General features: G+C 34.9%; 15 protein-coding genes and 1 pseudogene across 17 annotated transcripts; 6 read left to right on the plus strand and 10 right to left on the minus strand.

Moving 5' to 3' along the window:
• Positions 1-14,256: 14,256 nt before the first annotated feature.
• Positions 14,257-15,598, plus strand: LOC126653617 (zinc finger BED domain-containing protein RICESLEEPER 1-like). Its single transcript, XM_056106336.1, has 3 exons — positions 14,257-15,196; positions 15,251-15,469; positions 15,567-15,598. The coding sequence occupies exons 1-3, from the start codon at positions 14,257-14,259 to the stop codon at positions 15,596-15,598; spliced, it is 1,191 nt and encodes a 396-aa protein (XP_055962311.1).
• An 11,320-nt stretch (positions 15,599-26,918) lies between these two features.
• On the minus strand, positions 26,919-32,644 carry LOC126653413 (uncharacterized). The gene is made up of 2 exons (XM_050347305.2): positions 32,077-32,644; positions 26,919-27,141 (listed from the first exon to the last, which is right to left on the minus strand). The coding sequence occupies exons 1-2, from the start codon at positions 32,552-32,554 to the stop codon at positions 27,101-27,103; spliced, it is 519 nt and encodes a 172-aa protein (XP_050203262.1). The 5' UTR covers positions 32,555-32,644; the 3' UTR covers positions 26,919-27,100.
• On the plus strand, positions 27,232-30,943 carry LOC126653412 (phosphate transporter PHO1 homolog 3-like). The gene is made up of 11 exons (XM_050347304.2): positions 27,232-27,937; positions 28,040-28,446; positions 28,532-28,733; positions 28,824-28,944; positions 29,067-29,325; positions 29,413-29,517; positions 29,640-29,684; positions 29,783-29,932; positions 30,015-30,293; positions 30,389-30,525; positions 30,625-30,943. Exons 1-11 carry the CDS (start codon positions 27,316-27,318, stop codon positions 30,722-30,724), a joined length of 2,427 nt encoding a protein of 808 aa, XP_050203261.1. The 5' UTR covers positions 27,232-27,315; the 3' UTR covers positions 30,725-30,943.
• A 3,430-nt stretch (positions 32,645-36,074) lies between the features above and the next one.
• LOC130014678 (uncharacterized) lies at positions 36,075-37,802 on the minus strand. The gene is made up of 3 exons (XM_050381683.2): positions 37,533-37,802; positions 36,909-36,982; positions 36,075-36,400 (listed from the first exon to the last, which is right to left on the minus strand). The coding sequence occupies exons 1-3, from the start codon at positions 37,770-37,772 to the stop codon at positions 36,322-36,324; spliced, it is 393 nt and encodes a 130-aa protein (XP_050237640.2). The 5' UTR covers positions 37,773-37,802; the 3' UTR covers positions 36,075-36,321.
• A 522-nt stretch (positions 37,803-38,324) lies between these two features.
• On the plus strand, positions 38,325-40,361 carry LOC126687213 (galactoside 2-alpha-L-fucosyltransferase-like). 2 transcript variants are annotated; one of them, XM_050381666.2, is made up of 2 exons: positions 38,325-38,613; positions 38,712-40,361. In XM_050381666.2, exons 1-2 carry the CDS (start codon positions 38,415-38,417, stop codon positions 40,139-40,141), a joined length of 1,629 nt encoding a protein of 542 aa, XP_050237623.1. In that variant the 5' UTR covers positions 38,325-38,414; the 3' UTR covers positions 40,142-40,361. The 2 variants fall into 2 exon arrangements, with proteins under 2 accessions (XP_050237623.1, XP_050237620.1); XM_050381663.2 differs by having other exon boundaries at positions 38,326-38,613; positions 38,694-40,361.
• Positions 40,362-40,626: 265 nt separating this feature from the next.
• On the minus strand, positions 40,627-42,188 carry LOC130014538 (uncharacterized). Its single transcript, XM_050381669.2, has 4 exons — positions 41,960-42,188; positions 41,684-41,806; positions 41,110-41,212; positions 40,627-41,023 (listed from the first exon to the last, which is right to left on the minus strand). The coding sequence occupies exons 1-4, from the start codon at positions 42,052-42,054 to the stop codon at positions 40,784-40,786; spliced, it is 561 nt and encodes a 186-aa protein (XP_050237626.1). The 5' UTR covers positions 42,055-42,188; the 3' UTR covers positions 40,627-40,783.
• A 1,343-nt stretch (positions 42,189-43,531) lies between these two features.
• LOC130014679 (uncharacterized) lies at positions 43,532-45,259 on the minus strand. Its single transcript, XM_050381681.2, has 3 exons — positions 44,990-45,259; positions 44,366-44,439; positions 43,532-43,857 (listed from the first exon to the last, which is right to left on the minus strand). Exons 1-3 carry the CDS (start codon positions 45,227-45,229, stop codon positions 43,779-43,781), a joined length of 393 nt encoding a protein of 130 aa, XP_050237638.2. The 5' UTR covers positions 45,230-45,259; the 3' UTR covers positions 43,532-43,778.
• Positions 45,260-46,506: 1,247 nt separating this feature from the next.
• On the minus strand, positions 46,507-48,234 carry LOC130014680 (uncharacterized). Its single transcript, XM_050381672.2, has 3 exons — positions 47,965-48,234; positions 47,341-47,414; positions 46,507-46,832 (listed from the first exon to the last, which is right to left on the minus strand). Exons 1-3 carry the CDS (start codon positions 48,202-48,204, stop codon positions 46,754-46,756), a joined length of 393 nt encoding a protein of 130 aa, XP_050237629.2. The 5' UTR covers positions 48,205-48,234; the 3' UTR covers positions 46,507-46,753.
• Positions 48,235-48,757: 523 nt separating this feature from the next.
• Positions 48,758-50,793, plus strand: LOC130014540 (galactoside 2-alpha-L-fucosyltransferase-like). Of its 2 annotated transcripts, none has more exons than XM_050381664.2 (2): positions 48,758-49,045; positions 49,144-50,793. In XM_050381664.2, exons 1-2 carry the CDS (start codon positions 48,847-48,849, stop codon positions 50,571-50,573), a joined length of 1,629 nt encoding a protein of 542 aa, XP_050237621.1. In that variant the 5' UTR covers positions 48,758-48,846; the 3' UTR covers positions 50,574-50,793. The 2 variants fall into 2 exon arrangements, with proteins under 2 accessions (XP_050237621.1, XP_050237618.1); XM_050381661.2 differs by having other exon boundaries at positions 48,759-49,045; positions 49,126-50,793.
• A 265-nt stretch (positions 50,794-51,058) lies between these two features.
• LOC130014541 (uncharacterized) lies at positions 51,059-52,618 on the minus strand. The gene is made up of 4 exons (XM_050381668.2): positions 52,392-52,618; positions 52,116-52,238; positions 51,542-51,644; positions 51,059-51,455 (listed from the first exon to the last, which is right to left on the minus strand). Exons 1-4 carry the CDS (start codon positions 52,484-52,486, stop codon positions 51,216-51,218), a joined length of 561 nt encoding a protein of 186 aa, XP_050237625.1. The 5' UTR covers positions 52,487-52,618; the 3' UTR covers positions 51,059-51,215.
• Positions 52,619-54,664: 2,046 nt separating this feature from the next.
• Positions 54,665-56,392, minus strand: LOC130014681 (uncharacterized). Its single transcript, XM_050381674.2, has 3 exons — positions 56,123-56,392; positions 55,499-55,572; positions 54,665-54,990 (listed from the first exon to the last, which is right to left on the minus strand). Exons 1-3 carry the CDS (start codon positions 56,360-56,362, stop codon positions 54,912-54,914), a joined length of 393 nt encoding a protein of 130 aa, XP_050237631.2. The 5' UTR covers positions 56,363-56,392; the 3' UTR covers positions 54,665-54,911.
• A 1,247-nt stretch (positions 56,393-57,639) lies between these two features.
• Positions 57,640-59,587, minus strand: LOC126687215 (uncharacterized). The gene is made up of 4 exons (XM_050381675.2): positions 59,351-59,587; positions 59,098-59,221; positions 58,474-58,547; positions 57,640-57,965 (listed from the first exon to the last, which is right to left on the minus strand). The coding sequence occupies exons 1-4, from the start codon at positions 59,443-59,445 to the stop codon at positions 57,887-57,889; spliced, it is 372 nt and encodes a 123-aa protein (XP_050237632.1). The 5' UTR covers positions 59,446-59,587; the 3' UTR covers positions 57,640-57,886.
• A 13,101-nt stretch (positions 59,588-72,688) lies between these two features.
• Positions 72,689-73,921, plus strand: LOC126687618 (uncharacterized). Its single transcript, XM_050382174.2, has 2 exons — positions 72,689-73,276; positions 73,354-73,921. The coding sequence occupies exons 1-2, from the start codon at positions 72,689-72,691 to the stop codon at positions 73,828-73,830; spliced, it is 1,065 nt and encodes a 354-aa protein (XP_050238131.2). The 3' UTR covers positions 73,831-73,921.
• An 8,260-nt stretch (positions 73,922-82,181) lies between these two features.
• Positions 82,182-82,610, minus strand: LOC126653665 (60S ribosomal protein L23-like; annotated as a pseudogene).
• Positions 82,611-126,539: 43,929 nt separating this feature from the next.
• Positions 126,540-128,037, plus strand: LOC126687619 (uncharacterized). Its single transcript, XM_050382175.1, has 4 exons — positions 126,540-126,842; positions 127,242-127,301; positions 127,410-127,426; positions 127,983-128,037. Exons 1-4 carry the CDS (start codon positions 126,540-126,542, stop codon positions 128,035-128,037), a joined length of 435 nt encoding a protein of 144 aa, XP_050238132.1.
• Positions 128,038-139,589: 11,552 nt separating this feature from the next.
• On the minus strand, positions 139,590-141,206 carry LOC126688231 (transcription factor MYB106-like). The gene is made up of 3 exons (XM_050382860.2): positions 141,016-141,206; positions 140,793-140,922; positions 139,590-140,361 (listed from the first exon to the last, which is right to left on the minus strand). Exons 1-3 carry the CDS (start codon positions 141,134-141,136, stop codon positions 139,743-139,745), a joined length of 870 nt encoding a protein of 289 aa, XP_050238817.1. The 5' UTR covers positions 141,137-141,206; the 3' UTR covers positions 139,590-139,742.
• Between the last annotated feature and the right edge of the window lie 959 nt (positions 141,207-142,165).

Consider the following 142,165-nt stretch of genomic DNA (forward strand, 5'->3'; position numbering starts at 1 on the left):
TAAAAGCTAATAACGAGTATATTTCCTACCCACCTCGGATGACGAGAGAAGGAGATAAGACAAAGTGGTGCGATTTCCATGAGGGACACGGGCACGAGACCAAAGATTGTGGCAATTTGAGAAGAGAGCTGGATCGAATGGTATGCAGAGGGAGGTTGAAGGGTTTCGTGACCAATCCTCCACAGCAGCCACATACGAGCCGACCTAACCCGGTTAGGAACGAGCCTAGCACATCTCGGGAGCCCGATCCTCAGGCCAAGAGATCTCAAATAACAGGAGTGATTAATACTTTAGCGGGAGGAACCATAAGCTCCGAAAGACGCTGTAAGAAAAAACAGAAAACAGTGATGTTGGTCATGGAGGGACCCCGGTGGCCCGATGTATCTTTTTCTTTGGAAGACGGCAAGGGAGTAGAGTTCCCTCATGAGGATGCTTTGGTCATTTCGGCGGTTATCCAATTAAAATGGGTAAGAAGACTTCTGGTAGACGATGGGAGTTCAGTGAATTTGTTGACTTTGGCTGCTTACTTGCAATTGGGAGGCACCCGGTCCGAGCTTAAACCTGTCAGTACCCCCCTGCTCGGTCTGGGAGGAACACCGGTAAGCCCGGAAGGAATTATTGAGCTAGACTTAATACTTGGGGTTAAAATTCCACAAAAGGAGGGACAAGCTGGAGTTTTGGCGGAACCAACAAGGCAGGTAAAAACTCTGTTCATGATTGTCGATATGCCTTTAGCTTACAACGGTATACTTGGTAGACCTATGTTGTATAGCACAGGTGCTGCTACTTGCATTAGATATGTGATGATGAAAGTACCAACTGAGAAAGGAGTTATCGCTATACGGGGCGATCAGAAGGTATCTAGAGAGTGTTACATGACTACAATTCAACCCGCCGTGGAAACAATGAATATCGAAACCCCAGAGCTTACTCTGAAAGAAAAGAAGGGTCAAAAGCCACCCGAGCCCTTGGAGACAGTCCAACTCCCGAACAGCAACCTGACCGTACAGATGGGAATGAATTGGTCATCAGAGGGCAGAGCGGCCGTGATACAGCAGATAAGGGAATTTTCATCTGAGTTCTCTAATAAACCAGAGGAAATTAGGGGTGTAGATCCCCGAGTCATAACTCATAAGCTGAAAGTCGATCCGGACTGCAAACCGGTGAAACAGAAGAAGAGGGTTTTTTCTCTCGAAAAGCAAATGGCAATCAAAGAAGAGGTCGACAAGCTGCTCAAAGCAGGCTTCATCAGAAAGGTTCACCATTCGGAGTGGCTTGCTAATGCAGTACTGATCAAGAAGGCGAATGGAAAGTGGAGGCTTTGTATAGATTATAATGATCTTAAAAATGCCTGCCCAAAGGACAACTTCCCCCTACCAAGCATTGACCAGTTGGTAGATGCAACCTGCGGGTTTGCCGTTTTCGCTTTCCTGGACGCTTCCAGGGGTATCACCAGGTGCCGATGGATGAAGAAGATGAGGAGAAAACATCTTTCGTCACAGAGATGGGGACATTTTGTTACCAAAAAATGCCTTTTGGATTAAAAAATGCTGGAGCAACTTACCAGAGATTAATGAATTACGTGTTCGACGACCAGCTGGGTCGAAATGTGGAGGTGTACGTCGATGACATAGTAGTGAAATCCAGAAGCATTAAGGGCCATGCAAAGGATCTCGCCGAGACTTTCGCTAAGTTAAGGAAATACAACATAAAGCTGAACCCGGATAAGTGTGTATTCGCGGTCAGATCAAGGAAATTCCTGGGACATGTGGTATCTGAAAAAGGGATAGAGGCCAACCCGGTGAAAATCGAAGCAATCAAAGAGATGAAAGCACCTCGTTCGGTGAAAGAAGTGCAGAAGCTAAATGGGTGTGTGACCGCCCTTGGGCGCTTTATGAGTTGTTCGGCAAAAAGGTGTCTACCATTTTTCAAAACATTGAAAAATACAAAGAATTTTCAATGGAATGACGAATGTGAAAGGGCATTTGAAGAACTGAAGGTTTACCTCTGCACCCCACCAGTGCTCGGTAAACCGGAGCCAGGGGAGATCTTGTACTTATACCTAGCAGTGGCAAATGAGACGGTAGCTGCAGTCTTGGTTAAAGAAGAGTTGGGTCTGCAAACACCAATATACTATACCAGCAAGGTCTTGAAGGGACCCGAGGTACGATATGCAAAGATTGAAAAGTTTGCTCTAGCACTAAAGTCGGCAGCATTGAAGTTGAGGAGGTACTTCGAGGCACATGTGATCGTAGTACGAACCAACCAGCCGTTAAAGAAAGCTTTGCACAGACCGGAAACCTCGGGTAAGATGGCCTCGTGGTCGGTTCAGATGAGTGGATTTGACATCAAGTATGAAGCTAGGCCGGCTCTGAAAGCACAAGTTCTGGCATATTTTGTGGCTGAAACGACTACTCATGATCAACCAGCAGAAATAGACAAAGAATTGATAAGTTGGATTCTAGAAGTGGATGGAGCATCCAATTTAGAAGGAGCCGGAGCGGGCATAATATTAAAAGGACCAGTGGGCGTTGAATTGAAAAGCTCAGTGAAGTTGAATTTCAAAGCATCAAACAACATAGCGGAATACGAGGCACTCCTGGCGGGACTCCGCTTGGCCAATATAGTCCAAGCAGAACAAATACTGATTAAGAGCGATTCACAGTTAGTGCTGAAGCAAATTTTGGGAGCTTTCGAAGCAAAAGATCCTGAAATGAGGAGGTATGTGGATAGAGCAAAGTATTTTCTCGACCGAATATCCGATCGCGGGGGAAAAAGGGAATTTGAGCAAGTTCCACGGTCTGAGAATGAGGAGGCCGATCTGTTGGCCAAGTCCCCTGCCCGAGGAGAGAGGCTAGCAGGGGTGCATTTTTCCATACTCGCCCAGTCAAGCATAGACTACCCCGAGACAATTTTTCTTACCCAACCGTTAGATGATTGGATGGCTGGAATAGCTCGGTATCTAACTGAGGGAACATTACCAGAGGACAAGAAGGCGGCATGCAAAATTCTGTGTCAGGCACCACACTACGCCTTTTTGGAGGGAATCCTCTACCGAAAGTCGTTTCTCCGACCTTGGTCTCGATGTTTAACGGCTGAGGAAGGGGAATATGTCTTGAAAGAAGTTCATGAGGGAATCTGTGGATCGCATATCGCCCCCCCCCCCCCCCCCGGTCCCTGGTGAAAAAGTGATCTTACAGGGTTACTACTGGCCTCTAATGCTGAAGCAGGCAGAAGAATTGGTAAAACAATGCGACAAGTGCCAGCAGCATCAAAACTTGAGAGATGCCCCGACCACGGAGCAGTCGCCAATCATCAGCCCTTGGCCCTTTTCCACTTGGGGAATAGACATCCTTGGTCCTTTTCCACCAGCAACCCGGAATAGAAAGTTCCTCATTGTTGCGATCGATCACTTTACTAAGTGGGTAGAAGTAGAAGATGTCAGTAAGATCACCTCTGCCCGAGTAAAAGAATTTTTCTGGAAAGAAATCATCTGCCGTTTCGGACTCCCCCGAGTTTTAATAGCAGATAATGGGAAACAATTCGACTGCAAAAAGTTCAAAGCGTTCTGTGTCAAGTCAGAAATCGATCTCCGGTTCACCTTGGTCACGCACCCACAAAGTAACGGGATGACCGAGGTAACAAACCGAACCATCTTGAAAGGATTGAAAACAAGGCTGAAGGCCAGGAAGAAACAGTGGGTAGAAGAGCTGCAAAATGTGCTATGGGCCTACCGAACAACGCCGAGAGAAGGAACGGGGGAAACTCCTTTCTCACTAACTTATGGTTGCGAAGCCATGGTACCGGTAGAATTGGGCATGCCAACTCTAAGAGTCCAGTTTTTTAATGAGGCAACAAACGAGGAAGAGCAAAGGTTAAGTCTGGATTTGCTCCAAGACAGGAGAGAAAAGGCCTCCACCTACATAGAAGCATACAAACAGAGGATGGCGAGGTACCATAACAACCGAGTCAAACCCCAGATCTTTCAGCTGGGCGATCTAGTTCGCAGAAGGGCAGACATCGGAAAAGGAAATGCTGGAGTAGGCAAGTTAGAAGCAAACTGGGAAGGACCGTACCGAGTCATCAGGGTCGGTAAAGGGGGAGCATATCACTTGGAAACTATGTCTGGCAAAGCAGTACCACGAACATGGAACTCGCAAGTGCTAAGGAAATATTATCAGTAGCAGGTCGTCAAGAAGGGTTTCGAGCACCTTAAATTTACTTTTGTTTACGTATCTTCATTTTGTAAGTTGAGGTTCAGGGGTTTTTTCACTTATGTTTGGGTTAGGCTTTTGTAAAACTCAATAATAAGTTTTTCCCCTTATATATAAAAAGAAAAAATTAAAAAGACTTGTGTACTATGCAGATACAAGGCTCCGGCCGTCCTAATAAAGGCTTCGGCCGTCCTAAGAAAGGTTTCGGCCGTCCTAAGAAAGGCTCCGGCCGTCCTAAGAAAGGCTCCGGCCGTCCCAAGAAAGGCTCCGGGCGTCCTAAGAAAGGCTCCGGCCGTCCCAAGAAAGGCTCCGGCTGTCCTAAGAAATGCTCCGGCCGTCCTAAGAAAGGCCCCGGCCTAACATACAGCTAGGCTTTGACCGACCTAACATACATCTCGAAATAAATCAACAAAACAAATCACGATATGCCAAGCAAACAACATAGAAGTTATCATACAAAACAATTCACATCTCACAAACACTTAGACAAAATTCGAAAATATTAAAGAAAAAACAACAACACAATCAGGACCCCACCCAGGGATCCAACAAAATTAACAGCAATGTAACTTTTGTTCAAAACCAAAAACAAAAATACAGCGACAACACTATCAAGCCTCAGGCGGTTTATCATTCTCCTCCGGAGTAACAATATAATCGTCCTCCTCTTCCTCGGGAGGGAGAGTGGGCACCATCTCTATCAGCTCGTCGATATCAAGTTCGAAAGGAGCTAAGTCCACATTCTCTCCCCCCAATACCCGGGCCGCGTCAGTAACTTTCTTGTCACCAGCACAAAGGATTTGACGCATATTCTCATAGAGCTTATCTTCCTTCTCAGTTAACTTGACTCCCCACTCTTCGTCCCTCGCCAAGAGCTGAGATTTTAATTGCTCATCATGAACCTCGGCCTGCTTTCGAAGCAACACCGCCTCATCCTTCAACTGGTCAATAATCAAAGAGTTTCTCTTAGTAATATCACAAAGTTGCTCCTCAAAGTCTTTCTTCAAATCATCACGGTCCTTCGTCAAGGCAACAACCTCACTTGACAAACTTTTAAGCTTAGTGGCATCAACCGATTTCTGCTTCTCCAGCTCATCAACCCGCTTCATCTTTTCCTTCACCAAGCTCCTCTCCTGCTCCAAGGCTTCCTTAGCGTCAACTAGACGCTCTTTCTCCACTTTCAATTGTTGACAAACCGCACCCCAGTCATCATGGAGCTTCCCATATGCTTCGGTCACCAAGTGACCGACCTGAGCAGACTGAGTAAACAAAAAATAACGATAAAATAAATAACAATAATATAAGGGGTACATAAGAAATCAGACCTACTGTCTAAAAACAAAGCCAATAAAAACAAAATACCTTAAGACTAAGAGACGAGATCATTGCTCCGAAGTTCCGGGGAGAGGCTTGCTGGTAAAGGGCCCGGTCATCAGGAAACGTGGTGACCCGAGCAACCTCGTCAGCAACAGGAAGAGTATCCAGAGTCACGGATAACTGGTTCTTCATACAGCATAACGACATCCACTCAAAGAACATAGTGGGCGTTATCACAGGAGTCTCCGAGGAAGTGGAAGCATCTAAATTGCCGTCTTCTCTTTTTCTCTTACCCGACCTATCCGTCAGCATGGTGGTCAAGTCAAGGTCTATAACTTGCAAGAACTCTTTGACTGGAACTCGGAGTTGTTGGTTTGCCTCGTCCGAATGAGACACTCGATCGGGCAAATTACGATGTTCCGGAAGGACAAAATCCCTACCTTCAGGATCATCATTCGAAATACGTACAGGACTCTGCGGTGCCGGGATAACCGGAGGTACTCCGCCAGCCACACCCTCTGGGACTAGGGGCCCTACATCCCGGGAGACGGGTTTAGAGACCAAGTCGCCTGGAGCAGCAGGCTTGGCTTTAGCAGTAGTAGGAGGCACATTTTTCTTTTTCGTCTGAGGCCTCTTTTTCAACCTTGCAGGATCAATTTCCACTACAAAAAGAAAGAAGGGAAAAATCCGGTCAACACCAAAAAAAAAAAAAACACACACACAAACGCTTATTTACCATCGGCAACGGGTTTCCATTCTTCGCCCAAAATTTGAATTTAATTTTTGGAAAAAGATGATTGGCATGGGGTATTCCCTTCGCCACATTTTCCTGGTGAAGAAGATTTATGCTGGCAAACTCCAGGTCGCCAGGATTAAAAAACGACTTATCCAACACTTGCGGCTTATTAACCCACAATTTGCAGGATTGAAAATTTGTTTGGTCCGGAAAAAATCTTCTCGCCAATCTTTAAGAGAATCTTGCTTCCCCAGCACCACCTTTTCGATGAAACCACTCCGGGCTGGGCGAAAACGAAAATGGGCGAAGTGTTGATTATCGACGAGAGTCATACTATACAAACACGCAAACAAACGAACGCTCGGAGTAATCATATGAGCCCTGCAGCGTACCAGGAAACAGGTGAAATGCCTAAGAGCATTAGGGTGCATCTGTGCCAGTGGAACTCTATAGGTTTGGCTGAGCTGCTCGTACAAGGGATCCATCGGAAAGCGAATCCCAGATTGAAGATGCTCGGTGAAAAGAGTTATGGTATCAGAAGAGGTAGTCACATTTGCCAGTTCCCCCGGTGGGACCAATGAAAGCGTGTACGGCTTTTCTATGCCAAATATACGCCTCACCTTTGCCAAGTAAGCATCATTGCAGCGAGAAGGAACTAACGAATCCTCTTCATCTTTTTTGGCTTTACCAGTTTCAGCTCATTTTTTACCCTCCCCTCTCCGGGATGGCCCGGCCTCAGCTTCAACCGGATTCGTAGGGCCAACCAGAACCGGCATAGCCTTTGATTTTGTATTCCGAACAATAATAAGGGATTCCTCTAGCTCGGCAGACGCTCTATTATTATCGCCACCCCGCCGAAGACGCTTCAGAGGCCTACTTATTTTCTCAGGAGAGGAGCTAAGGTCCACATCCTCCGACTCACTCGAACAATTGTCAGTATAACCTTGACCCTCGTGTTTATCGTGTTCATCCGACATGCCTAAAGAGGTTAATACCTAGAATAAAAAGGGGCCACCGAGATATCACAAACAAATCCTAAATAGCATTCCGTATGTTTAAAAGATCAAAAAGGCAAATATCGAGTCTCTCTGAACGACGAACACTAAGAACATCAAGAACACGATAAACACGACACACACCAGGATAGAGCAAAACCTAAAAATTTTATCCTATTTACCTAAAGTTTTTCGTCCCAGTCAACTCACAACATCAAACATACAACACAGTCACAGCAAATAAACACATAAATAAGCCAAATACATGAAACATAAATGGTCGATAAATTCATCAATAAAGAGGGATCGAAGGAAAACTTACTTGAAAAAAGGCAGAAAATAGCACAGATCAGCAGCTTGAGATGACGACCACCCACGGAAGAAGAAATGAAGAACGCAGGAAATGATCTGAAGTGGCGCTTGCGACAACACCAGAGAAATGGAGGAACAAAGACAAAGAAATAAAATGAGAAAATGGTAATTCTAAGGGGTTATATATGAGGAAAAACCAAAAGACGCGACAGTTAGTGACTCTTAAAGGTACACAGAAAAGGAAATAACGGAAAATGGAGGGAAACTGAAAGGTTTTTTAAAAAACATCTAAATTCAAAAGAAAAAAGAAAAAAGAAGGGGGACAAGTGGCAACCATCTAAGCTCAAATCACATCGGGATAAACAAGTTTGCTACACGTCACCTACAGCTGTCACAACAAAACAAATCATGCCAGGAAAAAGGACAAGTGAAGCGACGTATCCCCTGACAATATGTACAAGAGCACGTCACCGGACTGAAAGAGATCAATTCTTATCCCAAACACAAACTCAATTCGGAAGACAAAGTCACCAACCACAGACATAAATGTCCGACTTACTGGGGGGGGGACTAGTGATAACGGGACTAGTAACACAAAGGCGGTAAAACAACCTCACATGTATCATACCTCACTCGGTTAAGCGAATATAGGAACCCAGGCACCAAGAAATCATTACAACCGACCTGCCAGGAATAAAGGTCACACCGAAACACCAAACATGACAGAACCACCTCGGAACAGTCTACAAAACTTAAGTCAGGACGGATCTCGGTATACCTTTTCCCCCGACCTTGCGGCGTAACGAACTCTAAAAACAGAATCTGACACACAGATGAATCCATGCGCTGCATATCTTACTCGATAAGCGAGACGTGACGAGGACGTGGCACATCAGCTAACCGATTCTGTAGGGACCAAAGAAGAGCAGTGATCCACAGCGGAACACACGTGCCAGGTAAAACTATATAAACCACTTTATCAACACACCCAAAAGGGATCTCTTTTTCTTACTCTACACTCTTTCTTTTCTTTTCTCTCTTTCTTTCTTCTTCCCCACGTAAATACTAACTTGATCGTCGGAGCGAATTGCCGGTGACCTCCACCGGTATTTCGTCTGACTTTCTGTGTTCTTGTCTCTTCAGGTTCGTTTGACCGGTTCCAGCGTTGTTGATTTATCACTACCCTTGTTCAACGAGACTAATATGCAGCTGAGCTTCATTTAAAACTAATTACACTATAATTAAATGATTAATTTTCAACTTTTTAGATGAACAACAAGGATGATTCTCAGTAATGAGGGCAAGATAAAATACAAGATTCAGCAAAACCAATCACATATGAATGTATATACACAGAAAAGCAAAGCATTTATCTAACAAAAAACATAGAAATAAAAATAGCAACAAATCACAGATTGCCATTAGATAAGTTCTTAATTGCAATAGAATTAAAAAAAATAAAAGTAAAAATAGCAACAAATAACTTAATACACATACTTAATAAAAAGAAATCGAAATCGAATAACGTACCTGAAACAATAGTAACTATGAGATAGTTCATAGAAAATCGAAGAAAATCACTATTAAAATAATGAAGAACAGAATCTCAATGCTTCAAGTCTTTAACCAAACCTAGAACTCATTAGATTCGAAGAAAATTGCTGATCAAAATAACCAAGAACGGAATCATAATGCTTCAAGCCTTCAACCAAACCTAAAACTCATTAGAATCGGATAAAATCGAAGAAAATTGCTTATTAAAATAATCAAGAATGAAATCATAATGCTTCAAGCCTTCAACCGAACCTAGAACTCATTAGAATCGAAGAAAATCGAAGAAAATCGCTAATCAAAATAATGAAGAACGAAATCACAATGCTTCAAGCCTTCAATCAAACCTAGAACTCATTAGAATCGAAGAAAATCGCGGATCAAAATAATGAAGAACGGAATTGCAATACTTCAACCAAATCTAGAACTTATCAGATCTGTATCTTGATTGATATTCTAGCTAAGAGAAGAGAAGAGAGAGAGAGAGAGAGAGAGAGAGAGAGAGAGAGAGAGAGAGAGAGAGAGAGAGAGAGAGAGAGAGAGAGAGAGAGAGAGAGAGAGAGAGAGAGAGAGAGAGAGAGAGAGAGAGAGAGAGCGCTATTTTCGATTAAGATTTTGAAAAAGAGAAATTAATCTTAGGGTTATAAGAGAAACGAGTGTTGTAAATGAAAAAAGTTAAAATATTACTCTGTTAGAGAAATATTTTATTTTTTTCCTTTATTTTTTATTATAGCTTTATTAAGGTTTAAGCCGATTTTATTGTTGCTCAGTCTCTAACTATAATGAAGGACTAATTAACAAATTTATTCGGCAAATTTTCTTATTTAAAGACTAAAAAGTTTTAGTCCCTAATATGTTTATTCCCTAATGTATGAATCTGCAGTAGTGGAATTTACCATAAAATTTACAGTTTTCACTTCTTCTTTATATGTTTTGTATAGATGATGAGCTTAGAAATTATACAAACTAAGTAGAGTAAACTAAAACTCTTAACAACTAACTAACTAAATAATTATCGGTCTATTCTTTATAGGGTCATTCTAGAGTACCACCGGCTCTTACATACTATTTATAATTAAACAAAAGATCAATTCACCCCCTCAACTTGGTACAAAATATCAAATGAGTCATTTTCGCCGCTTTTGGTACAAACAAATTCAAAACTTACGTTTTCGTATCAAAAAAAGCCCCTCGGAGAGTGAGTTTCTTAATTTTATTTAATTAATCAAATTTGCTTAAGTAATCATAATTAATTATATTCTAATTAATCAAAGCTTTAATTATAATCTAATTAAACAAATAAAACAGAATTAAATATATTTTATTTATTTAAAACTCTAATTATATCATAATTTATCCTAATTAAACAGAATTAACCCTTGGGTAAAAAAACACAATTAAACCTAATCTTCTTCTTCTTCACATTTATACCGCCGCTACCACAGGCCACCATATACTCCGACCGTTTTATCTGGCCTACACAGAAACTATTTATCCTCTTGAGGATGAGTTACAAGGATGAAGATGAACAAACCTGCTCATCCTCAAGAAGATGAACATCGCGTTGTTCATCCTTTTGAGGATGAACAGATCCGTTCATCTTCAAAAGGATGAACGAAATCGTTCATCTTTTTTAGGATGAACGAAATCGTTCATCCTTTTGAGGATGAACAATCGGTGTTCATCCTTAAAGAGATGAACCTAGATGTTCATCCTCAAAGAGGATGAATATTGTTCATCCTCAAAGAAAAAGGTAAAAAAAAATTATCTAATTTTTTTTATATATTTATTTGATGGTTGAATTTTTAAAATAATAAAATTTAATGAAAATTTAATGTAATTAAATGTTAATTTGTAAAATAAATTAAATATAGCGGTTTTAAAAAAAATCATGTTGTGAATGGAGAGTAAAACTCACTCGAGAAAGTGAGACTGGGTTAGAGCTGAATAAGGGTCTTCTCAATACGAAAATGCAAATCTTAGGTTTGTTTGTACTAAAAGCAAAAATGACTCATTTGATATTTCGTGCCAAGTTGAGGGGGTCAATTGATCCTTTGTTTATTTGTAATTAAAACTGTTAGATGATCCTAGCTTTAATTCCAGTCGTCATTTTTCTGATTTGTTACCTACTGTACGAGAAAATCTTAGGTGATCTTAGTTTGCCACGTAGGATTATAAACCCCCATTTATCGTGTGACACGTGGCAACAATTAATGTACTTACCAATCAATAAATATCACATTAATTCATTTCTCCTAATGAACATGTATATAATTGATGGCTATTTGAGGAGCTTATTATACTACCGTGGGACCCACATTCATCTTAATTTAGTTTTTCTACGGATCTCAATTTGAAAATTTATAAGAAAAGGTGCCCAAAAATAATTTTAAATATTTAATTTATCGACATTTAATTATTTTCAAATGTTAATTATAGCCCTCATATTTTTAAAATTTGAATTTTAAAATATTTTATTTAATTAGAGTTTTTCTTTTCGTTAATTTATCTCATATAACTTAATTGATTTAAAATCAAGCTGACATGGACCTGTTTTAGTTTATTTTGAACTAATGGGGCAATAAATTTAAAATTTTAAAACTCATATCTATATAACAGTGAAAAATAATAAACATTGGGAACTTTTTTGTATCTTTTTCTTCTCCACTCCCAGATGAAGCAAGATCCCCTGTATGTATCCAACCTTTCTGATAACATATCGATCATCAAAAAAAGGGCCAACTGCTGTAATTGTGTTGAGCGAACTGATGAATTGCATGTTAAATGGAGTAAAATTTTTAGAATTTTTATGACATGTTGGTAAAAGATATGATTTATTGCCTTGAGAATGGAGAAGAATTCTAGTATGGTTGGAAATAGATGGAGCTTGAAGTATACATAATCATATCCCCAACTAATATTAATATTAATATTAACTCCTTTGAGATGAATATAAGTGCTAAAGCGGGAAGGGAATTGCTGGAGATTTATGATTCTAATAACTGTTAGTGTGATAATTGGCGGAGAAGGAATAAATGGTGTGGTCATGGTTAGGGCTGTGCAAAAACCAGATTGTCCGAACCAACCGAACCGAATCAAACCGAAATGGGGTTTATAATCCGGCATATATGGTCAAAACGGCACCGTTTGGGTTGGGGTTTGGGAAAATTTCGGAATTTGATCTACGGTTCGGTTTGTATTAGCTGGCCACCGATTTAACCAAAAACCCGAGTAGCAAAACGACGTCGTTTTGCTGCTGGTCTCACACACGCGTGGGAAGCTTCCAGAGCCTTGCCCACGTACGAGATACCCTACACAAAACGGTGAGTTTTGTGTAAGGTATATATTCTGACTTAAAAAAACCTAACCCTAATTCATTTCTCACACACACCGCCTCTCTCCATTTTCCATCGCTCTCAATTCTCTCTGAAAAACCCTAACACAAATTCGTCTTCCTCACTAGTCACTCCCACAATCATTTTACAAGCAGCTAAACACCAAAATCTGACTAATAGATGGCTCCTCTCCTCTCATACGCAGTTCTCTTGAAGTATTATCATGGCTTGAACACTAATTAGCTTCTGTCTTTCATCTCGAAAGCTTTTTATTTTCTAAACAAGAAAGGAACATGTCATCTCTTTTCTTTTTATCAGCGATCTGTTAATAAATCAAAGAAATTATAAATTGGTAAGCATTTACATATTTACTTTTCGCTTCAGTTTTTTTTTTGATTCTGTCTGTGTTTGATTCTTGCTTGAACCACCCTAACTTGGGGTTCTGTCTTCGATCTTTGCAACATGCTTCTCACAAATGATGGATCTGTCATCTATGTCACTGGTTTCGGGGTTAATCTCATGCTCGTGGACATTCTTGACTCTGGCCTGGCCTGACGTTTCATTTCCTTTTGATTTCTTCAGATTAAAAAAGGTAATTTTTTTAATTTGCTTTAACTTAGTTTTTTAGATTCAAGATTTCATTTACTGATATAAACATTCATTCTGTTTTTTGAGATATCAAGTGGTGGAAGCTTAAAGTTACTCTTTGCCCTCTGGTATAACTTCTGAGTTCTGTGTGTTCTCAAATGGCAACGAATTCAATGGTAAGCGTTTAAACCATAATTTATTTTTCATTTAAAGTTAATTTTGTTCTTTTGTTTAATAGTTTCTAATGGTTTTCTGTTTTTCAATTTGTAGATGCCAGCAGTAGAAGAAGTTGGGACTGGTGGTAATATTACTGCCAGTCCTAATGCTCCTGCTCCTGCGTTATTGCCTCTGGAGGGACCAACAGGCCCTCTGCCAATGCCTGAGGCTGCTGGGATGAATACCCAAGCCCGAAAGAGGAAGCCAATGGTTAGTAGATCTCCTGTTTGGGAACACTTTGAGCGTGTGTATGATGATTGTGGTAGAGTCATTAGTGCTAAGTGTCATTATTGTGCTAGAGTTTACCAATGCCATAGTAAACTGAATGGTACTTCAACTCTAAGAGCTCATATGCTTGCATGCCTTAAAAATCCTCATGCTAAACATACTAGGCAGGCATTATTGTCTTTGAATCCTGTTGTTCCTGGTTGTAATGCTGATGATAAGAATAGAGTCAATGTTGGGTCCTGGAAGTTCTGTCAGGAGGCTGTTAGGGAATCATTAGCCTATATGATTGTTGTAGATGAGTTACCTTTGAGGTTTATGGAAGGGTTAGGGTTTAGAAGGTTGATGTTAACAGCATGTCCTAGGTTTAAAATTCCTTCTAGGTGGACTGTAACAAGGGACTGTTTTAAACTGTATGAAGAACAAAGATTAAAACTGAAATTATTCTTAAAAGATCATAGTCAAAGGGTTAGTATAACGACTGACACATGGACTAGTATTCAGAGAATAAACTATATGTGTGTTACATGTCATTGGATAGATGATCTTTGGGTTTTGCATAAACGAATCATTGCTTTTATGCCTGTTACTGGTCATAGGGGAGAATACATCTCTAAGTCCTTAGAGAATTGTTTATTAGACTGGGGACTTAAAAATGTATTCTCAATTACAATGGACAATGCTAGTAGTAATGACACTGCTGTTATTGCTTTTAAAAAAAACTGCTTCAGTGGGGGACTGGGATTTCTAAGGGTAAATTTTTTCATATGAGATGTATTGCCCATATCTTGAATCTGGTTGTTAGTGATGGTCTTAAGGATGTGAATGTGTCAATTAAGAAAGTCAGAGATTGTGTTAGGTACATTAGGAATAGTCCTGCTAGGTTGAGAAAGTTTAAAGAAGCTGCAGTGTTTGTTGGTATTGAAACTAAGAAATCTTTATGTCTTGATGTGCCCACTAGGTGGAATTCTACTTTTTTGATGCTTACAACTGCTTGTTTGTTTGAGAAAGCATTTGAAAAATTTGATGAGGATGAGTCCTGTTTTAGGTCTGATTTGAATGATAGTATACCTGATTTTTTAGATTGGCAGGTTGTTAGGAAGTTTTCTGACTGTTTGTCTCACTTTTATCATGTCACTTTGCGCATATCAGGGTCTTTGTATGTGACTTCTGATATGCATTTTCAAGAAATATGTGATCTGAGTTGTGTACTGTCTGATATGATAGAAAGTGATGATTTAGAGGTGAAATTGTTGGGTGAAAAAATGAAACTGAAGTTTGATAAATACTGGGGGGATCATGAAAAAATGAATAAGTTGATATTTTTTGCTTGTGTCTTTGATCCTAGTGTTAAGTTGGAAGGTATGGAGTATTCCTTAACCACAATGTTTGGTAAGGAGAAGGGGGTAGTTCTGTTTAAATCTGTTGTGGATGAACTCACTTTGCTGTTTAATGAATACAAATCATTGTATGATTCTGGTGGAAGTAGACCCAATTTGGCTGAATTGAGTTCTCAATCTGAACTGTCCCCATCTCAAGGAGGCTCTGTATCACCTCCTCTTCCTATTCTTGTGCATGCTTCTGATTCCAAAAGGCCTCCATCTGTCATGAAGGCCAGATTTAAGAAACATAGAAAAGAAATGGGAACTTTAAGCACTCAAAAAAGTGAGCTGGAAGTTTATCTTGGTGAGGATTTAGTGGAGGATGGTGATGGAATTGAGGTTTTAAAATGATGGAAGCTTAACACCCAACGCTTTCCAGTCTTATCTAAAATAGCTCGAGATATTCTTGCGGTTCCCATTTCTACCGTGGCATCTGAGTCAGCCTTCAGTACTGGTGGCAGAGTGTTGGATAGCTTCAGGAGTTCTTTAACTCCTAAACTGGTGGAAGCTTTGATATGCACACAAGATTGGTTGAGAGTTAACAAAACACCTGTGATTGTGGAAGAATGTGTGGAGGAGTTGGATGCATTTGAGCTAGGTTATGCACTTCTCTCCTTTATGTTTAATTTATTTAATTTGATCTTTTATATTGTGTGTCACTGCTTTCTGAACTTATCTTTTGTTTGATTCTTCAGAGTTGCCAAATGTTGGTCCTCCTGCAGTGTGAACTGTGAAACAAGTATGGAAATGATCTCTTTTTGCTTTTGATACACATGTGATGATGTTAGCCATGTGTTGTGGATTTGGACCTTCTTATGGTGGAAGCCAAATGTCCTTGCTGCTTGCTTGTGCCTTCTGATCTGAATGCAAACTGATCCAAGGATCAGTTCTTGTCCCTGTCCCTTCTGATAATCTGAATTTTGAAGTCTGAATGGTGGAAGCAAAAAACTAAAGCAGACTTGTCAAAAAAAGTATGAACTTCTAACTATTTAACTCTTGTATAGTTATTTGACTTTGTGATAGTTTTAAAAATATTTCAAGCTGATTTGAAATTGAAACTTCTTCAATTTGATAGTTTTATGTAAATACTATGTTTTTGTAACTATTTTCTACTTGGTTTTCAAAGCTTTGATCAATCATCAATGTTTTAAAATTGTTTCATATTTTTTTATTTGGGCAATGATGAAGCTTCCACCATTTTCAGATCTTGTAATGCCTTCACATTTTGATATGATGTAATGGCACATTTTAGAGCCACCATATCATATGTTCGCTTTACAAATGACAAGAAAAACTTATTTCTGAGCCCCTGTTTTAACTTATAATTTTTTTTTCTATTTGATTTTTACTTTTAAACATATTTTCTAACTCAACTCATGTTTTAAAACTCTAAGATTCTTTTATTGTTTTAACTTTTTACAGCTTCTCCTCTTCTGATCTGAATCATTTGATCTATCCATTTATGCTTGCTGGCTGCTGTTATGAGTTATCATACTAACAGTGTGATCTAATTTTGGATTGATTTGGAACTTGGAAGTTGGAAGTGGTGAAGTTCAGTTGGCCATTGAAATGAATATATTGTTCTGTGTTTGTAATTTTTGAAACAGATTATTTGTATATTTCTGAAGGGAATTTTTGTACATTCAGTAACTAAACATTATGTTTTGTATGTGACAAGTTGGGAACATTTGTAGATTTATGGTATCTTGCAAATTTGTAATTTGTTGTAGTAACAGAATTTTAGTGTAATTTATGTATGTTTATTAAGTATGTTTTTGTATGTCTTGTTATTTTTCTTTACAAAAAGGCCTAAAATTGGGCCCAAAAGAAAAGCCCAAACCGATTTACCGAACCGAAACCGAATCAAACCGACCGACGAATTTCGGTTATAAATTATTCGGTTTTGAAAGCAAAATGTCATAATTTGGTTTACAGTGTACAAATCATTAACTACCGTCGGTTTTCCAACTCTGACTGCCGAACCGAACCGACCGACGCACAGGGCTAGTCATGGTAGTGAACTGGAGAGTATTAGAGGCGGAGGACATTTAGGTAATTTACTAATCATTCATCATTTGGTATTTTATCATGTTATGACTTGAAATTGCCGGTTGATTTTTCAATGGTACATATGGGTTGGTGGCTAAGAAGCACGGAAACTTTAATGAAGTTGCGTGTCCCGTTTTAGAAACGTTTCGTAAACCGGAAACTCTCAGAAACTCTCGGAAACTCATGAGGAAACGTTTCGGTCCGTTTCTGTAAATAAAAAAATATATATAATTATATAAAAAATCTAAAAAATTATCAACAAATAATTTTTTTGAATCAGTTACCCACAATTTTTATTGTTTACTTTATTTATAATAAAACTTATCTTCTTATTTTTGTTGGGTTGAACTATATTTAATTTATTTTATTAATTGACATAAATATATAAATAAATTTTAAAATATGTAACATTTTACAATTTTTAATAGGGGTATTCCTATTAAATAGCACCACCTTTAGCGTTTTTTGCGATTTAAGCCACTACTACAAATTATCTCAACTGGTAGCCCATACTTTCCATTCTTTTTAATTATTAGCCCAGGTCCTATTTCCGGCATCTGAAATCCAACGTGGCTCGCCGGCTTGCTTCGTCAGCGCCACGCTGGCCTTCCTATACGACGTCGTTCACTTTGGGGGTTAGTTTGCTATATTTTAGACACAAAATGGGCCCGTTTTCTTGAAACAAAACGTTGTCGTTTTGTGCAAACATAAATTTCCCCCATTTTTCCTCTTCCCCCTCTTTCAGTCGACCTAATTTCTAATTTTTTTCTCTGAAATCCCTAAAAAGCTGAAAGCCCTAAAACTCATTTTGTCACCTTCGTTCCCCATTTTCTCAAAACTTCTTCGTTTGGTCTTCTCATCTTGGAATGAAAAAGCATAAGTACGAGACCAGTAGCGGTTCAAGTGCCATTTACTCCGAAGCTACGAGTTTAGAGTTCAATGCCATTCCTCATAGGTATTGCAGCCATGATGAAGTAGCTTCTATGTATACATCATACACGAAAAGCAACCCTGGACGGAGGTTTTACCGCTGCAAGTTTAGAGAGGTGAATTTTCTTATGATTTTCTTGTCTCTGAATTTGTGGCTGTTTGTTAGGGCTGTTTGTTAGGGCTGTTAATTAGTGGCTGTTATGTTAGGCTTGGGGCTGATTTAGCTGTTGTCAATTTTTAAATGTATGTTAGGATTGTGATGATAGGGATAGCTCTTACTTAGGGCCTGAATGAATTGAATTTGGTCTAACTTTTATGTGTTGTGTTATTGTTTGAAGCACGATGACTGCAACTTCTTTGAATGGATTGACCCAGAGCCAATTGCTCGTGAAAGAAAAGTTATGACCAAGATAATTGAAAGAAGGGATGCACTAGAGGAGGAACTGAAGCTCAAAACAGAGTCAGAGGCCAAGCTTAGAGCTGAGTTGCAAAGCAATGGAGTTAGGATGACAGCTTGTCGATGCGTTATAGGTGCGCTGAACCGCAAAGTGGACGATGGTGATCGTAAGAATTTTGAGCTGCAACAAACAGTTCGTGAAATGGTAGAGATTAACTCAAGAGTTGCTAAGCAAGTAGATAAGCTTGGAGGGATCAAGTCAAAACTGTTAAATGAGAAAAGAATCTGCAGAAGAGGAATGAAGTGTTGCTGAGGATTGTTTGGTTTATGATTCTGGTGGTTGTGATTATTGCTGCAGTGGGCATGAAAATATGTTAGTTTATGTTGGTGTTAGTTTATGTTGGTGTTAGGGTTAACAATTTCAGTTTATTATGGATGGTTAGACTCTATTATGTTGCAAAATGTTGCTTTATTTCAAAATTATCTTAGTTTGTTATGCACATTTTTGTGAAACTTATGTTAGTTTATTATGCAAATTTGTTCCCCAAACTTATTACCAGTTTATTATGCAAGTTACATGTGAACAATATAGTAACTATAAAATTGACAATTGACAAAAGTTGCATAAATACCAAACACTTAATTACTAGAATGTAATTTACAAACTGTCATTCTAGCATAACTGCATATCATAAGCAGGTGCAAAAAAACTAGCATTCCAGTTTCAAAATAACTGTCCTATAATCTTGCAATAAACATGTCCAAAATTATACCTATAAACCTGGCATTCCAGGTCCAAAAAACTGGCATTCCAGTTGCAAAAAAACTGTTCTAGCAGTTTCAAATAGCAGTTTCAACAACCCTATACAGATTCTACTATTCATACCAAAACTACTATCTATCTATCTAAGGTTTAGTTACACTAGCTTGAGAACTAGAGCTCCCATAGTTTGGTTCTCCACGTCCAACTCCTCCTCCAACTCTTCCACGTCCTTTGCCACGTCCCAATCCTCCAGTAGGTGGCTATAGCAAAGTAACAAATTATCAAAAATGTAATCACTAGTCAAAACTGTATTCAAAAGACTACAATTTTATACATACCCTCAAATAGATGTTGCCTCCAGGTTCTGAAAATAATTTTGTAATACCACCATGAGTTGGAGCTGTGCTAGCCATTCTTGGCTGTTGGTATGGGGTGTGTGCACTCACAGCTGAGATTCTTGCTGATAGTACTGGTGGTGTTGTGCTTTTAAATCCTGCTGAGCTTGAGAGTCTACTTGCACTTCGAGTTGCAGGAGCTTTGGCTGGTCTACCTCTGCTTGCTGTTGAAGGATCTTTTGCAGAAGCTTTGGCTGGTCTACCTCTATTTGCAGTAGGAGTCTTGGCAGGTCTAGAGCTGGAAGCAGTAGGTTCACCTGCAATAGCTACTTGGGCTGTAGGATTTTTTCTGGGCCTCCCTTTTTTAGCCTAAGAAACAAAAACATAATAGCTAATTAACACACCATTAATATGCATAAGAAAACACACATAACAAGTTTAATTAAGTTTCTGACCGGTGGCTTGTCAGGTCTCCTAACTGCATTGTTATACTTAGCAAGACATGTTCTTTTGCTATGGCCAACCTGATTGCAAATCTTGCATGTCATTTGAATTCCATGTCTTGTCATGCTTTCCATTTCCAGCTCCTCAATTCCTCTTCTTCTTTTTTTCTTCGGCCTTCCAGGCATTTTCTTGAAAGGTGGGGGTAAGATATTATTACCAGCTGTTTCTGGCCACATTCTTCTCCCATTCAGTAGTTGTAAAGCATATATATAGGTCTCAATATACAACCCTACATTTTAGCATTTGTCCATAAAGTCTGCCCAATCTTTGTTCTGCCAATGTATACATCCACATGCATGGGTACAGGGTATTCCTGATATTTGCCAACCCCTACATGAGTATGTCCAATTTGGCAGGTCCACCACATATCCATCTTCTCCAATGCTGACCTCAAAAGTATCACCCACTGCTGGCTTAACAGCACACAACCTACTATAGTATTTTATATCCTCAAGTTTTTTTCTAATCCTAGGACAAATGGTGTCAGTTACCCCACACATATGTGTCAGTTTGCTATGCATTCTCTCCATAAGGTTAACCCTAATGTCCTCTAGCATGTCAACTATGTGCTTAACCCTAGTTTTCACAATGTACCCATTGAAGGTTTCATAAATATTATTGTCTATCATATCATTTTTACAGTGCTCAGAAACATAAGCCTTACAGAATTTGGTGGGATCCCTATCTTTGAAGTCCAGAAAGGCTGCCTCATTTGCCTCCAATAATACTTTCACTGCCAACTTCAAACCAGGCTCATGAGTTTGTCTTGCTGCAGCCCAAAAAAGTTTCTTTAAGGCTTGACCCTTGAACTCTTTCTTCCAATTGCAGTAGACATGTCTGGCACAATTTCTGTGTTGGGCTAGGGGTGCCAGCCTTGCTATGGAATTGCAAAGGCCCTGTTAAACCAATTTAAAACAAGTCAAAAACAACAATTCAAACACCAAATTGACAATTTAAAACAAATCATAATCTATTTAAAACAACAATTAGCATACCTTTTGTTGGTCACTTATGAATGTCCAGCCAAGCCCATCCCCCAAATTCAGCTCCTCAAAAACTATATTCATATACCATGTCCAAAAATGTTCATTCTCACTTTGAACCACTGCCCAAAATACAGGATACATTTGATCATTCCCATCCTTTGCTACTGCAGCTAATAGTGCCTCACCCAATTCTGTTTTCAGAAAACAGCCATCAAAACCCAGCATCATCATGCACCCTCTTTTGAACCCTTCTCTCAAAGCACTAAATCCTATAAAAAAAACCCTCAAATGTACCATCCACCTCGTTGATCAAAAAGTCAAACCTCCCAGCACTATCTACCCTCATTAGCTCTGCCTTGTATGGCCTTAACAGGGCATAATGTTCCACAATAGAGCCCTTCAACATTTGTGTAGCAGCATACCTTGATCTGTAGCATTTTGATTTTCCTGCCTCTACTGCATACTGCTCCATCAAATCCCCTGCTACTTCTTTGACATCCCAATTAGGATTTTTCCTGAATTTTGAGATAAACTCCTTAGCGATCCAACCAGTCGTAGCAGCTCTATTCCTAGTCACTCTAGAACATGTGTGTTGGGGTGTTAGCTTCCTAATTGCAAATGTTCTCTCCTCCTTTACCAAACTAGCATACAATCTCCATCTGCATCCATTATGACACACAACCTCAATCTTGTTGTAATTTCTCCTCACAATTTTCACATTACGACAATTCATGATTCCCCACTTCTGAACAACCTCCTTCACTTGTTGGTTGCTCTCAAACCTCATGCCTACCACAAACTGTAAGGTCTTATGATCACAACTTGGGTCATACATCTTCCTCATGCTCCTTTGCTTTTTATCTATCTCGTCTATGTCTTCTTCCTCAGATGTGCACAGAGAATTTACATCACAGTTGATGTCTTCATAATCCGAAGCAAACCCATCTGGCTGATCTACATTATCAGTAGGTAATTGAGCATTACCATTTTCAGTTAGCCTTGGAACAGAATCCATACCAGACCTTTGCACAAAAGCATTGGCAGACCCCTTTCTATGGCTCTGGTGGAGTAACTTTCTAGAGCATATGTACTCTTCATCATTTGACATCTCATCATCATCTAGACCGTCATCAGTTTCAGACTCATCAGCAGGATAATAGTCTGCATCTTCTCCATCATCATCTTCTGATTGTGCCAAACCATCAGTGCTTCTAGTTGGCTCATTCACTTGGTCATTATTCTGCTCCTCACAAGTGCTTCTAGTTGGCTCAAACACAAAAGACATACCCTCATTTTGTGACACTGGAACTTCATTAAGCACAAGTTCATCAGCCTTCTCAGGAGAATTCAAAGACTGAATAGGAGGTGGTTCTATGTCTACAAAATCTATTCTACCTCCCTCAACCACATTTTCTAACACTGTGGAGCTCTGGGAAGCAATAGAAAAACCCCCTGGTGTACTTGGACCTGCATTGTCTGTTCTGCCTATCTTTTCACCTTCCACATAAACATCAATTTTTTCAATCCCAAGCAATACACATTTCACCATATCCATCACAGCATTATCACAATCCGGTACTCTTAATCCAGTTTTTAGAGGCATTCCAGGGACACGATAACTCAGTTTAACTTTTTTATACCCTAATCCTTCTGCAAGCAGTCTAATACATAAAAATTGAACCCTATCTAGACAGTAACCATAATCTGCCTCTACCTTTCCACCCATATAAACCATTTAACCACATAATGTATAAAATTTCCCCCCGTAATGATACCACATAGAAAACCCAAAAGCATATATTTGTTGTTGCATTCATAAACGAGTTTTTTAATCAATTAAAACGATACAACGACCTCGAACGGATTCCTAGGATTTCAGAGAGAAAAATAAAATTAGGGCAACGTACCTCAATTGCTGATGGAGTGAGAAGACTACCCCTAAGAGGAACAACGACCTCTAACGGATTCCTCTTGTTATTCGCAGACTCCGGTGGATTCCTCTTCTTCTTCATATCGTTTACAACTTATGATAAGTTTCTTCAAATTAGGTTAAGTTTGGATTTATGGTTCAGTTAATTTAGGGTTCTCAAGGATTTCTCAAATTGTGTATTTGATTGTTTTAGGGATTTTATCGTTTTAGGGATTTGAGAGAGAAAAAGAAATTTAGGTCGAATGATTCAGAAGAGGAAGGAAAGGTTGGGAAATTTAGGTTTGGACGAAACGGCAACGTTTCATTTCAAGAAAACGACATCGTTTTGTGTTTCAAAATGGAGGAAAGTGAACGACGTCGCATGGAAAGGCCAGTGTGGCGCTGACTAAGCAAGCCGGCAAGCCACGTTGGATTTCAGATGCCGGAAATGGGACCTGGGCTAATAATTGAAAAGAATGGAAAGTATGTGCTTCCAATTGAGACAATTTGTAGTAGTGGCTTAAATCGCAAAAAAACGCTAAAGGTGGTGCTATTTAACAGGAATACCCCTTTTTAATATTATAAATATATCCCTTGATTTTTATTATTTACACGTTTCCCCCACGTTTCGTGTCCTTCATTTTAAAAATTTACCGTGTCCCCGTGTCGGTTTCGTGTCGGTTTCGTGTCGTTTCCGTTTCCGTGCTACGTAGGTTGGTGGTACTGTAGAACAAATCTTCTTATTTATAGGCAAAAGGTATAAAAAAATCCTCGTAGTTTTCACAAAAGTACAAATTAGCCCTTTTTTCAGGTATAATTAAGCCCTTTTTATTTTCAAATAGAACAAATAACCCCTTTCATCCAACATCGGTAGAAACACTCGTTAATGGCTGACATGTCTCTCATAATCATATAGGAAAAAAGTTCAAAAATAATTTTAATATTTAAAATATTTACCAAAAATTTGAGAGGGTAAGTGTCCCAAAAGTAAATTAAAAGGGTTTATTTGTTCGATTTTAAAATAATAAGGGTTTAATTATTCAATTTTAAAAATATGGAGATTTAATTGTGCCCAGATAAAGTAAAAGAGTTGATATGTACTTTTGAGAAAAATTCGAAGGCTTTTTTATGCCTTCTGCCTTATTTATAACATCAGAATTAACATAATTAATAAGTTTTTCACTTGATATACCATCTAAATGAAGAATATTAGAATTCTCGAATGTGACTATTTGGTGCCTTAGAGAAGATTATAGTATCTATCATGAGCAAATAGTAAATGACTCGCATTAGAATAAAATCTAAAAGTTTTGATGCAAGTCAAAACTTGAGACTGATAAAAGAGGAGTTAAAGTCCTTTGGTTGAAAATCAAAAAAATGTTAATTTTTGGCCTTTGATACTAATTGAATAAAAACAATAAGGACAGGCTGAAAAATTTTAAGCTAATAACATTACTTTGAAATAAAGTTAATTTATTTTAGGCTTAATTCCTTAAAAAAACCCCACCTTGTATTTTTTTTTCGTTTATACCCTGACCTTGTAAAAACACCATTTATACCCAATTTTGAATTTTTATGTTTCATCTCTACCCAAAAGCATTAAATTGTACTCTTTTCATTTGAAAAAGAGTTTAAAACAATCCTTCATTTTTAACTTATATACTAATTAAATATTAATGTTATTAATAGTACAAAAATACCATCTTTTTCAAAAAATTAAAAATAATAATAATTTTTTTAGAAAATATATCCGAATTTTTTTTCATTTTTTTAATTTTTCTTCATTTTTTTAAAAAATATCTCCGACAAAAAAAATTAAAGATAATAATAATTTTTTTAAATTTTTTAATTTTTTTATAAAATTAAAAAAATTAATTAATTATTTGGATGTATTTGATTATTTTTTTAAGTTTAAGGATTTACTTGTATTTTTTAAAATAGAAAAAATATGTTTTAAACTCTTTTCCAAATGAAAAAAGTACAATTTAATCCTTTTGGGTAGGGATGAAACATAAAAACCCAAAATTGGGTACAAATGGTGTTTTTACAAGGTCAGGGTATAAACGAAAAAAAAATGAAAGGTGGGGTTTTTTTAAGGAATTAAGCCTTTATTTTATCATAAGCTTTACTAACATCACATTTTTAAAATGGGACAATGCCGATTAGCAAGGTCGCAATTTCATGGACGGTCAATATATTATTGGATATCATATTGTCGTGGTAATTTTGTGAGGAGTGTCTTTCTGCTGAGTTTCCTATAAAATAATATAATGATATGGCATTGGTCCCTTCCTAAACCAAAAAAACTGTTAAAAAGGACGAGTATGGTCAAAATTTTCAACTAATCACATTCAAAAACAAATGCAACTTGTAATAAACATAATTACTTTAAAGCAACTTGATTACTTTGCCGTGATAAGTTTTCGCGTTAATAGTATAATTTTACTATTATAATTTATTTATTAAGATTTTATTTTAATAATTTTCATGATAAATAAATAAATAAAAATTTAAAATTTTTACAACTTTATAAATATGAAAAAAGTAATTCTATCATGGAGAAATCTTCTTTTATATACAATTGGACAGTAAACTGCTATATCGTGGGTTTAATTTCTCACACAAGCACTCTCTCACTCCTATTATAAAAAAAAATGAAAGTTAAAAGTCCCACCTATGTAATAAAAGTATAAGATTCAACATTATAATGGATGTAACTTGACATATTTAACGGATTTTGAAATTTTTAATTAAAGCATAGTGCCTAACCACCACTAACCAAAAACAATGTGGTCAAAAACCACATAAATTAATACCTACCATACGAATGAAAACAAAAACATAGGGACATAAAGCAAGGCGGTAATATTTAACTACTCGCACTTAGGGGTATGCATATGTTTAGTTCGGTCGGTTCGATTGAAAACCGACTAAAACTGACCAACCGAGCTTTGAAAAGAATTTAGACAAAACCGAATTGAATTTTTAAAATTGAGCCATATTAAATCAAAAAAATTGGTTTGGTACGGTTCGATTAAATTAAAACAAAATCTATTTTTTTATTTTTTTTATATTAAAATTAGTTTAAATATTAAATAATTAAGGTCTAATAAATTTCAGTTATATTGTATAAAATTTATTAACTTATATATATCATAATAATTAAGAAATAAAAATCAAAAAAATCTAAATATAATTTTTTTTTAAATCATATTTTTTTTTATATTGTAGTTAGGTTTTTACTTCTTCAGTTTTTCGGTGTTTAAAATGCCCAATACAAACTATAAACCGAATACCAAATATTCTCAAAAAAGAAACCGAACAAAACTGTTTTCACCGAATAGCTGAACCAACCAACAAAAATTGATTCAGTTTTCTGGTCTGATTCGATTATTGCACAGCTCTTCTTACACTGGGATATAAAATATGGTTTATGGAAAGTAAAATGGAGCACAGAACAATATCATATTCGAATATTAATGTTTATTTTATTTTTCAAATTAATACACGAGTCATAATTTGCTGAAATGACACCAATTCTCTGGTGTAAGAACAAGTCATTTTCGACATTAAATCTTAATTTTATGATAAATAGACAAATAAATAATTTTTTATTTTTATTTTTACAACCTTATGCTAAGTATGAAAATGTCAATCTTGAATAAATATGTTATAGTTTTTGTATTATATTATAATTCAATCCCGAGTTTATAGGTTAAAATTATTTTTACTAATTAATGTAGTAAACATATATTATAACGTATTAAATCAACATATTTAATGGATTTTTTTTTTTTTTTAATAAAAGCATATGTACCTAATCAATAACCAAAAGTATTGTGGTAGTAAATATGGAAATGACTCCCTTTAGTCAATTAAAATGAATAACACATAAATAAAATGATAAAAAAAATTATTATATTAAATTTTATTTTATTTATGTAGCATCTATTTAAGTGAATAAAATGAAGAAAATTTTCAACTTAAAGAGATCCACTCTCATTAAACACGTGCAACTATACTAATGCCGAAATGAAAAAAAAATGTTGACAATTTTCATGAAAGAAACACCTACATGTATCCTATAAAAGCATGGTGGTAATATTTAACTACTCGCACTAAGAAATAGTATGGTTTATGAAAGTAAAAGTAGAGCATAAACCAAGAACTAACATAACTTTAATGAAGATTAGATTAATAATTAACAATTTTAATTGGAATTACAACGTTGAGTATATCCATACCCATAAATAATACGTTTCTAAATTTGGATTTAGTCGTTTTCATTCTCATAATTGAAATGTCTCATCTTTGTTTATTCTATTGTGGCTGCTTTAAAATCCACCAGGAACAAGGTCATTGTCGTATCTGCCCCTTTCCTTGAGTGTTCTCTCCACCTGAACAATTCAAACACCAAACCCACCATTACCAACCTCTCTATATATTCATTTGCATGTTCTCATGCATTTTCAAACTATCCTTAATATTTTCATTTTCTTGCTGCACCCATCAAAACCAAAAGTTATTCAACTCTACTGTACCTTAAACTTAAAGCTAGGAGACAAACAAAAATGAAGTTTGGTAAAGAGTTCAAGGCACAAATGGTGCCAGAATGGCAAGAGGCATACCTGGACTATGAATTTCTCAAAACCCTTTTGAAGGAAATAGACAGATTCAAGCTCAGAAAGAAACCGCCACCCCACGCCGCCGCTCGTGGCGGCATGAAAAGAAAAATGACACTGTACAGAGCTTTCAGTGGCTTGATTCAGAGGAACAACAACAATAATAACTCCAGCCCAAGACTGAGTCCTTCTTCATCTTCTCCTCCGGATGATGACATTGAAAGCCAGCAGCCTATTTTGGTTAGTTCAGTGAACCGGGGGGGATGTCAAAGCTATGAGACTACTTTTCTTATGTGTTCCGATGAAGGAGGAGAGTATGAGACGGTTTACTTCAGAAGGCTGGATGAAGAGTTCAATAAGGTGGAGAAGTTTTATAAAGGAAAAGTTGACGAGGTTATGAAAGAAGCTGAGATGTTGAACAAGCAAATGGATGCTTTGATTGCTTTCAGAATCAAAGTTGAGAATCCTACTGGTTGGCATGATCGGTCTGCTGATATGACTCGTCTCGCTTCCGATGTTGCGGCTTCTGCTGCTGCATTGGCTGCTTCCACTCCTAAACCTAGACCATCCAGTAAGTCAAACCATATCTTTTACATAACTAAGACTCGAAAAGTTTCCGTACAAATGTAGGTTCATGGCTGTGTTTATAACATGATTTGTGTTTCTTTTGCAGAAAGATTTCAGGCTATGGATGTAATTAACGAGGCCTCGAGCAAGCATGAGAAATCAGATGGATCGAGCCATAGCGGGGAGGAGGAGGATGATGATGGCATGACCCGGAAGGTGGTAGGAGAAGAGAAGGGCGAGAACTTGAACGATAGATGCAAAAGACCAGCTCCATTGGAGATATTAAGCCGAGTTACGATCAACAACACTCTTGAAACTCCAAGATCAACCATTAAAGGTGTCCTCAAAGTTCCTCAGCATACAGAGCTGAAATTCACAAGAGAGAATCTCACGAGAGTTGAGGAGCAACTAAGACGAGCTTTTATCCAATTTTACCAAAAGCTTCGACTACTTAAGAGTTTCAGCTTCTTGAACACTTTGGCATTATCGAAAATCATGAAGAAGTACGATAAGGTAATAGAATATACATAACGTTCCAAGAAACTCAATTGTGTTAGTTTAGCAGCAAAACTTAATGAAATGTCTTCTGTTTCCGCAGACTACGTCGAGAGATGCATCAAAAGCTTACATGAAAACAGTCGATGAATCATTTCTTGGAGGTTCTGATGAAGTGAACAAACTTATAGAAAGGGTAGAGGCCACTTTCATTAAGCATTTCTCAAATTCAAACCACAGCAAGGGGATGAGTGTCTTAAGACCCAAAGCCAAAAGAGAACGACACAGAACAACCTTCTCAATGGGTATGATATTCAGGTTTCACATTGCTATTACTTTTATTAATCTACTAATTAATTAGCCGCTAAGAGGTTGATTTGGGAAAATATTTGCAGGTTTCTTATGTGGGTGCACAGGTGCCCTAGTAGTAGCTCTTGTTTTGATCTTTCGTGCTCATAATCTCCTGAGCAGTCCAGGGAAAGATACATATATGAGAACTATGTTTCCACTTTACAGGTAATTTTCAGTTCACCCCTGTTCTTTACTTAGACTAAATGTTTGCGTGGCTGCCACGTGAGTAAAATCAAGTTCGATTTGGCTGTAAGACTTATGCTAAAGTTAGTTGTGTCTTATCGCAGTTTGTTTGCGTTCATTGTGCTGCACATGCTCATGTACGCTGCTAATATATACTTCTGGAGGCGGTATCGAGTCAATTACTCCTTCATATTTGGTTTCAAACAAGGAACAGAATTAGGGTATCGACAAGTTCTTTTTCTCAGTTTCGGTATAGCTACACTAGCACTCATCGCTGTGCTAGCAAATCTTGACATGGAGATGGACCCTAAAACCAAAGATTACAAGCAACTTACCGAACTTATCCCTCTCAACTTGGTCATTGTGAGATTCTTCAACTTCTAATTCTATTTGACACCAATTGAATTAATGGATTTCAGCAAGAAACTAATTGTTTTCTTTTATCTGTAGCTTCTACTTGTCTTATTGTTCTTGCCATTCAATGTTATGTATCGCTCAAGCCGTTTCTTCTTTCTCGTATGCATCTTTCACTGCATTGCTGCTCCTCTCTACAAGGTACATAAACATCAAAAATTACTTTTCCAATAATGTTGACATCTATGATATAGCTAGGTTGTCATGTTCCTAAGTTTAAGCTGTTGGGTTTTAACTGTCTACTAAATTATCTTCTACTTCAGGTGACACTTCCAGATTTCTTCTTGGCAGATCAACTAACTAGTCAGGTTAGTCAAATCATAAATACCATGCTATGCTATAGTTCTAAGGCATCGACACCCTTTTCATTTGCAGCAATATTTAATATATTGAAATACATATGCAGGTTCAAGCTATAAGAAGTCTGCAGTTCTATGTCTGCTACTATGGTTGGGGAGACTATAAGCACAGGGAAACTACTTGTAAATCAAGTGATGTATTCAATACCTTCTACTTCATTGTTGCGGCCATTCCCTATTGGGCTCGTCTTCTTCAGGTATGCAATGCAAGTCAGCATTAAAACTATTTAAACTTCATCATGTGTAAGACTAACCTTTTGTTTTCTCAAATTGTTTCAGTGTCTTCGACGCCTGTTTGAAGAGAAAGATCCAATGCAAGGAGTCAATGGACTAAAATATTTAGTCACTGTAGTAGCAGTTTCCTTAAGGACCGCTTACAGTCTGAATAAAGGGTTTGGATGGGGAGTAACAGCATTGATTTTCTCAGTCATGGCAGCAATTTTCGGTACATATTGGGATCTCGTTTTTGACTGGGGACTCTTGCAACGCAATTCCAAAAATCGTTGGCTCAGAGACAAACTGCTTGTTCCTCACAAATCTGTATACTTTATAGCAATGGTCAGTTTAATCTAAGGGAAAGCTATGAATTTTTTTTTATAATGTTCTCCTGTGGAATTTTCATTTCTGATGGAAATTGATCTTATGTAATGCAGGTGTTGAATGTTTTTCTGAGATTTGCTTGGCTGCAAACAGTCTTGAATTTCAAGATGTTCTCTTTACATAGAGAAACTTTGATTTCGATTGTTGCTAGCCTCGAGATCATTCGTCGTGGAATCTGGAACTTCTTCAGGTAAGAGCATGCATTGCAAAGTTCTTACAGATAAAAAAAAATTGCCTCAGTGTGACCATTGCATCTAACTTTGAGGTGTTATTAATAAATGATGATCAGGTTGGAAAATGAACATCTGAACAATGTGGGAAAATATCGGGCGTTCAAATCTGTACCACTACCTTTCAACTACGATGAGGATGAAGATCAAGAAGAATAGACTTTCAATCAAGAATACAAAGAACCATGTGTAATTACATAGGAAATCTTTTTTTTTAATAGAATTGAAGGCTAGAGAACTTTTCGAGTGACTGAGGAAAATTAGATGGATTCATGAAATGTAGATTCAAATTCATCATATCCCAGTTTTGTAGATGAATTTCATTCTTTGATTTTTTGTAAATACAGAAATAGAAATGAACATTGTGAAGTTTGATCATTCAATGCTTACATTATGATAAAGCAAGTCGAAAGTCGAGGAAATTTCAACAACAAAAAACCGTAACCCTCCTACTCCCAAGCATATGCATTACTCACATCACATGATCGATCATGCGAGCAAGGAATGAAATAAGTGACTGGGTTTCTATAGAACTATTGAGCATGACTTGTATAAAAACCATGGTGAATATTTTAGCAATCAAAACTCAAAAAAAAGGACTACCATCATCCACCAAATAATGAACCTTCTAACCCTGACAACGGTCTAAACCACTCAGCATCAGATAAGAACTATAGCAGTAACAGCAACTCAGGAGCTATATAGCACGAAAAACGCTGAAATAAAAAGTAGTGAAAGAAAAAACGGCAAAAAGATATTTATCAATATAAGTTATCAACTATGAAGCACCGACGCGGATAAAGACACCGCAGGCATTAAAAAAGAATACAAGACTCAAATACAGCAAATTAATATATACATATCAGCACATCAAAATTATATATACCTATTAAATATGTATATTATGCAAATACTATTCATCATTCTTTCAATATAAAAGAAGTAGTTCAAAAGAGATTGACCCCTTGCATAACATCACCTCCGAGAAGTATTGTTCCATCAAAGGTTCTTCATTCGGAATTTTAAATAAAAAAAATCCCGAAACGCTAAGAAACTACCGAAACATAAGACTCCTTAAGTTTCCATACAATGTAGGTTAGGAGCTCCGAACGAGCAACTGACAAATTCTAACACACCGGGCAAATTGTAAGAGAGAAATTTCACACAGTTCATCATATCATCAATCGGAGTCCAATCTAATCAGCTTTTAATTACATTGTCAGCACAGCAATTATGAGATTAATCTTAAAAAATCTATAATCAACCAATTAGCAATACCCAGAAAACAGTATGCACATTTAAAAATCACGTCATTCATAACACACCAAACAACAACAAAATTTGTTTAACCATAGAATGAGCTGAAATTAATCAATTGTTATTTATTTCTTATTTTAAGAAAATTGAATCTTTAACTTCTCAATTCGCTTAAATTAGCAAATAATAAGCATTAAAAAAACTACAAGTACCAGATCATTGAGCAGCAGTCAAATTATTAGAATCTAATGTACCCTTTTGTTCCGTTTGATCAGCAGCAACAGATTCAATTTCACTGTCCAATTGCTTGAGAGCCTGGGCTTCGGCCTCCCTGCCGACCTTCAAAATGGGCTGATAATAATCAGAGTGAGCCTGCATACACTTGGTTAACGAAGAAGTAGCATCAAAGCACTTGCTAGCAACATCGTCCTGTTTAAGATCAGCTTCTCTGATGCAATCCTCCCAGTTTATAAACGCGTCTCTGCACCCACCTTCCTTCATGAACAAACAGAACCCACACTCTCCTTCCTCCTCTTCATCTCCTTCAGTTTTTTCTTGATTTTGGTCGGTGGGTTTTGCTTCTTGATCGGATTGGTTAATGGGTTTCGTCTCAATTGGTGATTCCTGGGTGGTCTGGGTTTTGGAATCTGAACTGGGTTTTTGGGAATCGGTCGGAATCGGGGAATCGGTTGATGTTGTGTTGGAATCGGTTGAAGAGAGTATAGAGCCCATGATGATATTGATATAAGTTCTGGTTAAACCTCCTTAAAACCCTTTTGTGTTTTATTTTTATTTTTTCCTTTTTAACTGATTGTGGTTCATAATGGTTTTGCTCAATTAAAATGTTTATATTTCTTTCTGCTCAAGTTTACTTTAAAGTTTAATCCATATCTATCTGTAAGTATTTTATACGTGGGGAGGGGGGTATAAAATTACAACACCACTAGAGTACTCTTTAATAATTAAAAAATATATAAAATTAAATATAGATATTCTAAGTCTAATGAGACAGTTATATACAAATCTAGTTATAATCTATCTCTATCTATCTATAATAAAATAACCAATGAACTATAGCTCAAATGGTATAAGCTGCTAGACAGCAAACTGCTAGGTCGTGGGTTCGATTCCTCCCACAAGCGCTTCCCCCTCCCCAATTATTAAAAAAAAATCTATAATAAAATAATATCAATTAAAATTTATTAATTGAATAATAACTAATTAGTATATAAAAATTATAAAAAAATTCCCCATTGTTTAATTTTAATTTATTTGTGCTGAATACCTCATTTTTTAAAATTTAACTTTTAATTTTATTTTCTATTATTTTTAGTTCTACTTTCAACTAAAGTTAACTTATTAGCTAAGTAGCACGAAAATGGACACGAAAAAACAATATTTTTCTAAAATGAAGGATGCGAACCGTGATGGAAACGTGTAAATAATAAAAATATAAAAATATATTTATAATATTAGAAATTATAAAATGATATATATTAGATTTTATTTATACATTTATTTTAATTAATAAAATAAATCAAATATAATTAATCCTAATAAAAATAAGAAGATGAGATATGTTGTAGATCATGTGAATAATAAAAATTGTAAGTATGGCCGGAGCGGGTTTTGAGGGTGCTACACAGACTTACAATTGACCTCGAATCTGATGATGATATATTATTAAAGAAAATAAATATATAATTTACATCAATTAATATAATTTGAGAGTTGTAAAGAAAAATGTCAAAATGACACTTTTCCATGTTTAGTTAAAATGTTTCCTTGACTAGCTTGCAATCAATTTATTAATTTATTCAATTCGCTTTTAATTTTTTAATTTCTAAAGATACATGTAAACATCTGTTAATTTTTTACTTTTAAAGATTAAGAATTTATATTATTAATCTTAAAGTAGATAATTAATATTGAGAAATGAGAATGATGGAATAATGTTTGCCTCCCTACTCATTTAGGTGGCTTAAATGTTCCGTCCCAAAGTCTTCTTTTAAAGTGGGTTTGGAAGTTGATAACCTCTAACAAAAATTCATTGTGGTTTTTGGTTGTTCGGGACAGTTCTGGTATTAACTCTTGGCACGATTTGGTTCATTCAAGCAATCGAATTTTATCTTGTTAGTGGTAAGGAATAAAGAAGCTTTGTGTTAATGATGTTGAAGTCTGGAATCTTTTTCAATCAAACATCAGTTTCAAGGTGGGGAATGGTGAGAACACAAGGCCATTTTGGAGGGATATTTGGTTCAATCTTCAAGCTCGTCCTATTGCTGAAACTCATCCTTCTTTGTTTCTGTTAGCTGCAAATCAAGGAGGGTCAGTAGCAGAGCATGCGAACTGTCTGCCCAGAAATGCAGCAGACTTCAAATGGAGAAGACGTCTTCGTATTGGACAATCTGGGGCTCTTTCTAATCTATGTGATCAGCTGAATGGGGTTAGAAATGCATCAGACTTCAGATGTATTGGACAATCTGGGGCTCTTTCTAATCTATATGATCAGCTGAATGGGGTTACTGTTTTACCGGGACAGATTGATGAAGCTCGTTGGAACTGCTCTTCAAAAGGATTTTCTGCTGCTTCTTTTATCACTAACATCTTCATGGCTGCTACCGCTGCCTGTTCTATCCCTAAGTCAGATCTGAATTTTCTGGTTTGCTTATGGAATCAGAAAATCCCCCCTCGTATTCAGTTTTTCTTGTGGCTTCTCTCAAAAAATAGAATTGCTTCTAACCAATTTCTTTATAATCGGAATTTGCTTTCAGAAGATCAATCTCCTTGTGCCGTTTGTTTTGATGTGGAGTCGGGTATTCATATTATTCTTCACTGCACTTTGGCTTGGAAGTTTTGGTCTAACTTTTTTCAAAAGATTGATATTTCGGCTTGGAGTATGCAGGGAGATATAGGGAATTTTTATTTCCAATGGATGGCTTTGGCTAATTACAGATATCGGAATTTTTGGGGGACAATTTGGTTTTTTAGCGTTTGGGAGATTTGGAAAGCGAGAAACAAGCGGGTATTCAGAAACGAGTCGACAGATTATGTAGATTTATTATTTATTTGCATCAACAAGGGTGTGAATCACTTTAAGTATCACAATCCTAGTTTTTGCTATAGCGGTAATGATGTTTTTTGTAATCTAGTTTTCTTTACTAGAAACTAGATCCATTTTGCCTTCCACTTCTTGTGATTGTGCTATAATAATAATCATTTACCAAAAAAAAAATTATTTAATGAAAGGTTTTATCTTCATTAACTAACTATTTAGCTTAATTATTTAAGATATAATACAAATAACGATAGATTTGAATAAATATTTAAAGAATTTTACTCCTTAACATGTTTTGCAATTTTAAAATGAATTTTCAATTTTGACAATGTTGGACACCAAATTTTGAACTTTTGCAATTAGAATTATCGAGTAATTTTTTTGTCAGAAATTGCTGATACAGACACCAGAACAATGTATATTCCGTTGTCCACATCGACATTGTTTTAACAGAAAATTATTCAGTTTTTCAAAATGAAAAAAATAATCATAAATTATATATCAAAATTAAAAGTTGGAATTGCAAAATTTATCGGTTGCAAAACGCGCTAGACTTCATAATTTTAAAAGAATTGAGTCACGTTGCAAAATTTTTACGTGCGTGCACATAGTGCAAAACTAGTGTTATTAAATAAATAAAAAGAGAAAATAAACGGTATACAATGATAAAATGATCAAGCATTGTCTAATTGATAAAAGTAATTTTTTTTAAATACGAATTCTACTTTTTTATTTCATTAGGGATGAAATAGCCATTTTTTTTTAAAAGAATACTTCATAAAATCGTGAGATTACAATTTCATAAACCAAAATAAAAAATAATCATTCTATGTGGAATAGTTATTCCATTCTACACCTATTTTATTGACCAAACATAGTTTTTCTTAAAATTAAAAAGATACAGATTCTGCTTTGAATTTTTATGAACAATGAGTTGCATTTGTCAAATTAAATCAAAATAATCTGAATGCTCTCCTTGTTGTGATAAGTGTTCTTCAGAACAAGAGCCTCTAATTGGAACAAGAGTTTTATGAGCTATAAGGTTCGGAAAATGCTGCAACAACTTCACTCCTGTTTCATTTTAAACCCCTTGAGTCCTTGACTTTAGGTTTAATTCTTTTGCAAACCATTATTAAAGATGCACTTTAACCTTATAAACCTCTTGATATCACAATTTATACGTATCATTACAACTTGGTTAATTTTTTAGGTTTATATTGATGAACGAATTTGAATCATCAAAACCACCACGAAAAGGGTGGATGTTGCTCCCACAGCTAAACAAAAATAATGCAGCTGTTCTACATAGAAAATTAAGTCATACTGTTGGCAATTGCTTAATAAGAAAACAAACATAATCAAAATTCTTTGGTTTCTTTTCAGGAAAAAAAGAAAGAGTTATCTAGCTCACTAAAAATCTCAGCAGGCATGATCTGTTTACTTAATTATTTGGTTCACCCGTCTTCTCCCTTTCTCCACTACAACAGTAGAAGTGTGGCAGCTTAACTCTACCGCAACTCCTGCAACCCAAAAATTCATCACACCATGAAAAACAAAACAAGGCATTAGCATTATAGAACATTAAGCGGAAAAATTCGATGATAGAAAATTCCTTGATTTGGAAAACACTAGTTTACAAGAAGTTGCAATGACTTTCGATGTTTAATGATGAGAAAGCACACTTGAGTTGCTCAAAAATTGGATAAACAGTTAAAGTTTACTTCCGAGAATCAAATATCACCAACCTTCCATTTGCTACTTCCAACGTTCCTTACTTGTTACTTCCTTATTTTCAAGGTGCATTTTCCCAAGAAGATATAGAAGATTACTAACTTGAAGAAAAACATATAGAAGCAAATGACAGTTTTTTTGACAGTAGCATTTCAACAAAACTAAAATTTATATTACAGAAGTGACTCGGGCATTTTCCAACAACTTGGAATTAGAAATAACCATGAAAAGGTACAGCATTTCTCAACACATTGCTTTTTCTTAGTATAATAGAAGACAATTAGAGAACAGTCTTACCTGCAACGAACTATCACCGGAGTTGGTTTCAAAGCCTTTGGCCCGTTTCTTATGCCTCTCTTATGAGGAGAAACCTGCACGATTTACAAAGCATGAAGAATGACTTTAGATGTATCATTGTAGTAAAAATAAATGCGCCACAACTTCTACAACTTGCGTGGTATGAGAAGAATTAGCATTCATAGACGTAACAGTAAATGAAAAATAAGTTTTTAGATTTGTGAAATTAGTTGTCTAAATTATTTGTGCCACTGCAATTATTTTCTAGCTTTCTACACCCTAATCTTGCTAACCATTGCTTGCCAAGTAGCCTTAAACATATCTGAAGCAACTAGTTTGCTTAATACTAGAAAATTCATTTCAAATCCCTAATAATTCAAAAACCTAAGAGAGTTGCACAGCCACAAAATCAAAAGATAGCTCATAACAAATGCAGTAATACATAAGCAGCAATAATGAAAAGTTTAAGCAATCAGCATCAATGTTGTCAAAGTTCTCCAATAGCACTAAATTAACAATTAAAACATATACATCAATCATATTAAAATTTAATAACCTAAAAACATCAATCTTAGTAATTACATTAAAATCAAGAAACTGAGTAAACAAGTAGAGCAAATTTACCTTCCTTTTAGGAACGGCCATTAGTTCCATGGAACCACCAGAGAAGAAGCTAGAGAACCCAAACCCTAAATCATTGCTATTGGGATTGAACTCCGGCAAAACCATCTGTGGAGGTGCAATCACACTGTTGATGGAACCATCCAACAATGAAGGCATGGCTGCCACGTGGGCCCACCTTACAAACCCTAACTTCGTGTAATTGTCGGCGGCTTTTAGCATCCCTGATCTCAACATAGCCATTGATATGAGAACTCTGTTTTTTTAGGCCTGGTAATTAGAGTAGTAATGCAGCGGAGAGGCACGGCAGCAGACAGGAAACGGCGTCGTTATAAATGAGATAGCAAAAATGTAAAGGATAAACCTATTTTGAGGTCCCTAAACTATACAATTTTAGTTCATTAGGTCCCTTAACTTCTATTTGACTTTTTCGGATCCTTAAACTTTCATTTTTTGGTTCATCAGGTCCTTTTACTTTTATTTGTCTTTCTCAAGTCCCTAATTGTTTATTTTTTGGTTCATTGGATCCTTAAATGGATCTTCGTTTAAGGACCTAATGGAACCAAAAAATAAAAGTTTAAGGGTCTTAGAAAGTTAAATAGAAGTTGAGGGACTTGATGAACCAAAAAATGAAAGTTTAAGGATTTGAAAAAGCTAAATAAAAGTTGAAGGATTTGATGAACCAAAAAATGAAAGTTTAAGGACCTTAAAATGGGTTTAGCCAAATGTAAATACCCTATCCATAAATAAATAAAACAAAATGCTAAACTGCACGTCGTTTTACTTATGTTTCTCCTTTCGCATCTAACAAACACACAGCAAACAGAAATGAAATCCAAAAATGGTAATGAATTGAATTGAATTGAAGAGAGAACAAAGAATTGAATGGATTTGAAATCTTTTACAAGAAGAAGATTACAGTTGTCAGCATCAGATCAACACACTAGTTCCAGTTCCAGAGTCCAAGTCATGAAGAGATTCGGATCCAATACATTCACACTCACCAAGATCTTGGCTCTTCCTTTACTCGCATTGCCCATACTTTTTCTTCTATCAATCATGCTTCGTCACTCCCCATCTCCCGGTGAGTTTTTCTTTCATTTCATTTCACTTGTGTTTCAAAATACTGTCGGTTTATTAATTACGGTTCCACTCTTAACCCAGACAATGTTATATCTCAAGTTATTAGCCCAGGCAGTGACAGCCTACTGGGTGGCCTGCTCGCTTCAGGATTTGACGAAGCTGCTTGCACCAGTCGATACCAATCCTATTTGTACCGCAACACTTCACTTCATAAGCCGTCTCCCTATCTCATTTCTCGGCTTAGAAGCTACGAGGATCTTCACAAACGTTGCGGTCCGGATACTGAGTTTTATAGTAAAGCTCTTGAACAGCTTCAATCTGGACAAGAAGTTGTTGGTTCTGCTGATTGTCAGTACATTGTGTGGATTTCTTTTAGTGGATTGGGTAATAGGATACTGTCTCTTGCTTCAACTTTTCTTTATGCTCTTCTTACGAATAGAGTTTTGCTTGTTGACCGAGGTAAAGACATGGCTGATCTGTTCTGCGAGCCCTTTCCGGAGAAATCGTGGTTGCTGCCTTTGGATTTTCCTTTGGCTGACCAGTTCGGAAGCTTTGATCAGAAATCTTCGCGTTGTTACGGTAATATGCTGAAAAATAATGTTGTAAATGCTTCGGCAATAACGTATTTGTATCTTCATTTAGTTCATGATTATGATGATCATGATAAGCTTTTCTTCTGCGATGAAGATCAGTCTCTTTTTACTAAAGTTAAGTGGTTGGTTGTACGAACGGATAACTACTTTGTGCCGTCGCTTTTCTTGATTAATTCTTTTGAGCAAGAGCTGAGCATGTTATTTCCCCGAAAAGGAACGGTTTTTCACCACATAGGAAGGTACATTTTCCACCCGTCGAATCAAGTTTGGGGACTCATTACAAGGTACTATCAAACTTACTTAGCTAAAGCTGATGAGAGCATCGGCATACAGATAAGAGTGTTTGATGAAAGACCTGGTCCATTTAAGCATGTGATGGATCAAATTTTAGCTTGTACTTTGAAGGAGAAATTATTACCTGAAGTAGACTTGCAAGACTCTTCTATTGGTGTTGCTGCTAACCCAAAATTGAAGACTGTCCTCGTGACATCGTTAAATGCAGGGTACTCCGAGAATCTGAAGAATATGTATTGGGAACACTCAACTGCCACTGGGGAAGTTGTCGGTGTTTACCAGCCAAGTCACGAGGAGTACCAGCAAACGGGAAAGCTGATGCACAACAGGAAGGCATGGGCTGAGATGTACCTCCTGAGTTTGACTGATAAGTTGGTTACAAGTTCATGGTCAACTTTTGGCTATGTGGCACAAGGTCTTGGAGGCTTGAAGCCATGGATCCTGTACAAGCCTGAAAATGAGACAACCCCTGATCCGCCTTGTCGCCGGGCAATGTCAATGGATCCTTGTTTTCATGCTCCTCCTTTTTATGATTGCAAGGCTAAGAGAGGAACTGATACAGGTGCACTCGTTCCTCATGTGAGACATTGTGAGGATATGAGCTGGGGTCTAAAGGTGGTCGACGGTGAAGACGAATTATAATACCCAGTTTTGTTTACATATATTCTCCAGTTTTGAATACACACTTAGGGTTAGCACTTAGCATAGAGTTGTCTGCTGTTGGAGGTGGCATGTATGTAATGATCACTCTCTAACCTCTTGTTGAGAATGTTGTAATTTATATGCAAATTCTGCAATTAAGTGGCAAACTTTTGAAAAGCTTTTGGTGCAATACATGATTATGGGACATTGAGTTTGGCAATATTGTATGCTAACAGCATATGCTGAATTGTAAAAGCAAGAAGCGGCATGCTAGTTGAAGAACTGTAATAATCTTTATTTATCTATCAAGAATGCTGATTGAAAAAATATTACTACACTAGGTAGCAATATAGTAGTTAATAGAATGTGAAACTTCAACTGCACTAGAAATGAAAAAACTGGATTGTAATTAAAAAAACTAAGAGTCAGAATTTTCAGTTATTGACCTTAAACAAAAATAATGGAGAAAGGGCAAGAGAAACATGGACATTTAAAATATGCAGGTTTAAACATATAAAATGGCATCCTTTTACAATAATTGACCAAAGAACAAAAAGGGTTCACTTTGTTTTAAATCAGGCAGGCTGAACTAATTATTAGAAAAACAATTGCAGCAAAGGCTACAGAAATGCCACTCTAATGTCACCGACGACTTTGTCTCTCCAGTAACTCAGCTACCCTCTCTTCTTTGAGCCTCTTCAAAATCTGATATGCCTTGGGATCGTAAAACCGGTCATGCACATACTTCTTTTCCTCTGCTTGAATTTCCTTAATGGGGCTAGGATATGGATTAGGCGGAGGTCTTTTGCCCTGCATATGTGCAATTTTCTTCAATTGAGCATATGCCTTCTTTTTGGCCTTCCTCTCTGCCCGATATTCCATCTACACATTAATAACTTACAATTAGAGAAAGAAAAAGATGGAAGGATCATAAAACATGTTTGTCAATCGAGAACAAGAAAGCATACATCAGCCACAGCTATAGCTTTCTCCTCACTAACTCCCTGCTCCTTCAACTCAAGCACCCGCAAACCATATACACGAGCCACAGGGGGGTCAAAATCACATATCCTGTACAAACATAAAACATAACTGAAATCGACACAGACTTTAATACTTCTTTCCAATATTTGCTAAAGAGGATATAATCAAAGCCAAAGTCTCAAAGAGACAGCTGACGAAGTTTAATATCGCAGCCGAGGAATTATTATATAAAGAGAATGAAGCAAAATGGTATAAGGTAGTAGTCTTCCATAGGTTCAAAAACATCACTCGGAGACTACATTTCTCCAAAAGAAACAGACAGTAGTAATTCTCTTCACACAATCAAATGTAATCTTAGATATGAGGTCCAATAATCAGACTAAAAATTTCAAGGAACAACTCTCCTGTGTATCCCGATATTGCGAATCGGAAAGGCAAACTAAATAGCATCTCTATAATCAGAAGGCGCAGGCATATTCAATTAAAAGGGAATAAGAAAAATGGGTGCTGAAACTGAACAAGAAAATAAGTAGATAAGCATAAGGAAAAGGATTATACTTGATGGCATCTTCATGTTTGGAATCCGGGTACTTCTGAAAGAACTTAATAATGTAAGGATCCTCAGGCAGAGTGATCTTCTGTATTTTCCCATCATAACGAGGAAATGTTGGCGGTGGCGCCCTGAAATTGATCACTATTATTACTAAAATCATGCAATCCAACTAAAATTAAATTGAAGAATTGGGTTTTGAAGTAAACTGCCCGCAAAACAGTAAACAAATTATTGGATTAATTGATTGAATAGAAATGAGAGTTATGAAAAGGGAAACTAACAGTTGCATGGGTTTGAGCCAAGCAGGCTCCGCCTTGGCCAAGCCTTTGACGAGCTTTCTGGTTTTGGTAAGCAAATCTCCTCTAACAAACGACATGCCCGCTGCTCCTTTCTTTCTCTGCGATCTCTGCTATCTGTGTTAAATTGGAAGTAATTTCAAAGGAAAACGACGACGGAATGATCCTATTCATGGATTTGGGTTTCTCTCATTCTTTCCTTACCTCTGTTGTGTTGGATATGGGCTTTTACCCATTCAGGAAATTATAGAGAGAATTAGAGAATTACCTAAATAAGAAAAGTATTAGCAATTACCTACCATAAAGTTTGGACTTGATTTACATACCTATCCGTGTAAGCCATTTATTTTTATACCCTATCTTATTTGTTTTTATACCTAAAAATTACTCCAACTGTTTTTATCATAACAAACTTATTCTTTCTCCTCAAAATTTTCATCTCATCTTTTCTTTTCTTTTTTCAGATCTCAAATTTTTTCAAATTTCACTATTTCTTCTTCAATATTCTGTCAGATATTTTTGAATTAATGCTTCATTATTCAAATTCATACATTACGATCAATAAAAACTGTGGATTCAGTGAAAAAAAGGATATAGAATTGTTCAATCGAATTATTTTACAGTTTTAGTATGTTTAATTAGGTTTTAAAGATTTTCGAGATGTTTAAATAGTTTAAAACGTAATAAAAATTATATAACAGTTGCAAACTGTTTCATTCGCTTAAATTCAATTACGGTTTCAAATACAGTTTCAATTACGGTTTCAAACCGTTTACAAAGGTTTCAAACAGTCTAAAACAGTTTCTAAAAAACGTTTTTAAAGAGTCTAAAAATAACAGTTTCAAATAGTTTCAAAAAACAGTTTCGAACAGTATAAAACAGTTTCAAACCGTTTACAAAGGTCTCAAACTGTCTAAAACAGATTCTAAAAAATACTTTCCAATAGTTTATAAAATAACAGTTTCAAATAGTATCAAATAGTTTCAAACCGTTTACATAAAAAATAACAGTTTCAAACCGTTTACAAAGGTTTCAAACAGTATAAAACAATTGCAAACCGTTTCCAAAGATCTCAAGCAGTCTAAAACAGTTTCTAAAAAATACTTTCAAACAGTTTAAAAAATAACAGTTTCAAACAGTATAAAATCGTGAGATTACAATTTCATAAACCAAAATAAAAAATAATCATTCTATGTGGAATAGTTATTCCATTCTACACCTATTTTATTGACCAAACATAGTTTTTCTTAAAATTAAAAAGATACAGATTCTGCTTTGAATTTTTATGAACAATGAGTTGCATTTGTCAAATTAAATCAAAATAATCTGAATGCTCTCCTTGTTGTGATAAGTGTTCTTCAGAACAAGAGCCTCTAATTGGAACAAGAGTTTTATGAGCTATAAGGTTCGGAAAATGCTGCAACAACTTCACTCCTGTTTCATTTTAAACCCCTTGAGTCCTTGACTTTAGGTTTAATTCTTTTGCAAACCATTATTAAAGATGCACTTTAACCTTATAAACCTCTTGATATCACAATTTATACGTATCATTACAACTTGGTTAATTTTTTAGGTTTATATTGATGAACGAATTTGAATCATCAAAACCACCACGAAAAGGGTGGATGTTGCTCCCACAGCTAAACAAAAATAATGCAGCTGTTCTACATAGAAAATTAAGTCATACTGTTGGCAATTGCTTAATAAGAAAACAAACATAATCAAAATTCTTTGGTTTCTTTTCAGGAAAAAAAGAAAGAGTTATCTAGCTCACTAAAAATCTCAGCAGGCATGATCTGTTTACTTAATTATTTGGTTCACCCGTCTTCTCCCTTTCTCCACTACAACAGTAGAAGTGTGGCAGCTTAACTCTACCGCAACTCCTGCAACCCAAAAATTCATCACACCATGAAAAACAAAACAAGGCATTAGCATTATAGAACATTAAGCGGAAAAATTCGATGATAGAAAATTCCTTGATTTGGAAAACACTAGTTTACAAGAAGTTGCAATGACTTTCGATGTTTAATGATGAGAAAGCACACTTGAGTTGCTCAAAAATTGGATAAACAGTTAAAGTTTACTTCCGAGAATCAAATATCACCAACCTTCCATTTGCTACTTCCAACGTTCCTTACTTGTTACTTCCTTATTTTCAAGGTGCATTTTCCCAAGAAGATATAGAAGATTACTAACTTGAAGAAAAACATATAGAAGCAAATGACAGTTTTTTTGACAGTAGCATTTCAACAAAACTAAAATTTATATTACAGAAGTGACTCGGGCATTTTCCAACAACTTGGAATTAGAAATAACCATGAAAAGGTACAGCATTTCTCAACACATTGCTTTTTCTTAGTATAATAGAAGACAATTAGAGAACAGTCTTACCTGCAACGAACTATCACCGGAGTTGGTTTCAAAGCCTTTGGCCCGTTTCTTATGCCTCTCTTATGAGGAGAAACCTGCACGATTTACAAAGCATGAAGAATGACTTTAGATGTATCATTGTAGTAAAAATAAATGCGCCACAACTTCTACAACTTGCGTGGTATGAGAAGAATTAGCATTCATAGACGTAACAGTAAATGAAAAATAAGTTTTTAGATTTGTGAAATTAGTTGTCTAAATTATTTGTGCCACTGCAATTATTTTCTAGCTTTCTACACCCTAATCTTGCTAACCATTGCTTGCCAAGTAGCCTTAAACATATCTGAAGCAACTAGTTTGCTTAATACTAGAAAATTCATTTCAAATCCCTAATAATTCAAAAACCTAAGAGAGTTGCACAGCCACAAAATCAAAAGATAGCTCATAACAAATGCAGTAATACATAAGCAGCAATAATGAAAAGTTTAAGCAATCAGCATCAATGTTGTCAAAGTTCTCCAATAGCACTAAATTAACAATTAAAACATATACATCAATCATATTAAAATTTAATAACCTAAAAACATCAATCTTAGTAATTACATTAAAATCAAGAAACTGAGTAAACAAGTAGAGCAAATTTACCTTCCTTTTAGGAACGGCCATTAGTTCCATGGAACCACCAGAGAAGAAGCTAGAGAACCCAAACCCTAAATCATTGCTATTGGGATTGAACTCCGGCAAAACCATCTGTGGAGGTGCAATCACACTGTTGATGGAACCATCCAACAATGAAGGCATGGCTGCCACGTGGGCCCACCTTACAAACCCTAACTTCGTGTAATTGTCGGCGGCTTTTAGCATCCCTGATCTCAACATAGCCATTGATATGAGAACTCTGTTTTTTTAGGCCTGGTAATTAGAGTAGTAATGCAGCGGAGAGGCACGGCAGCAGACAGGAAACGGCGTCGTTATAAATGAGATAGCAAAAATGTAAAGGATAAACCTATTTTGAGGTCCCTAAACTATACAATTTTAGTTCATTAGGTCCCTTAACTTCTATTTGACTTTTTCGGATCCTTAAACTTTCATTTTTTGGTTCATCAGGTCCTTTTACTTTTATTTGTCTTTCTCAAGTCCCTAATTGTTTATTTTTTGGTTCATTGGATCCTTAACTAACTATTTAGCTTAATTATTTAAGATATAATACAAATAACGATAGATTTGAATAAATATTTAAAGAATTTTACTCCTTAACATGTTTTGCAATTTTAAAATGAATTTTCAATTTTGACAATGTTGGACACCAAATTTTGAACTTTTGCAATTAGAATTATCGAGTAATTTTTTTGTCAGAAATTGCTGATACAGACACCAGAACAATGTATATTCCGTTGTCCACATCGACATTGTTTTAACAGAAAATTATTCAGTTTTTCAAAATGAAAAAAATAATCATAAATTATATATCAAAATTAAAAGTTGGAATTGCAAAATTTATCGGTTGCAAAACGCGCTAGACTTCATAATTTTAAAAGAATTGAGTCACGTTGCAAAATTTTTACGTGCGTGCACATAGTGCAAAACTAGTGTTATTAAATAAATAAAAAGAGAAAATAAACGGTATACAATGATAAAATGATCAAGCATTGTCTAATTGATAAAAGTAATTTTTTTTAAATACGAATTCTACTTTTTTATTTCATTAGGGATGAAATAGCCATTTTTTTTTAAAAGAATACTTCATAAAATCGTGAGATTACAATTTCATAAACCAAAATAAAAAATAATCATTCTATGTGGAATAGTTATTCCATTCTACACCTATTTTATTGACCAAACATAGTTTTTCTTAAAATTAAAAAGATACAGATTCTGCTTTGAATTTTTATGAACAATGAGTTGCATTTGTCAAATTAAATCAAAATAATCTGAATGCTCTCCTTGTTGTGATAAGTGTTCTTCAGAACAAGAGCCTCTAATTGGAACAAGAGTTTTATGAGCTATAAGGTTCGGAAAATGCTGCAACAACTTCACTCCTGTTTCATTTTAAACCCCTTGAGTCCTTGACTTTAGGTTTAATTCTTTTGCAAACCATTATTAAAGATGCACTTTAACCTTATAAACCTCTTGATATCACAATTTATACGTATCATTACAACTTGGTTAATTTTTTAGGTTTATATTGATGAACGAATTTGAATCATCAAAACCACCACGAAAAGGGTGGATGTTGCTCCCACAGCTAAACAAAAATAATGCAGCTGTTCTACATAGAAAATTAAGTCATACTGTTGGCAATTGCTTAATAAGAAAACAAACATAATCAAAATTCTTTGGTTTCTTTTCAGGAAAAAAAGAAAGAGTTATCTAGCTCACTAAAAATCTCAGCAGGCATGATCTGTTTACTTAATTATTTGGTTCACCCGTCTTCTCCCTTTCTCCACTACAACAGTAGAAGTGTGGCAGCTTAACTCTACCGCAACTCCTGCAACCCAAAAATTCATCACACCATGAAAAACAAAACAAGGCATTAGCATTATAGAACATTAAGCGGAAAAATTCGATGATAGAAAATTCCTTGATTTGGAAAACACTAGTTTACAAGAAGTTGCAATGACTTTCGATGTTTAATGATGAGAAAGCACACTTGAGTTGCTCAAAAATTGGATAAACAGTTAAAGTTTACTTCCGAGAATCAAATATCACCAACCTTCCATTTGCTACTTCCAACGTTCCTTACTTGTTACTTCCTTATTTTCAAGGTGCATTTTCCCAAGAAGATATAGAAGATTACTAACTTGAAGAAAAACATATAGAAGCAAATGACAGTTTTTTTGACAGTAGCATTTCAACAAAACTAAAATTTATATTACAGAAGTGACTCGGGCATTTTCCAACAACTTGGAATTAGAAATAACCATGAAAAGGTACAGCATTTCTCAACACATTGCTTTTTCTTAGTATAATAGAAGACAATTAGAGAACAGTCTTACCTGCAACGAACTATCACCGGAGTTGGTTTCAAAGCCTTTGGCCCGTTTCTTATGCCTCTCTTATGAGGAGAAACCTGCACGATTTACAAAGCATGAAGAATGACTTTAGATGTATCATTGTAGTAAAAATAAATGCGCCACAACTTCTACAACTTGCGTGGTATGAGAAGAATTAGCATTCATAGACGTAACAGTAAATGAAAAATAAGTTTTTAGATTTGTGAAATTAGTTGTCTAAATTATTTGTGCCACTGCAATTATTTTCTAGCTTTCTACACCCTAATCTTGCTAACCATTGCTTGCCAAGTAGCCTTAAACATATCTGAAGCAACTAGTTTGCTTAATACTAGAAAATTCATTTCAAATCCCTAATAATTCAAAAACCTAAGAGAGTTGCACAGCCACAAAATCAAAAGATAGCTCATAACAAATGCAGTAATACATAAGCAGCAATAATGAAAAGTTTAAGCAATCAGCATCAATGTTGTCAAAGTTCTCCAATAGCACTAAATTAACAATTAAAACATATACATCAATCATATTAAAATTTAATAACCTAAAAACATCAATCTTAGTAATTACATTAAAATCAAGAAACTGAGTAAACAAGTAGAGCAAATTTACCTTCCTTTTAGGAACGGCCATTAGTTCCATGGAACCACCAGAGAAGAAGCTAGAGAACCCAAACCCTAAATCATTGCTATTGGGATTGAACTCCGGCAAAACCATCTGTGGAGGTGCAATCACACTGTTGATGGAACCATCCAACAATGAAGGCATGGCTGCCACGTGGGCCCACCTTACAAACCCTAACTTCGTGTAATTGTCGGCGGCTTTTAGCATCCCTGATCTCAACATAGCCATTGATATGAGAACTCTGTTTTTTTAGGCCTGGTAATTAGAGTAGTAATGCAGCGGAGAGGCACGGCAGCAGACAGGAAACGGCGTCGTTATAAATGAGATAGCAAAAATGTAAAGGATAAACCTATTTTGAGGTCCCTAAACTATACAATTTTAGTTCATTAGGTCCCTTAACTTCTATTTGACTTTTTCGGATCCTTAAACTTTCATTTTTTGGTTCATCAGGTCCTTTTACTTTTATTTGTCTTTCTCAAGTCCCTAATTGTTTATTTTTTGGTTCATTGGATCCTTAAATGGATCTTCGTTTAAGGACCTAATGGAACCAAAAAATAAAAGTTTAAGGGTCTTAGAAAGTTAAATAGAAGTTGAGGGACTTGATGAACCAAAAAATGAAAGTTTAAGGATTTGAAAAAGCTAAATAAAAGTTGAAGGATTTGATGAACCAAAAAATGAAAGTTTAAGGACCTTAAAATGGGTTTAGCCAAATGTAAATACCCTATCCATAAATAAATAAAACAAAATGCTAAACTGCACGTCGTTTTACTTATGTTTCTCCTTTCGCATCTAACAAACACACAGCAAACAGAAATGAAATCCAAAAATGGTAATGAATTGAATTGAATTGAAGAGAGAACAAAGAATTGAATGGATTTGAAATCTTTTACAAGAAGAAGATTACAGTTGTCAGCATCAGATCAACACACTAGTTCCAGTTCCAGAGTCCAAGTCATGAAGAGATTCGGATCCAATACATTCACACTCACCAAGATCTTGGCTCTTCCTTTACTCGCATTGCCCATACTTTTTCTTCTATCAATCATGCTTCGTCACTCCCCATCTCCCGGTGAGTTTTTCTTTCATTTCATTTCACTTGTGTTTCAAAATACTGTCGGTTTATTAATTACGGTTCCACTCTTAACCCAGACAATGTTATATCTCAAGTTATTAGCCCAGGCAGTGACAGCCTACTGGGTGGCCTGCTCGCTTCAGGATTTGACGAAGCTGCTTGCACCAGTCGATACCAATCCTATTTGTACCGCAACACTTCACTTCATAAGCCGTCTCCCTATCTCATTTCTCGGCTTAGAAGCTACGAGGATCTTCACAAACGTTGCGGTCCGGATACTGAGTTTTATAGTAAAGCTCTTGAACAGCTTCAATCTGGACAAGAAGTTGTTGGTTCTGCTGATTGTCAGTACATTGTGTGGATTTGTTTTAGTGGATTGGGTAATAGGATACTGTCTCTTGCTTCAACTTTTCTTTATGCTCTTCTTACGAATAGAGTTTTGCTTGTTGACCGAGGTAAAGACATGGCTGATCTGTTCTGCGAGCCCTTTCCGGAGAAATCGTGGTTGCTGCCTTTGGATTTTCCTTTGGCTGACCAGTTCGGAAGCTTTGATCAGAAATCTTCGCGTTGTTACGGTAATATGCTGAAAAATAATGTTGTAAATGCTTCGGCAATAACGTATTTGTATCTTCATTTAGTTCATGATTATGATGATCATGATAAGCTTTTCTTCTGCGATGAAGATCAGTCTCTTTTTACTAAAGTTAAGTGGTTGGTTGTACGAACGGATAACTACTTTGTGCCGTCGCTTTTCTTGATTAATTCTTTTGAGCAAGAGCTGAGCATGTTATTTCCCCGAAAAGGAACGGTTTTTCACCACATAGGAAGGTACATTTTCCACCCGTCGAATCAAGTTTGGGGACTCATTACAAGGTACTATCAAACTTACTTAGCTAAAGCTGATGAGAGCATCGGCATACAGATAAGAGTGTTTGATGAAAGACCTGGTCCATTTAAGCATGTGATGGATCAAATTTTAGCTTGTACTTTGAAGGAGAAATTATTACCTGAAGTAGACTTGCAAGACTCTTCTATTGGTGTTGCTGCTAACCCAAAATTGAAGACTGTCCTCGTGACATCGTTAAATGCAGGGTACTCCGAGAATCTGAAGAATATGTATTGGGAACACTCAACTGCCACTGGGGAAGTTGTCGGTGTTTACCAGCCAAGTCACGAGGAGTACCAGCAAACGGGAAAGCTGATGCACAACAGGAAGGCATGGGCTGAGATGTACCTCCTGAGTTTGACTGATAAGTTGGTTACAAGTTCATGGTCAACTTTTGGCTATGTGGCACAAGGTCTTGGAGGCTTGAAGCCATGGATCCTGTACAAGCCTGAAAATGAGACAACCCCTGATCCGCCTTGTCGCCGGGCAATGTCAATGGATCCTTGTTTTCATGCTCCTCCTTTTTATGATTGCAAGGCTAAGAGAGGAACTGATACAGGTGCACTCGTTCCTCATGTGAGACATTGTGAGGATATGAGCTGGGGTCTAAAGGTGGTCGACGGTGAAGACGAATTATAATACCCAGTTTTGTTTACATATATTCTCCAGTTTTGAATACACACTTAGGGTTAGCACTTAGCATAGAGTTGTCTGCTGTTGGAGGTGGCATGTATGTAATGATCACTCTCTAACCTCTTGTTGAGAATGTTGTAATTTATATGCAAATTCTGCAATTAAGTGGCAAACTTTTGAAAAGCTTTTGGTGCAATACATGATTATGGGACATTGAGTTTGGCAATATTGTATGCTAACAGCATATGCTGAATTGTAAAAGCAAGAAGCGGCATGCTAGTTGAAGAACTGTAATAATCTTTATTTATCTATCAAGAATGCTGATTGAAAAAATATTACTACACTAGGTAGCAATATAGTAGTTAATAGAATGTGAAACTTCAACTGCACTAGAAATGAAAAAACTGGATTGTAATTAAAAAAACTAAGAGTCAGAATTTTCAGTTATTGACCTTAAACAAAAATAATGGAGAAAGGGCAAGAGAAACATGGACATTTAAAATATGCAGGTTTAAACATATAAAATGGCATCCTTTTACAATAATTGACCAAAGAACAAAAAGGGTTCACTTTGTTTTAAATCAGGCAGGCTGAACTAATTATTAGAAAAACAATTGCAGCAAAGGCTACAGAAATGCCACTCTAATGTCACCGACGACTTTGTCTCTCCAGTAACTCAGCTACCCTCTCTTCTTTGAGCCTCTTCAAAATCTGATATGCCTTGGGATCGTAAAACCGGTCATGCACATACTTCTTTTCCTCTGCTTGAATTTCCTTAATGGGGCTAGGATATGGATTAGGCGGAGGTCTTTTGCCCTGCATATGTGCAATTTTCTTCAATTGAGCATATGCCTTCTTTTTGGCCTTCCTCTCTGCCCGATATTCCATCTACACATTAATAACTTACAATTAGAGAAAGAAAAAGATGGAAGGATCATAAAACATGTTTGTCAATCGAGAACAAGAAAGCATACATCAGCCACAGCTATAGCTTTCTCCTCACTAACTCCCTGCTCCTTCAACTCAAGCACCCGCAAACCATATACACGAGCCACAGGGGGGTCAAAATCACATATCCTGTACAAACATAAAACATAACTGAAATCGACACAGACTTTAATACTTCTTTCCAATATTTGCTAAAGAGGATATAATCAAAGCCAAAGTCTCAAAGAGACAGCTGACGAAGTTTAATATCGCAGCCGAGGAATTATTATATAAAGAGAATGAAGCAAAATGGTATAAGGTAGTAGTCTTCCATAGGTTCAAAAACATCACTCGGAGACTACATTTCTCCAAAAGAAACAGACAGTAGTAATTCTCTTCACACAATCAAATGTAATCTTAGATATGAGGTCCAATAATCAGACTAAAAATTTCAAGGAACAACTCTCCTGTGTATCCCGATATTGCGAATCGGAAAGGCAAACTAAATAGCATCTCTATAATCAGAAGGCGCAGGCATATTCAATTAAAAGGGAATAAGAAAAATGGGTGCTGAAACTGAACAAGAAAATAAGTAGATAAGCATAAGGAAAAGGATTATACTTGATGGCATCTTCATGTTTGGAATCCGGGTACTTCTGAAAGAACTTAATAATGTAAGGATCCTCAGGCAGAGTGATCTTCTGTATTTTCCCATCATAACGAGGAAATGTTGGCGGTGGCGCCCTGAAATTGATCACTATTATTACTAAAATCATGCAATCCAACTAAAATTAAATTGAAGAATTGGGTTTTGAAGTAAACTGCCCGCAAAACAGTAAACAAATTATTGGATTAATTGATTGAATAGAAATGAGAGTTATGAAAAGGGAAACTAACAGTTGCATGGGTTTGAGCCAAGCAGGCTCCGCCTTGGCCAAGCCTTTGACGAGCTTTCTGGTTTTGGTAAGCAAATCTCCTCTAACAAACGACATGCCCGCTGCTCCTTTCTTTCTCTGCGATCTCTGCTATCTGTGTTAAATTGGAAGTAATTTCAAAGGAAAACGACGACGGAATGATCCTATTCATGGATTTGGGTTTCTCTCATTCTTTCCTTACCTCTGTTGTGTTGGATATGGGCTTTTACCCATTCAGGAAAGAGGAAATTAGACTCAGCACTTGATTATCAAAAATAATTCCAAAAATACTTGAGCATGTTTTTTTTTTCTGTCAACACTTGATCCCACCTTTTTATTTCATCTAGCACTTGATTCCACCTTTTTATTTCATCCAGCACTTGATTTCACCTTTTTATTTCATCCAACACTTAACCCAACCTTTTTATTTTGTCCAACATTTAACTTCATTTTTTTATTCATCCAACATTTAACTCCATTTTTTTAAGACTTAGAATTTAGATTTTAGAATTTTAAGGGTTTAGGGTTTATGATTTTAGGGTTAGGGTTTATGATTTTAGGGTTAGGGTTTAGCATGATTTAGAGTTTAGGGTTTAAGATTTAGGATATAGGGTTTAGCATGATTTAGGGTTTAGGGTTTAGCATAATTTAGGGTTTAGGGTTTACGATTTAGAATTTAGGGTTTAGGGTTTAGCATGTTTTAGGGTTTAAAGTTTGGAATTTAGGGTTTAGGGTTTAGCATGATTTAGGGTTTAGGGTTTAGTATGATTTAGGGTTTAGAAATATAAGATTTTAAGTGTTAGGTTTAATGTTTTTATTAAATCAAGTGCTAGGTGCAATTTATTTTCTTTTGTAAGTATTGTCCGCAAATAAAAACGAACATAAGTATTTTTGAGATTATTTTAACAAAATCAAGTATTTTTCAACTTTTCCCTTCAGGAAATTATAGAGAGAATTAGAGAATTACCTAAATAAGAAAAGTATTAGCAATTACCTACCATAAAGTTTGGACTTGATTTACATACCTATCCGTGTAAGCCATTTATTTTTATACCCTATCTTATTTGTTTTTATACCTAAAAATTACTCCAACTGTTTTTATCATAACAAACTTATTCTTTCTCCTCAAAATTTTCATCTCATCTTTTCTTTTCTTTTTTCAGATCTCAAATTTTTTCAAATTTCACTATTTCTTCTTCAATATTCTGTCAGATATTTTTGAATTAATGCTTCATTATTCAAATTCATACATTACGATCAATAAAAACTGTGGATTCAGTGAAAAAAAGGATATAGAATTGTTCAATCGAATTATTTTACAGTTTTAGTATGTTTAATTAGGTTTTAAAGATTTTCGAGATGTTTAAATAGTTTAAAACGTAATAAAAATTATATAACAGTTGCAAACTGTTTCATTCGCTTAAATTCAATTACGGTTTCAAATACAGTTTCAATTACGGTTTCAAACCGTTTACAAAGGTTTCAAACAGTCTAAAACAGTTTCTAAAAAACGTTTTTAAAGAGTCTAAAAATAACAGTTTCAAATAGTTTCAAAAAACAGTTTCGAACAGTATAAAACAGTTTCAAACCGTTTACAAAGGTCTCAAACTGTCTAAAACAGATTCTAAAAAATACTTTCCAATAGTTTATAAAATAACAGTTTCAAATAGTATCAAATAGTTTCAAACCGTTTACATAAAAAATAACAGTTTCAAACCGTTTACAAAGGTTTCAAACAGTATAAAACAATTGCAAACCGTTTCCAAAGATCTCAAGCAGTCTAAAACAGTTTCTAAAAAATACTTTCAAACAGTTTAAAAAATAACAGTTTCAAACAGTATAAAATCGTGAGATTACAATTTCATAAACCAAAATAAAAAATAATCATTCTATGTGGAATAGTTATTCCATTCTACACCTATTTTATTGACCAAACATAGTTTTTCTTAAAATTAAAAAGATACAGATTCTGCTTTGAATTTTTATGAACAATGAGTTGCATTTGTCAAATTAAATCAAAATAATCTGAATGCTCTCCTTGTTGTGATAAGTGTTCTTCAGAACAAGAGCCTCTAATTGGAACAAGAGTTTTATGAGCTATAAGGTTCGGAAAATGCTGCAACAACTTCACTCCTGTTTCATTTTAAACCCCTTGAGTCCTTGACTTTAGGTTTAATTCTTTTGCAAACCATTATTAAAGATGCACTTTAACCTTATAAACCTCTTGATATCACAATTTATACGTATCATTACAACTTGGTTAATTTTTTAGGTTTATATTGATGAACGAATTTGAATCATCAAAACCACCACGAAAAGGGTGGATGTTGCTCCCACAGCTAAACAAAAATAATGCAGCTGTTCTACATAGAAAATTAAGTCATACTGTTGGCAATTGCTTAATAAGAAAACAAACATAATCAAAATTCTTTGGTTTCTTTTCAGGAAAAAAAGAAAGAGTTATCTAGCTCACTAAAAATCTCAGCAGGCATGATCTGTTTACTTAATTATTTGGTTCACCCGTCTTCTCCCTTTCTCCACTACAACAGTAGAAGTGTGGCAGCTTAACTCTACCGCAACTCCTGCAACCCAAAAATTCATCACACCATGAAAAACAAAACAAGGCATTAGCATTATAGAACATTAAGCGGAAAAATTCGATGATAGAAAATTCCTTGATTTGGAAAACACTAGTTTACAAGAAGTTGCAATGACTTTCGATGTTTAATGATGAGAAAGCACACTTGAGTTGCTCAAAAATTGGATAAACAGTTAAAGTTTACTTCCGAGAATCAAATATCACCAACCTTCCATTTGCTACTTCCAACGTTCCTTACTTGTTACTTCCTTATTTTCAAGGTGCATTTTCCCAAGAAGATATAGAAGATTACTAACTTGAAGAAAAACATATAGAAGCAAATGACAGTTTTTTTGACAGTAGCATTTCAACAAAACTAAAATTTATATTACAGAAGTGACTCGGGCATTTTCCAACAACTTGGAATTAGAAATAACCATGAAAAGGTACAGCATTTCTCAACACATTGCTTTTTCTTAGTATAATAGAAGACAATTAGAGAACAGTCTTACCTGCAACGAACTATCACCGGAGTTGGTTTCAAAGCCTTTGGCCCGTTTCTTATGCCTCTCTTATGAGGAGAAACCTGCACGATTTACAAAGCATGAAGAATGACTTTAGATGTATCATTGTAGTAAAAATAAATGCGCCACAACTTCTACAACTTGCGTGGTATGAGAAGAATTAGCATTCATAGACGTAACAGTAAATGAAAAATAAGTTTTTAGATTTGTGAAATTAGTTGTCTAAATTATTTGTGCCACTGCAATTATTTTCTAGCTTTCTACACCCTAATCTTGCTAACCATTGCTTGCCAAGTAGCCTTAAACATATCTGAAGCAACTAGTTTGCTTAATACTAGAAAATTCATTTCAAATCCCTAATAATTCAAAAACCTAAGAGAGTTGCACAGCCACAAAATCAAAAGATAGCTCATAACAAATGCAGTAATACATAAGCAGCAATAATGAAAAGTTTAAGCAATCAGCATCAATGTTGTCAAAGTTCTCCAATAGCACTAAATTAACAATTAAAACATATACATCAATCATATTAAAATTTAATAACCTAAAAACATCAATCTTAGTAATTACATTAAAATCAAGAAACTGAGTAAACAAGTAGAGCAAATTTACCTTCCTTTTAGGAACGGCCATTAGTTCCATGGAACCACCAGAGAAGAAGCTAGAGAACCCAAACCCTAAATCATTGCTATTGGGATTGAACTCCGGCAAAACCATCTGTGGAGGTGCAATCACACTGTTGATGGAACCATCCAACAATGAAGGCATGGCTGCCACGTGGGCCCACCTTACAAACCCTAACTTCGTGTAATTGTCGGCGGCTTTTAGCATCCCTGATCTCAACATAGCCATTGATATGAGAACTCTGTTTTTTTAGGCCTGGTAATTAGAGTAGTAATGCAGCGGAGAGGCACGGCAGCAGACAGGAAACGGCGTCGTTATAAATGAGATAGCAAAAATGTAAAGGATAAACCTATTTTGAGGTCCCTAAACTATACAATTTTAGTTCATTAGGTCCCTTAACTTCTATTTGACTTTTTCGGATCCTTAAACTTTCATTTTTTGGTTCATCAGGTCCTTTTACTTTTATTTGTCTTTCTCAAGTCCCTAATTGTTTATTTTTTGGTTCATTGGATCCTTAACTAACTATTTAGCTTAATTATTTAAGATATAATACAAATAACGATAGATTTGAATAAATATTTAAAGAATTTTACTCCTTAACATGTTTTGCAATTTTAAAATGAATTTTCAATTTTGACAATGTTGGACACCAAATTTTGAACTTTTGCAATTAGAATTATCGAGTAATTTTTTTGTCAGAAATTGCTGATACAGACACCAGAACAATGTATATTCCGTTGTCCACATCGACATTGTTTTAACAGAAAATTATTCAGTTTTTCAAAATGAAAAAAATAATCATAAATTATATATCAAAATTAAAAGTTGGAATTGCAAAATTTATCGGTTGCAAAACGCGCTAGACTTCATAATTTTAAAAGAATTGAGTCACGTTGCAAAATTTTTACGTGCGTGCACATAGTGCAAAACTAGTGTTATTAAATAAATAAAAAGAGAAAATAAACGGTATACAATGATAAAATGATCAAGCATTGTCTAATTGATAAAAGTAATTTTTTTTAAATACGAATTCTACTTTTTTATTTCATTAGGGATGAAATAGCCATTTTTTTTTAAAAGAATACTTCATAAAATCGTGAGATTACAATTTCATAAACCAAAATAAAAAATAATCATTCTATGTGGAATAGTTATTCCATTCTACACCTATTTTATTGACCAAACATAGTTTTTCTTAAAATTAAAAAGATACAGATTCTGCTTTGAATTTTTATGAACAATGAGTTGCATTTGTCAAATTAAATCAAAATAATCTGAATGCTCTCCTTGTTGTGATAAGTGTTCTTCAGAACAAGAGCCTCTAATTGGAACAAGAGTTTTATGAGCTATAAGGTTCGGAAAATGCTGCAACAACTTCACTCCTGTTTCATTTTAAACCCCTTGAGTCCTTGACTTTAGGTTTAATTCTTTTGCAAACCATTATTAAAGATGCACTTTAACCTTATAAACCTCTTGATATCACAATTTATACGTATCATTACAACTTGGTTAATTTTTTAGGTTTATATTGATGAACGAATTTGAATCATCAAAACCACCACGAAAAGGGTGGATGTTGCTCCCACAGCTAAACAAAAATAATGCAGCTGTTCTACATAGAAAATTAAGTCATACTGTTGGCAATTGCTTAATAAGAAAACAAACATAATCAAAATTCTTTGGTTTCTTTTCAGGAAAAAAAGAAAGAGTTATCTAGCTCACTAAAAATCTCAGCAGGCATGATCTGTTTACTTAATTATTTGGTTCACCCGTCTTCTCCCTTTCTCCACTACAACAGTAGAAGTGTGGCAGCTTAACTCTACCGCAACTCCTGCAACCCAAAAATTCATCACACCATGAAAAACAAAACAAGGCATTAGCATTATAGAACATTAAGCGGAAAAATTCGATGATAGAAAATTCCTTGATTTGGAAAACACTAGTTTACAAGAAGTTGCAATGACTTTCGATGTTTAATGATGAGAAAGCACACTTGAGTTGCTCAAAAATTGGATAAACAGTTAAAGTTTACTTCCGAGAATCAAATATCACCAACCTTCCATTTGCTACTTCCAACGTTCCTTACTTGTTACTTCCTTATTTTCAAGGTGCATTTTCCCAAGAAGATATAGAAGATTACTAACTTGAAGAAAAACATATAGAAGCAAATGACAGTTTTTTTGACAGTAGCATTTCAACAAAACTAAAATTTATATTACAGAAGTGACTCGGGCATTTTCCAACAACTTGGAATTAGAAATAACCATGAAAAGGTACAGCATTTCTCAACACATTGCTTTTTCTTAGTATAATAGAAGACAATTAGAGAACAGTCTTACCTGCAACGAACTATCACCGGAGTTGGTTTCAAAGCCTTTGGCCCGTTTCTTATGCCTCTCTTATGAGGAGAAACCTGCACGATTTACAAAGCATGAAGAATGACTTTAGATGTATCATTGTAGTAAAAATAAATGCGCCACAACTTCTACAACTTGCGTGGTATGAGAAGAATTAGCATTCATAGACGTAACAGTAAATGAAAAATAAGTTTTTAGATTTGTGAAATTAGTTGTCTAAATTATTTGTGCCACTGCAATTATTTTCTAGCTTTCTACACCCTAATCTTGCTAACCATTGCTTGCCAAGTAGCCTTAAACATATCTGAAGCAACTAGTTTGCTTAATACTAGAAAATTCATTTCAAATCCCTAATAATTCAAAAACCTAAGAGAGTTGCACAGCCACAAAATCAAAAGATAGCTCATAACAAATGCAGTAATACATAAGCAGCAATAATGAAAAGTTTAAGCAATCAGCATCAATGTTGTCAAAGTTCTCCAATAGCACTAAATTAACAATTAAAACATATACATCAATCATATTAAAATTTAATAACCTAAAAACATCAATCTTAGTAATTACATTAAAATCAAGAAACTGAGTAAACAAGTAGAGCAAATTTACCTTCCTTTTAGGAACGGCCATTAGTTCCATGGAACCACCAGAGAAGAAGCTAGAGAACCCAAACCCTAAATCATTGCTATTGGGATTGAACTCCGGCAAAACCATCTGTGGAGGTGCAATCACACTGTTGATGGAATCCAACTAAAATTAAATTGAAGAATTGGGTTTTGAAGTAAACTGCCCGCAAAACAGTAAACAAATTATTGGATTAATTGATTGAATAGAAATGAGAGTTATGAAAAGGGAAACTAACAGTTGCATGGGTTTGAGCCAAGCAGGCTCCGCCTTGGCCAAGCCTTTGACGAGCTTTCTGGTTTTGGTAAGCAAATCTCCTCTAACAAACGACATGCCCGCTGCTCCTTTCTTTCTCTGCGATCTCTGCTATCTGTGTTAAATTGGAAGTAATTTCAAAGGAAAACGACGACGGAATGATCCTATTCATGGATTTGGGTTTCTCTCATTCTTTCCTTACCTCTGTTGTGTTGGATATGGGCTTTTACCCATTCAGGAAATTATATGGGGTAAGTAATCTACACAAATCCCTTAAAATGGTCCTATCTGATGTTTTTACCTTATTTTTTTTATTGAAAAATTTGCAGAAAATACTCCGTTTTTCAAAATATTTGCAAAAATACTCCATTTTTTGAGAAATTATTTGTCTACCTTTTTTTTCAAAAAAATTATTTTTTTACTCCGAAATTTACTTTTTTACTCTGAAAATTTTTATAAAAATACTCCGTTTTTTTTAAACTGTTTGAAACTATATTATAAACGGTTTCAAAAATGTCAAAGTTTTTTAAAAATACTCTGTTATAAACCATTTGAAACTCTATTAGAAACTGTATTTGAAACTGTTTGAAACTCTATTTTTATGAAACCGTTATAAACCGTTTGAAACTCTATTAGAAACTCTATTTGAAACTGTTTGAAACTCTATTAGAAACTCTATTTGAAACGTTTTTATAAAACAGTTTCAAATTGTGTTTTTTGAAACTGTATTTGAAACCGTTTGAAACTCTATTTTTAAGAAACTGTTATAAACCGTTTGAAACTCTATTAGAAACTGTATTTGAAACCGTTTGAAACTGCAGAGTAAAAAAATAAATTGCGGAGTAAAAAAATAAATATTTATTTTTTTAGGTACGCTTATAAACTTTCAGTTTTTGAGGTAAATTTACAAATATTTTAGTTTTTTAGGTATTCTCCTAAACTTCCCTTTTTTATTTTGACAATAATCTCTCAATAACATAGAAAAAATTTCATAATTCCCACATAACCTAATATTGAGAAATTCTTAGGTAGACTCAGTCCACCACGTCATCCGTGGACTAAACCTATTATACAATGACACGTCATTAAAATGATGGCAATCTTATAATATTACTATTCAAATGTGTAAATCTATATCTATACTATACTATATATAAAAGTACAGATGGGGGGGACAACCAATTTACTGAATAATCCTTTTCAGTTTACTACTAAATAAAGATTTTATAGTCATTAACTAATTAGTTATTTAATTAATCACTATTGTAATTAAAGTCCTAATTACAATAGGTAGCTAAATTATCTCCAATTTAATTTTTAGTATGTAAAAAATAACTAAATTGTCTCCAAATTAGCAGGAATACCTATATTTTAGTTTGATTGAACTACAAAATTAAAATACTGTATTTGGTCAATATATTATTATTTAAATTTCTATCTTATATTTTTAAAGATACTAGTTTTGCATTACGTACTACGTACGTGGCTCGTAATATGACTCATCAAGTTTTATGGTTACAACTAATTCATTATAAATAAAATATTTATTTAATTATTAAAAATATAATACAATTGAAATTTGACTTAAATTTTATAGTGTCGCTTTACGTGTTTTACACATGCCTCGTAGTGTGACTCGTCAAATTATAAAATAAAATTTGAAATAATAATTAATTTGAAATAGTTTATTTAATAATTATTATATAATTGACAAATTATTAAATATTTAATGTATTTTAATTAGTATTAAAGACAATTATTTTAACATATATAGTAATTTATTTTATTTAGTACTCTAATTTTAATAATTATTTTAATATAATAATTTATTTCAGTTAGTATTCTAATTTTAATTATTATTTTATCCTAATAAGTTTGTCTTGATATGCATATCCTGATAAGCTATATCTTTTCCTTTTGTATTAAAATCCAGTTCCAATGTTGCTTCTGATCTCTTGTTCTTTTTTAATGATTTTTGTCCGTATTTTTTTTTCTTCTAACTGCATAATAAATAACGCATATGTATAGCCCGCCCCTTACAAATATGCTTGCATGTATAAATTTTATAAATTTGAAACATCTACTATAGTAGTATATAATATATCTACTATATATATTGACACTTGGCATTCTCTCATTCGTTAGTTAAAATCTTACACTCACAGCAACTCTTTTATCCTTTTTCTTATACAAAGATGGTTATGAATAATAAGTTCCAATTTAGAGTCATAAATGCTTATATTTTCTTATTACTATACAAATGATATTTTCAAATTTAAAACTCCTCCAATATTTTCACTTTTTAATTGCTATAAACGTTCCAAAAAAGTAATAGATTATTAAGTTTATTAAGGTAACAATAAGCATGTATTTGGAGCTATAAATGTCAACATTTTCTAAAATATTCATCTCTTACTAATGATCATTAATTGTGTTTTATTTTATTTAATTTTATATTTTTAGTTTTATGCAATTCAACTATATTTTTATATAATTCTATATTTTTATATTTCTATTAAAATTTAAATAAATTAAAACATTAATCTACTATCTATTTGGCACTCAAAATATAGATCTTATTTAAAAAAAAACTATTTTCATAGACATAATAATAAATAAAAAGGTAAAAAGAAAATGGTGGTTATATGAACAGTCAATTTTTTTTTTAGTTTTGAACTTCAAAGATATAAAATCTCACTTTAAAATAAAAATAATAAATACACATAATTAGCATTTACGGTCATGTGAAGAGCCAAAAATAAGTTGCAATTAATAATGTCTTAGCAGGGTTGTGTTAATTTGTTACTAATAAAAAACCATTTAGCACTATTATTGATCTAATTTAGTTGTATTGCTTCTATCTTTTTAATTTTTTTTTAATCTCTCATTAGATAATTTATGGCTATATGAACTCAGTGGCGGATGTATTCTTTATAGGGTGGGGTCCATGGACCCCATCCTTTTTCTAAAATAAAAAGTTTCCTACCCATGCATATATGTGAAATCAGAAAAATAAAACTAAACGTATCCTAATTAATTAAAAGTTGCAGCCCCTACATGTAAAAATTAAATTACAAACTTGACAATATAAAAAATAGGCAACAACAATATAAAAATATTTAAATACTAATCATACATTTTAGATTGAAGCCTTATAAGTAAAAATTCTAACTAATCAATCCAACCGAAAAATTTAATAAGTTACGGATATTTTTTATTTATTAGTATTTATTAAACTTTAAGAAATATATTTTTTTATTATTAGTTTAAGTTTCATTTGATAATTTATAATCTAATCTATGTATATATTTTTACTTAGCAAATTGTTATTTTTTTATAAATTTATTCATAGAATTATGTTAAAATATGATTAAAAGGCAATATAAGAACATTCCTGTGAAAACTAAAAAGAAAAATTTATTTGAGGGGGAATTGAGAGATCGAGAGATTTAAAAAAAAATCTTAAATTTGATCTTATTAATTTTTTATTATCCAATTTGATATATAATAGTTATTTTTTTAGTTATTATGTTAATTTTAGCTAAAATTTATATATTTTATAATTTAAATGTTTATTATAAATATGGACCCCATCATATAAAAGTCTTGGATCCGCCACTGTATGAACTGCCAAAAAAGTTTCAATTAATTTCGTTTTTAGCAGGTGAAGTGTGAAATATTGGTTATAAAAATAATTTAAAAAGAAAAAATTGAGAATAAATTAAAAACAATTGAGTTTAAAAAAATCTTAGAATAAATTAGAGATTTTGAGTTTCAAATAAAAAAATATAAAATATCATTTTAAAATAAAAATGATAAATTCACCTAATTAGCATTTAAGGGTATGTGAACAGCCAAAAAGAATTACTACAATTAACAACATCTGTAGCTGGAGTAATGTTAATTGGTAATCAAAATTGATTAAAAAACGAAAAAATTGAAAATAAATTTGAGATTTGAAATTTCAATTAACCAAATGTAAAATCTCACTTTAAAAATAGAAATTAGTCTTACATTTTTATTGATTGGTAATTTGGTATTAACGTTATAAAAATGGTAATTATTATTAATTATCTACTGGTATGTAAGAAAATTAGATACAGAAAAATTAAAATGATAGAATTATTCTTACTTTGTTTACTTATTTGTTGCTAAAGGAATTAAATTAAAATTAATAGTAAATATTAAAACTATAGAATTGTAGAATATTAAAAATTTAAAATAATTATATGAAAATAAATAATTATATAAAATTAAAAAATATAAAATTGGCATCAGATAAATAGATTTGTTAATCTTATTTGTAAAATTGATAGTATAATATAGAAATAATTAACTCAAATTTATGTTATTTTATTTTTCAGTCAATTTAGTTATAAATGATAATTACTATATAAATCTAATTTAAAATTATTTTTTTACATGCTAATAAGTACCACTTGCTAAAGACTATTTATATTTTTTTTGGTAACCGATACAATTAAATCGGTTTCCTTAAAATATTGAAAACCTACAAAAAAAATTAATATGCATTAATGTTGAAATAAAAAGTTTGCCTATAAAGTATTATATATTTTCATATATTTATTCTTCTTCTCAGGTATGTTTTTTGTTTTTTCTCTTATTTGCTATACTTTTTTTGTTTTACCATTGTTTAGTTAATTTCTTCTTCTTTGTTCTAAATGGTGGGTTTTGTTTTAATTTTTTGTTTAATAATTGCAGGTTTATGTATCATAGAGAAATGTAGAATTAGGCTAAATGAAATTGGGCAATACTATAAAAAGTTAAAATTCAAGTAAGTTCTTCGTTTGTTTTTTTGTTATAGATCATATGCATAAAATATTCATTTTTTCCCTAAAATTCATGATCATATCTTTTTTTTCAGCGATGGAGAAGTTTTTTTAGAGAAAGACTAAGGTATTGTAGGTATTAGTAACACTGAATTTGTTTATACTACTGATAAATAAATAATATTTATTTATTTGGAAAATTCTGGCTAATAATCACCCATGGCCCCTCAACTTTAGGGGTACGGGCGCTAAACCCCCTGAAGTTTAAAAACGGGCGCTAAACCCCCTAAACTTTGTGTCGGCGCTCACTAAACCCCTTTTGGACGAAATATGACCAAAATACCCCCGGCGCCGTTTTTTCAGTCAACTGACATTTTAAAAAAAAAATTCTGACACTGTCATATCATCTGACACGTCAGAATTATACCTTAAAAATTTCAAACACCTAAAATACCCTCAATTTAATTTAGAAAAAGACAAAATAAATAAATCAACCCAATCTAAATTAAAAGATGAACCCAACACCCGATCGGACCATTCCCACCCGACCGGACCACACCCACCCGACCACCCGACCACCCCCGGAAAATTTTCCGGTCATCTTCTCTATTGAAGATGACCGGAAAATTTTTCCGGCCATCTTCCGAATCTGTTCCTCAAGAACAGATCCGTCGCGGATCTGTTCTTGAGGAACAGATCCGCCGATCTGTTCCTCTTGAGGAACAGATCTGCAGATCCGTTTATTTTGGTGACCGGAAAATTTTCCGGTCATCATTCACTCGGAGAAGATGACCGGAAAATTTTCCGGTGGTGGTCGGGCGGCGGCGATGGTTAAATCAGTGATGGGTTGGTTTTGAATGGGTGGTTGGGTTTTGAATGAGTGGTTGGGTTTTTTTTATTTTATCAGATATTATATTTAGGGGTGTTTTGGGCATTTTTATTTTTTTTTGTCTTTTGATGACGTGTCAACTGACACTTGGTGCTGTCAATTTTTTTTTTTCTGTTTTAAAAGACAGCCGCCAAACAAAAGACGGCGCCGGGGGTATTTTCGTCCAAAAGGGGTTTAGTGAGCGCCGACACAAAGTTTAGGGGGTTTAGCGCCCGTTTTTAAACTTCAGGGGGTTTAGCGCCCGTACCCCTAAAGTTGAGGTGCCATGGGTGATTATTAGCCGAAAATTCTATTCGGTTGTGCAATTTATGGTTCCTTATATTTATTAAAATTTAATTTTGTTTAATAATAAATTTGACCATAAACTGACAAAATTGCTATTTAATTATTCTTACCATATTTGTAGATCTCCAGTTAAATTAAACTAAATATTAAAAAAGAAAATTAAAATAAAATTTAAAATATGCATAATGTTTTTCAAAAGGTAATATATTTTGACACTTCTCACTCTTCAAAAAATTCACATACCAAATTTCTTGACTAATTGTCTTAATTCTCAGACATGTTAATTACACTAGAAGGTATTACGGGTTTCTAAAAAGCATTTGTGGCATTTTCAAGATATATTTTTCTTTATTTGACATTTATTACTCTTTTTTTTATGAATAGTATGTATATTAAAAGCCAAAAAAAATGGCAAAAACATTTATTACTCTTTAAATAGTTTCCTATCAAATCCCTTAACTAATTGTTTTAAATTTCAAATATGCTAATTCCATTGATTATTTTTAAAACTTAAAAAAAATGACAAAAAAAAGGATTAAAAGCAAACAGAAAAACATCTAAAAGTAAAAAAAACAAAAAACTATTCTATGTATTAGCTAGAATGGAAATATTGAAATTTCGGTTAATGAGGGATAGTCATAAGCATTAGATTATTTAAAATTTAATAAAGATAGAGATTGAAATTCTTATTAATTTTTTTAAAAAAATATAAATAAATCATTCAATAAAAAATATTATAAATTTATATGTATTTGAAAATTATGCATAACATTTGTTATTATCTAATAAAAAAATATTGAGGATAAATGGTAAAAAATATTAAAAAATCAGTGTTTGTTTATATTTAATGTGATATATATATATATATATTATATTTTACATTATTATTTTTACTATTTTTTATTAAGTGAATCCTAAAAATTCAATAAAAAAATTTATTACCAATATAAAATTTAAATAAAAACCGTGCAACGCGCGGGCCTAATGCTAGTATATATATAAAGCATGATATTTTTTCCCATGGTTTAAGAGACTGACACTTGGCATATTCTCATCGTCTTAACAAATATTACTTTAATTAATTTAATCATTATTCCCATAATTTAATAATAATACATTGATTGATTTGTTAACTTTTTCCATAAATTGCTATGTTAATATGGAAATAAGAATAATTGCTAACATATAATTTCTTTATATTAATAGTAATAATAGACTAATCATTTATTTGGCAACCTTCATTTACATTTATTCTCAGAAAAATCAACCAATTATTATAAAAAATTTATTTTCATTATTTTCTTTTTATTTTTGTATTATATAATAAATATTTATCAAAAAAGCGTACATTTTCCTTAAAAAAACATATTTAATTCAAATTTAAGTTTTCACATGCAATGCACTTCTAATATATAAAAAAAAAATTGATAATATTTTTTTTTGATTTTCTAAACTTTTTGAAAGTAATTAATTAATTTTAAACATTTTCTTAGTTGGTTATATGCTATTTAGTTTGATTTAAAAAAAATCTATTTATTTAGGCTTAAAACGTATATTTCATTGACCGTCATCCTTTCTTTTTATACTACTATAATCTTTAATTATGATTTGATAAATTAGCTTCAATTTAGAGCCTCATTTGGAAACAATTTAATATTCTATATGGTTATATTTGCAATTTAAAGCTATATTGACTTCTCAATAGCCAAACTACATATATAACCACAATATACTAATATAAATTTCAAAATTTATTGATTTTCTAACCTTATTTGTAATTTAAAGCTTTTGAAACGTTTTTTTGTTTGGAGAGATTCTTAGGTAGACTCAGTCCACCACGTCATCTGTGAACTAAGCCTATCACATAATGACACGTCATTAAAATGATGACAATTTTGTAAATTCGTTTATTACTTATTTACACTTTTGAATAGTAATATTACAAGATTGCCATCATTTTAATGACGTGTCATTATGTGATAGGCTTAGTCCAGGGATGACGTGATGGACTGAGTCTACCTAAGAATTTCTCTCTTGTTTGACGTTACTCCATTGCTAATGATTTTATTACTATTCAACTTTGTAACCCCAATTATAAAAATTTAATGCACCCTACTACACGTTATTATATATTTTTACACATTCTCTAATCATTCGAAAAAAAATTCATACTAATCAAAATTAATAAAAACCAATCAATTTTAATTTTAATCACAGCAAAATTTCAGTAGATTTCATTTTTTCTATGAATAGATTTAATTTATTTGTCTTCTTAATATTTACATGCTACAAATACGAGAAAATCGAACATGGTCGATCGTGAAATTTTGTGCACTTATCAGCTGCCAGTGCCAACCGTGTTCATTTTGTTTATATATGTTTCTTCTACAAGCTCAATAGATCATTGCTAATTAAAAGAGTATCATCTTTTTTCGCACAGTTATTGGCAACATATCGCTATGATAAAAGTTTCAAATTTTTTTATTTCGGCTATAAGTTTTTTTTCACCAATGGCTATTAGAAGGTAAATTTTAGTTTTTATTTTTACATTTTTTATTTTGTATTTTGTTTATGGAAGTTTATTTTGTATAAACACGTGTCTAATTTGGAATGATTAATTAGTTTTTAACATTTCTTTAGTGCAATTTTGTTGATGAGAATAAATGTTGATGTTACTAATATGTAAATGTTATATTTCTATAACTGCTATTTTGAATAATTGGCTTTCTTATTAGTAATTACTTACGTTTCTCAGATATTAAAGCTGGATATTTCATTTGACATAAACAATTCTCTAGACTATATATATGCTTCCCATAACATTGCATTACACTGTATTTTTTTTTTGTACTAGCCCATTCTACAGGTAAACTTAAACTTTTCTTTAATAGTATATAACAAATTTGATTATTGATTTCTGATATAATTTAAGCTTCTGTCTCTCCTAACCTTCTATTCTTTTAGATAGTTTAGCACTTTTAGAGGTACTTTCTTGCATTAGTGGTTACTATCCAATAAATTTGCTTGCTTTTCTCTTACATATTTGTTCACTTATATAATATAAGTTCTTTTTTATTTATATAATGTTGCCTTTTATTTTTTTAGATTTCGACTTTTGTTTATTCAGTTGTTGAACTGGTGGAAAAATAGTATTGTATGGTGATTAAGGTGATTCTCTTTTTCTTCTTTTAATTGGGTTGAGCTAACTTTTTATTATATATATATTAAAATATTCTTTATTAGGAAATTTTTCTCTCTTAAATTTACAATCACAATGTATTTTCTTTAGATCATAATCTTTTAATTTATATTTTTAGATATTTTTAATTTATAATAGTATTATTATCTTTAAAAATCTCTAAATCTATAATCTAATTGGTAAGAAGTTTGTAAAAGAAAGTATACTAAATATAAAAATGGTAATGTATTAATTAATAATTAGTTTAGTTTAAAATATTTTGTCTTTTGCTATTATTTTTTATTTTCAAATATAATTTAATTTTATAAAGTTTAAGTACCAATTATCTAATGTGATTATACATCAAAACATGAAACTTCTTATGGATATTCTCCAATAAATATAGATTTCTATTGCTATATATTTTGAGGTAAATTGTATAAAATTGTAAAGATTAATTTAAATGTGCACACTACAAAATTTAACATTTCATTTACAATTCATGAAATCCACCACTAACCCTTCTCTATTATTCCTCTCCCCTCATGCATTTTTCCTATAAAACCACTCAAATATCTGATAATTAGTTCACATTTTAAAAATACAACAAATTTATACACATGAATTGTAAAATAATGTCTCATTTTTTGTTTTTCATGTTTGTTATTTCAGGTACAGCTGCAATTAGAACCAGTGAACAATTCATTGGTCTTTCTATTTACGTTTTTTTTTGTCGCAGGATTTGTTATGGAAACCATTTCATTGTTTAATCCATTGTAGTAAGACATATCAATAAATCAAAAGGCCAAAAGAAGTTCTTAAACTTTCATTTTCGTTTGTCTTCTAATTTATTATTGGAGTTATTCTCTTTTTAACCTATAGATATAAAACATGCAAATAAAGTAAATATTTATTCTATGTTACCTTTTTTTATTTACCTTAACTACCATAGATATTTGACACACTTTCTTTAAAATTGATTATTTTTCAAAAAAAAAACATATAAAGCGTTGATTTTTCAATCGATTTTTAACACTTTCTCGGTCAATATTTATAATTTTTCTTTAAAATTTAATTAAATTATATTAGTTGATTTGTTAACCTTATTTGTATACAAACTTGATATAAAAACAATTAATTGGTTTACAAGTTTTATTATTCTTACAATATCTATGGATTTGATGTTATTAATTAAAATAAAAAAAAATAAAGAATTTAGATTTGCAACTCATTTCGTGATGAAATTTATATATTTTTTAGACGTTGCCGTACAGTTAGATATAGTATAACTAATATTATTATTTTAAATTATAAATTTGTAGCTCACTAATTAACCAAAGAAAAAGGCAAAAATAAGAAAACAATTCAGATAAAAAAAACAATTTATACAAAAATGGATTGTAGTTTCTTGATAAAAAAAAAACAATTCGGCTTGATTGATTAGTGATTGACTTATGCATTGGTTATGAGTTACTTAAATTTAGCCTTTATAAACGCGGCATTAAATAATTCGAAAATTTTAATTTAAATAGTTTTTCATATATCTTTCAAAATAATTAAAATGAATATTAATTTGTCAAAATGAAACATAACGACCTATTAAAACTAAACAAATATATAAAATATACCTTAGCTTATAAATAAATAAAAATTTATCCAAATTTTGATAATAAGGGAGTCCAAAAAAAAATATAAACAAAACTCTACTAATTTTAATATTTTAGAACGTTAAAAATTAAAAAAAAAATCGTGCAACGCACGGGAGTAAAGCTAGTAGATAATGAAGTTGGATATATAAATCTCTTGTGTTATTAAAGTAGTAATAATAGGAGAATGATTTCCTTAGGAGAATGATTTCCTTTTTTCAACGATATTACGTGCTAGTTTCGCATTACGTGCTATGCACGTGGCTCGTAACGTAACTCGTCAATGAATTTATTTGTAAATTTATTATAATTATATCAATTTTTTTATTTATAATTAATATTAAATTAGTTAGGAATTTTTGTAAAAGTAAATATAATATATTCGATTATTAAATTTTTTTCTATACTGAATTTATTCTTCTTTTAGTTTTATAATAACCATAATTGAATAATTAACTTAATTTTATTAATAATGTCTTTAAAAAAATAAGATAGAAATTTAAATAGTAATATATTGACCAAATATAGTATTTTAATTTTATAGTTCAATCAAACTAAAAGATAGGTATTCCTACTAATTTGGAGACAATTTAGTTATTTTTTACATACTAAAAACTAAATTGGAGATAATTTAGCTATCTATTCCTGATGGAGTCTGCCTTCTGAACCGGTGAGTGAACCTGCAAAACAGGGTAGAAGCTAACCGGACGGTGGTTGTCCGATTAACTCTCCGATGCTAAAGTCAGTCTAGAGCTTTGAGCAGCGTTTTGAGTATGTGAATGTAATTGTGATTCTAGGCATACCTCGTGCTCTTTTTATAGTAGTCGAATATACCTAGTAGAGTTGTATTAGGCAGGTGAATCCTACTTTGTAGGGATTCGGCCGTATCGCAGGGATTCTCCTGATTTGTCGAGATCTACCTTAATCTGATAAGAGTCCTATTTAGGAACGTCTTCCTAAATAGTCTTATCTTCCTAAAGTAGAGCTTATCCTTCCATATGTAGTGTTTGTGTCCAAATAGGACAATATTTCCATATTCAGTCGTTTACCCGAATCCCGGACCTGACGCGCTCTTGGCGGATCATGTGGGATTCGGTCTTTATTAGTGTATTACCGAATCTTAGAGATTCGGCATCTCCTCCGTATCTTTCGGTCTTCAGGGGGAGTCCGGCGTCGCCTGAGAGTGGATCCCCTGCAACTCGGCTCCATTATACTTTCAGTAGGATTCGGTATCCATCATTAGCCCCCCCGCAAGTGAGCTGAAGTAGTTTGGCATTTATGCCTTAGTGGATTTTAGCTCTTTTGGAGCTGAGTTCTTTTATACGGGCGAGTCGTTTCGTATTCCGGGCGAGTCGTTTCATATGTTTGTGGGCGGCGTTTCATCTTTAGTAAGATTCTGCGTTGCCACGTGTTGGCATTTAATGATTAAACGGTTAATGATTCAAAAGCGTTTTGTATTTAATCTCTTCGCATTTCTTCTTTTCCCTCTTACTTTGCTTTTCGAATTTACTCTCATTTCTTGTAGCTATTTCCTTTTCGTTCTTCGTTTGATTATTTGATTCTTCGTGACTTGTTTTCTCCAGATTTTTCAGGTATGTCTTCTTTCGTTGTTTGGATGTTAATATGGCTTTCTTCTTTGTATATTCTCCATGCTTTGTGTTCTGGAAATTTCTTCTGTACTTGTTGTTCTTTGATGTGTTCTTCAACGTGTTCTTCAATATATTTTTTGTTTGATCCTTATTTTGTGTTTATGTTTGTGATTCCCTGTTCTAGGATGCCTCTTAGTCGAGTGGAAGATGCTTGCGCTGCTATGGCTTTTACCCGATCGAAGCTTCGTAGGGATGAAGTCTTAGATATCTATTTTAAGTATAGTTTTCCTTTTGATTATAGGGTAATATTACCCGGTGCCGATATGGCTGCGTCTGATTCTCCCGGATCTTCTTGTAGGGCGGTTCTTTTTGAAGAGCAATTTGCTGCTGGTCTTAGGTTTCCTTTGGATCCATTTTTAGTAGAAGTGTGTAGGGATTTAAAGGTTGCTCTAGGGCAACTTTACCCTGGTACGATTAGAGTAGTGCTCGCCTTTTCGGAGGCATGTAGGCTCCGGGGCTGTGCCCCTTCTCTCAAAGTGTTATATCATTTTGTAGATTTTAGGAAGTGTGATGGCTGCTTCGTTTTCGCCCTTGGTAGAGAAGGGCGATCTCGTATTTATCTTCCTTGCCTAACCAGTCGCTGGCGAAGGCGTTTCTTTATTGTCTATCATAAATTTGCTTTTCTTCATTTTTCGGATGGTTTTTCTTCTCATCCAGTTCGGAGCTGTTCTTCTCCTTTAAGTTTATCCGAGTCAAAACTTGCTTTTGACATATCTTCTTGTAGTATTGTGTCTCGTCCCATTTTAGATGTCTTGGTTAATAGTCATCTTCGGAGTCGATGGTTTCCTTTGGAGGATCCTCCTCGAGGCTTGGCGGATCTTTGCTACTCTTTTGTTCAAGGTATATTAATTTGCTTAAGTTCTTTTTAATGTTTCTTTTGTAGGATGTCTTCTTCTTCTGACGATTTCCTTTCCGGATTTCAAGTAGATTTGGACGTTCCGATGGGTGGTCCTGACGTTCCTGTCGCCAACTTTATTCCTGGCGACATTGTCGTGGATGGAGCTCCTGTTGATATCCCCCTAGCTTCCGCCGAGGTAGCGTTGCCTGAGGTTATTGTTATAAATGATGATGATGGTGATGACTCGGCTGTTCCAGTCGGCGACGAGGCGATTCCGTCACTACTTCCCCCTCTAGCATCATCTATCGTTTCGGGGGGAGTTGGGGGTGTGGCCTCAGAGGGGCCTGTTGTTGCTGATTCGGGAGAGATTTCTCTAGGTCGAGACCCGGATTCTCCGTCTAGAAAAAGACGTCGAGTTGTCGATGATTCTCCAACGAGGGAGAGTTTTCCTGGAAGCTCTTCTTCTGCTCCAGACTTGGTTCAATGGGTCGAAGGTCAGGATCCTGCCAGTTTGCTGAATCCGAGAGTGCTAGCGGAATATATCCGGACTTTGGCGATTCTTGATGATGTCACGTGGTTCTGTGGTAGGCCGGGTCAGGAGCTTTCCGATCTGGCTTGTTTTCATGGTTTCTCTGTAAGTGCTTTCTTTCTTGAGTATAATATGTTTTTTGTATTCAGTTGCTTTCTTATTTGTTTATTTCTGGTGTGTAGGCCCTTCAATCTGTTCTGGTATTGAACGACCGCCGACAGTGTGCCGAGGAAGAGGTCGAGCGTCTGTCTGCTCTTTTGGCGACTTCCGAGTCTGAAAGGGCGAAATTGAAGGCCTCTTTGGAAGAGCATGATTCCCTTCTGGCGCAGCTCAAGGCGCAGGATGCGATTAATGATCGCCAAGTGAAAGTGATTGAGAAAAAGACCGATGACTTGACTCAAGAGATTGAGGAGCTCATTCGGATCAATTCCCTTGTTGGTGGGGAGAGGGATAGTCTTAGATCGGAGGTTGAAGGTCTTCACATCCGTCTGCTAGATACGAAGGCTTTTTACTCTGCTCTGATAAGCGAGTATCGCCTTGCGATTGGGAAGAAGCTTCTGGAGCAGAATCCCAATATTGATCTTTCTGGGGTTAACGGGTTGGATCCCCAGGCCATCGCCCGTGATCTCCTCGTCAAGATTTCTAAAGACCGTGTCTAGTAGTTTTCTTTTGATTGTATTTGCTGATGTATTAATTTTGCTTTTTGTAATTCGCAATTTATGAATATATTTTCTTCGTTTTTCTTCGAAATGTGCTTTTTGCCTTATCTTTATGTACTTGTCTTGCCTCGAGGGTTATTCTAAACCCTGTTCTTGGCGTTGCTTTTTGTAGAGTTAATCTAAACTCTTTTTATTTTTGTTTTTGTTTCGAGTTAATCTAAACTCTTTTTTGGCGATTTGCCTTTTCTGAGTTAATCTAAACTCATTTTTAGCCTTTCGTGGCGATCTGCCTGGTTCGGCTATTTTGCTTTGAGTTAATTTAAACTCATTTTCTTGGCTCTTAGCCTTTCGTGGCGATTTGCCTGGTTCGGCGATTTTGCTTTGAGTTAATTTAAACTCATTTTCTTGGCTTTTAGCTTTTCTTGAGTTTGATCTTTAATTTATTTTTTCTTCTTTCGTCTTTGATTTAATCATTCGTGGCTGTTCTTGATTTTTATTTCTTTATTGGTTCGTCTGGCTAATCAGATGGTAGCGAAATTGAATTTTTATTGATAAAAAGATGGCATACAAAGCATTAAAGATAGATTTGACGCCATCTGGTAAGACGGAGAGTCGTTACCGATGATGGGTCGTTTTTCATTCCTATTCTTCCTTCTTTTCGGTCTTGTTTTCTTGGAGATCCACCACTGACTCATCATAGCACTTCTTGGCTATTCCTTGGTCTCCTCTCAGCGTCACTACTCCCTTTTCAGTCGGTACCTTCATTGCCAGTGCTCTGATGCTGGTTACCGCTGCCGAGTCATGGAGGAAAGGTCTTCCTAGGATGGCATTATATGTCAATTCCATGTCCACTATGTTAAATAGTGACATGATTTTCTTGTTCATTCCTCTTTCTGGGCCGATTATTACTTCCAAGGTGACTGCTCCCAGCGGGGTGATGGAGGGTCCACCGAGTCCTGATAGCGGAATTGGGACTCGGCGTAACCTTGACGCTGTTCCTCCCAACATTTTGTATGCTGCATTTGTCATGAGGTTTACTGCACTTCCTTCGTCGATAAGGATCCGCTCCATGTTCCAATTTTCAATGATAGTAGTCACTACCAAAGCATCGTTGTGAGGTGCTTTGACGTGTTCATAGTCTTCTACATCGAAGATCACTGGCGGCATGTGAGTTTCTCGTATGTTCATTACTTCCTTCCTCTGCTTCCTCCTGATCGTGGAGCTACTATGCCCTCCACCATTAATCATGTGTATGGTTCCCAGAATTTTGGATGGGCGCTCGTCTTCCTTTTCTTTTGGCTTGTCTTCTCTGTTTCTTTTTTCTCCCTTGTCATTGCTCTTCTCTTTTCGGGCCACAAATTTCCTCAGTTCGCCTGTGTCGATCATTCTTTCGATCTCGACCTTTAAGTCTCTGCAGCTATCCGTTTCGTGTCCGTAATCGTCGTGAAATTTGCAGTACTTTCTGGTGTCTCTGCTTTCATTTTGGGTGGCCATACCACGTTTTTGATGTTTTCTTTGATCCACATGAGGACATTAGTTCGGCTGGTGTTTAATGGAGTGAAGTTATTCTCATCATCTCTGGGATCGTATCTCGATTCATATCTTGTCTGGGGGGCGAATCGTCTGCTTTCTTCGGGTCTTCCTCTCCTGTCATCAGGTTTGGACTTGGTTTTTTCTCTGGATCTCTCTTTTGATTCTTTTCCTTTTGCTTCCTTTCCGCGAATCGCCCTTCGCCCTTCGTCTAACTCGAAGTATTTCTGAGCTATGCCCATTAAGTTCGAGAAAGTTGTGGGTTTATTGACTAGCAGCTTGTCCACCAGCTTTCCGAATCGCGTCCCGTCTCGCAATGCTTCTGTCGCCATGTCGACGTTCAGGTTGTCTATCTTCATAGCTTGCTTGTTGAATCGTTCGATGTAGCTTCGCAGGGTTTCTCCTTCTTCTTGGATACAGGCTCTTAGGATACTGGTAGTGGTTTTAGCTGGGATGTTTGTGAGATATCTGTTGAGGAATTCTGTTGAAAGCGAAGCGAAGCTTTTGATCGAGCCTGGTTTTAATTTGTTATACCATCTCTGGGCTGTGCCCGTGAGCGTGGTAGGGAAAACCCTGCAAAGGATGGCGTCCGATACGCTGAGTAGCCCCATGGTCGCTGTGAACCTAGAGGTATGGTCTCGGGGGTCTCCTTCCCCATTGAAAATTGGCAAGGTCGGCAGCTTCATGCTGTGCGGGATGGTTTCCTCCATGATCTCGGGCGAGAGGGGTGATCCTTTCAACCTGAGGTCCTCTATGTCCAATTCTTCAGATTTTAGTTTTTTGAGCGCTTTGGCGATCTTCTCTTCTAAATCTTCTTCCACCACATATGTGGCTTTGCTTTTTTTGGGGTGTCTCTGACGATTCGCCCTCTCCTTCTTGGTGTTTTTTCTTATTTTGTTCTTTCCCTGCATCTCTTTCTTGTCGCTTACTCCTTGGTGGGGCGTCTTCTTTTTCCTTCTCCCTTCGTTCGTCTCTTTTCGTATTCAGACCGCTTCGGGCGTCCTCCTGGTTGTGCTCATTTCTGGGTGCCTCCGGTGATTCCTCGTTAGATTTTTCTCTGTCAGGACTTTCCTCTTCGCTGGTTTCCTTTTCTCGCTGGTTTCTTGCTTCGTTCCTTTCTTCGTTTCCTCTGGTCCGAGGTTCCTTGCTTTTGTTGTTTTCTGCCCTTGTCTCCCGTCGGCCTGGGTTTGCATTTCCTGTTCTTTCTCTTCTTCTGGGAGCTGTAGGGCTGAAGTTTTCCCTTAGCATTTTCATAGTTTCTTCGTGCCTGTCGTTTGTTCTTTTGGCCTCATTAGCCAATCTGTCAAGATTTGCCTGTGCAGATTCTAGTATCTTTTTCAGCATTTCGCTGTGTGGATCTTGTGCCGCTGCATTTGGTGCTTGTTCTTCAGTGCTTAGGTTGAAAGCAATTGGGATGCTTCCTCTTATTGGATTAGTTTGGTACTGGGGTGTTGAGAAAGAGAGCCCTCCGGTGTTGCTTTTTTCCCCGGAGTTGAGAAGCCCGTCTTCCGTCACGTTGATTATCTCTGGAGTGCTTTTTGGGTCCATTGGTTGTTTGTCTTTCAGGTTTACTCTTTCAGAAGTCATCTTCTTCAATGAGATTTGTTTTTGAGTTCAGAAAAGCTCCTTCTTTTGAAGTTTAGTTAAGCTTTTCCCACAGACGGCGCCAATTGATGGAGTCTGCCTTCTGAACCGGTGAGTGAACCTGCAAAACAGGGTAGAAGCTAACCGGACGGTGGTTGTCCGATTAACTCTCCGATGCTAAAGTCAGTCTAGAGCTTTGAGCAGCGTTTTGAGTATGTGAATGTAATTGTGATTCTAGGCATACCTCGTGCTCTTTTTATAGTAGTCGAATATACCTAGTAGAGTTGTATTAGGCAGGTGAATCCTACTTTGTAGGGATTCGGCCGTATCGCAGGGATTCTCCTGATTTGTCGAGATCTACCTTAATCTGATAAGAGTCCTATTTAGGAACGTCTTCCTAAATAGTCTTATCTTCCTAAAGTAGAGCTTATCCTTCCATATGTAGTGTTTGTGTCCAAATAGGACAATATTTCCATATTCAGTCGTTTACCCGAATCCCGGACCTGACGCGCTCTTGGCGGATCATGTGGGATTCGGTCTTTATTAGTGTATTACCGAATCTTAGAGATTCGGCATCTCCTCCGTATCTTTCGGTCTTCAGGGGGAGTCCGGCGTCGCCTGAGAGTGGATCCCCTGCAACTCGGCTCCATTATACTTTCAGTAGGATTCGGTATCCATCAATTCCAATTAGGACTTTAATTACAATATTTATTAATTAAATAACTAATTAATTAATGACTATAAAACCTTTATTTAGTAGTAAACTGAAAAGGATTATTTAATAAATTTGCCTGTCCCCCCCATCCGTGCTTTTATATATATTATAGATTATCAATAAAACTAAGTTAATTATTTAATTATGGTTGTTATAAAACTAAAAGAAGAATAAATTCAGTATGAAAAAAAATTTAATAACCGAATATATTATATTTACTTTTACTATTAATTATAAATAAAAAATTGATATAATTATAATAAATTTACTAATATGTTCATTGAGAAGTTACATTACGAGCCACGTGCATAGCACGTAATGCGAAACTAGTAAATAATAAACGAATTTACAAGATTGTTATCATTTTAATGACGTATCATTATGTAATAGGCTTAGTTCACGGATGACGTGGTGGACAGAGTTTACCTAAGAATTTCTCCCTAATATTACCTGTTTTTATAATTGATAAATCACCAAATGAGATCCGAGCTCCACAAGCCTACACAAACAGCAAACAGAGGTCAGAAAGAACTCCGGTGGGGGTCACCGGACGTTCACTCCGACGCTCAAGTAAGATTTCTGAGTAAGGAAGAAGAAGAAGAGAAAAGAGGAATAGTATTCAGAGAAGAGAAAGAATTACCTAGGGTTTGCCCTTAAACCCTTTATTTATAGTTAGGGTTTAAGGACAAACCTTGCCTTGCTGGCAGGCTGTCCTTGGAGTGGTCCCCGAAAAACGGTTATGCCTACATGGAGGATATTCCCCGTATGGGACACAGGTTGTTAGGTGTGTCAGGTGGAGGGAACATTCCTCACGGTCCTGTCAGAGGATCTTCTGTGGTCCCAGGATCTGGTACACGTGCGTGTGCTCGTGGGCCAGATCTCGGAACTCGGTCAGAGTCTGAAGCCCGGATTGCTTGGACCGAACTCACATATTTCTAGTTTCTGAGCTTGAGTATATCTCGAAGCTCGGGTCGTCTGCACCGAGCTTTCACGTCTCTCGTCCAGAAGCTCGGATAGAATCTTCGATCCGACCTTGTCAAAAGCACGCGTCTCGGATGATGTTCGAATATTCATCGATCCGGTGACCCCCAGGTCGCGTGGTCTATGACTTATGAGGTAGTCGAAAGTTGTCATTAGGTCGGTGAAATGCTTGACTTAGCGATGTTCGTTCTTGGCGAGGTTGCTTCGCCCCTACTAAATGTATTACGTTATCAATAATAAAGTTAGACAATTATACCCCCTTCTTTTTACTGTACCAAAGAAGAAGAAAGACTCTCTTCTAATACATCGGCAAAACCTCAATTTATTGCGGCGATCCATCGGATGATAAAATTAAATTGAAGGATTTTGATGGTTATTTTCTTCGAGCCTCAATTTCACATCCTTAATAGAGATATGTATTCATTTTTGGAGTTTGTTGAATTTAATTTTCTAGTTTCCACTCTCATATAAATCTTTGTTTTGCCATTCTCCATTTCCACTGACTTTGTCCGATGCTGCTACTCACTACCGCTGCAATCTTCCTCCGGCGTAAGTTGTTCACATGCGCTTCTCACATGTAAGTTCCCTTGGGCACCTTTTTATTTCTGTATTTTGACTGAGCTTAAAAGGAGTTGAAATTAAAATTCCGATTAAGAATCGTGTAATATGGGTCCTATTCATTATCTTTCCTATATGTTAAAAAATTTCTCTTTGCGGGGTTAAACATGTGACATTTGAATTATGAAAAGTTATAAACTACTTAATTTATGATGTTTAATGTTGGTATTTCCCTGAGAAATTTTCCCCTTAGACATTCCATGCCTTCTTAAAACTGGATGTTTTTATATTAAATTGATGATTATTTTCTATATTTCTTAGTTCTTTACAAGTTATTGATAACTGTTGTTGCTTTTGTTAGGTTTAATTTCAGCATAAGTAGTTGTTTATAACCCTTTTAAGTATGTATTATGTTGATTAATGAAAGTGGGAGTTGACATATTCCTATCATAGTAAGATATATAGTTTATGAAAATTTGAAGGTAAGGTTGCTTGGCATGACAAGTAAGATAATGCATCAATGAAATGGCGTTTTTATTTGATAAAGTAATTTTTTTCCTACTTGATCATCTCTTAGCCAACATTTTACAAAGTAAATCTGTGTTCGCTTTTACCTTGCAAGAGAGTAACCATATAATGTTTTTAATAGACTCCATGTGAGGTTTTTGCCTATTTGATTTATGTTGCATGTGAATATGAAAACAATTTTACTTAAACATGGCATTAGTTATGTCCAATCATTTAACTCTTAATGCAAACCTGTTCATTCACAAATACTATAATGTAAACCAGTTTTTCATATTCAAGACCAAATCTTTCTTCATTTATTGCTTTGATCTATTAAAGCATGATGATTGGTGAAGGTTTCATATTGCATTGCTCTTCTTATTCTTAGTGTTTGGGGGTTCTACTCACTCTATAATGTTGATTTACATTTCCTCAAGAAAGAAGGATGTTGCTCAAGGAAAAAGCCTCAAGAATGTATAATCTTCCTTCATACTTCTTTGCAAGAACAACCGAAGAATTACCATTAGAGTTTCCACCCCAACTATTTTCATATTCATCATCTACTGAATGGGTGGACTTAATCCTGACCCCCTCATTTTCATTCTTCCTCCCCTTACAATTTGTACATGAGTATGTAGTTGAAAAGACATGATATAAATTCTTAATTTCGATAAAAGAATTTCTAATTTTAGTTCACTATAATTTCTTAAGTTCTATGTAAAGAATATATAGTTCATCACTGATTAGATGGATGGATTACATGCATCACATTCACTTAAGAATTTAATTCAAATACATTTTACGTAAAAGAGATATTCAATTTGTATATTACACTAAATCTTAAAATTTTCTTAATATGAAATGTCTGATAAAATTGTAAAAAATAGTAAGACAAATTTTATTAAAAATTGAATTAAGGTAGTTCAGTTGATATAGGTTCACATCAGGTTGATTTTTGGTTATATGGATTATCAAATATATTTCACTTAAAAGAAATATTCAATTTATACTTTACACTAAATCTCAAAATTCTCTTAATATAAAATGTTAGTTAAGATTGTAAAAAACAGTAAGACAAATTTTATTTAAAATTGAATTAAAGTAATTCAACTGATATAGGTTCACATCAAGTTCATATACGGTTCGCATCCAGTTGATTTTCAGTTATATAAACTGTCGAATACATTTCACTTAAAAGAGATATTTAATTTATAGATTACACTAAATATCAAAATTCTCTTAATATAAAATGCCAGTTAAAATTGTAAATTGCAGCAAGATAAATGTTACTAAAAATTGAATTAAGATAGTTCACTTGATATAGGTTCACATCAGGCTTACATCAAGTTGATTTTCGGTTATATAGAATGTCAAATACATTTCACTTAAAAGAAATATTCAATTTGTATATTACATTAAATTTCAAAAATCTCTCAATATAAAATTTCAATTAAGATTGTAAAGAGCAGTAAGATAAACTGTAATAAAAATTAAATTAAGATAACTTAACTGATATAGGTTCACATCAAGTTCACATACGGTTCACATCAGGTTGATTTTTGGTTTTATAAACTGTCAAATATATTGCATTTAAAAAAGATATTTAATTTTGTGATTACACTAAATCTCAAAATTCTCTCAATATAAAATGTCATTTAAAATTGTAAGGTAGTTCAGTTGATATAGGTTCACATCTGGTTAACATCAAGTTAATATTTGGTTTTATAGATTGTTAAATACATTTCACTTAAAAGAGATATTCAATTTGTATATTACACTAAATCTAAAAAATCTCTCCTTATAAAATACCAGTTAAGATTGTAGTTTTATGATAAACTTTAAATTAATTTTTATTTATTCAATATTTAGGGTTAATTGTAAATTAATACACGAACTTTACTCCAATTTGCAATTACAACACGAACTTTAAAACTTGGCAAATTGGTACACCGATTTTCAGTTTTTGGCAAATTGATTCACCGAACTGGAAAAACACTAACGTGGACATTGTCATATACAGCCACGTGTTGTTGTATGATTGGTCGGTGTACTAATTTGCCAAAAAATGAAAGTTGGTATATTAAATTGCCAAGTTTCAAAGTTCTTGTTGTAATTGCAAATTAGGGTAAAATTAGTGTATTAATTTGCAATTAACCCCAATATTTATACCAAATAAAAAGTTAAAAAATATGATGATATGGATTATGATAAAAATGTAGCTTTTCTTTTATAATAGTTAAAATATCAATTTAACATCATCAGAATTAAAAAATTAATCATGAAATAACAAATGACTAGTTTTAGATTTAATTCAAATACAAAAATAAATCAGGCTACTTTATTTTTTGTCACAACTTTAAACTCAATAAACATAAATTGTTCAAAGTTTCAAACAAATTGAATACCCTACACACCAGGTAAAAAATGTGACAATCTCTGCTTTCAACAAGGAAGTTTGAAAGGAAATCTTAAACTCTTATACTATGGCATTGGCTGCACTTGCAATTCTTAACCATAGATCAGCACATTCCTTTCCAATTGGACCAGTTATTGCAAATCCTTTCATTTCTCTTTTAGGATTCACAATAACACCAGCATTATCTTTGAAGTACATGAAGACACCGTCCTTTCGGCACCAAGGTTTCCGATGTCTAACAATAACAGTCGGCATAACTTTCTTCCTGAGATTTGGTTTTCCTTTCTTAACATTCGCCAATACCATATCACCGACACATGCTGAAGCAATCAGTTTAATCGTCCCTTGATTCCTTTCACGGAGATGATGTACAGATTCTTAGCTCCGGCATTGTCGGCGCAATTCACCGTCGCCACCACTGGTAGACCCAGCGACATCCTAAACTTGTTTCCTGCCGATCCTCCACGTCCTCGTTTCGACATTTTGAGCTGCTGAAGAAGACAATCAGTGTCACGACCCAAAATCGTGGGCCGTGACCGGCGCTAGGGAATGAGAATTGTAGTTCCAAAACCCGTAGCAAGCCTGAAATTCACTATAAATTTTTCGCAATTATGTTATAACACGGAAGCATTTAATTACGAAAACATTACTAGCCATTTTATAAACACTGAGTTTGTATATCTAACATCGTTATAATATTCATATTATACACAGCAACAATTATAAACATTTTCCAACACAATAATATTATGCTAAGTCATGACTGGTCACACAATGTACTACTGCAGCGGTCACGGAAGTCGGACTATACATGGCAAGACAGACTCCCGGCAAAACAATGGACTTCTAGTCACTCCAAGTCTAGGTACCTGTAATGTTTAAAAACCACTGGTTCAGCTTAAGCTGAGTGAGATATACCTTACTAACGATATTATTACAAAAATAACATCGCAAATGAAATTCATTTATTTAAACAAATATAACATCATTGTATTACAAACGAAGATTTGATCCGATAGAAACCTTAATCTTAAACTCCTAACTTTTCCTAACATGTATCGTATTCATATCAAATCATTTCGATCCAAGTGGTACGGTCCCGAGATAGTTCAACCGAGTTACTCGTTATCACGTGGCATAGTCCCGAGATAGTTTAACCGAGTTACTTATGCCACTACTTAATCCCAAGGTGTGAGTCCCGAGATAGTTCAACCAAGTTACTCACTAGATACGGGTCCCGAGATAGTTCGACCGAGTTACCTCGTATCTACCAAAATTATAATCCTCCTTTCCGATACCCTAACATGATTAGCGTATATTGAGCTCATGTCAAACAATTCTAAGTACAGACATCTAGACTCTTACAAACACCGGTGATCACACGGCCTATTGACGCCCAATAGGTAGCTCGTTTCTTCGGATCACACATCAATTTCAAGCATAGAACAAATAGCAACAAAACGAATACAAAATTTCAAATGTAGAGCAAACAACAACAAAACACTACACAATTCGATCCAACACCAAATATGTAATTCATTCTCAAATATATAATAAATCAATACACAAATTAATTGGCAAACATATATTATCAATGCATATATATATACATATCTATATGTAAATATATGTATATATACCTATATAATAAGTCACATGCCGTGTATCTCACGGTAGAATAACCATTTAGTTTCTACAATTGCAAATCAAAAATATTATTATATAATGCGATGTATTTTATATAACTTATAAATAAAATATTTAATAATGTAATTATAGCGTAATAATACGCGAGAGTAAAGTATACTCATAAATTTTGCCATCCAATAAGCATGACATTAAAATGATAGCCGAACCCCGTTAAGCTAACTCCGACGATTACGTGCTGCGTTGATGCGTCTTGAATTGAAGCCTTATATCAGCAGGTCTTTCTTTTCCTTTTCCGTTGCCGCAAAAATCACTCAATTTCGATGTCTAACGAAGAATCTTAAATTGAAGCTTTAGATCAGTAGGTCTTCCTCCCCTCTTTCCATAGACACCAAGATCACTAAATTTGGTTAAGAAATGAAGGAGTTATGCTAGTTTGAAGTTTTAATGTATATAGGGTTTTAGAGAAGTTTGGAGAGAATGAAGAAGATGGCTGGAAATTATGAGTACTTGCTGAATATATCAATTTAAGTCTATTTATATTTATGATAAAAAGTCCACTTCAACCCTTAATGAAGCCACCTCCTTAACTTTTAATCCTAACCTTTTCTTTTACTCAATTTAGCCCAAAAATTACTCAATCGTTAGATCTCGATAAATTTTCGTATTATTTATGTCCAAATAAATAATACTCTTCCGCTCACTTATTATTTAAACTCTGCTAATCAATTTGGTCAAATTTTGGCTAAAACGCTCTATTTTCCAATTTGAGCGAAAACGACGATTTACGTCACTTTTTCGTCCTTATTTTTCTTTTATGAATATTGATATCCAAATTATCAATATTGTTTTCATAATTACTGATTCCCGTTAAAAATTTATTTATTTAATATTTTTCGGGCAATAAAAATTCCATTTTTTTTAATTTCTCGGGGACTTAATCTTATTTTTAATTCCAACTTTTCGTTAGTCCCGTTTAATTATTTTAGGCATTACAAATATTGAAATTCCTTCTTTAAATTTCAATATCGACCTATCCTCGTTCTTAATTACTTAATTTCTTCGCAAACTCCTTTTTCTAGTCGCTCTGACTATTAATTCAAATTACGTTGCCCACTTCGGCAACGTCAAACGTACGGGGTATTACAATCAGGCTACTTATTCTATGTAAAAATCAGTGAAGAAACAAAAGAAACAAAACAAATAATCTATATAATCAATCAACATCAATTGCATGAATCAAATGGATACCCAAAAACAGAAATCATTAAAATCAAAAGAAACCCAATAAATAAGAGTAAATCGTTTAATCAAATTACAAATTAAACAACGATCAAATAAATAAAATAATAAACCTAAATCAATCCACAAAAAACCCACAAACAGTTCAAACAATTAGAGAAAATCCAATAAAGAATTGAATATAAAAAAATCAAAAACCCAAGAAACCAGTGATGATATCTCTATAAGCTGTTGACGAGGAACGCATCAAACGCATTTTAATGAAAACGGTGACTATCTTTTGGCAGAGAAGCTTAAAATCTTCGTTGGTATCAATTGGATCAAGCTTTTTTTTTTTCAATCAGGTGAACAATAGTATTTATAGGAGAGGGTTAATTTAGTAACTTCTATTTGAAAGGGGTAGAGCTGAAAAGAAACAATTAAAAAAGGGTATTACTATTCGCCTTCCAAAATTACTACCCACCGCCCAACTTTTTACCAAAATATCCCTAAGTCATTTTCAGCTAAAAAAAAAACTCAATCCTCTCAACTCAACTAAAAACCCGACAAATAACCAAGCAAATTTATAATAAAAATATCAAAATCACCTAAAAATAGAGGACGATAACCTCTAATAATTAATCGATTTTTAATTTTTTCGTTTTTAAATTTTTTTAATTTTTTTTAATTTTTTTAAAGGGTCATCGTCTTGATTTGGCGATGGACCCTATGAGCTATTGCCTCGATTTGGCGATGGCCCATAGGGCCATTGCCAAATGATGGCGATGACCCATTAAAAAAATAAAAAAAAATTAAAAATTTAAAAAATTAAAAACCGATTATTTACCGGAGGTTCCGTCTTCTATTTTTAGTCGGTTTTGACATTTTTATTGTAAATTCGCTCGGATATTCGTTGGGTTTTTAATTGAATTGAGAGAATTGAATTTTTTTTAAAAAAAACTAAAAATGGCTTAGGGGTATTTTGGTAAAAAGTTGGGCGGTAGGTAGTAATTTGGGACGGTAAATAGTAGTCCACTTAGAAAAAGGGAAATTTTGTCAAAAATATTTTATTGGGTCACTAATATAATATTTTCAATTTTTTGGGTATATAGTGACATTTTCTCAATTATATGTCATAGGCTATACGCTCTCAAAAGTCACAATTGGCTCTTTTCTAATTTTTCACTTTCGAAATTATGCCCTTTTCTATATACATTCGTTTTACTTTTTTGACAGATGTATCTCGTCATACTATGTTTTCACTCTATAATATTTTTTTGTTGGACGCAATATCTCGTCATACTATGTTTCCACTCTATAAATATATTGTCCTATTCATTTTAATATTATCAAATTCATACTTTTATTTATCATATTTATTTTCTTATTTATATATATATATATATATATATATATATATATATATATATATATATTATGGTATGTTAATAATTTTTTATTTTTTTTGTCAACCCTATTTATTTGATACTTATTTATTTAAATTTTTGTAATTTAATTTATCTATATTTTTTTATTAAGATGATAAATATAAGAATAAATAATATTAATAATTGTTATAAATGCTAGTAATTAAATCTTATTATTAAACACATGTTTTTTTTTCAATTAAACGCTCAATAAGTTTTTATTTAATTTTTTTTACTTACAAACTTGTTATTCAATTTTAAACACTCGTCTTTAAAGATTAAACACTTATTTTTCAGTTTTTTTAGTGGTAATTTCTCAAAATACATGTTTTGGCTTTTACAACTTTATATTGCAAGTTTTGACTTTTCTTTTCTAACTTTTTTCATTTACGAAAAATACCTTTTTTTTTTTAATTTCATAAATACCTTTTTCGGTTTTCAATTTCGGTTTTCGGTTTTTTCGGTTTGGTCGACCGAACCGACCGACAGTTTTTTTATTTAGTGTAAGATTAGTGTATATATAGTGTTAATTTTTTATTTTTTATAGATTTTTTCCTAGAATTTTTTATTTATTTTTTATAGTTTGACAGTAGTGTATATATAGTGTTTTTATGGTGTTTATATAGAGTAAATTTAGCGTATATATAGTGTATAAGTAGTGTATAAGTAGTGTATTTACGGCATTTTGTAGTGTTTTTTGTGGTTTAACCATGAAACACTGCAAATACACCATAAACACTGTAAATGCACTATAAATATACTAAAAAACGGCAGAAATACACTATTAATACACTAAAACGTAAAGATATTATAAAATTATTACAAATGTACCATAAATCAATATTTTCTTTACAAAATCAGTAGCAATAAACAAATCTATGAATAAGAGAAGACAAAATAAATAATTATATGAATAATAGAACAATTTTATAAACAAAAAATTATAGATTTACAATAATTTATTTACAAAATATTTAAATCATTAAAAAAAACCTAAAAAATTACACAAATCTAAAAACGAGTCGAGAAATTCATTGCGCGAACGGAAGAGACGGACGGACTAGCGTGAATGAAAAAGACGAACGGAAAAACGACCGGAAACGACGAGAAATCCATCGGAAGTAGACGAACAGAAGCGCGGCCGGAAAGACGAACGGAAAAATAATCGGAGGAGATAAACTGAAAATTAAATGAAAAATAAGAAGAAAAGAAGAAGAAAAGAAGAGAGAAGAAGAGAGAGAAGAGAGGAAAAAAAGGTGGCTATGTAAAAATTTAACTTAAAATAAGATAAGACTTCTTTATATAATGGGTATTTTTGGTAAATAAATTAGCTTATTAGGTAATGTAGGATAAGAGAAAAAGATGAGGTAAAATAGTGTAAATATTTTACCCAAAACAGGTATTTGGAAAATAATCTTTTTTTTAATGTATACACTTATTTTCTATAGTTAAATCCTATTATCTTTTCTTTTTGATTTTGTTAAGTTTAAACATTTATCTTTTATATTTATAAACTTGTTACTTTAATTTGAATTTATTTTTTAAATTAAATTACTTTCATCATTATTTTTTTATTTTTTGAAGTTAGTAGGTGTAGTATTTTTTATAATAACAATATATTATCATATATTGATTTTTTTTGAAAAAATGTTGAATCATGATTTTTTTGTAGGGATTTTATATTTATGGAAGTTTGTTATTTTAGAGTTAACATAAAAGACTTTAATAATGTATGTTTTTTTTTTAAATATGTTAATAGTTGTTAACGAGATACTAATGAACTATCTAAAATTAACTAACAATTAAAATGCTACTAACAAACTACTAACGAGTTATCTTAAAGAAGTTAATGAATAACTAAAATATTATAACGAGCTACTTAAAAACTAAATGTCAATAAATACAAGTTAAAGCATAAAACATTTTTAGTTATTATAATAGTCAAATAATGTCATGTTATTGTTTAAATTTGTAATGATGTTATAAGAAGTTACTCGACATATAGTTTTGATATAATTAAAAATTACAAATAATGTTTTCACGTCATTCTTACACGTTTTCTTATTATAATCGTACACCCTACATAAGCTACATAAAGTTATTTTCATTTAAAGAATTTTATTTTTTTTAAATCTATCTCTGATTAATTTTTTTTGTATTATGTAAAATAAATTTATTTTACCAATACTCATACATTATAATAAAAAATAAAATTATATTATAGATTAATCATTTTTTATAAATGCAAAAAATATTTGTTAGAAGATCGTAACGGTATAAAATGAATCCCCAATAAAAAAATAACTAAAATGGAAATAAAATATAACAAGTATGAAAAGTAATTAAAGAGCAACAACAAGATACCAATAAGCCACCAATAATTAACCATTAACTTTTAATAATTAACTAAATAATAACTAATGAGCTACTAAAAAGTACTCCATCCGCCTCAATAGAGTTGTCCACAGTGTCTTTATGAACGAAAGATCACTTTACCTCCCGAACTTGGCACAAAGTATAAAAAACGTCCAAATTGGCAAAACATGATCACTTTTACCCTGAATTTGTCAAAAATTGTACAAACCCCCCTCCCCACTCTCACCAAAGAGAGTGAGATACACTCTCCGGTTTTGATGGTGGTTTCAGTTTTCTAAGGTGGTTTTTGATAAAAAAAAAGGTTTAAAATTATCCTTATTATTTTTAAACATTTTAAATTAATACCTAATAATTTAAAGAAAATAAAAATTAATCCCTATAATTTAAAACTTTATATAACAAATTAAACCACAAATTTCATACATACAACAAATTAACCCTCAAATTTATATTTTTAATAAAAAAATTAATTTTTTTTAATTTTTTTTAAAAAAATTAGCAGACCCAAGGGTCTGTTCTTCTTCCTCAAGAATAGACCCCATGGATCTGTTCTTCAAAGAACAGACCCTGTGTCTGTTCTGAAGAACAGACCCTGTGTCTATTCTGAAGAACAGATGTCGGCGGTCTGTTCTTCGAGGTGCGTCTGTTCTTTGAAGAACAGACGTGGGTCTGTTCTTCAAAGAACATACTCCGGCAGTCTGTTCTTCAAAGAACAGACCCAGATCTGTTCAAAGAACAGATCTGGGTCTGTACTTTGAAGAACAGATCGGGACTGTTCTTTGAAGAAGAGACTCTGGCGGTCTGTTCTTCAAAGAAAAGACGCCGGAGAGGAATAGATCGCCAGAAATTTGAAAAACAAAATTGATTTTTTTTGAAAAAAAGGTTCAAAAAGGCCCTTAGATTATTAGGAGTTAATTGTTATTAAGTATGATTAATTAGAGTAATAATAAATAATTAGAAACTCACTCTCTAATTAAGGTGCCAAGTCAGGGGAGGGGGGTTTTTGAGACGGTTTTGCCAAGTTCAAGGTAAAAATGATTCGGTTTCGCTAATTTGGACTTTTTTGATACTTTGTGCAAAATTCAGGAGGTAAAGTGATCCTTTGTTCGTGTTTTTATCACATAATTTAAGTAAAACAATCATTATTTATGAGTTTTGTAATTTTTTTCTTATTTTTCTTGTCATACCCTTATTTAATATAGGGTACATTTGCAATTCACTTTCAATTTACTCATTAATGGATTTTAGGGGCAATATTGAAAAATTGAGTATAAAAGTTGTTATCTTTGAAAGTGAACAAGAGTTTTTGGACAAAAACATTTCTTAAAAATGGACAACTCTATTGGGACGAAGGGAGTAAGTAAAGATAATGAACAATTAGAATCAATCAACCAATAATCAACCAAAACGTACCGTTTAAGGTATTGTAATGCAAGATACCATGGAATTTTAATTGCTTAGAATGTGTATTCTCTAATTTTTGGGTTTTTTTTCTGTTATATATCTAAAAAAGATGAAATTTTAGAAAGATATTATGAAAAATCTAAATGTATATCCAGACCATGTATTTTATCGAATATGTTATATTTACTATAAAAAAATTAATTTACATTCATTAAATAAATATCTCCTATAACATATTTTAATTTTAATATAATCAAAGTTTAAGTTTATAATGTTAAAATTTTGATGGTTTAGTAGTTAGAACGTTTGTACATCTTTATCAAACATGTGTTGCTTTGTTGACATCCTCTGATAATAATGATTAACATAAACGAGAGTCATAACTCGAATGATATAAATCTTATACATCATTTGTAGTCATGAGATTAATTTTTTCCACAATGTCTCTCCCTTTCTAATTATAAAAAAAACAGTAATTATTCATAAAATTTAATATATTTTATTTTTTAAAATTAAATATAATCTTATTATTTCCAATTCTATTAAAATTCAATTTTTTGGGTGAATTTTAAAATGCATAATTTTTTTTAATTATACTAGAAAATGTTTAATATGTTAAAGTAAATTAATAAAATACATAAAAACATATTTTGATAAAATAAATGCTTTAATTTTTTTTAACATAGAGAAAGAGCGTTTGTGGGAGAAATTGAACCCACGAGCTTACCAGAATGATATTTTAATTAAATTAAGATAACTTTAAATATAAATAATTTTATTTTTTAAAATTAATTTTTTGATTAGTATTTAAAAAGTTTAACACATAATTTATACCATAAAATAAAATTTGTTTTAAAAATAATAATATTAAAAAAGTCAAACATAAGTTTATTTATTGCGACCAAGGAGTGTCATTGTTTCCCCAAAAATAATCTATTGGTTTAAATATTATAATATAATGCCATTTGGCCTAAAATTAGAGATACCTAATATAAGGTTGACTAGCCTAGTTTTTTTCCCCAAAAGATATGATTTCATTCATACATGAAAATTCGACTACAAGAGTCTCAATTCTAACTTCAATAAACGGGTCCGAAATTATAAAATATTAGAGTAACTTGACAACAATTGTGTCACCGAAAATACAACTCCACGAAAACTTAATCTAAAATAAATCTAGTCAAAATGGGCAATTTACAAATATAAAAATTACAACAACAACAATAAAAATATTAAATCTATAACAAATCTAAGGAGATATTATTTAAGTCATATAAATTAATTTATAAACTAATCTTCTAAAGGCGATCTTAGAAATTCCGAGTTTCAGCAAAACACCTGTCCTGATCGATTTCTAGACAAAGGACCACCAAGCGATCTTGTAGTGCGAAACATCAGAGTAGAAAATCTAACATAGCTCACTATGAAGAGAGAAAGAAAACCCATGAAAGGTAGAAATCAACGAGAATAATTAATAATAGATGGCCAAAATACCATTTATTTAGAGTAGAAGCAGAGAAAATAGAGGATAGGGAGCTGATTTTGGCAGAAAAATTAGCCAAAATCACCTCCCTAAGAAATGAGGGGCGCTGATTTTTTTGTTAGGGTTAGAAGAAATGTTAGGGAGAAGGAGACCCTCAAGCTATTAAAACTAGGTACAATATCTATTGACTAGCCTAGTAGCCCTATTGATATGTAAATACTAATGGTGTGTAATTGCAATACTAAAAATTAAAAAGGTGAACTGCTAAATACCGCTCCGATTTTACTACATACCGTACCTATTATACCTTCCTATCATTTACCTAAAAATCTCACATTCAAACTCTCTAAACTCATATTTAAACCCGAAGAACGACGATCACTATATCGAACTCAAATGTTGAATTCTACCGGGAAAATGGATGAGAACAACCGGTAAATAATCGTTTTTAAATTTTTAAACATTTTTTTGATTTCGTTTTAATTGTTTTTGCTGCAGGACGCCTCCGGATCGCGTGGCCCAGAGTCACACGTCTGCAACGGACGTGCGGCAGCACGTGACCTGCGGCAACACGTGATGTGCTGCCGCTGTGTGACGCGACACACTTCATCGGCGGCGAGCGGAAACGTCGCCGCCGACTGAATTTTTTTTAATTTTTTAAAAATTAATTATTTTAATATTAAATTAATTATAAAAAATTAGTTGGTAAATTTGTTTGTTGGTAAATTTGTTAGTTCATAAATTAAAAAATTAGTTGTTAAATTTGTTAGTTAATCAATAAAAAAATTAGTTCAAAAATTTGTTAGTTAATAAATTAAACATTAGTTGGTAAATTAGTTAGTTAATAAATTAAAAAAATGAATTTGTAAATTAGTTAGTTGATAAATTAAAAAGAGTAGTTGTTAAATTAGTTAGTTAATAAATTAAATAATTTGTCGGTAAATTAATTAAGGTTTGTATTTTTGGGTTAGTTTAGTCGGTAAATTAATTAGTTGAATTTAATTTTAGTTGTTTAATTTAAATAATGTTATTTAACTAATATTATTTTAAACTGGTAAGTGTAGAGACAACCTGGTAGAGGAAAGGGTCCACTAATACCTATGGATATTGAGGGGTTGGAAGCTCGATATACCCGGGCTCGTAATGTGACCGCCTCACAACGACGGACGAGGACTACTACTGTTGCTGCTGAGAGACATTATCGGACAGATGATGATTGGCCCAACGTCTTTCTGAGAGATGATCCGTAGAGTTTAGATGTCACGACCCAAATTATTGAGCCGAGACCGGCGCTAGGGAATGGGAGTGGTAGCTCCGAAACCCGTAGCAAGCCTAAAACCACTAATAATTTTTCGCAATTAAAAACATATTATTAATAAATATCAAAATATCATACTAGAGTTTACAATATAAAAATACTGTTTGAAGTAAAAATATTTATCTAGTACTGACACCTACTGACTACTGCAGCTTTAGGAACTCATATTTGTGCAAGTCCAATGACTTCTGGCACAATGGAGATGGCTCGTCTGATCCGACTTCTAATACCTGCAAACATCAGAGTGAGGGGTCAGTATTTGGGAAAATACTGAGTGAGTATGCAACTTATTATCGGTATTATCAAAATACACATCGCATACTCAAACATATATATATTTATCTCGATATAATATGAAAATAACATAATATTCATAAATAGCAGATCCGACCGAAACCCTAATCTTAAACTCTGAACTTATCTCATTCCGAATATTCGAATCAAACTGATCCAAGTGGTCCGACCCGGGAGTGTTCACACTCAACCACGTCAGCCGCGACCAATCTCTTAATCTCAAAGTGTGAGTCCAACTCACTGGTGGGTCCAACCCACTAGATACGGGGCTCAGGTTACACCGTAACCGAGTTCTCACTCGTATCACATTCATATCGTATGCGCATTTCGTAATCTCATAGACAATCTAGACACGCTAGACTGACTCAAATACTGGTGATCACACAGCCTATTGACACCCAATAGGTAGTTGGTTTCTTCGGATCGCATACTAGATACTCATATTCAAACAATGAATATAATGGCATTCACATAGTCTAATTCATCAACATAATATCTCATACGAACAAATCATGTAAACGCGATGTATTAATGATAATATTCATAATATATGAAAATAACTTTTGTAATAATAATACGCGAAAGTAAATTGCCACTCACAGTGACCGCTATTCCTTATATCCAAACGTAAGCTCCTGGAGACTGGTCCGTCAATCCTCGTCGAGCTTCTTGGTTCGTTATACTCGTAGTCCGTTACATCTATCATAGGATTCTATCGTTAAAACATATACTTAGAGAATCCTATTCTTAAAAACTGCACTAGATACCTAACACGACAAAAGAACGAAACATAATTGTCGTTCTCTAAACGTATCTTTCTTTGAAGATCTCTATTCATTTCTTGATTATTCATCATGCTAATGTTCATTGCTATAATGTCTTATTAATATTCATTTTAAGACATTTATCAGAGTTCTACACCCGTATCATGCCACCAGAAGCTAGTTTTCGCTCCCGGAAGTCCCAGGGAGGTTACAATCGAAGTAGGGCACGTCGTGCCAGCTTGGCACATCGTTCCCTTCATTTTTCATGAAGGGCACGACGTGCCCTTCACTGGTGCACGTCGTGCACCCTTGTGGTGCACGTCGCGCACCAGCACGACGTGCTGAAGTGCAGCACGTCGTGCGCACTTTGGAAGCAGCGTTTTTGAGGCTCCTAGACCTTTTTCAAAGCTCTAAATTACTCCAAATTCATTCCAACACATACTTAGATCATTTAAACACATTATAAACACTTTTATCACTTCGAAATCAACCGTAAACGTCTCAATTCCGACGTACGCGATTCGAGCGTAACATTTTCGTTGAAACAGCCTATAACCTCAAATTTTAACATCCAAATCAGCAATATTACCTTGATATAATGCTTAGGATTGATAGAAAATCCTTTCCTCTTTCCAACGCAACGAGAATCGCTCAATTCCGAGTCCGAACGAAGAAATTATGCCAATCGCAAGTCCACTCGCGTCGCGAGGTTATGTCGCACGTCGTGAGACCTTGTCGCACGTCGTGCGACACCATAGAACAGCCCCAAATATCATCTCGACATGCTCCCGACATCCCTAACTCATTCCGACATGTTTCTACATCAATATAACACAATATTCAACTCAATAATCATCAAAAACGTCAAAAATAACGTGACTACGGTTGATACGATTCGATCTCGACATGGCAGCCCTATATTCTTCAATTTCAGCAACTAAAACGTCAAGCTTACCTCGATTTGAAGCTCAAAGATGATAGAGAATCGAATTCTGAACGAATCGATATAAAGAACTCGCGATTTGAACGAGAAACGGCGAAACGGCGGCGAAACGACGGTGATCGTCATTTTCTCTCTTCTCTGGATCATTTCTTCTGATCCTTTTCTCATTTCCTTATGCTTAAGGAAACATATAAATGAGTTGGAAAATTTGCCGTTTTAATCCTTCATTTCTTTAATCTAAACCATTTCTCTTTTAAACTTTCTAATTTAACCAAACGGTTAAATTATCCTTTTAACTCGAGTCGATACGTATTATTTATATTCATATAAATAATACTAACTTAAAAATTATTATTTTCCGTCAATAATCTTTCAATTGCTATTCTCGAGGCTTAATTGGCTAATTTACAATTAGGTCCTTGAACTTTACAAAATTGCAATTTAGCCCAAAACGCATCCGCGTCCAGATTTTAAAAGGTCTCCGATTGACTCGAGACTTTTACCACATATACTATAAAACATTTCGCGGACCTTGGCGAAATAATTTCCATTTTAAGTCGTAGTGGCTAAATTACCACTTTAGTCCCTGTACCTTATTTCGAGCTTTTCTTGACATTTTTCCTTCTAATTCCAATTCTAACTTTAGAATTGAAATAAAATATTAAGTTTCTCGAAAATTATTTCCAATATCGCCACCCTGGCGAAACAGGACTGGACACGTAGTCCAATTAAATGCTTCAATATTTTGGGGTATTACATTCTTCCCCCCTTATAAAAATTCGTCCTCGAATTTTCATATTCTTTTCTTACCTTAATCTCTTTTACATCTAGAATTTAGTAGGGATACCGTGTTCATCTTACAACACTGGTCAGCACATGAAATCGTTATTTCAATTTCTGTACTTCCTACCCGTTGATGTCAGTTAACACTGTCAACCTTACTTTTGATTTCATCAATTTGAACTTCTAGTTCCTTACTGCTATCCAATGGCAGTTCGTCTTAATGACGTCTTACTACTAAAGATGATAATCTTTGTCATTCAAATCTCCCTTTTATGACGACAATAGTCGTATTCATATGTATCTACGATTCGTCGTTCTTAATTCTTTACTCTTGTAGTTTCTTCCATATGGCCGTCATCACGGCCTGATTCTTATTTATCATTATGTTGGGATCTTTATCCCATTATCCACCATTCTCTTTTTGTCTCGTTACTTCACTTCTCATATGAAGATTCTTTCGCTATCGTCGTTAATCATGGTTATGTAATACCCTGTAAGTTCAGGTGCCGTTTAGTGCAACGTGTCCGGCAGAGAAGGACCGGAGTTGCAGAGATAAAGATATTGGATATTAAAGAAAAAGGATAATATGGAGTAAGACGTATATGTTTGAGGATTAGAATAAGAAAATAAGGAAAAATATCAAGAAAAGTTACAAACTAGAGTTCAGGGACTAAAGTGGTAATTTAACCAGTTAAGTCCGAAAATGGAATTATTTCGCCAAGGTCCGCGAAATGTTTTATAGTATTGGTGGTAAAAGTTTCAGGTCAATCGGAGACCTTTTAAAATTTGGACGCGGATTCATTTTGGGCTAAATTGTAAATTTTGAAGAATTCAAGGACCAAAGTGCAAATTAGCCAATTTAGCCCCGAGAATAGAAATTGGAAGATTATCGACGGAAATAATTATTTTTGGGAGTAGTATTATTTATTGGGATATAAATAATACGTAAACATTCGAGTTTAAATGAATAAATAACCGTTTCGTTAAAATTGAAAGTTTAAAAGAGAAATGGTTTAAGCTAAAGAAATGAAGGATTAAAGTGGCAAATTTGCCAAACTATATATATGTTTCCTTAAGAATAAGGAATGATCAGAAGGTTAAAGAAACAGAGAAAGGAAGAAGAAAGTGGCGATCGATACGTTTCGCCGCCGTTTCGCCGTTCGACGTCCGATTCGAGTGATTCAAGCGGCGATTTCTTCAGAATTGAAAGCTCTATCATCTCCGGTTATCAAATTAAGGTAAGAGATCGGGTTTTGGTATGGAAATGATGGTTTGTTGGCTGTTTTAAGTTAGGATTAAGTTTAAGTTGAAATTTGACGTTTTTAAGGTTTTTATGGCGTTTTTGAAAAAACCGAGATGTGGGTATTGAGTGTGGGTGTGTGAAGCACGTCGGGGATGTGGCGAAACCCCGGAAAATCTGATTTCCGGGGCTGTGCACGTGGTACACGACCGTGTACCACGGGTGCACGAACGTGTACTTGAAGTACACGAACGTGCACCTAGCAAGGTACACGAACGTGTACCTGAAGTACACGAACGTGCACTTTTCCTGGTGCACGAACGTGTACTAAAAGTACACGAACGTGTACTCTTGAGGTGCACGAACGTGTACTTGGTTTTACGATCGTGCACCCACTAAAACGCAAACCCGTGCACCCCAATTCGCCCCCACGCGTATACAAACTATAATTGACCTAAGTGTTTAACGTTTAGAGTAATTGGACGTGAAAAGACGGGTTTCAGACTTTGAGAATCATTAATCTCGAGATTAGCTCGACGTTTTAGATAAATAATAATAATGGAAAACGTCAAGGACGTTAAGCGATTCTCAATTATGAGAAATTTTATTCGCTAAGTCGTTTATACGACTAGAGATATTAAATACGTAAATAAGTGTAAAACAAAACTAAATCCTAAAACTTAAAAGTATTATACGTATAAGAATATGAGAATCACGTCTAACTATTAACGATTTATCAGACGTGTCAGCGAGTAGTGAAGTCAGTAGAGGCGGACTAGCGAGAGCGTACTATCAGATCGATCATATCATTTCTTGGATTGTGGTCACTGTGAGTTAAACTTTACTTTGAGTATTATTACGCAATAGATAGTTTTTATATTATAAATATAATATTAAACTACATCGCATGCTATAGTATTTTATCGATGGAAATGAATTTGTACATCGTATTATCGAACATATATAGATTGTGAAAACTAGTATATGATCCGGGGGAAACAAGCTACCTATTGGGTGTCAATAGGCTGTGTGATCACCAGCGTCCGGGTAAGTCATAGATAGAGATTTCATGGGTCGTCTATCCTACTTGTTTGTGCATGCGATACACAGCCTATCTGGTTGAATTATCCCGGGGCCTGTATCTTCGAGTCGGCTGGTTGAACTATCCCGGACTCATATCGATCGATCGTTAGAGGTTGTGATAATGTTCATTATGCATACTAAGATATTAGGGTTTCGATCGGATCAAATGCTTGAAGTATAATATGTTTGTATATATGTGTTTTGTTTTAAATGCGATGTTATTTTCTATAATACCTTAGTAATGTGTTTTCTCACTCAGTATTTCCCCAAATACTGACCCCTCACATTGATGTTTTTCAGGTGTATAGAGTCGGATCAGACAGACCGTCTTTGGTGTGCTGGGTACAAGTCCCCTTGGTGCTGCAGTAGTATATGTGTGACGAGTCTTAACCTAGTATAGTTAGGTCTTATAGGTTGTGTACGTGTTTAATGTTTGTTTGATGTGACATCTTTTGGTTGTCAGTTTTTGTATTGATCGATAGATGGGCTAGTACGTACCAGTTACGGAAGTGAAATGCCCACTATGATTGTATCGATAATGTGTCTGTATATGATGTTATGTTATGATTGTAAACGTGTCTTTCTTATTATATGTCTATAGGACAGTTGTGTTTGCGTTTCCGCGAAAAAGTTAGAGTGGTTTTAGGCTTGTTACGGGTTTCGGAGCTACCACTCCCATTCCCTAGCGCCGGTCTCGGCTCAATAATTTGGGTCGTGACAAAGTTGGTATCAGAGCAGTTGGTCCAGTTACCTCTGCTAATATATGATTTGAGTGCAGTTAGTCCATGATACCACTGCGAGTCTGTGATTGATGTTTGTTTGTTCCTAGGTATTAGGTCATTAGACTAAGCTAGGAACTACTGCAGCTATAGAATTGAGCCATGTCTGATCCAAGTCGTTTGTATTATTTGTTTTGTGATCGAATTGATTGATTGTGAATTCTTGTAGGTTTCATTATGACAAGTATGATCGATGGATTGTGAAACCTTTGTTTGTTTCTTTGCGAAATACGTATATGACGTATAGATGGTATCGAAATCGAATTATCGAAATGTCGAGATGTGCATGAAGAAGAAGTATGAAGTTATAGAAGTGGAAGAACCTACCGTTTACAGAGTTTAAAGGTCTAGAGAACTTACAAAACTCGAAGTTTAAAACTTTTTGAAAGTTGTTTGTTTAAACAATTTGGAAAACATAATTGTGCCTAGACCCGCGATAGTTATCGATAGGTGCCACGACATTGATAGAAATGCATCACTACATATATCTATACATACATCGATAGGACATGCATCATATGCATTATGTTCAGACAAAGAGGTGAGATGTGGCAACTCTTTGGGGATGAGAGACGTCATCACCCTAGTGCACAATTTTGTTAAAATGAAAATGAAATTTGATTTAAAGTTCAAGATGAATCGTTTTGTCGAAAGAGTTTTGAAAGAGTTTTGTTTTCATATAAGTATACCTAGACCAGAACTCTGTAACGGAAGTGAAGTGCTCGCGAGCAAGCTGCGGTCAATACCAAGAGGCGAATGAATACGTATAGTTGCGAAAACATAGACGTTATGCTTCTAGGATATGAACTTAGTTTCGAAACAACGCGCTAGAATATAGCTAAGACCGTGAATACGTTGGACAGTGATATGTATCCGATTAGTGGTAAGTTAGAAAGTAAGTATCTCTTTGACGGGATGTCAAAGATCTTAAATGACGATATAAGAGAAGAAGTGAATAATAGATGTGCGTGAATAGCGGAATGAAAATGATTGGACGGTGAACTAGGACGTTCATATTGTATGATAGGAGTATGAAAAGAGGATAGTTGAGTATAGGAATCGATTTATAGTTTATGCTTTGAAGATAGAAGATTGCCCTTATGATAAGATGAGGTGGATATTGTGTGATATTAGAAAGACGTCGGATTTAATAAGGATATCGACGATAGATGTACAAGGATAGGTGCGACAAGTCAAGAAAGCGTGTGATGGAATACAAAGTATATAGTATTGAATGTTAAACAAGGAACAAATGAAAAAGGTCAAGGGTTTAAGATAAGTAAAAAGGTTGTATGAAAATTCGAGGACGAATTTTTATAAGGGGGGAAGAATGTAATACCCTGTAAGTTCAGGTGCCGTTTAGTGCAACGTGTCCGGCAGAGAAGGACCGGAGTTGCAGAGATAAAGATATTGGATATTAAAGAAAAAGGATAATATGGAGTAAGACGTATATGTTTGAGGATTAGAATAAGAAAATAAGGAAAAATATCAAGAAAAGTTACAAACTAGAGTTCAGGGACTAAAGTGGTAATTTAACCAGTTAAGTCCGAAAATGGAATTATTTCGCCAAGGTCCGTGAAATGTTTTATAGTATTGGTGGTAAAAGTTTCAGGTCAATCGGAGACATTTTAAAATTTGGACGCGGATTCATTTTGGGCTAAATTGTAAATTTTGAAGAATTCAAGGACCAAAGTGCAAATTAGCCAATTTAGCCCCGAGAATAGAAATTGGAAGATTATCGACGGAAATAATTATTTTTGGGAGTAGTATTATTTATTGGGATATAAATAATACGTAAACATTCGAGTTTAAATGAATAAATAACCGTTTCGTTAAAATTGAAAGTTTAAAAGAGAAATGGTTTAAGCTAAAGAAATGAAGGATTAAAGTGGCAAATTTGCCAAACTATATATATGTTTCCTTAAGAATAAGGAATGATCAGAAGGTTAAAGAAACAGAGAAAGGAAGAAGAAAGTGGCGATCGATACGTTTCGCCGCCGTTTCGCCGTTCGACGTCCGATTCGAGTGATTCAAGCGGCGATTTCTTCAGAATTGAAAGCTCTATCATCTCCGGTTATCAAATTAAGGTAAGAGATCGGGTTTTGGTATGGAAATGATGGTTTGTTGGCTGTTTTAAGTTAGGATTAAGTTTAAGTTGAAATTTGACGTTTTTAAGGTTTTTATGGCGTTTTTGAAAAAACCGAGATGTGGGTATTGAGTGTGGGTGTGTGAAGCACGTCGGGGATGTGGCGAAACCCCGGAAAATCTGATTTCCGGGGCTGTGCACGTGGTACACGACCGTGTACCACGGGTGCACGAACGTGTACTTGAAGTACACGAACGTGCACCTAGCAAGGTACACGAACGTGTACCTGAAGTACACGAACGTGCACTTTTCCTGGTGCACGAACGTGTACTAAAAGTACACGAACGTGTACTCTTGAGGTGCACGAACGTGTACTTGGTTTTACGATCGTGCACCCACTAAAACGCAAACCCGTGCACCCCAATTCGCCCCCACGCGTATACAAACTATAATTGACCTAAGTGTTTGACGTTTAGAGTAATTGGACGTGAAAAGACGGGTTTCAGACTTTGAGAATCATTAATCTCGAGATTAGCTCGACGTTTTAGATAAATAATAATAATGGAAAACGTCAAGGACGTTAAGCGATTCTCAATTATGAGAAATTGTATTCGCTAAGTCGTTTATACGACTAGAGATATTAAATACGTAAATAAGTGTAAAACAAAACTAAATCCTAAAACTTAAAAGTATTATACGTATAAGAATATGAGAATCACGTCTAACTATTAACGATTTATCAGACGTGTCAGCGAGTAGTGAAGTCAGTAGAGGCGGACTAGCGAGAGCGTACTATCAGATCGATCATATCATTTCTTGGATTGTGGTCACTGTGAGTTAAACTTTACTTTGAGTATTATTACGCAATAGATAGTTTTTATATTATAAATATAATATTAAACTACATCGCATGCTATAGTATTTTATCGATAGAAATGAATTTGTACATCGTATTATCGAACATATATAGATTGTGAAAACTAGTATATGATCCGGGGGAAACAAGCTACCTATTGGGTGTCAATAGGCTGTGTGATCACCAGCGTCCGGGTAAGTCATAGATAGAGATTTCATGGGTCGTCTATCCTACTTGTTTGTGCATGCGATACACAGCCTATCTGGTTGAATTATCCCGGGGCCTGTATCTTCGAGTCGGCTGGTTGAACTATCCCGGACTCATATCGATCGATCGTTAGAGGTTGTGATAATGTTCATTATGCATACTAAGATATTAGGGTTTCGATCGGATCAAATGCTTGAAGTATAATATGTTTGTATATATGTGTTTTGTTTTAAATGCGATGTTATTTTCTATAATACCTTAGTAATGTGTTTTCTCACTCAGTATTTCCCCAAATACTGACCCCTCACATTGATGTTTTTCAGGTGTATAGAGTCGGATCAGACAGACCGTCTTTGGTGTGCTGGGTACAAGTCCCCTTGGTGCTGCAGTAGTATATGTGTGACGAGTCTTAACCTAGTATAGTTAGGTCTTATAGGTTGTGTACGTGTTTAATGTTTGTTTGATGTGACATCTTTTGGTTGTCAGTTTTTGTATTGATCGATAGATGGGCTAGTACGTACCAGTTACGGAAGTGAAATGCCCACTATGATTGTATCGATAATGTGTCTGTATATGATGTTATGTTATGATTGTAAACGTGTCTTTCTTATTATATGTCTATAGGACAGTTGTGTTTGCGTTTCCGCGAAAAAGTTAGAGTGGTTTTAGGCTTGTTACGGGTTTCGGAGCTACCACTCCCATTCCCTAGCGCCGGTCTCGGCTCAATAATTTGGGTCGTGACAGGTTATCCATGAGGTGAATCCTTAGGACATATCCTTATGAGGTCTTCACTCTTCTTGTAAAGCTTACTTAACCTTCTTCTTGCATCTTGATATCTCATATACCTCTTTATTCGTTTGCATATCCATTGATTTATTTTCTTTTTCTTAAGCATAACGTGTTATTCTTTGAAATTCCTCGTCTCTTTTTACCTCACATCGATCTGTTTCATCAATCTGGTTTTCAACCAGATAGGATTGTCATATAGGTCGCTGAATTCTTATTTTAATAAGACAGCGTGTGATCAATGCTTTGGTAAACTTTCTTTGCTTATAATCCCTAAATGAGGATCTTAATCCTTTTTCAACCATATTCTTGCATCAGAATGTCCTCTGATGACATTGTTACTTGTTCCATATTTGATCTTTTTATTCATCATAATCTAACTTTTTCTTATCTATTTCTTCCTTCCAATTCTCAATCTTAATTGGCTCTTAGCTTTCAAATCATTTCCCTTTACTATCACGTAGTACTAAACTTATTTCTCATTACTATCCATGATCTTACTATTCCACTTGTTACTTCTACATTTGTCCATACCGTAGATGTACTTCTTTGTAATTTTTCTTTGACTTCTTGTCCTTTGTCAACCAATAGGATTCATAGTCTAACTGCTATGATCCTATGGTTCTCCTCTTGCCATCCTTATTCATGCTCTTATCGTGTTTCTTGATTATCTTCTATTGCATTCTTTGATTTCCTCCTTAGCGCATCTTGTACGTAGTGTACTACTTACTTTTAATATTCACAACATCGATCATTAACAGAGAGTTGTGGTCTTCTTCGTCCAAATTTCCTGATGTGGTGTGTTCCCAATTGTATACGTATATCATCTTATCGTATTTGTACTATCATCATGGCCGTCTAAAAAGCCGATCATATGCGGGTATTACCTCTATCGCATCTCGTATTCCTGATATTTCTTGTTTCGGCACTCTGAACGTCGATTACCAATTAAATAATGGGTCGCAATTCTTTTGCCTGAATTATCGACGTAGTGCATTCTTCATTACTTACATATCGTCCTATTGTACCCTTACTGACATCTTAACTGTCAGTGGATCCATTCATATGACTCTATCCTCTTTATCTTTCTTTGTTTCTATGTGTCCACGACTGCATAGATTTCCATTTCTCTAATTTCCTTGTCAACTCTCCACATAACTTTTCTCTTTTTCATTTCTCAATAACTCTTATCAAGTTCCTTGCGACATACGCAGGTTATCCGTACTTTCCTTAACTCTGTCTACTTTAACTAACTTCTTATTATCCATAATCTACTTTTGCGTCTTTATACTTTATCATATACGTCATGTACCTTTAGCAATCCCTCGACCGTACGCAGGAAGTCAGTGGAATACAATCCCACTGGTAGCATTCTTTGTGAAAAGGAGCGCATTTGCCTCCTAACCTGGTTCAGAGCTATTCGTGCCTGACCGTTGGTTATCTCTGCATCATTCCTCAGATTGCGGTATTTTTGTACACTGGACCAGAAATGCTCGTTCTGGTACTCCTCGACATCGGAATCGTCTAATAACTTTTCTTTTCCGAAGTCCTCTTCCTGAGGATCTCCTTTTTTGGGAATTTCTCAAACTAGTTTGATCGTGTCTAACACATCTTACTCCTTTAAGGATCTTAATCAATCCTCTATATCGATCATATTATACACTTTATTCTTTATTTGATCTCATTGAAGTTCAAGGTTTAACACCTTATAAGCATTCATTACCTTTACACCTTCCACGCTTTACTGATCCGTTTCGTAATCAAAATCTTGAGATGGAAGTTTTAACTCTCAATCCACCTATTGCAGTTCTTGTTGTTTATCTCCTGATCTTTCTTATCATATACTTCAATTATTCATTTTCCTCATATCTTAATCGACAATACTATGTGTCCTTCCTCCACTCGATATGTACGAGCATCTTACCTTACTTTTCCTAGAGAATCTAGCATATCGCTTGATCCGTCAAACTCTTTCAGTCTTAGCTTATGTATACCATTATCAAACATCTATAGGTGTTCCTTTTCTTCACGAGAATATATTGTCTTTGTATTCATCGTCCTATTATTGGTACACAATTCCTTATATCAGTTGCTTTTACGGCTAACTGATCCATAACAACGTTGGGTTACTGCGGCACTCCCGATGCCTGTATAATCCCACTTTATTTTTTTTTTTTTTTTGCTAGGTTCCCATTAACCTTCATCACGTTTCTGGCTTTTATTGGCCAATTAGAGTAGATTGCATTCGGCTTGGTTACCTCGATCTTCTTCTTGCGTCTCATACACTTGTTGTGCAGCGGCACACGTTCACGCAGCTCTTTGTTCATAGTATAGCGATTATATAAAGGAATACTGATAAATTCCTTTAAAATATAACCCTTACTAATCATCACGTCTAATCGCTGTCCACGTACGTTGGACTTTAGAAACGTCTCCTCCCTTTTTACCTTCTATGATACGTCTCTTATTGCTAGTCTTCTGAGTGTTCTGACTCATCGTAGACTTAGCAAATTATCAAAACATATACTCGCGTTGTATATGTTACACACATATTACTAGCGTAGCTATAATCATCTATGTTGACCGGATTCAAGAAAATCAGTGTCCCCTAGATTTTCTTGATTACGCATCGTAACTTAAGTCTTGTGAGTATTCCTCTCACATGGACTTAATCAAACATCAAGAGTATTAAAACATAGCATACATGTCATACGTTGTTAATCGGATATGTTTTACTATCCGAACATATATCTACTATCCTAGTCGCATACTAATCTGTCTAATCAAGGCTAAGTTCATTAGCTAGAGACACAAATCCTATGCTCTCACAACTATACGTATTCATTCGCCTCATAGCCTAGATCACAGCTTGCTCGCGAGCACTTCACTTCCGTCACAGAGTTCTGGTCCAGGTATACTCACATTAAAAACAAAACTCTTTGAAAACTCTTTCAAATAAAACGACTCATTTGAAAATTTCATTTAAATCTTAGCAAAATTGTGCACTAGGGTGATGACGTCTCTCATCCCCAAAGAGTTGCCACATCTCACCTCTTCGTCTGAAAATAATGCATATGATTCATGTCCTATTAATGCATGTATTGATGTATGTAGTGATGCATTTTCTATCGATGTCGTGGCAATTATCAATGGCTATTACGGGTCTAGGCACAATTATGCTTTCAGAATCGTTAAACAAATAACTTTTAAAAGTTATAAACTTTACGTTTTGTAAGTTCTCTAGACCTTTAAACTCTGTACCTGGAAAGTTCTTCAACTTCTGGAACTTTCCATTCCTTCTTCTCACTCTTTCTAAAAATTTCGATCGATCGAATTCTATAGCATCTATCACGTTATCTGATGCTAAGCACACATATATATGACATCAAATCAAAATCATATCAATAGTATTCTATTTATAGGAGGCAATACCTCTCCTAAAAGCTTCATCTCAAAAAGCATATCATGTATGCCTGTCTCATCGAAACAACATATACGTATATACCTCGTATATACGTGTCACAAAAACAAATAAGCATTTCACAAATCAATCTGTCATACTGATCACAAAGCAAGTCACACTAACGACCTGGATCAGACAAACCTTCACTCTATAGCTGCAGTAGTTCCTAGGTCATTTAACCGACAAAACACATATCAGCAGAGGTAACTGGACCAACTGCTCTGATACCACAATTGTCACGACCCAAATTATTGAGCCGAGACCGGCGCTAGGGAATGGGAGTGGTAGCTCCGAAACCCGTAGCAAGCCTAAAACCACTAATAATTTTTCGCAATTAAAAACATATTATTAATAAATATCAAAATATCATACTAGAGTTTACAATATAAAAATACTGTTTGAAGTAAAAATATTTATCTAGTACTGACACCTACTGACTACTGCAGCTTTAGGAACTCATATTTGTGCAAGTCCAATGACTTCTGGCACAATGGAGATGGCTCGTCTGATCCGACTTCTAATACCTGCAAACATCAGAGTGAGGGGTCAGTATTTGGGAAAATACTGAGTGAGTATGCAACTTATTATCGGTATTATCAAAATACACATCGCATACTCAAACATATATATATTTATCTCGATATAATATGAAAATAACATAATATTCATAAATAGCAGATCCGACCGAAACCCTAATCTTAAACTCTGAACTTATCTCATTCCGAATATTCGAATCAAACTGATCCAAGTGGTCCGACCCGGGAGTGTTCACACTCAACCACGTCAGCCGCGACCAATCTCTTAATCTCAAAGTGTGAGTCCAACTCACTGGTGGGTCCAACCCACTAGATACGGGGCTCAGGTTACACCGTAACCGAGTTCTCACTCGTATCACATTCATATCGTATGCGCATTTCGTAATCTCATAGACAATCTAGACACGCTAGACTGACTCAAATACTGGTGATCACACAGCCTATTGACACCCAATAGGTAGTTGGTTTCTTCGGATCGCATACTAGATACTCATATTCAAACAATGAATATAATGGCATTCACATAGTCTAATTCATCAACATAATATCTCATACGAACAAATCATGTAAACGCGATGTATTAATGATAATATTCATAATATATGAAAATAACTTTTGTAATAATAATACGCGAAAGTAAATTGCCACTCACAGTGACCGCTATTCCTTATATCCAAACGTAAGCTCCTGGAGACTGGTCCGTCAATCCTCGTCGAGCTTCTTGGTTCGTTATACTCGTAGTCCGTTACATCTATCATAGGATTCTATCGTTAAAACATATACTTAGAGAATCCTATTCTTAAAAACTGCACTAGATACCTAACACGACAAAAGAACGAAACATAATTGTCGTTCTCTAAACGTATCTTTCTTTGAAGATCTCTATTCATTTCTTGATTATTCATCATGCTAATGTTCATTGCTATAATGTCTTATTAATATTCATTTTAAGACATTTATCAGAGTTCTACACCCGTATCATGCCACCAGAAGCCAGTTTTCGCTCCCGGAAGTCCCAGGGAGGTTACAATCGAAGTAGGGCACGTCGTGCCAGCTTGGCACATCGTTCCCTTCATTTTTCATGAAGGGCACGACGTGCCCTTCACTGGTGCACGTCGTGCACCCTTGTGGTGCACGTCGCGCACCAGCACGACGTGCTGAAGTGCAGCACGTCGTGCGCACTTTGGAAGCAGCGTTTTTGAGGCTCCTAGACCTTTTTCAAAGCTCTAAATTACTCCAAATTCATTCCAACACATACTTAGATCATTTAAAAACATTATAAACACTTTTATCACTTCGAAATCAACCGTAAACGTCTCAATTCCGACGTACGCGATTCGAGCGTAATATTTTCGTTGAAACAGCCTATAACCTCAAATTTTAACATCCAAATCAGCAATATTACCTTGATATAATGCTTAGGATTGATAGAAAATCCTTTCCTCTTTCCAACGCAACGAGAATCGCTCAATTCCGAGTCCGAACGAAGAAATTATGCCAATCGCAAGTCCACTCGCGTCGCGAGGTTATGTCGCACGTCGTGAGACCTTGTCGCACGTCGTGCGACACCATAGAACAGCCCCAAATATCATCTCGACATGCTCCCGACATCCCTAACTCATTCCGACATGTTTCTACATCAATATAACACAATATTCAACTCAATAATCATCAAAAACGTCAAAAATAACGTGACTACGGTTGATACGATTCGATCTCGACATGGCAGCCCTATATTCTTCAATTTCAGCAACTAAAACGTCAAGCTTACCTTGATTTGAAGCTCAAAGATGATAGAGAATCGAATTCTGAACGAATCGATATAAAGAACTCGCGATTTGGACGAGAAACGGCGAAACGGCGGCGAAACGACGGTGATCGTCATTTTCTCTCTTCTCTGGATCATTTCTTCTGATCCTTTTCTCATTTCCTTATGCTTAAGGAAACATATAAATGAGTTGGAAAATTTGCCGTTTTAATCCTTCATTTCTTTAATCTAAACCATTTCTCTTTTAAACTTTCTAATTTAACCAAACGGTTAAATTATCCTTTTAACTCGAGTCGATACGTATTATTTATATTCATATAAATAATACTAACTTAAAAATTATTATTTTCCGTCAATAATCTTTCAATTGCTATTCTCGAGGCTTAATTGGCTAATTTACAATTAGGTCCTTGAACTTTACAAAATTGCAATTTAGCCCAAAACGCATCCGCGTCCAGATTTTAAAAGGTCTCCGATTGACTCGAGACTTTTACCACATATACTATAAAACATTTCGCGGACCTTGGCGAAATAATTTCCATTTTAAGTCGTAGTGGCTAAATTACCACTTTAGTCCCTGTACCTTATTTCGAGCTTTTCTTGACATTTTTCCTTCTAATTCCAATTCTAACTTTAGAATTGAAATAAAATATTAAGTTTCTCGAAAATTATTTCCAATATCGCCACCCTGGCGAAACAGGACTGGACACGTAGTCCAATTAAATGCTTCAATATTTTGGGGTATTACATTAGAGGAGCCAACCCCCCTCTTGACGGAGGACCGATGGGCGATTCACTTCGTCATCGTCCGTAGGTAAATATGATTCAAATATTACGTGAATTTAAGAATATTGATAAAAATATAAATTTATATTAATTATTGTAATCATAATTACAGAGTCGACCAGACGATCTCAAGCAGACCCTTTGATGATTGGATCGTCTGTGCTCCAGTGCCGGGTGGACCCCGTGGCGGCACTGTGATTCCCACTTTTCTTGGTCATGTTGCTTCCAATATATGGGAGGGGGAGTTTAGAGGCATACTGAAGTTCCAGAACAGATACTCTGCTTGTCAGAAGCTGGTGCAGTGATATGCAGATACCTAAGACGAGGTTAAGGGTCTGATAAACCAGACCGGTTTGGCGCATCTCCCAGATACTAGGTATGCTCACCTGGACGTTCCACTTCTTTCTGCATTTGTGGAGCGTTGGCAGCCTAATACTAGCTCCTTTCACATGCCATTCAGGGAGATGACTATTACGCTACATGATGTGTGGCACATTCTCCGCATTCCATTCGATGGATCTTTGATTTTTGCTCAACCTGATAAGATAGATATTTAGCGTTCTTGTGCAGAGATTTTTGGTATCAGCGTAGAGAGGTTAATAGCTACTGATACGGGGTATCTGTCTCAGGGAGGGGTTTTGATCGAGTTGTGTAGTCGGGATGCTACGGGTGAGGCTAAGACTGAGACCATAGCTTGGATTTGGTTGACTTTAGGTTGCACCTTATTTGTTGATAAGAGTGGCCACAGGTTCAGACCGACATGTCTTTGGGAGGTTAGGGATGGGTTAGGGGACGCGCCTTCTCAGTCTTGGGGCTCTACTACACTATATACCTGTACCGGCAGCTAGGAATGGCTTCTAGGGGTGATTGTCAGGGGTTGTCTGGTTGTTCGACACTACTTCAGGTATGGATTTATGAGTACTTTCCATGCTTTCGACCCAACCGTGAGCGACTGATTATCGATCATGCTACTCCACGAGCTTGCACTTAGAGCGTATGATTTGCGGATAGAGTGGATAGACGGCTTGATGCATTACGCACCCGTTTAGACCAAATTACTGGGGACGAGGTACATAAATTAAAGTAATAAAATTTCTAATTACTTAGTTGTTGTTGTATTAATTTCTTGTTTCTTATTTTATTTTTGATTAGGTGATGTGGCTGTGTTTTGGCGTCGACCCTGTTATTACCGTTCAGAGGACTGCGTACATAGGCTGGATAGAGTACATGGACATCTCAGAGCCATACATGCCTGACAGGGTTCTGCGTCAGCTGGGTTACGTGCAGATCATACCTTCTCCTATTTATCGACATGAGAAGGCTGTCAGGCCGTGGAGATCTCCTCGGTACGTGATGCAGACCCATAGGGCTGCTGCGACTGACAGATGGGGTATGTTTCCATTTGGTCACATGCTTCTGTTCCATCAGTTAGATCCAGTGGATGTTTCTCCTTGCGCGTGTGCTCCAGAGTACATGGAGTGGTACGCCCAGTATTCGCACCCTCGGCTGCTTAACACTGATGCATTACCTGCACGAGCCTGCCCTTCTCGCTCCAACACCGATTATGTAAGTTTTTTTTAACTTAGTAATTGATAGATATATTTAATTTTCTAACTCCAGTTGTCGTATCTTTGTTTTATAATGGCTTGCTCGTTCCACTGCTCTGAGCCAGAATTTCCTATGCACTATGCGTACTATTCACAGGTAGCATAGTCAGCATTGCACGGTGGATTGCATTCCGGAGATGGAGCATGCCATAGCTGCGCATGCCTCTGAGTTAGAGCAGTTTATGGTAGAGTTTAGGCTGACTGATTGAGATGTATTATGTATTTTGTATTTTGCACTTTATTATGTATTAGGTATGTTGTATTTTGTATTTTGCACTCTGGTATGTATTTACATATTTTTTTAGGCCAAACTCATTCTGAAGCCCCTGTACTATTAACTTTTATTTTACTTAGTCCCTATCAAATTTTTTGCATTTAAGTAGTCCTTGTACCATTGTTTTTGTACACCCGTGGTCCTTCGACTGACTTCTGTTAGAGCGTGTATTCAAACTAACCTAACGTCGTTAAGTTTTTTCCACATCAACAGCTTATGTGGAGTTTATTCACACCTGAAATTACACGTGGACTCCACCTAGGCGGGTTATAATTATACGGGTTTGGTTTATTTGATAAACGGGTTAGGTTGGAATTGGGTTAATTTTCTATCTTTCCTTCTTCCGTTTCTGTTAATTTCTTTCTTTCCTTCTTTCATTTGTTTCCTTCATCTTCCATTTTTGCTTGATCTCTATCTAGTAATGACGAAGGAGGGATCATACGATGGCATACCTCCACTGAACAAAATCGAAAATTGTTTTTGTGGACGAGGTGCTCGCGTTTTTGTTTCATGGACTAACAAAAATCCAGGCCGTCGTTTCTTCCATTGCGCCGGTAAACAGGTAAGCGTATCTGATTCTATTTCAGGTTATCATTATTATTCATTACAAAAGTGTATAATTGCTTCTTCTAATTTGTTTAATGACTTTAAGGTTTTCTTTCTAGTAATTGATGCTCAGCTTTGTCCCTTTGAGATGAATTCTGGCAGAATTGTTATGTTAAACATGAACGGGAAAAGGTGCAAAAATGACCCTCATGTATACCTCATGTATCTTATTGGCACTTCATGTATTTCGGATCTCAAATATGACCCTAACGTTGCGAAAAAGTATCAAAAAAACACAAAACATGGACGACGTTAAACATAAATGTGTACGGCCTTAAACGGAAATGTTAACGGAAGGGTCATTTTTGACACTTTTTCAAGACGTTAGGGTCCTTTTTGAGATCCGAAATACATGAGGTGCCAACATGAGACACGGGCTATACATTAGGGTCATTTTTGCACCTTTTCCCAACATGAACATGAATATGCTAAGTTGCTAAGTTTTTAATGCTCAGTGTGGTTTTGTATTGTTTTGCACAAAAAATGAACATATTGTGGTTTTCTTAATGTCAATGTGCTATTTGCTTCTTTTAGTTTGTTTAATTTGCATTTTGTTAAACTATAGGGGAGGCAGTGTAAATACTTTAGTTGGATTGATGACATATACAGTGAACATATCAACCATTTGGTTATTAAACTGAAGAGAGATAACTCCCATTTGGTTGAAGAGGTGTTTCGTCTGAAATGGCTAAATGAGAGAGCGGCTACTGCAGATTTCTTGGAAATGGAAAGTGAGATTGAAGCCTTGAAAGAAACAATAAAGCAACATGAAGAGGATGTTAAGGAGTTGAAGGAGCTTAGAAAATTAAAGGATATGTGCAAAATGGTGTGTGGTGTTGTAGCTGCTGTTTTGCTATTAATCATATTGAAGAAATTTTAGATTGTTGTGTGGCTGTAATAGGACTATTAAGTATGTAATTTGGTAGTTAAATGTACTCTTACTAGCTATGTTTCTGTAATTGGTACTCTTATTAGCTCTTTTTAGGTGTTTTTTGATTTGGTAGTCTTAAAAGTACTATGGTTAGGTGTTCAATATTTTGTTAACAAGTAACAAGCAATTTGCACATTTATTAGTCCAATACTGCCTGAAATTTACAAATACTGCCAACTGCACATTTAATAGTCGATTACTGCCTGAAATTTACAAGTACTGTTAAATAACAATACTGTCTGAAATTTAGATCACAAATAAATTTATAGCTATTTGATGACAGACAAAGCCTCCAATTCACATTACATCCAAAATAGGTAAATAGATAATTACATTGAAAATGACCTGAAGTCACAAAAACCTGTGCCTAAGCAAATCTCTTTCTATCAAAAACCTGCACTTAGCAAACCTACATTGCTCAAAAACCTTTACTTAGCAAATGTATTTTGCTCAAAATATTGTAGTTAGCAAATATACTTTGCTCAAGATATTATAGTTAGCTATGCTAAATTGCTCAAAAAGCTAATTGGAACAATTGCACAAAAAAGCTGTTAACAGAGTCATATTTTGTTAACTATACAAAATAACTACAAGCTGTCTTTATCAACCATCAATGTGAAGCTGCCTTGAGTTGGACCTTCCACGGCGTGGACTTTGGCTCGAGCTACCATAGCCTCCGAACACATTTCTAGTTGACCTTGTACCAGGCTGCAAACAACATATATCACAAGATTACAAAGCCATAGTTTTAACTTACTTATGCCAAACATTACATATAATTATATTCACCAACTTACATTCAAAACTGCCACCCCGGTCCTCTCATCAATATAAACTCCTAACCCAGAAATTCTACCTCTCTTGAAATAACTTACCATAGGTTCTTTACTCTTTCCATTACGAGCACTTGAAGTTGCAGGAGCTTTTCCTTTGTCATTGACTTGACTCCTAGTTGCTGGTCTCAGAGGTGGTTGGCTGTAGCTTGTTGGTGGCCTAGGAGTTGGCTGACTGGGTATAGTTGGAGTTGCCTGGCTGCTACTAGCTCTTCCACGGACAGACCTGGTAACAAAGATGTTATTAGCAGAGAAGAAAGAGCAGTAACAAAGATGTTATTAATAAAGAAGCAAAAGCCGAACATTACCTTGTATTCTTATCCCTAATGTGATCTCTTAACAGAGAAGCAGAAGCAGAGACATTATTTGAGGATTCGGGGTTAGTGTGTCGATTGCGTTTTCTATGATTGGTAGTAGTATTAACACCCTCTTGTAAAAAAAAAAAATCAAACAGATTAGTTAACAAAATTAAAATTTTAAAATTCAAACAAATGCAATCACCTGCTGATATTGTGGACATCGTCTGATATTATCGTCAGGGGCTTTGCAAATTCTACAAGTCATGACACGGCCAAATCGAGATAGCTTGCCGGTCTTCTTTCGTGGTTCATCCGGATCCCTGGTTCTTGCCTTTTTAGGCCTGCCAGCTAACTTTATCACTCGTGGTGGAGCAATAGCTTCTTTCCCAGTTTCTTTCCAAAACAAGTTACCCCTAACAGGTTGCATCATGTGGGAGTAAGTCTTCGCATAAGCCTCCTCCTTATACCAGTGAGCCACATACTTGTTAGGATCTTTACCAGCACTGGAAATGGCACATACGACATGACAGCAAGGGATACCACACAAACCCCATTCCCTGCACGTACATGTCTGCCTTGCTAAATTGACATTGTGCCTATTTTCAGAGTTATAAACAGATTTTACTTCATAATCATCATCGCCATTCCAATCCAGTTCCCAGTCATGACTCTTAAATGTTGCTTTATCTAAGCGCTGCAATGCCCTTGGAGCTATGTTAGTAATCCATGTGGTTCCAGCTCTTCTTTTAACGTGCAACCTCTTCATGACTTGGACTCGTATCTCCTCCAACATGGTTATAATTGGCTTGCACCTTGCTTCAAGTATCCAGCCATTGAAGGTTTCTGAGAGGTTGTTATCGACCATGTCACACTGACTTTCAGTTTTGAAATACGCTTTGCAGAACTTCTCTACATCGTAGTGTAGCAGATCCTTAACAATGTTCTCTCCGAGAGGATCTAAGACCTTCAATTTCAATTGCAAATCTTGCTTGAAAGTAGACTTTGCACAGCTCCAAAATGCAATCTTTCTTTCTTCACCTCGCCATTTCTTAGCCCAATTAGCATAAACGTGCCTAGCACACATCCTATGCTTAATGTTAGGTAACATATCCTTTATGGCAGCTTCAAGGCCCTGTAACAAATGGAACACTTAAAAAAATTAACATAAACTCATATAATAAATTTTCAAGGCATTTAAGGGAAATTTTATTACCTTTTGCATATCGGATATTATGGTGTACCCATCTCCGAACCCCAAAGGAAGGTCACGCTTCAAACAACGAAGGAACCATGCCCAATTTTCTGTGTTCTCCCCGGACACTACTGCCCAAGCTATTGGAAATATCTGGTTATTTGCATCTCTCCCTATTGCACATAGTAGCTATCCCTTGCATACCCCTTTTAGGAAACAGCCATCAACCCCAAAAATCTTTCTACAACCCTCCATCCACCCTTTCTTGCATGCATCAAAGCAAACATACAAGCGTCTGAAGTAACTGATCTCCCCACCCTCTTCTGGACTTGCATTAACAATACATGTTGTCCCCGAATTGCTAGTAATGATTTCCTGAACATAATCATGCAAACGTCTATACTCCTCTACATAAGAGCTGTGCAAGTCCTTCATTAGCCTCTTCTTAATGTTTCTACAGAGGGTATTGCTAACTTTCAGATGTAGCTCAGCCCTGCAAAGCAGTTTCAACTCCCTTTGCTTGATATAAGGTTGGGGCATTAACCTCTGTCTTAAATGCTTGGCAAGGTATGCACTACTGGCCATAGGGTTTACAGTGACACGTTGGCATTTATGGGCTGACATATAAGTTTTAACTGTAAATGTGCCATCTCTACCATCTTTAGAAGCCATAAACACCCAAGGACAGTTGACAAAACATTTACATCTAACTCTGTCTTTGTCATTCTTTATAAAACGGATCCTCAGAGACTTAACTATTGCATACTTATGCATGGCGTCTCTCACCTCTTCCAAATTCTTAAATATCATCCCTACGGCAAAACAAGGAACAAGTGAAGTAGGGTCATATAAGGTTCTATTACTAGGCCTCCTACGTGCTTCATCTTCTGATTTGCTGTAATAGCTACCCACATCATCACTATCAAAATATACACTACCTGTTCCATCATCACTAGACTCACTATCACTACTATAAACCTTAGAAACCTCATCAACCTCATTAACTTCAGGTTCCCCCTCCTCACCAACTTCAGCATACCTACAAGCCCTGTTTAAAAATTCAGACACATTCTTTCTGGACTGTTGAAGCTCATCCTCCTCATCATCTGATATCAGATTTCCTAAGTTGCACAAATCATCAGATGTCAAATTGAATTTTGCATCACCCTCACCCACTGCCCCTATATCACCCTCACCAACTGCCCCAACAGGCCCCTCACCCACTGCCCCATCATCTACATGGACTTCACCTTCAGCCACTACATCCTCTCTTTCACCCATTGCATCATCAATGATTTCCTCAATCCTAACCTCATTTTCTAAGTGTTCTACGTAAAAGTTTATGACATCTCCTGCTCCAAAATTCCTTCTATAAGCTATAACATCTCTATCATACTCACAAAGCACAAACTAACCCGTATGAAGGTAATGAAGCCCAACTATCCTATTGTAATTTAATCTCCCCCTAAGAAATGACATAATGGCTGAGAAGGACAATTTATCAAGGTCAAAGGGTTCTAGCCTAAGTTTCTCCCCACCTACATATGTACTGTTTTCACCCCTACGGACCACACCTCCATAGTGAATGACTAAAGTCATAGGAATGCAAAACATTTTTACCTGCACTTTAAAAGAGAGAACATATTCAAAAATAGTGGTCCACAATTACACCACTTCACAGCATATTCAAAAACAGTGGTCCACAATTACACCACTTCACAACATATATAGCTGCATTTATTGACTCAGATCCACAAAACAGACAAGCCAACAATCCTACATAAATACATAAAACAAAGCTCATCTTTACCATATTTTATACTAAAAAAATGCAAGGATAAAGACAATAAACATGTAGGTCCAGACTTAGTTTATAAAATATCAATAAATCAGGACAAAAAATGTAGGTCCACATTCATTAAAAAAATATTTCCAACCTAGCTACTAACATATAATTCATATATTCAGAAGTATGGTCCACAATTACACCACTTTTCAAACATTAAAATCAAAAAATAGAAGATGTTGTCATAAGAAACCCTACCTGAAATCAGTTTGTCCACCAAAGAGAAGATGTTGTCCTTTTTCTTTCCCACACAAATGAACCCTAGTCTGAACTCCTTTCTTGTTGTTGCGAAGAACCCTAACTGCGATTTGAACCCCTAAAATGCGATTTGAAACCCTAAATGTGATTTGAACTCTTAAATACGATTAAAAACCCTAACTTCGATTATAAAACCCTATCTTTCCACCAATCTGAGTACCATCGTGTTTGATTCGTTCAAATGGAGTAGGAGCTAAACGGGTTTGTGTTCGACGGCGATAGAGGAGTAAGAGCACAAAAGGGTTCCTTCAACCCTAGAAACTCACTAAAGAGAAACAAAAACGGCGCTGTTGTTTGTAAACACAGACAGAACTGTCTCAGAGGAAAAGCAACCCCGTTTTTCAAAATAGGCACGCTGGCAATTAAATGTGACACGTGGCTTCATTTTTCTGAAAACAACTCGCACCCCCAATCCGTAAAATGCACGCTCTAACGGAAGTCAGTTGAAGGACCATGGGTGTACAAAAATAATGGTACAAGGACTACTTAAATGCAAAAAATTTGACAGGGACTAAGTAAAATAAAAGTTAATAGTACAGGGACTTCAGAATGGGTTTGGCCATTTTTTTATTATGCATTATTGGACCAAGTGCCACTGTGTTATCCTAATTTTGAGTTTGATAATCAGTTTCAAAAGCCTAATCATGTTTAATAACTCATGTAAAAACAACACGTAATAATAAGTACTGAAATATATAATAAAACCGTAAACACATGTAATAATAAGTCACAGAATACAAAACAGGTCTGAATCCACTCAAACTGAAGCACCTAACAATCGCTCCCACTATGCTATCCTACTCTCATACAGTCTAGCTTAAGTCGCAACAGTGTGATCACGGTGTGAATATCACATCGAGTGTATAGGTGGGACATGGAATCGTTAAGTAAATCTAAACGAACAAAGTGAGCTTAACTGCCTAAATGTAGGATGACCATCTCTCTCAACGGCCGCGTGCGGCGCTCAGAAGCATGTAAAGGCAGAACGGTACAACTACCCCAGCGCGGCTCTCTGGGTTTCCCCCCTTTTATAAAAATCACCGCTGCATCAAAAAGGGTGGCAATAGGGAACAAGTCATCTGCTACCTGCATCCAGTGTGCAGGTTGGCACCGACCCCCTTCCCACCTGATATGTGTGATGGCCTGGTCGATCCCATCGCTGCAAATACTGGCGTAGTCGTACCGGTCACAATTGCCAGCTAATTCGTTTGCAATGTTCTTTATTGCCAGGTCCCAGCGTTCTTGGTTGCTGTATATGTAATCAGCCACAACACGAAAGCCATAGTTGTCGTCCGCACTCACATCAGAATACGCTGTAATGAATGACAAAATGATTTCCCGAACAAGGTGCTCATTCTTGATAGAATATGTAAGAAAGTATATTAACAATATTGTTAAACATAAATAGATATGCTGAAAGTAAATATATTGACAATATTAGTATATAGAAAATCACCCGATGTAGGAGTGTTGTAACCCTGACCTCGAGATGACTAACCACGACCACAACCACGACCCTTCAGACCGTACTCCTAAAAACTCGGGTTCCGCTTAGTGGATGAACTCCCCTTCGGTCTACTTCTGACTGCGGTTTTCACCTCGGGTTCTCTATAACTTCATCTCTAGGTGGAGACGATCGTGGATCATAAGGGATATATTGCGAACCACGGAGAGATCCTGAGTCATCACCTCATGAACGATCCTTTAAAAATACTAACGATCCTCTGACTCGACAGCACACCTGGCCTGTTCGGAAGTGTCCACCCCACCACTAATAACAAGCTTCATCCAAAATGGGATAATAATAAATCGCGAACATTTCAACTTTTAGTAACAACATAATATCTATGATTAGTGCAAAAAACGTTTTGCGTGGTACCCGAATCAATCACTCCCCTCAGCTCACATGCAAATGGAATCGGATGTGTCGACCTCAGCACACAGCCATACCGATCATGAATATCGATACTCAAATCTATCATACGCTCCAATTTCTTATTGATTAAATCCAGACAATAATGTGAGACTTTGCACGACAAGTAGTTGAATAGGAAACCCTGACGTCGGGAGCCTACATTCCGCCTTGACTGTTCGAGTGTGAACCTTCCAAAATACATAACATTTATATGAATAATACTACAATTATTATGTATCACTAGTAGTAATATTAAGTGTAACAATAACATGCCGAATCTCACCGAGATGTGCCTGTAGAACCATATCCACGTTTTCCACACTATATCCAGTGCACCAGTACTTGAGTTAAGTCAGTGCTTCAGCTGAGCATGTGCACTCTCCACTCTACATGTAGTGCTGTTTCCAAAATGCATCACATTGTTAGTTCACGCACAGTAGAACTTCTCTTTGTGAATCAACCATGTCCCCTCGACATATTTTACCACAACTGGGAACCCCCTAGTCCGATTTTCCATGAGAATCACAGCTGCCTCATGCTTTGTCTCTGTCGCTTGAATAATGTTTTTCCACCTTTTGTTCTTGAATCCCTCTGCATAGCCTCTGTCTAACCCACATAGTCTGTAAACTCTGTCTTCCACATCCTTATTGATGTGCCACATGCAAAGTAGATGAGAAGTATATGCGAATACCTCTCTCACTGGTCTAACCAGCCCAAACTCCCGATCAGTAAATATAGCTGTCAGGTGGACATCATCGCCAATCAAGAGCCTCAGTCTACCCATCTATAGCTTTCCTTAGTCTTTATCCTTTATAATTGCATACGCAATTATGAAGTTCTTGTTGCACTGAGTCATCCCGATAATCTCAAAGAAAGGAATCTGGTATTTGTTGGTCTTGTAGGTGGAATCCATACCGATGATCCAGCGGTAGTCTCAAAGTAACCTCACAGAATCTGGATGCGCCAGAAAAATGTGAGTCAACGCATTGGTTTCCGAATCGGCAAGCGTCCAATGCACACAGCTATATGATAAACTGGCCCACCACGTCCCTACCCTCATAACCTGACCTCCTCATGGTATCTATGTAGTTGTAAATCTGTCTTCTGGTAGGGTTGTCAGATGGATTTTTCTCCTGCAGGGCCGCCCAAATAGCACACGGCTTAGCTTGTGCCATGCTCATATCCCGCACAATCTGTTTGGACGCGGGACTCAGTCCACTCATCTGACGATGTCCCTCGGGATAGACAACTAAGTCATGGTATTGCATACTCGTACTCCCGGATTTTGCAAGGACTTTCAATGTAGCTCCCTTCAACTGCACCACAATCGCTAAAGGACACTTGTACGCTTTCGTCTTCGTATTCTTCCATCCAGAAGATTTTGAATCTGTGAATGATCCTCTATAACGCTCACACCGGGAACATCTCAAAAGCTTTCGTGTCTCCCCAATTTCGTATGAAGAAATAACCAGCTCGAACTCAATACAAATGACAACTCGTTTCACCCACTGAATTTCTTCAACATCGCTTTTAAACTTTATTTCGACCTAACACTGTGCACTGTAATCGACACTGACATTGCTGAAAACTTCAAATTGAACTTGCAAAATAAATATAAAAACAAAATTTTAGCTGTACATATTAATAATTAATTTAAAATTTAAAAAATTTAATTAGGGAACAGGGTGCGGAAACGTCCCCCAGGGACGTTTCTGCCTGGTGGAGACAGTCGGTCGCCCGCCGTACGCGTCCGGTAGTGGTTGGACGTCCTTGGTAGACATCCAAGCCAACCGAGGACTTCCTCCATGGACGTCCCTGCACCTGCCGGACGCGATTCAGAGGCATCCGGCAGGTGAAAAATTACGAAAAAATAAAAACGTACAAAAAACGTAAAAATATAAAAATTATCTCGGGATAAGCCGAAAATTGTATTTCCGGTTCTTGATACTCAAATCCTGACGAATTTGAAGCGTCATCGATCATTGCGATTTTGAGATTCGAATAGTTTGAGAGAATGTATTTTTTTGGTTTTTTGAAAAAGAACGAAATTGTAAAAATTTGTGCGGTAATTAGTAAAATTAGGGCGGTATTTAGCAACACCCACTTGAAAACTATTTATTTGAGGCGTATGATTGTTATATGGTGGACTAAGACAAGTATATGTGTAAAAGACCCTTACCCATTTCCTTGTAGGTTCAGGCGAATTTAGATAAATTTAAAATTTATAAAATCAAGTTGAGACCTCAAGTAAATTCAAATTATAAAAAAATATTTTTTATTATTTTGAACTTTTTTACTTTAATATAATATATAAATTAATTTAATGATCTTATTACATATATCTATACTATATATTAAAAGTACCGATGGGAGAAAAGGGTGGAGACAAAAAGTCTAACTATTATTATCTAATTCTAATTCAATAATAACTGATTTATGTTGTATTAACATAATTATATTGTTAGGATTAGAGTTATAAAACATGCAAGTTAAATTTATCAATCTAGCTAACTTTCTACTTCTAATCATTTATTCGAAAAATAACAGAAAGATGTAATACATAAACTTTCATAAACTAAAAATATTTTCTAATAAATATTTATAAATCAATTTATTCAAATTAAACATAAAAATAGCATAACATAAAGTGGTCAAATATAAATAAAGAGCATGATGGTAATTAACTTAGTAATTAACCCTTTTTATGGTATTGATAGATAATAATATAGTAGAAAATTCTATAAAGTAGATGAGTCTTTTGATTATGTTAAGTAAGAAAAAATATTGTTGTGCCATATTATCCGTGCAATAAACAAATAGTGTGGTAGCCATGTGGAGAAGTTAATGATAAAAAGAATTAAAAAAATTAATTTTTTTATTGCAAATGTTCGTTAGCTTGTTGTAAATATAATATGGCACAACCAATACATGAGATAAACACTCGTATTAAGTTGCCCGTTATATCCTTAAAACTTAAAACCTTCTCTTTATTTACTATTTTCTCCGTTTGATGTATACTAATAATAAACATTGTTCACCCTTTGTGGTGTGGTGTAGACGCAGGACCATACTTTCATTCGTTGTGGCTTTACGAGAGAGGTTTGGTGCACTATTTTGCAAAAGATGGATATGGTTTTGGATTTCCCTTCTTCGTTTGTGGATTTCATGCTTCAATGACAATATATTATTTCGAGAGGTAATTATTGTCATCAGTGGAGGATTTTATGATTTCTAGTTGTCTGGAAAATATGGAAATGCAGGAAAAATAGAGTGCTTCATAACATGCTGCAGGATAAGGAGAGTGTTATTTTTAACTGCTTCAATAAAGCAGTTTTTATGTTTAAACTTTGTAATAGGGAGTTTACTTATTGAGGTCTGGATTTCTATCGAAATCTCATTTGTATTCTCTTTTCGGGACATTGATTTTTTAAGCCTTTCTCTTAGCCGTAGCCTCTAGTGCGCCACCTTGAATATGCCACTTCTTGTGCGAAAGCTCTAAACTAACCCTTTGCCACTTCTTGTGATTAATATACATATATTCATCAAAAAAACATTGTTCACCCTACATTTCATCTCCCTTCCTGATGCTCTTTCTCTTTCTATTTCAATTTGTATCATCACATTTCTTCTCCGTTTTATTATATTCTAAATGCCTAATTACCATATTGTCATAAAACACCTCATCCTAATTAGAAATATTACTTCTACAAAAAGTCTATGAATATCATGATAGTTCTAACAAATTATAATTGTAATAACTCCTACAAAAAAATCTATTATTGATAGAAATCGAATTTCAGAATAAGTATAATGAAATCGGGTCGTACCAGATCTGCCTTTCTGGGAGAATTCTAGGACTCACCCAAAAGGCAAAAGCCAAATGACATCGACACTCAAGTCCATGAGACTCGCAGAATTTGAAAATTAAAGAGAGATTCACCGAATCTCCAGAAAGACCGACTTCCAGAGAAATTGGTCGAAGCGCGTCGCCACAGACCTATTTTACGGAAATATAATATCTAGAAAATCTAATATACGAGATCATTTTCTTATTTGGAAACAAACTCCTATTTAGGAAGATAAGCTTATTTAGGAAAATATTCCTGAATAAGACTTCTTCTAAATAAGGAATCACTTTCTATTCAAACACAAAACTACTAAGTAAGAATCCCTTTCCTAGTTGAACTTAACTAGGTATTCTCTCAACTACTATATAAAAAATTTAAAGCATGACTCAAAATACAATTACATTTAATACGCTAAAACGCTGTTCAAAGCTTAATACTTACTTTAGCATCGGAGAGTTAATCGAACAACCACTGTCCGATTGACCTTCTCCCTGTTTTGCAGGTTTAATCATTGGATTAGAAGGCAGACACCATCAATTATTATTAATTATAAATAAACTATAATATTATAATTATAATATAATTAAGGTAACTAATCCAACTTATAAGATATTTTTTAATCCAATAAAAATTATATCTTATTAACATTAATTATAATTTCAAAATATATTAATATAATTATAATGAATTTAATTAATATAATATTACACTTACTGTTAGTTTACTTCTTAGTATAATTAATCAATACATTAACAATCTTATTCAAGTCATAAAGACAACTCATATAAATATTTACTAATTTAAATAATTATACCTAAAATACATTAGTATAATGATTACTGTAAATTTAATTGATATAATAAATTATAAATAAAGGGTTATTAACGTCAATTAATTTCAAAACTTAATAAGTTAAAATATTATATTTATTTTTTAATAATAGCTTTAACTAATTCAAAAAAATTAATTTAATTATAATGAATCAAACTAATATATAAATTGAAGAATCATGTTACGAGCCACATGTGTAGCACGTACTGTGAAACTAATATATTAAAATAGATTTATCCATTTTCTATGAATTTTGAGAAACCATAGTGCTCTTTTGTGTGTGAGCGTGTCAGAGGTCAGTACATGATTTTAGAGATTTTAAATGTAAATTAAGCGATTATACTAATTCTAAAAGGACCTAAAAGAATATATATTTGAATTCTTAAACAATCTCGGAATATCGTTTAAAAATTAAAATATGACTTTTGTTATTGAGAACTATAATTGAAAATGAAGTCGAAAATAACTTTGCATTACGAAAATAAAAACTATAAAAAATTTGAATTCTAAAGGACTATGAAATCTATCATGTTTTCTTTCTGGGGAAGTTTTTTTTTCATTTAATTTGTTTGTCATTAGCAATTCTTGTTTTTTTTTCTTTTAATTTGAAAAGGACAGATGTGAAGGCGGTTGATAAATGGCAAAGGTCAACTAGCCTGATTAGGGTTTGATGTGTTGAAGATGACATGGACAACTTGAATGGAAGGCTACCAGAAAATTTGGTTATCAAATCTAATCAGTTATTGTGGCAATGAGAGATGGATAAATTCTTAGATAGACTCAGTCTACCACGTCATCTATAAAATAACCTATTAAATTATAACATGTCATTAAAATAATGGCATTATCTTAATTTTGGTTGTTACTTTTTACACCTTTTAATGATGATATTACGATGATACCGCTATTTTAATGACGTGTTATAATATGATAGGTTTAGTCTATGGATGACGTGGTAACTTGAATCTATCTAAGAATTTCTCGTGGAGAGGATTCAGGTCTTAACAAGAAAAATATTCTCATTTAGCCACAAGTGATATGAGAAAATCTACAATTTGAAAAGTTGTTTTGGAAATTTGCTAACAGGTTAGAGGATGAGATGGTAATGGATCCAAAAAGAAAAAGAGGTGCACGTAGTTAGGGGTGAGCACGGATCCTAAATATCTCGAAAATCGAACCGAAAACCGGACTGAAAATATCCAGGACCGAAAAATATCCGTTGACCATTGACTTTCCCCGAATCGAACCGTACCAAAAATTTTATTAGTACGGTTCTGGATCTTTTATAAATAACCGTACCGAGAACCAAACCGAACCATACCGAACCGAAGTACCGAACTTATACCCGAAGAACCGGAATTATATATATATATATATATATTATTCTAATTTTCATTTGATTATTATATTTGTATTAACTTTGAATTACTAAAAATTAAAATTGTTTTATAAAATTAGATAATATATATTAAAAATATTAGTCTATATATATATATAATTGTTTTTATTAATTTACATAAAAACAAAATACTTATATATTTTAATGAAAATTATATGAATTTGTCAAGTATTTAATAATTATTAAAAGTATTTTTTATAAATTAATATGAACAACACATATTCATTATTTTCTATCATTGCCAAATTACATAGTTTTAACAAAAATGATATAATTTTAGATTTGAGAATATTTAAAAGTACCCTTATCAAATAATCAAAAAATTAATATTAAATCGAACGATAATATACATGTTGTGCCTTTTTATTTTATTGATGATTATTTACTTGTGATAGTTGAAAATATAAAAAATATGAATGAATGAGTAGCTAATTAATTTTAAAAGTCAAAATAATATATTATAATATAGTAGAGATCACATTTTAAATAAAATAATATCCGTAGTTTTAGTGATATCTGTACCGAACCGTACCGAACCATTAGGACCGAATCCCCGTACCAAACCGTACCGAAAAATAAAATCTCCGAACCGAACCGATTATTGGTACGGAACCGGATATCTAATTTTTGATATTCCCGATTTTTGGTTTGGTTCCGGAGATTTGTCAATTCCCGGATTCCCCCGAACCGTGCTCACCCCTACACGTAATATTGATGAGGTGGATAATGGATCAATTTTTCATAATTCGAGCATGATTATTGACCTAATTAGTGACATTCTAGCGGGCCTTGATAATCGGGCCTGTCATAAGCAATGCATTACATAGCCTGAGACTTTCGTGGTTTGGCCAGCCCACGCGCAATTGGGTTCTTAAAAGAGCTGGTTAAAAATAATAATCTTTCTATTTGTTTCTTGTGTAAAACTCTTGTTACTAGTATTTATTTGTTGGTGTTGAAGCAATATCTCTATTTTGATATTTTATATTCGGTTGATTATGTTGGTAGGAAGGGAGAACTAGCTTTGATGTGGAAACATTATGTTGATATCTCAATTTTTGACTCATGCGAAAATTTTATTGATGCTCAAATTGCGAATGGTGATAATGTGAATTGGAGAATTGCTGGTTTTTATGGGTGTCTGGAGAAGAACTAGATGGGGGTGTCATAAAGTATTCTAAACAAACTTAGCTCTAATAGTAATCTTATGTGGTGTATATTAAAAGACTTTAGCGACGTCCTCTCTATGGAGGAGAAGAAGGGTGGGGCGGATCAGCTAGTGTGATTAATTGATGGTTTCCGAAAGCTGTTTCATGGAGCGGACTATTAGATATGGAGGCTTCTGGTTATCAGTTTACATGGAGTAGAGACCAGAAAATTCTTAGTAGGGTGGAGGAGAGGCTTGATATGGCCTTATGTACGTCGAGTTGGTTGGATAAATTTCCAGAGATTGCATTCTGGAATATTGACTTGTCTAGTTCAGACCATCTCCCAATTTTGCTTAAGTTTTTCAAACGGGATACTATAAAAATTAAACCCAACTTTAGGTTTAATAAAATTTGGCTTTTAAAGGGTATTTGCCATGAAGTAGTAGATGCATGGATGAGGAGTTATAGCAATGTCAGGGACAAGCTGGTAGATACTTAAGTGAGATTGGAGGTATAGAATAATCAACAAGTCTCCCAATTATCATAAGATTATTGAGAAGAAGAGGAGGCGGATTCAAAATCTATTAAACAGGCAGGATGCTCTCAATTGTATGTGGCGGAAGTGATAGATTACCATAATATTCTAATAGAGGAGGAGGTTCACTAGAAATAGAAGGTCAGTGTTTTTAGTTGTCTGATGGAGATACAAATACTAAGTTTTCACAATGCTGCAAATACCTGGAGAAGGAGGAACAAGATAGAAAAATTGAAAGATGAGCAAGGGGTGTGGAATTTTTAAAAAGTGGAGGTGAATAGTATTGTCAAGAGGTATTTTACCGATCTCTTTCATGATACGAGGGACTTGTGTGTGATTTTGTCGATATAGAGCCTCACATTACAGATTGTCGTATATGATTTATTGATAGGGCTGGTTACTTGTGATGAAGTGAGAAGAGCCGCATTTATTATGCATAATGATAAATCTTCGGGTCTCGATGGTTTTAACCCGACGTTCTTTAAAAATTGTTAAAGTTATTGTTGATTTTTTTGATAGTTGTATTTTGAGTCCCGGTTTGAATTATACCTCTATTACGCTTATATGAAACATTATATTTACATGTATTTATTTAGCAATTGTTATAATTTTCTACTTTTTTTTACTTCTTCCGCCTCAGATTTGCTAAATGTTGGACCAAGTCTCATTTGAACCTTAATTTTGAGTTTGACAATCAATTTAAAGAGTCTAATCATGTTTATTAGTGTGCAGGAACATATAGAAACCATCCCGGGTCCAATCGGAGCTTTATATCGAGAATCGAAAAATCAAAATTCCGACTAGTTACAGTAGCTTTTCGCGCCCGAGATGCCTTCAACATCGCGAGCGCGACAAACATATCTCGGGCGCTATGTTCCTTATCTCGGGCGCGACACATAGTCAGCCAAAAACCCCTTAGGGTTTTGGCCTTCATCACGGGAGCTACAAATGGATCTCGGGCGCGACCTATGTGACCGTTGGAGGTCCAACGGCTCTTTCTGAGCACCCCAACCAGAAGATGACACCTGGCCTTCTCCCATTGGACATTTCCCTGTCCTTTGAATATCACGGGCGCTACAATGTTGATCGCAGGCGCGACAGGGTGCTTTTCAGCACAATCTTGAATTTTCTTCTAGAAGACTCTTAGGCTTGTTGGTGGGGATATAAATACCCATTGTCTAACTCATTTATTTGGTCAGACATTTTATCAGCAACCAAATATTACAAGCATTCAATTTTTCATTTCTAAAATATTTATTCTGCATCAATTTACATTGATTGCTTTCCTTTCTTTTTGTTGATTATCAATTATTTAATTAATCATTAAGTGTTTGTAGGTTTGTGATTAGTCTTGAAAAATCACTTGTGAGTTTGAGATTAGGTTTTGAAAATCTCTTTGTATTAGTTAGTGTTTAGCTTTAAAACACATTTATAGTGAATTATAAAAATCTCAATCTTTGATTGAGTAGTGGAGTAGGATCGACTTGTGATCCGAACCACTCTAAATCTCTTGTGTCAATCACTGTCTCTTAATCTCCTCTTAAATTTTAAAACACCTTATTCACCCCCCTCTAAGGTAGCATTTGGGATTTCAATTGGTATCAAAGCTAGATTACTCATCTTATTGCTTAATTGGGAGTTCTTCGATCCAAATGGCTACCGAAAACTTCACTCTTACTCTTCATCGTTTCTTTGATGGAACGGATTATCCTAATTGGAAATTCCGTATGGAAAACTATCTTGATATGGATGGTGTGAACTTATGGCATATGGTTCTTGATGGTTATGTAGCTCCTACTTAAGAGTTAAATGGTGGTGTTATACCTTGGCCAAGAAAAGATTTGACCAAGGATCATGTTCTAGCTAATGCTCTCAACCGGAAGGCTATTTGTGTGATCTTTTCTTCTTTGTGCAGAGAAGAGCAAGGAAGGGTTCAACACTGCACAACAGCTCATGATATGTGGAAGATTCTTGAGAACTACCATGAAGGAACCGTTCAAGTCAAGAACAAGAAGGTTGAGCTTCTCACTGGAGAATATGAAGGGTTCAAGAACAAGCCAAATGAGAGTGTCACCGAAACTACCAATAGACTCGTTGGCATTACCATCAATCTCAAAAGCTTGGTAAGCACTATACTCTTGGTGAAATCAATGGTAAAATTCTTCGTTCATTGCCTCTCCTTGATTGGCAACCGAAGATAACCGCCATTGAGTAATCCCATGACATAAGGAATTTGAGAACCGATGAACTTATTAGAAACTTGCTCGTTCCTGAGATGACTTACATGAAAGAAATTCAAGAATTGAAGAAGTCTCAAGAAGAGAAAACTAAGGAAATTATTTTGAAGGCTAAAGCAATTGAAAGTAAGGTTGAAGAGGAGCTCAATGCAAGTGATGAAGAAGAAGATGAAGAAATGGTGCTATTGTCTAAGAAAGTAAGGGAATGGAGGATAAGGAAAAAGTCTCAAGTTTAATAATATGAGCAAAAGGGTGAGTCCTCAAACTTCAAGAGATCATCCAACTCCAAACAAGAGACTCCTACTCCTAGAAGAGATGTCACTTGCTATGGTTGTGGCAAACCGGGTCATACTAGACCGGAATATCGACAAGGGAAAAGGAAATCCTTTCAAAAGGATAAGAAGGGATTCATCACCACTTGGGATGATGAAAGTGATTATCGATCCAATGAAGAGTGGCAAGAAGAGGCAAGAGCAAATTTTTGCTTCATGGCTTTAGTTGATGAGTCTCCATCCGAGGTAAGTACTCCACCCCTTTATCTCTTGGGATGACATAGGTATAGAATTTCATGATAGTACTAGTGATATTGTTGTTATGAAAAATGTTGCTAGTGTTACTAATGTTGTCAACATTGAAGATGTTTTGGTTGATGACTCTTTGGTTTATGAGATTGATGATGAATGCCATGACATGATAAATGAGTTAACCAACAAATTTAGTGACATCATGCCAAAATGAAGCTTTTCAAAAAGGAAGCCTTTAAAGCTAACAATGAGATGCTCAATTTTAAGAAAGAAATTCAAGACTTAAAGTCCTCTTTAGAATCTATCCCTAAGCAAGATGTCAATGTCTTGCTTAAGGAAAATGAAACACTAAAGAGTGAAACTCTTTCTCTAAATAGCTCTATCTAAAGATTTCACAAAGGGAAGGAATTTTTGGACAATCTTCTTGATTCCCAAAGAAACCCAACCATAAATTTGGGCTTGGCTATAGTCACAATACCTCTTCCTCAAGTGTGACTACTTTTATGAAATCTTCTTCACCTCAAACTTCTTCAATAGAAGTTCCTCCTTCTTTGGTCAAACCAAAAGAGGTGAAGAAGAGGTATGCTCAAGCTCTCAAGGCTAAGCCATTTGTGGCTCCTAAGCCTAAGAGCAAAGTGGGTACAAGACCACCTAGATATACCCATGCTTCTCAATATAGTCACAAATGGGAGAAGAGAAGTATGAAAAAGAATCATGTTCATTCATATCCTTGTGCTCATTCTCATAACAATGCTCATAGATACACTTATGATCACTCTTGTGCATATTGCTATGCTCACACATGTGAGACTCCTAGAGCCAAGACTTATCCATCTTATGCTCACATGTCCTCTAGACTTTAATGTGTTTATTGCATGAGATATGGTCATAAGAATGTTGATTGCTATGTTAGAAAAGTCCAATTAAGGTTAATTCCTTTAGACTATTCTAGTGCTAACTTCCAAGGACCCAATGTGATTTGGGTACCTAAAGCTTGAGTTTGTTTGTTTTAGGTGCCAAAGAAAACCGTGGTGAATAAAACCAAATGATATGTCGATAGCGGTTCTTCTAGGCACATGACCGGCCACATCTCCAACTTCAACCAATTGGAACATAAAAAGTTGGGAAAAGTCACCTTCGGTGATGATGCCAAATGGAGATAGGCAAGAGAGGTAACTCTTCTTCTCCTTCTATAGAAAATGTGTGGCTTGTTAATGGTCTAAAACATAACCTTTTGAGTGTAAGTCAATTGTGTGATAAGGGCTATAATATCAACTTCAATTTCAAGGCTTGCTATGTTATCCAACCAATGGATAACACGGTTATCTTCAAAGGAAATCGAAGGCAAAACACTTACATAATTGACTTGGATACGCTTGAAAACCGAGATGGCAAGTGTTTACTATCACTTAGCGATGAATCTTGGTTGTGACACAGTAGACTTGGTGATGCTAGCTTAGACCTCTTAAATGAGGTTAGCAAGGATGAACTTGTCAAAGGTTTGCCCAAGCTAAATTTTTCAGAAAAAAAAGTGTGTGAACCTTGTCAAATGGGGAAACTACACAAGTCTTCTTTTAAAGCTAAAAATGTTATTTCTACCACTAGACCATTACAATTGCTTCACATGGACTTGTATGGACCTATGAGAGTTGCTAGTTTGTGTGGCATACAGTATGCATTTGTGTTAGTTGATGATTACTCTAGATTCACTTGGGTTATATTCTTGGCTCAAAGAATGAAGCTTTTAACGGTTATAAAAGTTTTGCAAAGCGTGTTCAAAAAGAAAAAGATTTACCTATTTCAAGTATTCGAAGTGATCATGGAATCGAATTTCAAAATGAATCCTTTATTTTCATAATTTTTCTTCTCTTAGAATGCCTCAACAAAATAGGATTGTTGAAAGGAAAAACCGCACTTTGGTTGAAATGGCTCGATCTATGCTCAATGAGTATGATTTACCTCATTACTTGTGTGCCGAATCTATTAACACCGCTTGCTATGTTTCAAACCGTATTTTTAAAAGACCAATTTTAAAGAAAACTTCTTATGAGCTTTGGGTAGGAAGAAAACCCAAGATATCATACTTTAGAGTATTTGGATGCAAGTGCTTCATATTAAACACCAAGGATGACCTTGGAAAATTTGACTCCAAAACGGATGAAGGTGTATTTTTAGGCTATGCCTCTAATAGCAAGTCTTTTAGAGTCTTTAACAAGCGTACCTTAATTGTTGAGGAGTCTAAGCATGTGGTATTTGATGAGTCCTCCAAGGATTTTCCGGAAAAGGACTCGTTTGGTCATGAGTTTTAGGTTCTTTTGAGGATCTTTCTTTGGTTGAAAATTAAGAAGCTCCTACAAGTCTAGTGGAGATACCTCAACCACCTCAAGAGGAGAGTAAGGTGGAATCTGAATCTCCTCCTCCGGCTCAACCCATCCATGTTCTACCTAAGGATTGGGCTTTTAACAAAAGTCATCCTCAAGAGTTGATTATTGTTGAGACTTCAAGGGGAGTAAGCACTCTCTCTCAATTCTGTACTTTCGCAAATGTTGCATTCCTATCTCAATTCGAGCCCATTAATGTTAGTGAAGCTAGTTGATGAACATTGGGTGATTTCTATGCAAGATAAACTCAATGAATTCACAAGGAATAAAGTTTGGGAGTTAGTCCCTCCTCCTAATGGTCATACCATTATTGGAACAAAATGGGTATATCGGAATAAGTTGGATGAAAGCGGAGCGATAACTCGGAACAAAGCCTGATTGCTTGCTCAAGGCTATAACCAAGACGAAGACATTGATTATAAGGAGACACTTTCTCCGGTTTCAAGATTAGAAGCAATTCGTATGTTGTTAGCATATGCATCATGCATGAATTTCAAATTTTTTCAAATGGATGTCAAAAGTTCTTTTTTAAATGGTTTTATTGAGGAGGAAGTTTATGTTAAATAACCTCCCGATTTTGAAGATTTTCGGCATCCACAATATGTTTTCAAACTCAACAAGGCTTTGTATGGTTTAAAGCAAGCTCCTAGAGCTTGGTATGATAGGTTGAGTAATTTTTTGCTTTCAAATGGTTTTTCCAAAGGCAAGGTTGATACAACGCTTTTTACAAAAACTCATAAGCATGATATTCTTTTTGTTCAAATTTATGTTGATGATATCATATTCGGTGCTACTAATAAGTCTCTTTGTGGAGATATTTTTAAGTGTATGACTAGGGAATTTGAGATGAGTCTAATGGGGGAGCTCAAGTTCTTCCTTGGACTTCAAATCAAACAAAATGAGGATGGAATATTCATCAATCAATCCAAGTACACCAAGGAAATGTTCAAGAAATTTGGCATGGAGGCCTCATCAAGTAGCAAGACACCTATGGGCAGAACAACAAAATTGGACAAAGATGAATCGGGTAAATGCATTGAAATTAAATGTATAGAGGTATGATCGGTTCACTTCTATATCTTACCGCCAGTAGACCCGATATTATGTTTAGTGTATGTTTATGTGCTCGTTTTCAAACTTGTCCTAAGGAATCCCATTTGCATGCCATTAAGCGTATTTTCAAGTATTTGCATGGCACTTTGAACCTAGGAATTTAGTACCCTAGAAATGTGGACCCTAGGTTGCTTGGCTACTCCGATGCCGACTATGCGGGTTGTCTTTTAGACTGTAAAAGTACCTCCAGGACTTGCCAATTTTTGGGTCATAGTTTGATCTCATGGAGTATCAAGAAACAAGTATCTGTGGCTTTGTCAACCGCAGAAGTCGAATATGTAGCGGCCGGTTGCTGTTGTGCTCAAATCCTATGGATTAAGCAACAAATTTTGGATTATGGTGTTACACTTAGCCACATTCCCATCAAATGTGACAACACTATTTCAATTAACCTATCCAAGAACCCTATTCAACACTCTAGGAGTAAACACATAGATATTTGTCATCATTTTATTCGTGATCATGTGCAAAATGGAGACGTTGTAGTCGAATTCATCGATACAACTAACCAATTTGCATATATTTTTACCAAGCCTCTTAATAAAGAACGTATGCATTTTATTATTAGAGATCTTGGTACGCTTGATGGAGCACTTTGAATTGATTTGCATGATGGATTGCTTATTTGATTTGTGCTTTTACTTGCTTCAATTGTTTTGATTGATTGGACCAATTCATATGGTTATCCCATTTTATGGTATTTACATATTTTTGGTACTTATTGCTCATTAATTATCCATATATGTTGGAATTAAGGCTTGGCATTGAGAAAATTATGTTTTTCCATGAAAATTGCATTTTTTTGCTTGATTTTGGTGTATCACGACTCAGATGGATGAATCGCGGCAGCGATATTTAAACAGAAAGCAAAAAATTTGGCTCTAATTGTATCGCGGGCGAGATCCATATGTAGTGGGCGCGATATAAGCAGCTTTTGAATATAACGGCTATTTTTTCTATATCGCGGGCGCTACATGTCTATCTCGGGGGCAATACACAAAAAGTTTTCAAAAATCTGAACGTTTTTTAGTCCCAAAAAATCAAAGTTTCTACAACTTTTCATCCCTCATTTTATCTCATTCATACCATAGCTCCCAAGAAAGTTGCTCCTTCCAAGGGAAAACGTCCTATCGGCCAAAGCTCCTCAAGCACCCAACTTCCCACTCTCGACATGGAAGAAATCGCTCTTCGCCGAAGTCATATGGAATTTGCCGAAGTAGAGGGCACAAGGTTTCCCGATCTTTCAAACATGACCTTTGATAATCTTGCGGCTCAAGTTTGTGGGTATATTGACGTTTTGGGTTGGTGGAAGTTTCTGTGTGGGAATCGCGAGGAAAGCACAAAAGAGGTACCCTCAACTCTTCACTTGATCACAAATGAGAATCATAGATCCGGTTTCTATGGGGTTACCTTTCAAGTTGAAGGAAAAATCTATAAGTTAACCCCTAAGGAACTTAATGATTGTTTTGGTTTTGAAGAGGGGCATGAGACAAGCTATTTACGGGTTGAAGGTTTTAACGTTCATGAGTTTTTGGCGGAGATAAGCACCGAAGGAAGGCATGATCCAAGAACCACTATTGCCAATCCATCTCCACTCTTCCATTATTTGTCCTTCATCGCATAATGACTTAATCAATGGAAGGCATGAAGGTAATGAAAAGGTACCGATCAAGGATATATTCTTCTTGTGGTGTGCGGTTAGTGGCACCAAATTTTCTTGTGCTCGCTATTTCATGGAGAACCTTGTCCATCTTAGCAAGAAAAGGAGTAGTATCCGGGTTGGTTCTTTCATTACCGCCATGGTCAAGAAGGCCAAGGCTACTCTCCCGCTCTTTGACAAGGACATGGCGCGGTTGTAGCATGGAACAAGTCCTTTCTCGATGTTGAGTACTTTGTCAATTGAGTTAATGCTTTTAATGTGGTGGTAGAGCATTATGAGTACTTGTATGGAGAAAGAACAATCCCCCACGAAGTTCATCGCCTTACACGGAAAAGGCAAAGGCAAGCGCATGTTGGAGGTCAGGTTCAACCGGATGTTTTGAAAGCGGAATTGGATGAGGCCATGGAAGATCTTCAACAAGAACAAGAACAAGGCCATCATGGTCCGGAATTCAATCCCCAATGGGTTCCTCCTCCCTGTTAGTGATATGCACTAGGTCAATCATGTTTGACCATGTTTTGACTTTATCATTTTGTTATTTATTGATTGGCAGTTTTTATCATTTTATATTAATGATTAAAATACTTGAATGGTTAATTCTTTCTAAGGTCATCAAGTATGTGACTTGATAGTAGAACCCTTAGGTTTAATAAAAGAATTATATACCATCTATCCCTAATCTTAATAGAACATTGAGACTAGTATGATGTTGACTGATGATTATGTTTTACTAATCATGTATATGAGATATTAAGTCAAATCATAGGTGCTATTTGAGAAATAAGGCACTGGATGACCCACTGTGAGAATACTACATAGATCACTGTTATAAGTAGTTCTCATTACAGTTCTATTAGTATAATCCTTTGACCTTGAAATCATCATGGATTTCTACATAGCTATTTCATGTTTTGATACAGTCTTACATTATCTTTAACAAGATAATGGAATAGATTGTCATTGGATATGAAAGTAACTATGTGAGAAATGTGAGTGACTGAGAAGGAATTTGTCCCTCATTTATTTGAGTAAGATATCTATGGGCCCCTTGAAAAAGATAGACTGAAGGAAATGCATGGCCATGCTAATTGATAAGGAGTTATCATTTTCAGTCTACTTAGAGTCAAGAAACTAATGATTGAATATTATAAGGATGACAGGACTATGCCTTATATTCAATCAGGATATCGAGAGACAAAGGGATTAAAATATTATTGTAAATGGTTAAATCGGATTATCGATATTCGTATAACTTGGGTAGTCATAATGTCTTGTTAGAGGCCACTTATGACTTGTGGGCTGAAATAGGGATTTCGAGCCTACTGCCAACGTTATATGAACCTACAGGGTCGCACACTAAGAACAGGCCCAAAACAGTTATGGGTTGTGCAAGCCCAATGTGATTAAGTGATTAATTATATATATATATATATATATATATATATATATATATATATAATTCGTAATATATATATATTAATAAATATATATATTAATTCGAAATTTAAGGATAAGTGTTTTCCTTAATTTATTATTTTTTGGAAGATAATAAATATAGTAATTAATATATATGGATAATTATCAAAAAGGAGTTTTTGATAAACATAAACTTGTAGAATTGCAATGAGATTGAAATTCGAATTTGTCTCAAACCCTAGTGTTGTTTATCACTATAAATACACATTAAGCAATTGGTTTGAGGATCACGAAATTCATTATTCACGAAATCACTAAAATTCGAAATTGCTTGTGAAGCAATAGTGCTAGCACACAAGCACTAGTTTTGGCTAATGTCTGTTCGTGTGGATACTCGTAGAGGACGCGTTCTTTTGGAGGCGTTTCTGATCCGAGGCCAGGTATCACCAAAGTGAACCACCTCCTTCCTTCCTACATTGCTGTTGAATTCGACATACAAGTAAGTACTTATTCTGTTAATTCGAATTACATGGATCTTGGTTTGGGTTTTTAGATAAATTTTTGAAATTCCGCTGCGTTATGAACCTATAAAACCCAACACTCCCGGTCAAAGCACCGCTCAAATGCTTGGTTTACTCTATGCTCAAAATGAGCAAATGCTTGGAAGGATGTCTCTTATGGATGGTCGTTTTCGACGGATTGAACATATGACCTTGGTGACTTAAGGAATCGATTTTATGTTCAATACACGCCTTCTCAAGATCTTGGTGATGATGAAGAGGATTGATTACTTGCATTTCATTCACATCATGCATTTTTATGTTTTTATGCTTTAAGTTGTGTTTTTTTTTTTTTTTTTTTGCATTTTTAATCTTTATCAAAAATGCCTTGTAATTCCTACCTAGTTGTGAATTACATGTTTTATGTGTTTATTTTTTTTTGCAAAGTCTTGTTAGCCCTTTAATTGATAATATAAGTGTTTTTTTTTTGTCAATTTGTGCTATTTTTATGCTTTAAATTGCTTATTGTTTCTATTATTTTCCGTTTTTTTTTTACTTTGATAATGCCTTTAACTCTTTTTGATCTTGAGAAAGGGGGGAGAGATATTTGCATTTATAATTTTTTTTTCATATATCTCAAAAGTGCAAATTTTACTAAAATGCCTAAGTTTTTAAGCAATTTTTACTAAAATGCCTAAATTTTTAAAATCGTATTTACTTTATGCTTGCCTTAATTTATTTTAATTTCTAGTGCGTTAAGGGAGCCAAAGTTCATTTAAACTCCCACTAACTTAGCCATTTCCATAAATTGATTGTCAAAATCAAAAATGGAGAGATTGTTGGACCAAGTCCCATTTGTACCCTAATTTTGAGTTTGACAATCAATTTAAAGAGTCTAATCATTAGTGTGCAGGAACATATAGAAACCATCCCGGGTCAAATCAGAGCTTTCTAGCGAGAATCAAAAAATCGAAATTCTGACTAGTTACAGTATCTTTTCGCGCCCGAGATGTCTTCGGCATCACGGGCGCGACATAGTACATATCTCGGGGCTATACTCCTTATCTCGGGCGCGACACAGAGTCAGCCAAAAACCCTTAGGGTTTTGACCTTAATCACGGGCGCTACAAATGGATCTCGGGCGCGACCTATGTGACTGTTGGAGGTCCAACGGCTCTTTTTAGCAACCCAACCAGAATATGACACTTAACCTTCTCCAATTGGACATTTCCATGTCCTTTGAATATCGCGGGTGTTACAATGTTGATCTCGAGTGCGACAGGGTGCTTTTCAGCACAATCTTGAGTTTTCTTCCGGAAGACTCTTGGGCTTGTTGATGGGGATATAAATACCCCTTATCTAACTCATTATTTGTTCAGACATTTTATCAACAACCAAAGATTACAAGCATTCAATTCTCATTTCTAAAACATTTATTGTGCATCAATTTACATTGATTGCTTTCCTTTCTTTTTGTTGATTATCAATTGTTTGATTAATCATTAAGTGTTTGTAAGTTTGTGATTAGCATTAAAAAATCACTTTGTGAGTTTGAGATCAGCTCTAAAAAATCTCTTTCTATTAGTTAGTGTTTAGTTTTAAAACACATTATAATAAATTATCAAAATCTCAATCAGTAAATGAGTAGTGGAGTAGGATCGACTTGTGATCCGAACCACTCTAGATCTCTTGTATCAATCTCTATCTCTTAATCTCCTCTTAAATTTTAAAACACCTTATTCACCCCTCTCTAAGGTAGCATTTGGGATTTTACTATATTTTGTACGGTTTCTTATATTTCTCCTTTTAAAATTATTCCACTTCACATAAGCTTAATTTTGAGTTAATTTACTTTGAATTAAGGGTCAATTCAGTTTCTGAATTTATGACTCGATCAAATAGTTTACTTGCATCTATTTTGATAAATTTAGGTCAATAATTTATATTTTAAAATAAATTAAGGACATATTTTTTATTTTATATCAATTAAGGACAAAATTGAATAATTTTTGGTCCTTAAACTTATTCATTATACTTTGAAGTGATTTGAAAATTAAAAGTATTGTCCTAATTAAAATGATTAAAATGGTTGAAAGTGTGTTATTGGATCATAAGTTGAGTTGGTGAACCAAATTGACTCTTTCCTCGATTCACTTTTAACGCGATCATTGTCCATTAGTGTCATTAGTAATTTAATTTTTAAAAGTTAGTAGTAATTTGAATTTAGTTTTATAAATTACTTCAATTAAAATATGACGTACTGAATAAGAATAATAATTAAAAGTCATACGTAAAACTATAAAAATAAAATAAAAAATTAAGAAAATAGATGTACAATTTTTTTTCTAATTTACTATTAAAAACACTTAGATTTAAAATCGAATAATCAATGATATTTAATTATTTTCAAAATTAAGATAATTTATCAAAAATAGGAATTGAATTAGTAAGAAGATAGGCTAAATGTACATATTGGACCCTCATTTTGGTTCGGTTTTGAATTTGGACTCTAATGAACTTTTTTTCGATGGAGGTACTTAACGTTATAAAAAAAATTCAAATCGGACCCTCCGAACCTAAAATGCCACATGTCCATTAATGATTGGCAAATATGAACCATCGAACCTAATACGTCAGCGCTAAGTTGGCCAGTCACTAACGGACACGTGGCGTTTTAGGTTCGGAGGGTCTGATGTGAAATTATTTTATAACGTTAAGTACCATCATCGGAAAAAAAAGTTCATTAGGGTCCAAATTCAAAACCGAACCAAACGAGAGGGTCCAATCTGTATATTTGGCCAAGAAGATAAAATATTTAGATTTCTAGATATAGACTTGACATTAGTATTAGAAAGCAAGAGCAGATAATTAAATGAACATATTTATTCCTTGAGAAGGTAATAACAAAGCATCTCTTTCAACAGAGTATCAATGCATCAAACCCTAACCTCCTCTTTATTACTTTCTCGACTGCCAAACAAACTTTAAATTTCGGACAGTGTACGACATTAATAAATCCATTCAAAACGTGAGTGGATAGAATGACTCCACAGAATACATCAAATTATTCCAGTTATCTTGGGGAATAATGCTAGCCCAAGTTGGGTGGATTAGGTCAGTACATTCATAATCATTATTTTCTGCGAACCATGCACTATAATCAACACTGTCCATTTCCTTCTCCTTAGCTACTTGATGAAGTTCCTCATTATTTGCACGAGCTAGATTTTGCCATGCTTGTAGTACGTCAAGGCACGGTAACCTTACCGGAGGAACGACATCATTGTAGTCGGATTTATGAGCATTAGAAGCAGTAGCAGTAGTGTGTTGATGAAGGGTGATGGTTGGTGTAAAACTAATTAGGGCAGGGAAATGGTTGAGTGTATTATTAGGCAGTGTAGACTTTCTGCCTAATCTGGCTTCGGCTTCTAGGCGTGCACTCTCCCATTGAGCCATGTGTCTTAGCCCGGCGTTCTGGCCGTGGCCGGAGCCGGAGCCGGAGCCGTAGGAATCTGCTAGTGGTTTGTGTGTTGTGGGGTCGATGCCCAGTTTGTGTAGTTTTTTCTTGATATGGGTATTCCAATAATTCTTGATTTCATTGTCCGTTCTTTTTGGCATATGAGCTGCTATAGCTGACCACCTTAAATCAAATCAAACAATGAATAAAATGTTATGTTTCCATTTTAACAAAGGATAGTAATAATAACAAGAAAAAATTAAAAATGGATGCTGATTCAAGAAAAGAGAGCTATAATGGGTTAAACAAAATAATTAAATGATTTCAAAAAGGATAGTTAAGAAAACTATCTTTAGATTTATACATTTTTCTAAAGATAATATAAAAAGTATACATACAATTATGTTTTTATATTCTAAATATTTGAAAAGGTTCAAAATAATATAAATATGATAGTTTAGAAAATATAATATGATAAATGTAGCATTGTTTTGAGAAGCAAAACTTGATTAATATAAGGTGATGATAACAAGTGTAACTTAACACAAAGTATGATCATTAGAATTTAATTTAATAATTTGTTTTGTCTAGCTAAAATAGTGTAGATCTGGTACTTATTTCCGACAAGGGCATGGAGTTGAATAATGGACTGTTCTTCTTGCAAACTGAAGTTGCCTCTTTTGATATCTGCTCTAAGGTAATTAATCCATCTCAGTCTACAGCTCTTGCCGCACCTTTTAAGTCCTAAACAATATACACACATATTAATTAATTACTCAATAATAATTTAGTCATGCATTATTATATGATATGATAGAATATGTACTATTTATTCACCAGCTTTTGCAGGCAGGGCTTGCCAGCTTCCATGGCCGTGCTGTTGAATGTAAGCCACGAGCTTCTCGTCTTCTTCACTCGTCCATGCTCCTTTCTTCACCTTCCCTGGAAATATTACCATTTTCTTACTAAAATCCTAACAATGTCTTCTTAAGTGAGGAGGACAGAGAGGGAAAAAGATTGGTATGAAATTTAAGGGGCTACAAATGGACACTATTTATAGAAGAGCATCATTCATAAAACTCTCTAATATAAACTTAGGGTAATATTCTGGCGGTATTATATTTTCCAAGAAATATATAATGGCGATCGAATTTTTAAATTTGTGATTTTTGAAGGTTTTTAAGTGATTTTAGGTTGTTGTGATCAATTTTTGATTATTTATAACAAATAATATCTTATATTTTATATATACACATAATCAACCAAAAATCGACTCGAAACAATATTTGGTTTCTTTGACCACAAATCCTTCTTCTTAACATAAATAATAGTTTAGTAACCAAATCTTTACGTTTTAAAGGTCGGTGATTATTTCACAATTCCTGAAAAATACGCTGACCTAAAACTCAATTACCCAATATACTTATAATAAGTTTCAGTCAACAAAATAATTAGTTTGTGGCATTTTGATTTATATGGACAGAATATATGTTGCCTATGACATCAACAAAACACAGTTAAACTATAATAACAGTCATATATAAAATACTTCAATTCTTTAAACCAATAAAAATAAAAGAAAATCATATCAAAATTTGTTGTTCCTTATCTATTTAATTTGGTTTTTGTTTAATAAATTATCAAATTATTATAATTGATTTAGATTAGTATAATAGTATTAAACTAATCAAACAAACTGCTTACGTCTTAATATAAAGATACAATTTGTTGAAATAATAGTTTTATTGTTGACCTGTAAATGTGAGAGTAGTTAATTTCTGTCCATTTACTTAAAAGCTATCAGCTAACAGTTCTGTCAAAAACAATTGCATACTTATGTCTAAAATTAAAAACACAGTTTCAAATAATAATAGAAATCTTGATATATATATATGTTTCATGCACGTTTTTCAGGTATAGTGAAGGAAAATTAAATCATATATCATATTTGTGTTAGTAATTTGCATTATGAGACTTAGTTGTCACC

The sequence above is a fragment of the Mercurialis annua genome, linkage group LG6 (genome assembly GCF_937616625.2).
Source record: "Mercurialis annua linkage group LG6, ddMerAnnu1.2, whole genome shotgun sequence".
NCBI classification, from domain to species: Eukaryota; Viridiplantae; Streptophyta; class Magnoliopsida; order Malpighiales; family Euphorbiaceae; genus Mercurialis; species Mercurialis annua.

What these genes read in the sequence shown, in the direction of transcription:
- LOC126687213 (XM_050381663.2), top strand. Translation starts at nt 38,415, where the DNA reads ATGGATTTGAAATCTTTTACAAGAAGAAGATTACAGTTGTCAGCATCA. An exon ending in TCGTCACTCCCCATCTCCCG is followed by an intron (nt 38,614 to 38,693) that starts GTGAGTTTTTCT and finishes CTCTTAACCCAG; the next exon opens with ACAATGTTATATCTCAAGTT.
- LOC130014681 (XM_050381674.2), bottom strand. Translation starts at nt 56,362, where the DNA reads ATGGCTATGTTGAGATCAGGGATGCTAAAAGCCGCCGACAATTACACG. An exon ending in TGGCCGTTCCTAAAAGGAAG is followed by an intron (nt 55,573 to 56,122) that starts GTAAATTTGCTC and finishes TAAATCGTGCAG; the next exon opens with GTTTCTCCTCATAAGAGAGG. An exon ending in CCGGTGATAGTTCGTTGCAG is followed by an intron (nt 54,991 to 55,498) that starts GTAAGACTGTTC and finishes TTTGGGTTGCAG; the next exon opens with GAGTTGCGGTAGAGTTAAGC.
- LOC130014538 (XM_050381669.2), bottom strand. Translation starts at nt 42,054, where the DNA reads ATGTCGTTTGTTAGAGGAGATTTGCTTACCAAAACCAGAAAGCTCGTC. An exon ending in AAACATGAAGATGCCATCAA is followed by an intron (nt 41,213 to 41,683) that starts GTATAATCCTTT and finishes ATGTTTGTACAG; the next exon opens with GATATGTGATTTTGACCCCC. An exon ending in AAGCTATAGCTGTGGCTGAT is followed by an intron (nt 41,024 to 41,109) that starts GTATGCTTTCTT and finishes ATTAATGTGTAG; the next exon opens with ATGGAATATCGGGCAGAGAG.
- LOC130014541 (XM_050381668.2), bottom strand. Translation starts at nt 52,486, where the DNA reads ATGTCGTTTGTTAGAGGAGATTTGCTTACCAAAACCAGAAAGCTCGTC. An exon ending in AAACATGAAGATGCCATCAA is followed by an intron (nt 51,645 to 52,115) that starts GTATAATCCTTT and finishes ATGTTTGTACAG; the next exon opens with GATATGTGATTTTGACCCCC. An exon ending in AAGCTATAGCTGTGGCTGAT is followed by an intron (nt 51,456 to 51,541) that starts GTATGCTTTCTT and finishes ATTAATGTGTAG; the next exon opens with ATGGAATATCGGGCAGAGAG.
- LOC126688231 (XM_050382860.2), bottom strand. Translation starts at nt 141,136, where the DNA reads ATGGTAATATTTCCAGGGAAGGTGAAGAAAGGAGCATGGACGAGTGAA. An exon ending in AGCCCTGCCTGCAAAAGCTG is followed by an intron (nt 140,923 to 141,015) that starts GTGAATAAATAG and finishes TATATTGTTTAG; the next exon opens with GACTTAAAAGGTGCGGCAAG. An exon ending in CATGCCCTTGTCGGAAATAA is followed by an intron (nt 140,362 to 140,792) that starts GTACCAGATCTA and finishes ATTTGATTTAAG; the next exon opens with GTGGTCAGCTATAGCAGCTC.
- LOC130014679 (XM_050381681.2), bottom strand. Translation starts at nt 45,229, where the DNA reads ATGGCTATGTTGAGATCAGGGATGCTAAAAGCCGCCGACAATTACACG. An exon ending in TGGCCGTTCCTAAAAGGAAG is followed by an intron (nt 44,440 to 44,989) that starts GTAAATTTGCTC and finishes TAAATCGTGCAG; the next exon opens with GTTTCTCCTCATAAGAGAGG. An exon ending in CCGGTGATAGTTCGTTGCAG is followed by an intron (nt 43,858 to 44,365) that starts GTAAGACTGTTC and finishes TTTGGGTTGCAG; the next exon opens with GAGTTGCGGTAGAGTTAAGC.
- LOC126687619 (XM_050382175.1), top strand. Translation starts at nt 126,540, where the DNA reads ATGGAGGCTTCTGGTTATCAGTTTACATGGAGTAGAGACCAGAAAATT. An exon ending in GCAATGTCAGGGACAAGCTG is followed by an intron (nt 126,843 to 127,241) that starts GTAGATACTTAA and finishes TTGTCGATATAG; the next exon opens with AGCCTCACATTACAGATTGT.
- LOC126653617 (XM_056106336.1), top strand. Translation starts at nt 14,257, where the DNA reads ATGAGATGTATTGCCCATATCTTGAATCTGGTTGTTAGTGATGGTCTT. An exon ending in TGAGGATTTAGTGGAGGATG is followed by an intron (nt 15,197 to 15,250) that starts GTGATGGAATTG and finishes AACGCTTTCCAG; the next exon opens with TCTTATCTAAAATAGCTCGA. An exon ending in GTTGGATGCATTTGAGCTAG is followed by an intron (nt 15,470 to 15,566) that starts GTTATGCACTTC and finishes TTGATTCTTCAG; the next exon opens with AGTTGCCAAATGTTGGTCCT.
- LOC126653413 (XM_050347305.2), bottom strand. Translation starts at nt 32,554, where the DNA reads ATGGGCTCTATACTCTCTTCAACCGATTCCAACACAACATCAACCGAT. An exon ending in TGATCAAACGGAACAAAAGG is followed by an intron (nt 27,142 to 32,076) that starts GTACATTAGATT and finishes TGAATTGTTCAG; the next exon opens with GTGGAGAGAACACTCAAGGA.
- LOC126687215 (XM_050381675.2), bottom strand. Translation starts at nt 59,445, where the DNA reads ATGTCGTTTGTTAGAGGAGATTTGCTTACCAAAACCAGAAAGCTCGTC. An exon ending in TGGCCGTTCCTAAAAGGAAG is followed by an intron (nt 58,548 to 59,097) that starts GTAAATTTGCTC and finishes TAAATCGTGCAG; the next exon opens with GTTTCTCCTCATAAGAGAGG. An exon ending in CCGGTGATAGTTCGTTGCAG is followed by an intron (nt 57,966 to 58,473) that starts GTAAGACTGTTC and finishes TTTGGGTTGCAG; the next exon opens with GAGTTGCGGTAGAGTTAAGC.
- LOC130014540 (XM_050381661.2), top strand. Translation starts at nt 48,847, where the DNA reads ATGGATTTGAAATCTTTTACAAGAAGAAGATTACAGTTGTCAGCATCA. An exon ending in TCGTCACTCCCCATCTCCCG is followed by an intron (nt 49,046 to 49,125) that starts GTGAGTTTTTCT and finishes CTCTTAACCCAG; the next exon opens with ACAATGTTATATCTCAAGTT.
- LOC126653412 (XM_050347304.2), top strand. Translation starts at nt 27,316, where the DNA reads ATGAAGTTTGGTAAAGAGTTCAAGGCACAAATGGTGCCAGAATGGCAA. An exon ending in TCCTAAACCTAGACCATCCA is followed by an intron (nt 27,938 to 28,039) that starts GTAAGTCAAACC and finishes TTTCTTTTGCAG; the next exon opens with AAAGATTTCAGGCTATGGAT. An exon ending in CAGAACAACCTTCTCAATGG is followed by an intron (nt 28,734 to 28,823) that starts GTATGATATTCA and finishes AAATATTTGCAG; the next exon opens with GTTTCTTATGTGGGTGCACA.
- LOC130014678 (XM_050381683.2), bottom strand. Translation starts at nt 37,772, where the DNA reads ATGGCTATGTTGAGATCAGGGATGCTAAAAGCCGCCGACAATTACACG. An exon ending in TGGCCGTTCCTAAAAGGAAG is followed by an intron (nt 36,983 to 37,532) that starts GTAAATTTGCTC and finishes TAAATCGTGCAG; the next exon opens with GTTTCTCCTCATAAGAGAGG. An exon ending in CCGGTGATAGTTCGTTGCAG is followed by an intron (nt 36,401 to 36,908) that starts GTAAGACTGTTC and finishes TTTGGGTTGCAG; the next exon opens with GAGTTGCGGTAGAGTTAAGC.
- LOC130014680 (XM_050381672.2), bottom strand. Translation starts at nt 48,204, where the DNA reads ATGGCTATGTTGAGATCAGGGATGCTAAAAGCCGCCGACAATTACACG. An exon ending in TGGCCGTTCCTAAAAGGAAG is followed by an intron (nt 47,415 to 47,964) that starts GTAAATTTGCTC and finishes TAAATCGTGCAG; the next exon opens with GTTTCTCCTCATAAGAGAGG. An exon ending in CCGGTGATAGTTCGTTGCAG is followed by an intron (nt 46,833 to 47,340) that starts GTAAGACTGTTC and finishes TTTGGGTTGCAG; the next exon opens with GAGTTGCGGTAGAGTTAAGC.
- LOC126687618 (XM_050382174.2), top strand. Translation starts at nt 72,689, where the DNA reads ATGTCTTCTTCTTCTGACGATTTCCTTTCCGGATTTCAAGTAGATTTG. An exon ending in CTTGTTTTCATGGTTTCTCT is followed by an intron (nt 73,277 to 73,353) that starts GTAAGTGCTTTC and finishes TCTGGTGTGTAG; the next exon opens with GCCCTTCAATCTGTTCTGGT.